Source organism: Nylanderia fulva, unplaced genomic scaffold (assembly GCF_048542155.1).
Source record: "Nylanderia fulva isolate GAGA-0341 unplaced genomic scaffold, ASM4854215v1 Scaffold48, whole genome shotgun sequence".
Classification (NCBI taxonomy): Eukaryota; Metazoa; Arthropoda; class Insecta; order Hymenoptera; family Formicidae; genus Nylanderia; species Nylanderia fulva.
In genome coordinates this window covers 1-127,329 of record NW_028190565.1, presented here as the reverse complement: position 1 = coordinate 127,329, position 127,329 = coordinate 1, and the positions used below count along the sequence as shown (strand labels likewise).

Sequence of the window (127,329 nt, the reverse complement as noted above, 5' to 3'; positions counted from 1 at the left end):
ACTCCTCTTTTGAATTTCGAGACTCAAAAAAAATATACAATCTAGGAATTTTAATTATATTTTTTCATAATTTTTCGAACATTAAAATAATACGACACCATCATCGATCAATGATTTCTATTTTGTCTTTTATTTCACAGAGAATATTTCGAATAATGTATTGTAAAAGATTGAATACACGTTTATTTATGAAGAAATCACTTTTGGATGCTGCTTTTTAGTATATGTATAAACACAATAGTTGGCACAATAGTGATGTCTATCGTTCGGGAAAAAAGAGAAGAAATCTGCAGCACAATGACCGCGATCATAATTCTCACAATCAGTCTTGATTACGTTTCTTCTTCAGGTTATCATCCGCTCTCTCGGATCCCCCGAAGTTTTTCACGAGTCGCTCTCCATACCTGAGGATCCCGAGAGGATCCAACTCTCATTAATGATTAAACCACACCCCGCGATGAGTCCCTGCCAAAATCACGTATCTATGACAGTCCGAGGGGCGGATCCGAAGACGATTTTCGTCGGTCGCAATTGGCCGGACGTTCTTAAAAATAGTCATCACGGGGTGTGACTGCCGCGACTGGCACGCACACACGTATGTAAACGCATGTAAAATATTCCTACTCGCGTCTCCCTTTCGGCGAGGCCCGAGAAGGAGGACGATGCCATGTGGCGGAGAGAACGATACACTACACGAGACACATCTTCCCCGACTTCGAGAGACTTTCGGATCTGTCGCGTCTGGTCCGAAGACCGCCTCGGTTAGTCACGCCGGATACTCAGGGAAGGAAGTCGTGCTGTTTAGGATCGACCCTCATTTTCGATCTGGAATTTCTTTTTCACATCGAGATATTCATTTTTTTGGAAAATTGTCTCGGTCCTTCTCGCTTGTTATCGGAATAAAAGTGCGTGATCATCGGTTCGAGATTGGTACCAAGATCGGTATCTTGTGTCTTTTGTAAAAAAATTTCCCAAGACTTCAGCTTCAAAAATCTGTCGTCTCTTGCGGTTCGTGACTAAGATTGCTCCGGTCATCCGATATATACGAAGAAAACGCGCTAAAGTGAATTGAGTAAACTCGAGTAACGAGCGACGAAGTAGGAATCTGTCCAGTGGTTTTAGCGAATCGGAGCGGAAGATTTCACCGTCTCTGGAACAAAACCTGCCGGGACCGAGTCGGAACAAAGTTAATGAGCGAGTTGAAGGAAGAGGAGTTAACGAATATATATCGCGAAAACGCGACCGCGTTCTTGCTGAGACCAGCGATTCGTTATTCTTTCCCGGAAAAGAAACGACGGCTAAATGGGATAGAGAAAAGAAAACGCTGTCGCGACTTCGACATCGGTCAGCTTCATCTTCGATTAATTTCTTCATCCGCATTTTAACCTCTAGGAAAATCGTATTTCCTAAATCGCTCGATTTTTCACGGACCCAAGCGATGATTTGATGGAAGATCTGATGATGCCGGTGATTGTATACGTGAAGATACACACGTCGCTCGAGAGAGAAACTTGGATCAATTAAATTAGACCGTCGTAGGAGGCAACTTCACTCGTGATGAGGTCGCGCGAGGTCGAACACGTGGACGATCGGTGCGTTTTCGCTTCGAGCGACCTGGTACTGTGACAATTCAATTTTTCTCCCGACGAAACTCCGTGAAATGATGACCCTCGTGACGGACGCGGTGCCCTACGCCTACGAAGCGACCGCCAGGTCGCCCTACGACGGTTACCGTCATCACTTGCACCACCACCACCACCATCATCATCATCATCCGCATCCCCATCGGTATCGGCGGGTCTACGCGCCGACGGAGTCCGAGTATCTGCAGGAAGGATACATCTCCACCCATGTGGACACGGATGACCGCGCGAGGCTTATCGCCAATAATGCCTCGGCGTCAGCTGGCTTGAATTATCGCGGTGACCGAGTCAGGTGAGGGTTTCACCGGATATTAATGAAAGAAAAAATAATAATATAATTTGTAACAGCTCTTTAAAAATTAATATACATATAAAAGGCAATAAGAGCTAATTAAGTTCTGTTATTAATATTTATTTGTGGAAAAAATAATATTTTTAACATAAAATATTAGATAAAAGATTAGATAAATAACTGTCAATATACTAAAACTATACAGAAACAGAGTTATAAAAAATAATAAAGTTGTCAAGACCATCAATTATGCGGCGCATTTCTTCAAGATGCATTTTTTTTTAATAATTCTTTAATAAAATATAATTTTTGAAAATATTAATTATATAATATAAATAAATTATAATAAAATATAAAATTTTGAAATTATGATTTAATGTTAAAAACAATTCAATTTACAATTTGTGCCTTTTTCTCCTGAAATACTCTATTAATTGAGAAAAATGTATTTAAAATAGTTATCTTATTCTATTACATTAATTGATAAATGTATTCTATTCTATTACATTTAATTAATTAATATAATGAATTATAATGAAATATAAAATTTTGAAATTATATATTATGATTTAATATTAAAAACAATTAAATTTACAATTTGTGCCTTTTTCTCCTGAAATACTCTATTAATTGAGAAAAATGTATTTAAAATAGTTATCTTATTCTATTATACATTAATTGATTAATGTATTCTATTCTATTAAATTAATTAATTAATTTTACGGTACAAGTATGTCTACAACTCGTGTATGTACGACTATTTTATAATTACGAATACAATTGTATAAAATTTCATTATATGAGATTCCACTGTACCGTTTAACGATTTAAGTCAGCTTTATTCCTTTGTAGTGGTTTCCATTTCCGTCAGTGCAGCGCAACTTCATAGTGTGTTTCGCTCGCGTATTCGGCTTCGTAGATATATATGTACATATACATATACAAGCTACTTCATGAAGTGGGTGTAACTTTAGAAACGAATTCAGCACAGGGGAAATAATGAAAGATATCCCAACGAAACGTCCCGCATATCCGCATGTACATTCTGCGAAGCAGAAACCATTTGAACTCTGTTGATCCGCAAAATACATGGCTTATCGTGGAAAATTTATTTCATTATCGATAACAAGCGACTTCTCTTTCTTCGAAATATATGTCTCCTGCAAAACTAACAAAGTAAATAGAAACGCTATGTTTTGTAAATATGTATACAATTATTATTAATTTTTTCAATGAAATCTCAAAGAACGTAAGATGGCGGAGCAAAATGTGAATGTTTCACTGAAAATCATAGATATCTTACGTCATTGGTTCAATCAGTGATATTTTCATTGATCCAGTTTAAAAAGTAAATTTCCAGAATATATCTCGAATATGAAAGATTGACGCATTCGATATGTACTGTCGAAGTGAATTCGATACCTTTATTCTGTTCGATATATATCAGGTTTTCACAAGAGAAACGTGACACTTGATGAATTAGCGTTTTCAAAAGCTTCAGATGCTGATGGACACATATATTCTCTAAAATATGACTAATTGCACTTCATTCGCGAGATGCCACGTGACAAGATTGATCGTTTTCTCTTCGAGGGATTCTCTCTTTTTTCCACTTTATTCCTTCGCGGCATTTCGTCGCCATTGAAATTGAAATCCATGCGATTGACTTTGAATTACAATGCTCACTTAATCTGCTATCTATCCACTGTTCTACTATTCCTATTACAGTCTAAAGCTACAAAAATACTTTATTCAATAGGGAATATATAGAGCGACAGAGAGATACGATGCTTTTGCAAATTTCTTTCAAATTACTACAAAGGTTTTCAAATATATTAACATCACAAACTCTTATTGTCCATTTGCGTTAATTTTATTTATATGACAATTTTATTCAATTTTTTGTAATATATTAACAATAAGATTAAGATATAATCTCTTCGAAACTTCCTTATATTTCTTCTTAGTGTTTATCTTCATACTATCGATTTTTTTTCATTAGCAAATCAAATTTGTTCGATAATGACGGTTTTACTGTTTTGAAATGCAAAATTGCAGTATGTAATTTTCATGTTAGTATAATAGCTTTAGTATAATGGTATATTTGTGCATACTAATAAATAATAACTATATTATATATAAATTATGTAATAAATTATCCATAAATTAAGTGTTTGATGTATAATATAGAATATAACTAATTTATATAAGAACCAATTTATCTCTGTCTCTCTCGCCACGTTAAAAATTATCCTTATTAAAAATTCAATAAAATCAATTAATTTTAAATATTGAGATATTGTATAAAAATATTTAAATAATTTTTTTTCTTTTAAACTTATAAGTTTAAAAGAATTATTAAATATAATAGAAAAATATTAAACATAAAACTAAAATAATTAATAAATATAAAAAAATTATATGATTAAAAATATAATATATATATATATATATATATATAATAATTTACTGATTGATACATCAATGGAGAAGCAAAAGGGAGTCGTTACATTTCAATGAATCCGACGACGGCTTTACCGCGTATACCATTTTCACTTCGTTTATCGCGTTTATTTCGTCTTTACACTCGAAAGGAACGAAGGAGGCCAACGTCTCTTCCTCGCGAAAATACCGTCGCGGGACCACCTGGAACGTGTCCAATCGCGGAAACCGCCTCGTGACGGACCTACGCGCCTGCGTCCATTATTAACCGCCGTCGCGATAACTAAAGGATGATTAAGGCAAGAATCCGTTCGCTCCCGCTAAACGCCTATGCCGGACCTTTCAGCGTCGGTTTACGTCACGCGCGCGGCTCTGACATCAGAGCCCGTCTTCCGCGGAACGGTGACATCCGCATGAAATTTATATCCCGTTCATACATGTGTGCAGAAAATGTATGCATAGGTGTGTGTATAATACATACATTCGCAGATGAAAGCGTATAACGTTGCGTTTTTTTGCACTGCGCTATTATTTCGAAAAACAAATATTTTTCACACAGATACGAGGTATCAATTGTATCGAGTTTGTTCTTGTAGCTTTAAAATAAAAATTTTAATCCACAGATATTTATCGCAGACTGTGCTCTCTCTATCCGATTGTGTTACGGTGGTTCGGTGTAATAATATTGTATTTCTATTATATTTCTTTTTTATTTTTTCAAAAACGCAAAATTGAGATCTGGAATTTATTTTAAAAACGTATGTAGTCATCAAAAAATATAGATAGAAATATAGTTAGAAATAATAAAATATGATAAAGTACAATATACATTGTATGAAATTATATGTTGTATTATATTGAATTTAGAATAAAAAAAGATTGCACTTTTTTTATTTTGTTTATAAAAATTAATAAAATAAAATAAATTAAAAAGATCCTTTAAAATTCAAATAAATTAATCAATGGCATAAGGATCTGAACGCAGATGGAAGAGCGAGAATAAATTATTTTGTTTATTTATTAAGGCGCTTTGATTGGGAAGATGTTGAGGTTTTGGATAGAGAAATGTTTTACACAAAGAGACTAATATCTGAAATGATACATATTAAGAGACAAAAAAATAGTTTGAATTTGCAAACAGATACTGAGCGCTTACCCGACGAATATTTGGATGTAATCAATAGGTAAACTAAAAACATGTGTTCTTTGGTATTATTATTTATACTTGTATTATCTTATAAACTTAACATTGGATTCTGCTCTGTCATTACGTACATAATTTTTGTCAAGATAAGTTCAGTGTTTTACAAATCATTTCTTTGATTCACGTTACTGTACCAACTATTATGTTTACTGTACAATTTTTTACGTAAGTTTTTTTCAATCCTACGTTTTTTAATATCATCGAACTAATACGGATACCTGTTTTTATGCATATTCAAAATGTTCACGTTCTTGGCGGATTACTAAGATGCGTGAGTCAACGTTTTCTAGAAGTTACTTTTATGCTAAATTATATAATATGTATCATACGTTGTAAAATACGAAATAATTTTATTATAAGACGTAATGACTCGATGTAATTTCAGTGATTTTTATATTTGATTTATACGCGGAAATTTATGTTAAAGAATTTTTATATTGTATTTATACGTTGAAATTTCTGTTAATTTACACGCTGAAGATGATCAAAAAATCGGTCGAAACGTTCGTGATTTAATAAATAAACGAAATAATTTATTCTCGCTCTTCCGTCTTCGTTTAAATCTTTATGCCATTGATTAATTTATATAAAAATAAACATTTTTAAATATTTGTCTCTTTTTCCTTTCTAACTTTTAAAATTGAAATCTTTGAGAAAGCAAAAAGATTTTCTCATCTTGCGACAGACGTTTATAAATTTAGATCAATTAATCATATTTATTTATACTCTTTAAATCGACACTTCAAAGCAAAATATTAAACTACGTTGATGTATAAATCACAATTTACATGGGAAAATCCCGATATAATTTTTCATCGTGTTGCGAAATAAAGGTAGAAAGAAAATTGGAATAAAAACCTACAAACATATGTAGAATAATGTTATCAAAAAAAGGTACTTGCATAATAAAATTACAATAAATTATATTAAATTATATTAAATTATATTATAATAAATTATCGCTTAAATAAAATTTAATATAATTAGGAATTAAATTAAGATGCGAGCTAATAATGTCATTAAAAGATTGCAGTATATAATATTCGAATTAAAAAATTAATTTTTTTCTCAATTTTTTCTCTGGTCCAACGAACATACATAAACCATCTCGACGATGATAAATTATATTAAATTATATTAAATTATCGCTTAAATAAAATTTAATATAATTAGAAATAAAATTAAGATGCGAGCTACTAATGTCATTAAAAGATTGCAGTATATAATATTCGAATAAAAAAATCAATTATTATTTTTTTCGATTTTTCTCTGGTCCAACGAACATAAAGAATCTCGACGATGTTTCAGGTTGCAGTCTCGCTACGCTCTCGACTCGGACGATGCCTCGTCAGTGATATCGGCAGACGCTTCGGCCGACCTAGAGTCCGGCTCGGCGGACGCCGACGAGACGAACGAGACCAGCGAGACGAATGAGGCGAACGAGAGCGAGTCGATCGAGCACGTGCCGCATCCGCACGTTTTGGACGCCGGCTCGCCGCACGGTCCTCGCAGATGCCTCCTGTGGGCCTGCAAGGCGTGCAAGAAGAAGACGGTCACCGTCGATCGCAGGAAAGCCGCCACTTTGCGCGAGAGACGGCGCTTGAGAAAGGTCAGTTTTTCGCCATCATTTTTTTTCCTCTTCCGGAAATGTCACTTGCAGCTTTCATCTTGTATATATATTTCACATTTATGTTGTCTCTCATTATCATATAATAATTAAAAAATATTTACACACAACCCTAATAGCACAACATATCCGGAAGATATTCAGAGAATATTCAGGGAATATCCAGAGGACGTTCGAACATCCTCGGGATGTTCTCTGAACGTCTTCGGGTTATGTGTGCTGTTAGGGAAACTTGTTAAAATTTATGATTCGAAAGACTTATGGGAAATTAATGATTTTCCAAAGTTTCATCGATCGCAGGAAAGCCGCCACTTTGCGCGAGAGACGGCGCTTGAGAAAGGTCAGTTTTTCGCCATCATTTTTTTCCTCTTCCGGAAATGTCACTTGCAGCTTTCATCTTGTATATATTTCACATTTATGTTGTCTCTCATTATCATATAATAATTAAAAAATATTTACACACAACCCTAATAGCACAACATATCCGGAAGATATTCAGAGAATATTCAGAGGATATCCAGAGGACGTTCGAACATCCTCGGGATGTTCTTTGAACGTCTTCGGGTTATGTGTGCTGTTAGGGAAACTTGTTAAAATTTATGATTCGAAAGACTTATGGGAAATTAATGATTTTCCAAAGTTGCGGCTTTCATCTTGTATATATTTCACATTTATGTTGTCTCTCATTATACATATAATAATTAAAAAATATTTACACTCAACCCTAATAGCACAACATACCCGGAAGATATTCAGAGGATATTCAGAGAATATTCAGGGGATATCTAGAGGACGTTCGAACATCCTCGGGATGTTCTCTGAACGTCTTCGGGTTATGTGTGCTGTTAGGGAAACTTGTTAAAATTTATGATTCAAAAAACTTATGGGAAATTAATGATTTTCCAAAGTTGCGGCTTTCATCTTGTATATATTTCACATTTATGTTGTCTCTCATTATCATATAATAATTAAAAAATATTTACACTAAACCCTAATAGCACAACATATCCGGAAGATATTCAGAGAATATTCAGGGGATATCCAGAGGACGTTCGAACATCCTCGGGATGTTCTCTGAACGTCTTCGGGTTATGTGTGCTGTTAGGGAAACTTGTTAAAATTTATGATTCGAAAGACTTATGGGAAATTAATGATTTTCCAAAGTTGCGGCTTTCATCTTGTATATATTTTACATTTATGTTGTCTCTCATTATTATACATATAATAATTAAAAAATATTTGCACTCAACCCTAATAACACAACATACCCGGAAGATATTCAGAGGATATTCAGAGAATATTCAGGGGATATCCAGAGGACGTTCGAACATCCTCGGGATGTTCTCTGAACGTCTTCGGGTTATGTGTGCTGTTAGGGAAACTTGTCAAAATATGTGATTCGAAAGACTAATGGGAAATTAATGATTTTTGAAAGTTACATGTTTTTAAAATAATATGGGACATTAATACCGAAGATGTGACATACGTCTGTATTTGTATCACATTTCTCATCTTACTATGAATATATACGCACGTTGCTGTTTTTGCCCGTCTGTAATTACTAAAACATGCCGTGCGCGAATCGTGTGTTTTGGAAGTAAACAACCTCAAAGAGAGCGAACTGACGGAAGGAAAACATCTGCGAAGTAGATCGGTCGCGACTAAGCGCCGCTTTCGGATGATTCAAATGACGAATGATGTTTCGGGAATGGGCCCGAGTATATATTAAAGTTCACCGGAGTCATTTGAAATTCGACACTCGCGGTGCCTATATGAATAAGAATGTTTAGAAAATTTTTTCTTTCTTCATATGTACGTGACACAGAAAAAAGAAATAACTTTATTCTAGTGTTTGACATTTAAAAAAATGAATGATAGATAAAAGCGCAATGTATATATATGATTCTCTTCAACTCTCTTAAATTAGATCAGTGAAAATATCAATGATTAAAGCAGACAGTGACATGAGATTTCTTATAGACAATAAATTTTTCACTGATACTCAAATTGTTTTGAAATAGAATGTATTAATAAATAATAATATATTATGTTTTTATTTTTATATAATATTTTCATATATATACAATATTTTTAGATAATATTTTCATATATAAGAGAATCTTTAAAAAAGCACAGACGCTCCGCGCATCTCTGTGTATTATTTAAATAATCGATAGCGTATATTAATGATTAATTATACAATTTCTATCGCAGGTCAACGAGGCCTTCGAGGTCCTAAAGAGACGAACGAGCAACAATCCTAATCAGCGTTTACCGAAAGTGGAGATACTGCGGAATGCTATTGAATACATCGAGAGTCTCGAAGCGCTGCTGCAGGGAAATCGACCCTCCGGACATCAGGATCATCCTTCCACCGAGAACATGGTATGTATTATGTGCGATAGCGCGAATTAATAAGATTAGCATACACACTGGGATTAGGCTTATTGTCAGCGGGGAGAATTTCGAGCCCGAGATTCAAATTTCGCATTCAAATCGGCCTTGTTAAACATATTATTCATTAATTAAGATACAGCTGCCTAATTTATGGTAATTGCTGACAAAAATAGCCGCGTGTATTTTTTTTCTTTAGTATTAATTTTTGCATTAAACGTTATTAATGAAAGAGATTTCGACTCAAAGTTAGGTCAATGAAGGATTTTTATTGTAATTTAAATATCATAGTAGAGAAACACAAAATTAACGATCCTTGTATGAATTTTATAAAATGATTTTCAGAAATTACAATTAGAAATTTATAAATGAAACGTCAAATATATTATTCATTAATTAAAATACAGCTGCCTAATTTATGGTAATTGCTGACAAAAATAGCCGCGTGTATTTTTTTTCTTTATTAATTTTTGCATTAAACGTTATTAATGAAAGAGATTTCGACTCAAAGTCAGGTCAATGAAGGATTTTTATTGTAATTTAAATATTATAGTAGAAACACAAAATTAACGATCCCTGTATGAATTTTATAAAATGAATTTCAGAAATTACAATTAGAAATTTATAAATGAAACGTCAAATATATTATTCATTAATTAAAATACAGCTGCCTAATTTATGGTAATTGCTAACAAAAATAGCCGCGTGTATTTTTTTCTTTATTAATTTTTGCATTAAACGTTATTAATGAAAGAGATTTCGACTCAAAGTCAGGTCAATGAAGGATTTTTATTGTAATTTAAATATCTTATAGTAGAAACACAAAATTAACGATCCCTGTATGAATTTTATAAAATAGATTTCAGAAATTACAATTAGAAATTTATAAATGAAACGTCAAATATATTATTCATTAATTAAAATACAGCTGCCTAATTTATGGTAATTGCTGACAAAAATAGCCGCGTGTATTTTTTTTCTTTATTAATTTTTGCATTAAACATTATTAATGAAAGAGATTTCGACTCAAAGTCAGGTCAATAAAGGATTTTTATTGTAATTTAAATATCTTATAGTAGAAACACAAAATTAACGATCCCTGTATGAATTTTATAAAATGAATTTCAGATATTACAATTAGAAATTTATAAATGAAACGTCAAATATATTATTCATTAATTAAAATACAGCTGCCTAATTTATGGTAATTGCTGACAAAAATAGCCGCGTGTATTTTTTTTCTTTATTAATTTTTGCATTAAACGTTATTAATGAAAGAGATTTCGACTCAAAGTCAGGTCAATGAAGGATTTTTATTGTAATTTAAATATCTTATAGTAGAAACAAAAAAACTAACGATCCCTGTATGAATTTTATAAAATAAATTTCAGAAATTACAATTAGAAATTTATAAATAAAACGTCAAATATATCATTCATTAATTAAGATACAGCTGCCTAATTTATGGTAATTGCTGACAAAAATAGCCGCGTGTATTTTTTTTCTTTAGTATTAATTTTTGCATTAAACGTTATTAATGAAAGAGATTTCGACTCAAAGTCAGGTCAATGAAGGATTTTTATTGTAATTTAAATATCATAGTAGAAACACAAAATTAACGATCCCTGTATGAATTTTATAAAATGAATTTCAGATATTACAATTAGAAATTTATAAATGAAACGTCAAATATATTATTCATTAATTAAAATATAGCTGCCTAATTTATGGTAATTGCTAACAAAAATAGCCGCGTGTATTTTTTTTCTTTATTAATTTTTGCATTAAACGTTATTAATGAAAGAGATTTCGACTCAAACAAAGTCAGGTCAATGAAGGATTTTTATTGTAATTTAAATATCTTATAGTAGAAACACAAAATTAACGATCCTTGTATAAATTTTATAAAATAAATTTCAGAAATTACAATTAGAAATTTATAAATGAAACGTCAAATATATCATTCATTAATTAAGATACAGCTGCCTAATTTATGGTAATTGCTAACAAAAATAGCCGCGTGTATTTTTTTTCTTTATTAATTTTTGCATTAAACATTATTAATGAAAGAGATTTCGACTCAAACAAAGTCAGGTAAATGAAGGATTTTTATTGTAATTTAAATATCTTATAGTAGAAACACAAAATTAACGATCCCTGTATGAATTTTATAAAATAAACCTCAGAAATTACAATGAGAAATTTATAAATGAAACTTACGTTGCAAAATTTGTGCCGCATTTAGTTTGCAATTACTTGACAGAATGAAAACGTTGTAACTTCTGCAACGAGATGCATTTAAGAGTTACACAGTTCACACACATGTCTGACACGTGCATCGCACACAAGCTCTAATGGTTTTTGACCCGCGACACCATTAGCTCAGTATCATCGTTCTTTTTTTTTCGAGCGGCCGTAAAAAGAATTGCGCCCGAGTTTCTCGCTCTCAAAAGAAGAACGCGCAGTCGTTTATGATAATTACCATAACTAAAGCACCGTCTGTGTGAGTGCAATTTACGCCCGTAGAAAGAAAAAGCGCACTTTGCAAATGCATATTAAATATGCCGCTAAAATGAACTGATTTAAAATCCACAAAATTTTGTTTGCGAAAAGCCTTTTTCTTCCAATCGCTTCTTATAACTCGGAAATTATGTTGATGCGTCAACATTTTTATTAAGGAAAAATTATTTTTAAATTAGCCAGAAAATTTGTTCTTAAAAGACTATATATTCGATGGTTTAGGACATTCTATATATATATTATATTATAATATTTTTTTTATATATTTTATATATGATATTATATATAAAAATATTTTATAAATTAAAATGTGACAATTGTGGTTAAAGAATATCGTTGATTAAATTATACTGGAATTATTATTTCACATCTCTATCGATGACGTTATAACATTAAAGAGTTACAATTTTACATATAATGTGATATCGTATTCTCGCATCGAAATGGAAAATTGACGCAAAAAGGTCGTGTCGCGAGTATATCCCGACGAGTAAATTCGCGGATGAAAAATTTCCAATTTGCTGGTTTCGTTAAGTTTCGTGTTCGACGACTGTCAGCGATACATCGCGGAGAGATGGACATCTCGGAGCCATTTCGATTTCCGACGTTAATTGGAATGTAATTGTGTTTTGTTTTCCTCTCTTTTGTCCGATATCTCGAACGCGTCACATCCGGGGCTTTATCCATTTTTATGAAAAATCCATCGGTATATAGTACGTGCGCATTCATTTGAAACGCGAATTTTATTATTTCTATAAATATTGCGTATGCGTATATATAATATTGAAAAATATCAAAATGGTAACAAAAGCATCAAGTTACAAGACGAAGCATTATATCGATATAATACACCGAAAAAAATGTGTTAACTTGGACCAAACCTTTTAATTAAATTACTATTTTGTTAATTGAACATATATTTAGTATTTAAGTCAAATATACGTTTTGTTAGATTTAATACGTTATATTTAATTTAAATATTTTGATATATGTTTAATTAACAAGATAATATTTGATCTGATTTCAATTTAAGGCGGATACCAATTTACGTAGAAACTTGATAAAAATTCTTGGACCGCGTTTCGCAAAGACGATTCCAAATTCCAAGAATCCCGAGTGCGATCTGCTGTGTTTGATGTTAGATCGCGGTTGACATTCCGGTTTAGGTCGAAGAGCAGAAGGGCTCAAATGGCTGCGGACTCTCCGGAGAGATTCTCGCGGAGGATCGCATAAATTATCCCGGTCTCTTCGGTGGTCGAGAGAGAGAGAGAGCGAGGAATCCAATTGAACTCCGGCGAGAGCTCACTTTTTTCGAGAAAATAGCGGAGCTCGCTTTATTCGTCCGCTTAAAAAGCTTTTAAGTAACATTATCGAGTGATCTCCCGATCAATAATACCATCCTTCTCTTTGCCGAGGTGAGAAAGATTAGAGGTAGGAGACAGGATTGACCTAATGGGAGAGAGATCTCTTTCGAGTGCGTTGTTTTTTGAGATTTCTCTCGGGTCTCTCGCGCACGGAGCTTTATATTTAGCGGAGATACACGGAGAAAGAGAGAACGGGGAAATATATATTTCATTGTGTAATCCTCTCGGGCGGTCGTGGGGAAAGAGGGAGATCAGAGACTCCCTGTGGATGGCGGCGAGTCGCGCCGCGAAATTCCGCCGCGCTTTCGCCCAGGAATCCCTTTTCCGCCGCTTCTCTCTCTCTCTCGTTACGGCGTTCCGCGGTCTGGGCGTTTCGCGTCTCTTTACAAAGCCCTCCCTCGGATTCTGTAATTTGTCTCGCGCTTTCGTCGCGCCCTCCACCCCTTTCCGTCCCGACTCGCCTTAACCCCTTCTAAGCGCGACGAGAGAGAACGCGAGAAACGTCCGTCGAGGGATTTTCGTCCGATATTAATACTCGGGGATATCTCGCGTGTGTTCGCGTCTCGGGGTACACGAGTAAGACGTAATCGGCTGACAATGAGAGATTCGCGACGGAATAGTATATTGTGTATTAAGTGCGGGTGGACGCACGAGTCGAAGGCGAGTGAACAATTGTCAACTTTCCGCACTTGATACACAATATACTATTCCGTCGCGAATCTCTCATTGTCAGCCGATTACGGGAATAACCGTGTTCAAAGTTATTGTCCACGGCTGAAGCCGTGGGCAATGTATTGCCCACGGTTTTAGCCGTGGGCAATGACTTTGAACGCGGCTCAGCCGTAGGCAATGGCTTTGAACGCGGCTTATTTACTCACCGCGTCGCCGCTAGATGGCGGCGTGGGAAATCGGCCGCTTTCCGCACAAAAAACACGCACACAAAGTGCCACTTTGCCTGCACGTGTAATACAAAACATTTTTATATTATCAAATTATATAGAAATATATATAAAATTATATACATATATCATCGCAAAATTATTGTATATGAAATATGTCCATACATAATTAGATAAAAGTGCTTTTTATATAAATTATATATCAATTTATATATAATAAATATACATATATATGTTTCATATATAATTTGACATGATTATATATGAACCCTTATAATTTATATATAAATTTATATAATTATTTATATAAAAATGGACATATTTTATATATAATTTTACGATTATATGTATAATTATACATTATTTATAAAATATTATATATAAAAATTATAAATATTATATATAAAAAACTTTTCCCAGAAGGTGCCGATGCACATTAGAGTGATACAATAAATGGAAACATTTTAAGAAAGGTATTTAATCGATTTTAAAGGTGTATTAATTTTCATTTATATCTAATTTATTTGATAACATGACATACAATATTTCATTAAATTTATTTATTTGATAACATGACATACAATATTTCATGTTTTCGAAAAAGATAAGTGGATAAACTCTTGCACGGTCAGAAAGAAATGTGTGATGATTTTATTTATATAATTTGTATTTATGGAATATACAGATATATATGTATTAAGTACATATATATTTCAAATAAAAAATATTTTATTGTGTTGATAATTGATAAAAAATGGATTTTCTAGGTCGATTAAAAATTGCATGTTATCAAAATTAACACAAACTAGATCCAATTAATTAGTCTATTCATCAAAAATTCAAAGTTAATGCGTATTTGTTGCTTGTTTATATATTTTGTGATTTAAAAAATTTTTCCTATAAATTAGATAATTTAAAACGCTAAGTAATGATTATTAATAAATTGTTAATATTACATTATTCTTCGTATTTTTTAAAATAATATATTTTCTGTTCGTGTTAACGATTTTTCCTATATTCCTATAATTTTTACTCTCTTAATCGAGCAATTTTCGAGACCTCAATTTTTTCGTTTTAAAAACAAAAATGAAAAAAGGATTTTGCGAAACTATATAACTGCGATAGAAATCTGATAGAAAACAGCAAATATCTGCGAGTACGAACTTTTATTTTGAACTCTCGAGGCTACACAGAGAGGCTACAATCAACAAAAAAAAAAAAAAAAAAAAAAAAGAAAAAAAACGAAATAGTATATATTGACTATTTTGATAGTTTCTCTCTTGCTTTTTCCCTTCGGCCGATCGCAGTCGATAGCATTACTTGTATATCCTGTATCTCTCGCCGAGAGTGTATGTCGTGCTGGAGATGTGAAACACAGTATGAGAAGAGTCTCTTTCACTCCGAGAATAGTTCGCCGCATATAGATGCGCGTCTTAGGGACAAATAGATGATACGGGACCGAATAAAATGCTTAATGCGGCTGTGTTGTGCCGCCTGCGATTCCGAAGGGAATGAATGAGGGGTGACAAAAAAAAAAAAAAAGAAAAGAAGAATCGAAATTCCGCGGATGGAGAGAGATGTGATCGCTATTTGGTGACGCGTCGCGCCGATCGATCGAACAGGAAAGAGAGAGAGAGAGAGAGGGAGAATGCGGCCGACTCTCGCGATTCCCAATCACGGACTTGATTCCGCAGACTTCCCTTGCACCCCCGGAATGCATCGATGCGCATTCGTGCTCCGATGGTAGCCACTGACGGGGAAAACGAGCTTTCAATGCCGATCGAAACGATCGCCTTCCTGTTAAGCTCTGATTTCTAACCGCCTGACTGCATTTATCGATAGCCTCCTTCCTCGAATCTTACGCGATTTCTCTCTTGTTTTTCATTTATTTATTTTTTTTAATACAGTCTTTACGGTTCTTAATGTCACTTGTGTTTTTGATATTTTTGTCAGTATTAAAAGACAGAAAATTGAGGTGAAGTTGAATTCTTCTATCTTTCGCGATTTCTCTCCTGTTTTTCATTTATTTATTTTTTTAATACAGTCTTTACGGTTCTTAATGTCACTTGTGTTTTTGATATTTTTGTCAGTATTAAAAGACAGAAAATTGAGGTGAAGTTGAATTCTTCTATCTTTCGCGATTTCTCTCCTGTTTTTCATTTATTTATTTTTTTAATACAGTCTTTACGGTTCTTAATGTCACTTGTGTTTTTGATATTTTTGTCAATATTAAAAGACAGAAAATTGAGGTGAAGTTGAATTCTTCTATCTTTCGCGATTTTTCTCCTGTTTTTCATTTATTTATTTTTTTAATACAGTCTTTACGGTTCTTAATGTCACTTGTGTTTTTGATATTTTTGTCAATATTAAAAGACAGAAAATTGAGGTGAAGTTGAATTCTTCTATCTTTCGCGATTTCTCTCTTGTTTTTCATTTATTTATTTTTTTAATACAGTCTTTACGGTTCTTAATGTCACTTGTGTTTCTGATATTTTTGTATAAAAAAAACTACTGAACTCAAATAAATATTTACTTAAATAGTCCCATTTACACATTTGTTTGAAACAAATAAATATTTATCTGTTTTGAAAAAGGATTTCTTATATCACATAAATATTTTTCACAGAAAATCAATATTATTAGTTTCAAAAAAATGATGTATAAAATAGTATTAAAGTAAATCTTTATTTGAACAATTAAATAATTTTTTTTCAGTGTATATATTAAAAAATAGAAAATTGAGGTGAAGTTGTAATTCTTCGGTGAATTCTTTTATGTCGATCATTTTATTGACAATCAAACTCAGATACAATCAGAAAATAATTTCAAAATGTAGAATATAGTCGTGAAAAACTTTGACGTTTATCTCTTTGTCTCTTCGAGATTACATTGTCAAATAATGACAGAGATGACTAGATGTTGTCGGAGTTCAATTCTTCGTGGACATACAGTGACAGTTCAGATTTCTTTCTATCTGTCTCTGATTTATTATCTACTAGTTTTGCTATTAATTAAATAAATTAAACTCTCGTGTTTAATGAAAGGTTCGTTAAAATATACAAAAATATACACGAAAGAAAAACTTTTTAATATTTTTTTATAATATTAATATTAAAGGCTGTTTTCCTGTCCAGACCTTTCTTTGAGAAATTATTTATTATTTTGATATAAATTAAAAATTAAATATGATTCGGCTGAGGAATCAATTGGCAATATACCAAAAATAATCGAATAATCAATTAAAAAACCAATGTCTAAATCATATCTTCTTTTATAATAAAACTTGTACATTTTTAAGTTAACACATTGTTGTATATTTTATTATCTTTACATAATAATTCTCAATCGCGAAGGGGAATAAAATAAAATAACCAGCGATAAAAATAAAATTGCTTCTCGTTATCTTGCACAATCGATAAATCGCGATAAGAACGCACAATTATAGCCCACGACAAGAAAAAGAAAAATCAAGAGGAAAAGAAACAAATCTATGTAAGAGATGGGCATCTGCAGGATTTTTTCCAGGAAGGGGCATATTAGATTTTAAAATTTTTTGTTCTTAATTTTTTTAAACTGTATTTTTTTATTTATTTTATTTATTTTATTTATTTATATTTTATTTATTTTATTTTATTTTATTTTTGTGTTATTTTTATTCTTTATATTAAATATGCAAATAAATTTTAATATTATTCAAAAAGAGAACAAATAATGCTTAATTTTTTTTTTAATTCCAAAGAGGGGGCGAGCAAATGCCATGTGTAAGAGACTTTTATGCGGCGTCAAAGTCGTCTTCTCCAAGATTCTTTCCGCTTGTACGTACGTCCTCGGAGATTTCCTGTAACGCGAGCGAGCGAGGCAATATGAAAGTCACGCGCGAGAATATCTCTTAAGCGCGCCTCGTATTCCCGGCCGCGCGATTATTCGGAATTTATTCAGTCGTCGCGATCTACGGGGTGCATTATCGCGCCTGTCGGCGGATACATTAGCGGAACGCTTATATATCCCCCATATAGACGCGCTCGCGCGCGCCTACATCTCTACCGGGGACTACGATTTGTGAATAAAGCTTTGGAGAACATTTCGTTTCTGTCAAATATTCGTTTCCTCTCGGTTTGCAACCACGCAGCCCTAAACCGAGACACGATATATTCTTCGAAGCAGTATTTGCTGTTATCTAACAATAAAATTATCTAGATGATTATCTAGATGAAACTTTATAAAATAAATAAAATAAATATAAATATAAATATAAAATAAATATAAATAAAAATATAAATAATAAAAATATTATAAAAATAACTTTATAAAAATATATAAAATACTCTATACTATAATACTATATATATAAGCGATCAAATCTTATAAATAAAAATATGCATATTTTTCTATTCCTTTTATAATTTATTTTTTAATAACTGTTTACATAAGCAGTCTTACAAATATTATCTGAAAATTACCTAGATGAATAGCCATATAATTTTATTTTTTATCTAGATATGTTCAAAACAAAATCATCTTCATCTTATCTAAGATGAATTTACATATTTTTATCTCGTCTTTATCCAGCTAATTTTAAAATCATCTAAGCACAACACAGCTTCGGGGTTTACGATGCTCGCGTTGACATAAGTCGACCGAGGAAAAATGTTCTACGCCACGTGCGCCCTTACCGCGTATAAATATTCATTGCACGATACGCGAGACATGCACAATCCACTTTCCCATCACCGAAAGAATTATATCCCCGACCACATTTACTGTATTTGAGAAAATTCGCGGAAAAAAAACACATAATGAAACTGTTCAAAAGTACGTATATCGAACAATTTTTTTTAATTAAAAAAAGAGTTTTAAAGTTGTCGAAAAAGAGATTTTAATGTACTTTATGAGATTTATAATTTGTTAAAAAACTATAGGTTCTATTCAAAATTAAATGTATTCAATGTTAGAATTTTTAATTCTTAAAAGAAAATTGTTGTAAAACTTAAAATAAAATTGCAAGTTAAAATAAAATAAAATCATCACCGCGAATAACTGTATACATTAAAAAGTCTCTTCTTATAACTTCAACTCAAATTGAAATTTCTTTTCGATACAGGTTTATAAAAAAATATTAGTTTAATTTATGACTCTCTGGTTGAAAAGAGACCGCAGTTGCAGGATTTTCCCTCGAAAAAATAATGTCTTACCGCTTGAAAAAAATGATTAATGATTTTCCTCTTCGCTTTCTCCATCGTCTTCGATGACAGTTGACGCGATTTTATTACAGCCTAATTAGAGCCAAATTTACGCACCGCTCACAGTCACGCGTGTCACCACAATTATGTCATGATTACGTGGGTTTGTATTACGATGCTATGGCACGATGTAATGCATATCACGAGGGCTGTACGAAAGGGCTCTCGCACGTGGCTGGATTAATTGAATGCGAGGCGACATTAGCGATTCCGCATCAGACGGCAAAACACATATTTACGTTAATAGATTTTGAAATTGTTGACGAATTTATACTTCTCGATGTGCTTTCAATGTACATATATGTATATCTCATCGATATGTCACATTTTCTTAAATCTTGCGTCGTGCGTTAATCTTGTGTATAGAAAACGTAAATCGCAATTTGATAATCCTCGAAATCGGAACCGTTCTTTAAATAAATCTCCCTTCGTTTCTGAAATTACGTCAGAATTCAAATCCTAAATTTGTGCCGCATCATGTCGTGAATCATCCTGTATATGTCTCTTCTGGCATATACGCTGGTAACTGAAGTACTTGGACGACAAAGCTAGACACAGTTTCGGTCCGCTTGTCATAGTGTATTCTCATTATTTAGAGAGGTTGAGTTACGTTCTGTACTTTTGGGACGAGGCCGAAATATCATGATGGCGGGGAGCTCTTAAGACACTGCAAGTGTCTTATTACTGATTGCAATTGCAATTGCAAAAACAGGGTTTTTACAATCGTTCTAATGTTCTAATTTTCTCTCGTTTCGATTTTCTTTTTTGCATGCGCTTAGAATAATTATTATGGCAGTCAATCTATATTAATCATTATTATTAATATATAATAGTATTCATATAATATATATTCAGTAGTAATTAATATGATATGAATTATATATAATGTAATCAATATTATATATATATATATATATATATATATATATATAATATTTATATAAGAGGTGCTTCATTATGGAAATCAATATATTCCATATTATTTTTTATTATTATAACCGCGTCAAAATTTCTTGTATTAAATTCTTTTACTCTTAATCAATCTCTTATTTGTCATCCCTATTAATATATATTAATAAGGGGATGATAAGATACACATATTAATACTACAAAAAAAAATATATATAAATATGAAAGTTATGATATAAAATAAAATATACAACATTTAAAAAAGAGTGATAAAAATAACGTGTCGACTGTCATAATGACAGTTTAAACAGGCGCGTTGACTCGTCGCCTTTTCTTTATCGTTTTCTACGTGACCTCACCAATTAATACAAACAACATGGAATTAAAAGCAAATAAAGCGTGCAGCGGGTTCGATTGTCGATTCGCGCATCCGCCCCGATGCGCTTCCTGCCCGGCCGATGTGACCCAATTTCTCTCTCGAGCTTAGGGGTAGTTCGGGTTGCGCGGAGGGAAGCAAATTGGGTAACGATAATTCCAGCGATTCCTCCCATCGCTGCTTCCCACCTATCGTCACGCTCTGCTCGCGGAATACCTACTGGATGATCCTCGACCGGTAGGATAAATCGAGACTCGACCGGATTTACGGTTTCGCTCGAATCTATACACTGAAATAAAGGAATCCTTGATTCATGTATATTTTTATTCTTGAACGCTATTTGATTGATTAAAGCGTAGAATGCTCTTTATAATCACAAATTTTCATTTACCTTAATAATAAATAAGTTTGTGTTAAGTATATTTTATCCTTAAGATATATTCTTGTTTTAAAAATCGCGTATGGTAAAAACAAACTTAGTCACATTTGAACTAAGAATTATTATATATACTTGAAAGTACCGCTTATATCCGATGCTCACTTGTCAATTTATTAAGTAAATGTCAGCTTCAACCAAGAATATTTTGCACTTTGTTTTAAGGATAAATTATCCTTCATCCAAAATTATTTATATTTGGCGCTATTATAAGGATAAAATATACTTGAATCAAGGCATATTTGCATTTTTTCGAGGATACTGTTTTTTTTGTGATGTAAAAGTACACCGATTTTTTTCAGTGCACTAAAACAATTTATTTAATTCGAATATATATTTATTTCAATACTGCCAAATGAATCATTTATTTGAAACTAATAATATTAATTTGATATGAAAAATATTTATTTGATATAAGAAAATTCTTTTCAAAACACAGAAATAAAGGAATCCTTGATTCAAGTATATTTTTATTCTTGGACGCTATTTGATTGATTTAAGCATAGAATGCTCTTTATAATCACAAATTTTCATTTGCCTTAATAATAAATAAGTTTGTGTTAAGTATATTTTATCCTTAAGATATATTCTTGTTTTAAAAATCGTGTATGGTAAAAACAAACTTAGTCACATTTGAACTAAGAATTATTATATATATTGTACTTGAAAGTACCGCTTATATCCGATGCTTACTTGTCAATTGTCCTTGCAATATTTATAAGTAAATTTCAGTTTCAACCAAGAATATTTTGCACTTTGTTTTAAGGATAAATTATCCTTTATCCCAAATTATTTATATTTGGCGCTATTATAAGGATAAAATATACTTGAATCAAGGCATATTTGCATTTTTTCGAGGATACTGTTTTTTTTGTGATGTAAAAGTACACCGATTTTTTTCAGTGCACTAAAACAATTTATTTAATTCGAATATATATTTATTTCAATACTGCCAAATGAATCATTAACCCTTCTGTCAATGCATAATTCTTTATCAATTGTATATGTTGTCGACATATCGCGACAATTTCTTTATAGCTACTGTTCAACATTTTTTTCCCTCATATTTTACGAGATTTTCGAATACAAATATCCTTTGTTTATTTAGGACGAAGAAACATTTCGACACATTTTGAACATTTAACAAAATTGCTTTGAGTATCCAGGTACATACATCCAAAAAATAAATTTGTTAACTCGACTGAACCTTTCAACGAAATATGATTTTGTAAATTGAATATATAAAATAATTTAATTAAATATAACATTTAAATTTCACAAAACGTATATATTTTTTTTAAATTTAAATTCTAATATATGTTCAATTAATAAAATAGTAATTTAATTCAAAGGTTTTAAGTTAACGAACTGTTCAGTGAACCTTTCAACGAAATATGATTTTGTAAATTGAATATATAAAATAATTTAATTAAATATAACATTTAAATTTAACAAAACGTATATATTTTTTTTATTTAAATTCTAATATATGTTCAATTAATAAAATAGTAATTTAATTGAAAGATTTCAAGTTAACGAACTGTTCAGTGTACCCGGTCATTGACAGAAGGGTTAATTGTCAGCAGATTTGGACGCGTATTTCGAATCGAATGACTCTAGTACTTTGAAAAAAAAAAAGCCAGGATAAGACATTGATCGATCCGTCGCGATTTATGTGTGTCTGCTGCATGGAAATATACACATCTCACGCTCCGATTCCCATATCCCTGCATGAGTTATCTGATGTCTGTCGAATGCAAATCTTGCATGCCGAATTAATGTTTGCGAGCATCTCGATCGATGCTTTCCCAGTGGAAGATATTCGGCGAGAAGATAGTTGATCGCGATTTAATTCGAATTTCTCTCTCTCTCTCTCTCTCTTTCTGTCGTCTCCTCGCAAATCCTCTCTCATCTCTTCCTCCCTCGTTTCTATTGAGAATCCATTATCCCCGGAGCAAGCTATCGTGCACCCGATCTCGCGGATAATCCCTGGAAAGCTATGTGTCCGTTTCATTTGCGCGGCGAAACAACTACATTTTATCCGGCTTGAATTCATTCGTTCTGTCTTATTTGCAGAATGGAGAGTCGTCGCAGTACGTGACGGACAGACTTCGGCAATTTTCGGATCCTTTGGCGAGGTTTCAACCAATCAACGGTGAGTGAATATTACTCCATACACACATAGTTGCTTATACAAATTTAGGTTCTCGGCGGAAAATATTTTACGCCTCCCAGCCGCTCTTATTTCGCTTTAGATCCATCTGACGTATCTCATTCTTATTTAGCGATCGTGTAATCGGAGTTACGTAATAAAATCAAAATACGACGTACGCGTCGAAACGTCAAAGTTGCGAATTATTAATCTTCATAAATTATAATATAATTATACTTAATTTTAATTATAATCGATAAAACATATATGAATAATTATTCACAGTCAATTAATATTTTAAACATTTTTTGGAAAAAAATAAAGAAAAAAATTTATCATATTCTCTTTCTTGTATCCGAAGAAAAGAAACTGTCAAACTGTCTTATTGAAAATTATAAATCAAAATGAATCTGGCTCTGCGTTCTCATAATAAAATCAAAATACGACGTACGCATCGAAACGTCAAAGTTGCGAATTATTAATCTTCATAAATTATAATATAATTATACTTAAATTTAATTATAATCGATAAAACATATATGAATAACTATTCACAGTCAATTAATATTTTAAACATTTTTTGGAAAAAAATTTATCATATTCTCTTTCTTGTATCCGAAGAAAAGAAACTGTCAAACTGTCTTATTGAAAATTATAAATCAAAATGAATTTGGTTCTGCGTTCTCATAATAAAATCAAAATACGACGTACGCGTCGAAACGTCAAAGTTGCGAATTATTAATCTTCATAAATTATAATATAATTATATTTAATTTTAATTATAATCCATAAAACATATATGAATAATTATTCACAGTCAATTAATATTTTAAACATTTTTTGGAAAAAAATAAAGAAAAAAATTTATCATATTCTCTTTCTTGTATCCGAAGAAAAGAAACTGTCAAACTGTCTTATTGAAAATTATAAATCAAAATGAATCTGGTTCTGCGTTCTCGAATTTCCAATAGGAAAGGATCGTTCGGGGATCTCCTTCGTTCTTAAATCCTCGCGTGCATTCTGGTCACGATTATCGCGGATATCATCATCTCGCGAGTAAAGGAATCGTTAGAGACAAGAGAGTATTCCCTTCGCGGCAGAAATGCTGAGCACGATCGGGTCGCACCGCGGATTCTGGTCTCTCATGACTCGCCCTGTCACGCAAAAAATCATCAACATCTGCATCGCATAAGGCAGCATCACCACGCGATCGTTAGGCGGCCGCTGCGATTCTAAAGCCCGTAAGATTAAATTCGCGTTCGTTGTACGCGTCGAGTAAAAATAGGCGGGTAAATGTATTTTTCTGATACAGCGCGCTCCACCGAGATCGCCGGATGTACTCTTACCAGATTCTATGACAAAATCTTTCTCCTTTTTTTCTACGAAAATTTAACGGGGACAATCGATATTTTTATGTATAACAAGCTTTTAATTGTTCTATTAAATAATTTTAAATTAAAATTAATATAAAGTATGAATTACACAAACATGTATGTGAAGACATGCATGAAATAAAAAAATTTATTATATTGCGTATAAATATTATACTCACAATAAACGCTACAAAATATATTCTTTTTAAAATAAAATTATTATTGGACAGTTTTGAAAGCAATAATTTTATTTTGTTAAATAAGCGTAAATACAGACTATTATCAAATGTTAAATAAAATATTATTTTATCTCTTGTAAGGATGATTAAGTACAAATATTTATTAGGAAATATTAAATGCAAATATTTATTGTAAATATTCAATTTTATCCAATGCCATAATTGTAATTATCAATTCAAACAATAAGCTAAAAAAATCAAAAATTTTATTTGAAATAATAAACTTCAAATTTATAAACTATGTGTTAATCATTTAAAATATTATTTCAAACATTATATAGTAATTGTGAAAAATATGTACACACAATTGACGAAACAAATATCCATTTGTTTTACAAATAATTATTGTTTATTTTATTGTGCTAATTACAAGAATAACTAACATGATTTAAAAGGAGTAAAGAGAAAAATTAAATAGAAATATTTTTGCGAAAATAATTCAGATATATACTTTTATTATAATTATATGAAAGAATAATATTTCGATTAATTACTTGATATCTCTCCTGATAAGAAATGCAATCTTTGAAATATTTATCACGTGATTCGTGAAATTTACTAAATAGAATTTTAATTAATATATACAAAAAAATTATTTTATATTAATTATTTATTTTTAATATTAACATTATGTTATTTCTGATAGAAAAACAATAGAGATTGCATCAATATTTTTATTCTTTATTCAACTATTATATTTTTTCGATCTCTGAGGAAAAAAGCAAAATGACTAAAGTACAATAATCTTATGTAAACAACATTTATATGGATCTATAAGTATAGAAACAATAAAACGATGTGTCGCATATGAAGATATCGAAGAGAAGACATATCGCCAGCGGCTATAGGTCAGATACAAAAATAATAGTTTCCTTTATTTGTTCAATAAATGTGAGTTACGCGATTGGTCGGATTAATGAAAAATAGTTTAATCGTGACCAAATAACTCGAAACGCATAAGGTATATAAAATCGGAAAAAAATGTCCCATGCATTTTTGCTTCTGGCTATGATTTTGTTCATATATTTATCATATGTATTTGTTCATATATGAATAGCAATTAATATTTCTTCAAGGAAAAAAGGGAAGAGACCCATACAGCGCAACAAGATTGCAGCAGCATTGTGACAACATTTTATTGCAATATTACAACATTGCATAATAACATTGTGAAATGTTGCAGCAATCTTGCTGCAAGGTTGCAGCAACGGTAAAATGTCCGTTTTTAGTAACATTGTTCTATAATATTGCAGCAATAATGCAATAAAATAAACATTACTATTACATATTTGTTTATTGGAAATGTGTCAAATACATGATCGGACTGAACGTTCTATACCTAATATTTTTTGCGTGAATTTTATTTCCATAATAATTCTGAAATGTTGCTGCAACGTTGTTTAAACGATATCGCAAATTCATGCCTATATAATATTTCTGCAATATTGCTATGCAATGTACAATATTGCTGCAAACTTGTGTGCTGTATGGGAAGAGATCATCGCCGAGAGACCAGAAAATCGATGTTCTGTATCTAATATTTTTTGCGTGAATTTTATTTTCATAATAATTCTGAAATGTTCCTGCAACGTTGTTTAAACGATATCGCAAATTCATGTCTATATAATATTTCTGCAATATTGCTATACAATGTACAATATTGCTGCAAACTTGTGTGCTGTATGGGAAGTCATCAAAATCATCGCCGAGAGACCAGAAAATCGATGTTCTGTACCTAATATTTTTTGCGTGAATTTTATTTCATAATATTTCTGAAATGTTGCTGCAACGTTGTTTAAACGATATCGCAAATTCATGTCTATATAATATTTCTGCAATATTGCTATACAATGTACAATATTGCTGCAAACTTGTGTGCTGTATGGGAAGTCATCAAAATCATCGCCGAGAGACCAGAAAATCGATGTTCTGTACCTAATATTTTTTGCGTGAATTTTATTTTCATAATATTTCTGAAATGTTGCTGCAACGTTGTTTAAACGCAAACTCATGCCTATATAATATTTCTGCAATATTGCTATGCAATGTACAATATTGCAATGTTGCTGCAATATTGCTGCATAAACTTGTGTGCTGTACGGGGCTATTTCTTCGAAAAGAAAAGGAAGGGAAGAACACCCGCGGATATTAGCGGGCTCGCATCTTGCACGATCTTGTCGCGAGATCGTCCATGTATTAACGCGTGTATTAACAAAGTAAACCACGACACGGATGATCTAAAATGGCGCGCTCCTTCTCTCCCCGTACAGGTATTTTTAAGTAGATTAATGTCGGACACGCGACGGCGCATTAAGCAGATCGGTATTAATGAGTTTTGTCACCCTTGAGTGACACTCGGTCGCCGTTCGGTTACACTCGGCCGCTATAGATAGCCCACCCGGGCGGGCGCGCGCGCATTCTCTCTCTCTCTCTCTCTCTTGATCCTTCTTTGCGTACATTTCCCCCACGGAAATATGTCGCGCCTACGAAAATCTTCGGTTGTACACATACATATATATATACGTGGAAACTGACGAGATTATCCGACGCGCGACGTTGCATTTGCAGGCTCGTTTGGCTAAAAGAGCAGAGCGAGTTTCGTCGGCGGAACGGAGAATCCGGGTAATCGGACAGAGCACCGTCTCGTTGACATCGGATGTAGCAACGAGTTTCAAAGGAAATCCCCCGAATGAATAGGAGAATAGTCTGTAGACTTATTTGAGAATTCACCAATTTTCCTCTTAAACTCACCGGAGAGGACAATTTACAGCTCGGATAATATATGAATGAAGGAGTTATTTTTACCATAAATAATATATTTGTTTTCATTTATTTTCTTAAAAAAATTAAAGCAGTACTTTAATAATTATAATAATTTTATTAATAATTAATAAGAGAACTGACAATTAAAAACCAACTTTAGAAGAATTTAAAACACAATAGAAAAAAAAATAATTTCAGAATTCCGCCTTTGATATTTAGGGATCTGATGTATAATTTCTTGATTAGTTTTAAAAAAGCTCTCTCGTTTTCAATATTCTAATATAATATAATTAAATCCTACGATATTATACTAGGTAATTTGCTTCTCGGTTCTTTTGTGCGAGTCAAAAGGTTTGTGTTTTCTATTTTTTTTTGGTTTCCGAAAAACTTTATTCCGGCTTGAACTCGCTTCGTGCGCTTCAAACTCTCTATTAAAAGTTTGCGCAACGTCCTCTGGATGCGAAAGGGTTAAAAATCGCTTTGTCGCGTCCGCTTTGCCCGCCCTTTCCGTGTCAGGTAGTAAACCGTATGAGAGTATATAAGCCTTGACTACGGAGGCAACAATAACCTGCCATCAAGCCGGTGTCATACCCGAATTTTTATTCACGGAGACACTTTATGTGAAAAATAGAAATTTCCATTTTTTTCCCTTTTGCGTTTTTTTTCCTTTTGCGTTTAACGCAGATAATGTGTCGATACACGCTTTTATTTCGGATTACGAAGAGCTGTTAGATGACTGGAACACAAAGGCATTTCAGGATTCAACGAGAGCACTCGATTTATATGGATTCGGTCGGATACTTGATATATCGCAGAGACAAAAGAGATAATAAATCCAATATGCTTGATTGTGTTTGATTCGATTTTTTCAGATATGTACGCAAACGTACTTACTCGAAAATATATATGTGTATTTGTGTTGAATATTCACCCTCTTGACTTGCCTATATTTTTCGCGGTGAAAGAAAAATCATTCAAAGTTCTGATTTCTCTCCCTCTCATATTTATGCAGTCAGTTTAGTGTATATGTATACAGATTTTATATATTCACTGACTGAGATAATAAAAAAGGTCGATGATATTTATTCACTTTCATCATTTATTAATCACGTGCTCGAGGATTTATTATTTTGTCTCGTTTTCCGACAATCGATTTTTAAAAGACATCACTGAAAAAATTGTATTCTCATTTTGAAAATTTCTCTCTTATTTTTAGAATACCCTCTTCTACAAGGATTCTCTTATTTTAAGAGAAAAATCCTTCAAGATTGAAGTATCGGATATTCCTAATTTATAAAAATGTACATAAAATGAGATCTATTTTTTTATATTAACACAAAGATACATTATTTTACAGTACATAGAAAAAAAGTATAGACATAAATGAATCATGACAAATAGATACATTATTTTACAGTACATAGAAAAAAAGTATAGACATAAATGAATCATGAGTCCTGAACGATTAAATGATTATATTCACGTCACTCTCTTTTTAGAGGATTTGATAATATACATATTTTCTAGTTCCCTTACCTCGAGAATACAAATTCTTTGCAGGTTTTCGACGTACAAATGAGAAGTGAAACTATGCGCTACTTTTTGCGCCAACTTCTCGAGGATGCTTCGAAGACGCGATACGATGCGTTTTCGAGATAAATTATTCGGAAGGGCGCGGTCCCATTTTCCGGTCGACCGCCTGCACAATTTTAATCGTTCGCGCGCCAAGAAAGTCACGATTCGGAGCGCTCGATCCTCTCCAATCGATTTTCTTCCTCGACACTTCGTCAACCCGTAAGTTAAGTTTGCGCGCGTCACAAACAATCACGCTGTTGATCTCGTTCGGGCTTCAAACTCGTCAAGCTCTATGATAAGTGAAAGATGCGCGAGAATATCAAGTGTCCAGAGCGTATTTTTCTCATTCGCTTTCAAAACAGGTCTTCAAAAGAACGAGAAAAATATATTTAAAAAATCAGGTATAAAAATGGCTAATGAAAATCAAGCACAAATATTAGATGCAATTAAATTCTTTAATTATTAACAAAAATTTCTTTTACTAATCGATCTATTGAAGATTCCGAAGGAAAGACCGAAATGTTCCAAATAATTTAAGAGAAATTTAAAAATAATTTTATCGCGTCTGACTTTCCGATTTTATATTTATAGATATCAGAGCTTTTTTAATTTCTTATACAAAAATATGTACAATTTCTATTCGCTGTTCAGCGCTTGATTTCGAGTTTTATGTCGAGACTGCGCAATTAATTCAATTTATTTCTAATCTCGATCATAAAGTGTCACAATAACGATATGGGTTATTTACGTCAGCCGCATGAAGCGTTAACAAATTTATATTTCTCATCATTTATATTTCTCAACACTTCTCTCCAAAAGATTCTCGCTTCTACTCATCTCATCGTCTATCCGCCTCGTAAACGCTTAATATCGTTCGTATAATACAAGCGCCATTAAAACCATCGAGATTAAAAGCCTCTTGATGCATCCCGCCTACACATTTAACCGCAAAGTATTGTTACATATATCGTAAAACGTTAACGACCGACGTTTACATATTTTTATCTCCTTTTTTCATAACTTAACATTTCCTTGGCTTGAATATTATAATTTAAGAAAAAAAATTACAAGACGGATAGGATGCTCGTTAGAGGAAAATCGAGATCTCCGATCAATGGTGTATAATGAAAATACGATACGCAGCGGTGTAACAAGTATTACAAGTAGAACGGTTAGGCGGAATGCTCGTTAAGGGAAAATTGAGCTTCGAATCTGATCGAGGGTGCATAATGAAAATACGATATCCGCGGGATATATCACGTATCATAGAGACGTAAACATCCATCTGCACGCGGGTGGCCGACCATCAGGGTGGCGAAGATAACTCCAGGACTTACATATGTTCTCTATTAAATTATTGCGACTACCCTCGCGCGCTGAAGATGAGGGAAGAACGAGAAGAGGGAGAAAGAGATGGAGCCGCAAACCGGAGTACTTGGACATTTATCCCCACGGCTATTTCCGTGAGACACTTGTAATGTTTTCGTTTTTCCCCCGTGCCGAAAATGCGACGGGATTAATTGGCCTACATTCTGAAAATAGACGAGCATTGCGAGACGCGCGCGAGTCAGCGCGCGAGCAACGTCGCGGCAACATTCGTCAAAAGATCGCCGATCTTTTCTTCTCTCGGGACTTTCTAATCTTCAATAATGTCGCGAGAAACAATTTCCGTCTCTTTTCCGCGGTGTCTCATATTCGTTTCGGCGCACGAAGGCTATAATTTAAAGAGACATAATTAGCCTTCTTCTCTTTTTTCTCTTCATTTCTTCTCTTTTCTCTTCATTTCTTCTCTTTTTCTCTTCATTTCTTCTTGCGATATCTATAAGTGTCAATCAAAATTAACACAATTTTACAATTGACGTGTGTAGAAGAAAAAAATAATTATTATAATAATAAATAAAATGAGTGCTTAGATTTTTGGTGTATTCATTGCGTAAGACGATTTCTCGCGATTGTTCTCTTTTTTCTCTTCATTTCTTCTCTTTTCTCTTCATTTCTTCTCTTTTTCTCTTCATTTCTTCTTGCGATATCTAAGTGTCAATCAAAATTAACACAATTTTACAATTGACGTGTGTAGAAGAAAAAAATAATTATTATAATAATAAATAAAATGAGTGCTTAGATTTTTGGTGTATTCATTGCGTAAGACGATTTCTCGCGATTGTTCTCTTTTTTCTCTTCATTTCTTCTCTTTTCTCTTCATTTCTTCTCTTTTTCTTTTCATTTCTTCTTGCGATATCTAAGTGTCAATCAAAATTAACACAATTTTACAATTGACGTGTGTAGAAGAAAAAAATAATTATTATAATAATAAATAAAATGAGTGCTTAGATTTTTGGTGTATTCATTGCGTAAGACGATTTCTCGCGATTGTTCTGCTGGCTTCGGTTTCGTGACGTTAGAATTTTAGCATTGTCGACACGCTGTCACAATATGGTTACTCTGAACGTGCAAGAGCGCGGACACGTCAACCGGTGTCACGTGCGCTGCGTATCACGTCGTAATAGTTTGCGAGAGGATACATTCTCCTCTGAACGGTGACACGTGCATATGTAATTCGTGACAAAGTTGAAATTTCCACAAAAATAAAATCGATTGTGCTGCGTTATTTTTTCTCTCTCACTCTCTCATTTTTGCAATCCTCGAAATTTTTATTGTCTATTATTCTTAAAAATATATACAACTGAAAAGATATTGACAATGATGTAAAAAAATGGATTTTTTCACGAAGTTTTATACATATTTATAAATTAAACTTATTTGAAAAAGATGGAGCTGGATATATGTATATATAAATATATATTTTTTGACAGTCTATTGATAGAAGTAATTACATAAAATATATAAATATAATTATCTAAATACTTAAATCCAGAGATAATAAAAAAGCACTACACTCTTAATTACGCAGATATTTATAGAATATAAGGAGAGAAATTTTGACTCTTCCCAAGTCTTCGCAAAAGTTTTATCGAACTTAAAAGGGAGAATCGACAGTATTATAAAGTTAACAAGCAAATCCATATACTTGATTTCGCGGTTCACTATCTTCGGTTCATAACTCGTCGCGCTTATCGTAGGCCGATGTGCATCGCGACTTAACGAAAATCCTCGCGAAAGCGTTTCACGCTGCCAAGAACGCGACGAAGCTATACACGGACCCACGAAGTATCGTGGATCGGTTCCAAAACAAGCTTCATTTGCAGCGCACTGCGATGTCACGACGAAGTAGCAGCTAGATAAGTAGGTGTATCTCGTTCACGATACACGGAAGGGCGAAATATATAGGGAGGAAGATACGCAAATTTGCGTCTCTCTCTCTCTCTCTCTCTTTCTACCACGCAACGTATACACCAATAATATAGCTCGTGGATGCCGGCCAAGTTCGAGATTCAACGTCCGCCTAATGCTCGATAAGAGAGGACAAGAGAGAGAGAGAGCGAACATCCGGAGTTCGATGCCGATTTACAAAATTCTAAAGCCAGAAAAAATTATAAAAGAATTATTTAATATAGCAAAATTCTCCAGCTGAAAAAAATTGGTCTAATTTCCCCAATTTTTTTCTGGCCTCTGAAACAACTGAGATATTTCGAACGAACAAAATTAGTGGATTATATATGTATACGTACATACATATATATATATATATATATGTGTGTGTGTGTGTGTGTGTATATATATATATATATATATATATATATATATTTTAATTATACAACGCGCGACTGAAATCTTTTCAACATTCATAAAGCGTCTGGAGCTGTCAACGGGATAATTAGTATCGGTTACTGAAGCTTTTGCTTCAAGGGGGTGAAGAAGGGGTGGGAGGGAAGGGGGAAGGACGGGTACACTTGATGAATCGCGAGACGAAATCTCGGCGAGAAGCTGCGAGAGACGTTCATAGACATCAGTAGACGTCTCCGAAAAACGAGCCGGGATATAACAATGCGACGTTAAAACTGTCCCAGCAGCGCGGTTGGCTGTTAAAATAACTCGGGATTAATTAGCGTTAATGAATACCTGGCGATTGGCGAGCGTGGAAGATATTTCGTGAGATACGTCTCGCGTGTTCCTTCATTTGACACTCAGCTGTCACTTTTCTTCCGCATCCCTTTCTCTTCACAGAAAAAAAAAGGAATCCTTGATTCAAGTATATTTTTATTCTTGAACGCTATTTGATTGATTTGAAGCATAGAATGCTCTTTGTAATCACAAATTTTCATTTGCCTTAATAATAAATAAGTTTGTGTAAAGTATATTTTATCCTTAAGATATATTCTTGTTTTAAAAATCGTATATGGTAAAAACAAACATTAGTCACATTTGAACTAAGAATTATTATATATACTTGAAAGTACCGCTTATATCCGATGCTTATTTGTCAATTGTCCTTGCAATATTTATAAGTAAATTTCAGCTTCAACCAAAAATATTTTGCACTTTGTTTTAAGGATAAATTATCCTTTATCCAAAATTATTTATATTTGGTGCTATTATAAGGATAAAATGTACTTGAATCAAGGCATATTTGCATTCTTTCAAGGATACTGTTTTTTTCTGTTTTGCAATACTTTAGTTTTATCTCCGCAATAAGCACTTTCCTATATATTATTTTATTATATATTTTATAGGTATATATATTATTTTTTCTGCGTCTATTTTTGTTACCTCGACGTATCGATAATTCTCTTCTATAATATCATCATCCACTTAAGGAAATGCTGCCGTAGTTCTGTTTTATCGATTTTAAATTGGGTTATAGATTCATTTTTTCTTGAATATACAGATTGAAAAATTCTCCACAATGAAAGTACTGATAATAGTGAATGGGGAGCGTTGTCCGGCAATTAATTTTTTGCTGTTTTATGCCTTGACATCGATTCCGCACGCGAATATACATACATAATTAATTCAAGTACGAATCTTTTGATACAGGCTTTTAATCTCATTTGTATTACTTCTGTATTATTCTTTCATGTCATCTCTATTGGGAGCTCCATATTTTGTGCACAAATAAACTGCAGAACTTTTGTATTAAATAACTATTGTTATAAGCTGATATGCAAAAGGCGGATAAGAGAACTGTAATTTTTTTAATTTTTATTGCTTTTTATACAAAATTACAGCGCTTCCCGTTTATTATTATCAGTACTTTAATTATAGAGAAGGATTTTTCAATCCGTGTAGCCAATAAAAAAAAAAAGCCCTTGAACTCAAAGTCGGTAAAACAGACACGGTCAGCATCTCCTTAAGATGCTCGAGGAGAAAAATTCAAATGACAACATTTTGCATATCGCATCCCTTCCCGATAAACGATAGTATCGAAGGACAGGAGAGAACCTCCGACTGTCCTCGGGGACTATTTCCGTCGCCTTTATTAAATCTCATGTTTCGCGAAGGAAAAAAAGAGGCGAAAGAAAGAGGGAGAGACAAAAGCCATCAATTAGAGAGAGGCTCGCGAACGTCACGCCTCGGCGTAAAGTGCGAACGCTCGATTACGTAAACAGCGAGGTTCGCTAATCCACGCTGATCAAGACAAATGCTCGCCTCCTTTTTGCTCGTCGTGCTCGTCGTCGTCGTCTCGCGCGTCATCAGCGGAGCTTGATGATATGATGTCCGCCGATAAATCGCGTAGGCGCGAGGCCTCTTCGCTCGGCCGCCGCCATCGAAATTGGTCGGATTATTTAGTCCAGGGGATGGAAGGAGAGGAGGATATATTCTCTCCCTCGTTACCGCAAACGCGCGACGCGGCCCATAATTCACGATCGCGCTAGAACGCGTCAGGCGGATTCGCGCGCGAATCCTAATCTATAAGCGCGAGCTGCCAGGCGACTTTACCGAAGCGTGTCCTAGCTTGAGCGCGCCTGATTATTTTAATTGATGCGCCGCTCCGTGCGCGTCCCATTTAATAGCCGTTATTCGTAAATAGCCCCCGTCGAGGAAGAACTTTGCGGATTCGCGATCGCAATAAGTGTATACGGGAAAAAAAATAAAATATAGAGACGAGGTGTGATCATGAGAGGGATCAGTCTTTTTATTATTAGAGGATCATCCACGAGACTCAAACTCTGAGTCTATATGGGAATATTTTCTTCAATTGCATTTTTTTAAAGTGTATCTTTTTTCTAGCTTGATATCAATATTATTCAAGTTTGATATTAAATCTACACTTTTTTTAAATATTACAATTTATGCTAAGGATATAGAGTTTTATGAGTTGTTTGCAGGTACACATGTTGAAAAATTTGTATTATATTTAACAGATAGCGCAAACAATCTACAGAAATTTTGTGTGTGTTAATTTAACATAATTTGGATTTGGTAAATGGAGACACGAATACACTGTGTTAACATTTTAATATACAAAATAATACAAAATAAATGTAAAACTTCAAGTAATTGAAAATAAATTTCGTGTAAAATTAACATAGTTTTAATGTAAAATTAATAGCCTCACTTATTATAAAATACTTATAAAATAAACTTACTGTACTTATTATAAAATTACTTTATACTTATTACTACACTTATAAAAAATCAACAATTTTTCTGTAAATTTTAACAGATAAATCTTATCACTAATAAGACAGAACATATTTATTGTGTAAAATTAAAATTAAATACACATTGTGTTATTTTTACACTTTTTTCAGTTATTTTAATCATTCAACATTTAAGTTCAATTAACACAACAGCAATCTGTCAAATTAACACGTGTTAAGTATTTAACACAAAACTTTTAATGGCAACCGAATTTTTAACAGAAGAAAACACAAATTTTCCAACTGTGTACATTAAAATGTATGATGAGAGGAAGAGAAAGAAAAAAATTAATAAGAGAGAAAACGTGTGTAAAAGTACGATATTAACGTGAAATGTTATTTACACGTTCGCTCCACTTTACATCTAAATCGTAATATGACGCGATCGCATCAGGTTCACGCCGCATTCAGACTTAATGTTACTCTATCTCTCTCTAATGTATACAATGTATAAGTAGTTGAACCGCCGCAAATTATCGCCCTTTTGATCATCACGATCATGAGCGCTCGTAAAGCTGTGAACCGAGCGATGCTGGCGGCTGACGCGTCTCTAATGTGTTTCCCTTACGACGTATACGTGTCATTCGATTTGGATCCGTGGTATGCAAAGTGGGTGTAGGAGTTTACCCTCCCGGAGATGATCAAACGACTCGTCGAGGCATTCAAAGGAATGTACGCGATCGTGTACGTGAATTACGTCGCTCTGAAGGTAATTAACGATTGCTTATCGGTAAACAGTCAATATATGCGCCGAGGATAGCCTCGGGATAACCGCAAGCGCGATCAGACACGTTTATTTTCTCCATTTTGCTTTCGAGGGAAAGTACATCGAGTGAAAAGTGTATTAAGAAAAAGAGTATATTTTTCTCTTCGATACTTGGTTTAAATAGTATATTGTGTATCAAGTGCGGAAAGTTGACAATTGGTCACGAGTGTTGGGGATGGACGCACGAGCCGAAGGTGAGTAGCCGTAGGCAATGGCTTTGAATGCGGCTTATTCACTCACCGCGTTGCCGCTAGATGGCGGCGTGGGAAATTAGCCACTTTTCGCACAGAAAACACGCACACAAAGTGCCACTTTGCCTGCACGTGTAATACAAAAAAATTTAATTTGACGCGTGCACTGCATTTCCTGTTACATTTGTCTCCGTTCATTATTATTAACGTTTATTTTATTGACAGAGAATTGAGAGATTATTTTTTTGCACTGAAAGAAGGAAAAACCGGATCGATAGCACTGCTGATACTCTTGAAAACTGTTTGATAGGTCCTCGATAATCTAATTTGCAACTTTTCCGTACCTTTCCGGTCCTATATTTAACCATGAATATTAACCATAATCGATAACAAATTTCTTTTGAAGCTTGAAACTTTCAACGACATACTTAACTTTGGCAAACAAAACTTGTAACACGTGTATCGTAGCTGTAAGATGCAAAGATACATTTAAATAGACCTTATTTTTGCAACTTTACAAATGTTTTATAAGTGTGACGTGAACGATTTAGATATTGGAATTGTATTTAGCGGAAAAAAAAAAAAAAAAAAAAAAACAGGAGACAATTGTTTTCTTTCTCCTGATTTTTTTTCGTAAAACCGTGTTATTAATTATAAATTTATTCGAATGACTTGTTTCGATCTTAAAAATTCCTGGAAAGGCCGGCGTGAATTCGCGGCGATGATGAGAGTACACGTGCGAGAAGTTATCTCGAAAAATATCCGGACTTTCGTCAGGAGGATAAGAAAATTCAAGCACACACACCGGAGTGCCATATATTGCCACGGTACATTAGTATGATGCATCGTTGCCGGAGTCCTCTCCTCAGCCCGGCGGAATACGAATTTAAGCGCGGACGAAACCGCAGCCAAGGTACATACTCCGCTGCACGCGAGAATCCGCTAATGTTATCCAGAAAAAAAGAACGTTATTTATTTTCCCTTTCCTGTTATACGACAGAAGGCATAGCAAAGGGGGAGAGACCAATCGAATTATTATTAATTTCGAATTATTATTAGTTAATTTATCTGATAACTCGTTTAAGCAAATTGACATTTAATGAGAGTAGACTGATATCTTATAAAATTTTTTTTATGACTTAATCCAGAAACTTTTTAATATATTCAGGCAATTCTTTAGAATAGATGTGGATAAACTAATTTATTTCGAGAAAAATTAAAATATATTTTCTCTGTTTCCCTTCTAGAGGAAAAACGGATCGAACATATGATGATTTATTTATGACAGCAACTGACATTTAATAAGTGTGTACAAAGGCTTCGGAATACAATTTTTTAAATTTAATCCAGAAAATTTCTGTAATATTCAGACAGTTCTAAAATAGATGTACCGCTGATTGAGGTAATTTTTTTGAATTTTAACTAACGTTTACAGTTTGGTTATTTAATAACATTTTTAACATTCGTACATAGTAAATTTAAACAAAAATGTTATATAATTTTTTGCCAATTAGTACAGATAAATAATAATTTAGCAGATATGTAGTACGAATTAAACGAATTAAACGTCAGAATTTATCGAGTTTTAAAAATTAATTATCTGCTCAATAAACGTTATTGATTTATTTGTGTTCGACGTAAGCGAATTTTGATGGGTGATTAATTTCATTTCAAATCGGATACCATTAAATCTTAAATTTAATCTCGCGATGAGAGCGCTCGTTATTATATTTCGATTAGTGAAGAAGCTGCTGCAATTTCGCGCAAAATTTTACAAATATAAGTCCGATTAACTCATATGAGAGAATTAGTCGCGCTTTTGTAACTGTGAAACATCTGTCAGACGCAGATTCTCCTAACTGCGCGAATAAATTGTGGCATAATTATTAAATATATAAATTGTGTCACGAACGTGTGTCGCAAGGTTACTATATAATATAAGGAAACAGTCATTTTAATAAATAGTAAGTACTACATTAAAATTGCCAACTAAAAAATAAATCAATCAAAATTAATATTGGACGCTAGTTTGTGAAGTATAAAAAATATTTAAAAAATAAATATACATAAAAATAAATGTTGCGTCGCGCAGAGCGACTTGTAAAAATGAATCGCGCGATATCTCGGCGTGATTGCGAAATTTTATTGCGAGAGAGCCATAAGTGTGTCAATGCCTTTGACAGTGTCGAGTCGCAAACTGATCCTGCGAAGACTTTCCCTTAAAGAAGTCGCGTTTCATTTGGAGCACACCGGATGCGATTAGGACAGCGAGCGAATTGAAACGACTTAATTGCGTTTCCATCTTCAAAGACGTGTCCTAGGCGATCTGCTGAATCCGTACAACGAACCTTTGATTCCTTCTCATTAGCGCGAAACGCATCGGTGGCTCCGAACTTCTCGGGACAAGAGACGCTCTAACTGTGCATATTCTCGTAGAGGCATTGCTCTCTCTCTATCTAGCTCTTTCTTTTTTTCCGCAACGAAAAGTCCGCGTCGAGAACATATTGAGCCTTCGCACCCGAAATTATTCCAAGCGAAGCACAAAGTGCGACCTATTTTAACGATGTTGATCGAAATAGCGTAATTAGAATGGAAATCTCTAGCTTCAGATACGGTTCAGGGAGAGAAACTGTAATATCATTACGTAGAAATCGCAAACATTTTTTAGAAGAATATTTTGAAGTTTTCTCCTCTCTTTCTTCCTTATGAAAAAATTCTCAGCTCTTTTTTCATTTTGGCGAGTGTTTTTTTTTATTTAATTAATATTAATTTTTATATTTATTTATATTTATAGACGCAATTTCATTTTCGAGCACATCTTTTATGTTCGTCCTTTATAAGTTGACGGATTATTTTTGCCATTCTTACTTAACGTAATGCAAATTAATTAGCAAATGTTGTTTGCAAACGTTTAACGTAATAGCAAATTAATTCATTGATTTATCGAATCGATTAGAATGACGAAGTACGATATATAAAGAACAGATATTTCGGAAGTAATTGAAAAATATTGGATACCCATCGATCCAATCTCGCTGATTCCATTGCAAAATTGATTGTCCGAAAAATTGATGCTTCTTCCAAATCCCTTCCAATAATTCGCACGAACATGTGTCAATCAAAAGTATGGAGTCATCAGAAAAAGAATTGGATACTATCAATAACTTTATTTTATGAAATATAACGACAAGTTTTTGTATAAAATTTTGATTAAAATGCGACAATTCAATTCGTCCCCAAAAAATCTTATTATTTATAATTTTGTAAAAATAATTTAAATATTTTTTATATACGTTTAAATAATTAATTATTTTTGTGTACATTTAAATAATGTCTGCACTCGATTGCGGCGCGTTTTCCATCCTTCATCAAAGGTGTAGAAATGTTTACTCGTTTGTCTATCCGTGTATACATAGGTATGTATAGCGAGAATTACGTTGCGGCCAGCAGATTTGTGATAAATAATTCACGTCAGCATCGCGAAAACTGCTCGGTGTCGCGCGGTATATCAAACAAATCTGGCGAGCAATCTAGGTAATGCATCATCTGCAGAGCAGTATGACAGCCAGTATCGTAGGCAATGATCTATAAATAAAAGCTCGTTCTTCGTCAAACAATCGATTCAATCGGTATTAATTACAAGTATTTTCAAGAAATTTTCAATTAAACAAACTAGCTTAATTATTAGATTTTCAAAAACCTCTGTGCTATAAAAACTGTGTCTATATAAATTACACTTATATATATTTTCGCATAGGTCGTGTTCTTCCCGATTTCAATGAAACGATTGCTAAAATTGTCGATCCCAATAGGAATTTTAATATACATATATCAGTATTTTTTAAATTAAAAATCCTGTAAATGTAATTATAAAGTTTCCAAATTCCATTTATATTCAATAATTTTGAATATATTTAATACATTTATATCAAATAAATGGTTTAAATAATTTAAATATATCAATAATAATTAATAAATTATGTACACATTTATATAAATAATATAAAGTTTGACATTTAAAACTTATTGTTCAATAAATTATAATAAGTTAAAATTAATTTTAATTTACATAGAAAATAAAATAAAATTTATATATTGACAGAAAAGCATTATTTGCATAATTAATATAAATTTATAAAATAATAACTATTAGAATATTAATGTCAGTCATATTTACATATTTTCTTGCGCTCAGTTTATTCATCGATATAAAGCGTTTTTCATTACTGAACGAAAGAGTATCGAAATAAGAGATAATTACATTTACTCAAATTAAACACGCAATGTTTCAAAGGTGTGAGATACATCAATATTTTATTGAAATACGTCAAATCATTATCGCACTCAATAATCGCCATCATTCTTATTTTATAATTATCATCATTTTGATATCATCCGTTACATGAAGCGTGCTATATAAAATCTCTTTCAGCATTTTCTCATTATCTTTTACCATCTTTGGTTCATGAATATTTATGATCTCCCTGTTTCTACATTGTTTTTAATTTTATGGAGATTACAATTGTTGAGTCACACAGAGTTTTCGCACAATATTTACGAAGAATTTTAATGCGAGTAAATGAATTCACGTATAATTTGTATGAACTTGAAAAATAAAAATAGCTTCTGTAAAACACCTTTATGCAATCTTCTCTTCTATCGAATCGATTTTTCTAACAAAAGTTTGATTAAATCCCATCTCTCTTCATAAGTCTCTTATTTCCGAATGTCTTGGTAATTAAGAGCTACCAATTAAAATTCTATTAAAATGATATCCTCACTCGGAATTAATTGAAGATGAAAGTATCTATCGATTCTCGCCAAGATTGCTTCGCGAAAAATTGTTCTCGCTCTTAAATTCTTATTATCTATTAGTCAAAGCTACTGTGTTTTCTAAACAAACAAATCAATTACGGATGAAAGAATTCACGTAATTTGTAAAATGTTGAAAATAAAAGCCATTATCATCTCACGTAAAACGAGTGGAAAGTGCAAAAGAGAGAAGATAGAATTTAACTTCAGTCTTCATCTTGCATTTATCGGCGCGTGTCGACTTATTCGCGTTCCAACTAATATTATTAGTTTCGTATGTTTCCCACATTCTCTCAGTTACGCTTTATCTTTATCTTTCGTGCCAGCGATATATCCAAGATGCTGGCAAATGTGGGATGCTTAATTAGATCATCGATGCATTTGATGATCAACTGCGAGTTTGCGAGTCTACGCTTGCAATTCTAATTATGGAATCTAATATCATGAAATATTTATATAATTAATATATAATATTTAAAAATATTACATTTAAAGAGATTTTATATTTTTTATATAATTTGTAACAGCTCTTTAGAAAATTTAATCTATACAAATAAAAAGGCAATAAGAGCTAATAGTTCTATGCTAGAATTATATTTGTGAAAAGATTTATAACATAAATTATTAAATATTATATAGAAATAAAATTCGTATGTTTCGGTTGTCTTTTTCAATCTTCTTCAGCGCATCAATTAAAAATTAAAAGATTCGTAGAAATTAACAATAAATTATTCATCGCTGTCATTATAATAAAAATATTTTATATTTTTGTTTTTACATTAAAATAATTTATAATAAACTTTATGCTTGGATTTTAAGAACTTCAATATTTTAATCACCATTTCGCTTAGCGAGAATTGATGAACATCGCGATAGAAAAATATATAATAAAGCGTTCTTTTATCTGACAACAGATTTTGTTCACTATATATATATATATATATATATATATATATTGATGAAAATAAAATAAAATATAAAAAGGAATATACAATATAAATTTAATCTCGATTATTCGTATGTCGTACAATTTTGCTTTGTAATATTATATTTTGTAATATTATATTTTGTAATATTATATTTATAATATTATATTTTGCCAAAAGCAAGCGAAAATTATTAAGCGACAAATTAAACAACAACAATGTACGAACGGGATCCCTTTACGAAACATTAATGTGCACGTGGATATACATACCTTGCGGCTGAAAAATACGAGTCAAACTTAAAACGGAAAGACGAAGTGTGCCAAGAATAACGATCCCTCAAAGCTCTTACACAGGGGTACATAACTTATGCAAGTGCTTTCGCCGCGAAGGACAACGAAAAGTGGAAGGAAAAAGGAGCCGACCCCATCGTTCCCAATTCGCTCGTAATTCATCCGTATCTGGATATACACCGCGGTTAAAGAGCATCTAAGATTTCGCTTAAACGCAGCTTGCATTTGTGCATCGCGATTACGACGGTTCTTTTTTATCAAATGCAGCGTGAAAATAGACTCTCATTTTTGAACTAGGAATTTCGATTCGTTTGGGATTTTAGGAACTCAGTCTCGTCTAATAAACGCATCATTAAATGTTGACCAAATATACTGAAGAAAAATTATTAAATCGATAAATATTTACTTCAATACTGTCTTATAATATAAATCATTTATTTGAAAAAAAAATTAATATTTTTTTTATATCCAATAAATATATTTTTGTACATCAAATTAATATTATTAGCAAATAAATGATTTATAAGTATATTGAAATAAATATTTATTTGAATTCAATAAATTTTTGTTCAGTGGCAGATATAAAATATACACTTTATGTGTGATTGTTTCAACATTATGTACTTTAATATAATTTAAACAAGTTTTTATTTTAATTTTAAAAAATTTGTATTACGTATTCTAATATCGCGTTCATATTCTTGTGTTGCAGGTTTCGAGCAAACTGAGCAAGCGTTATCCTCGCAAAATAATGGGAGCAGCTTGGATTACCTTAGTATGATTGTGCAAAACATTAATGGACCGTTGCAATCATCATCCGAGAATCATTATTCACCGCATCATTGAAATTGTACAATATCGAGATTTGTTGATCCCTCTTTGGATCAAGCCTTCCTTCTTTTACGCCGATAAAATGTATATTACTCAACTTTCAATTTAATAAGCATATATTATATTATATATATATATATGCGACAAAAAATCAGACTACATATTTTTTCTAAATAATTCTATCGCGTTGCACAGGATGTTTCGAAAATCGTTGAAAGTGTATTTTTTGCGACTCATAGAATGAAGATAAAGATACAGATTCTTCAATAATCATAATTGTTTATTTAATTTAAAAAAAATTAGTATAAATAAAGAAGGGAAGACGTTTCGTGTATCTAAACTCAAAGAATTCCTAGTTGAACACGATTTTTGAAGCACCGTGTAAATTTTAATCAGACGGACACGAAATCGTGGACGGATTTTAGTCGAAGCGAAAATCATGGACATCGCGAGCGATTAAATTGATATTCGATAGCAGCATCCAGACAAAGTATAGTATAGATTTCCGATTATCCGCGTCGACGAAATCTATACGAGATATTAGAAGCTTCGTGAGAAATAGTAAAAAATATTTTATCTATATATGTGTACCAAAGAAAAAATATTTTAAAAGATAAGTTCTAGACTCTTCTTTCCCTATTTGCAAGAATTTAGTTTAATTTCAATTATAATAATAATTACTTTATATATATAATAATTATTTTATATATAGAGTAGATGATGAAAATTTGTAGCGGAGTAAGAGTTCCTCATGAGGCTATTATTTATTGCAGTTTTTCAATTATTGCAATTTTGAATATTAGGAATAAGAGCAAAAATGCGCGTTTTGTTTTCCAAGAGAATATATGTATAGTATATATTTAAAAAAATTATTTTTTTACTCGTCTCTGATTTTTGCGATATTAATTTAGAATAAGCGCAAGAATTCAGAGCGACGTAATGGCCAAATATTAATTTAGAGCAAACATGAGAAATGCACAGAGCAAATGTATATAATTACCAAAAATATTTTTGCGCTTTCATACTTTTCCTACTTTTTTTTTGCTTCCTCTGTAACATCTGTATAGAGATAAAGTCTGTCGTTATTTTCAAAGTTAGTAAATTAGTTTTTATTCTCATAACTTTAATATATTCTTCTCTCGATATATATAGAGTTTCTTCTTAATTACACAAATGTACAAAGTCGTTTTTCCTTGCACACACACGTTGTTTTGCATTTTCAAGTCGGAAATTATGAATATAATTGTGATTTCCTCAAGAAAAAATCCACGTAAGTCGTCGAACTTTTCATGTGCCTGCGAGAGCGAAATATATATCGATGATGTAAATATGCGGAATGACAAAGGAAATAAAGAAGAACGAAGGAATGGAGGTACATTTTTTCCGCTGATATTACCGTACCACTTTTCACTTGCTACCGGATTTCCGAATCGTTCGTTTGCATTCCGCTTTCCTCGGCCGAGAGTCATTCATCAGACGGCGGATGATTAATCAGTCGCGGCTAACCATCACCGCGTGTTGTTAAGGGCCGCATATTTTAACGCCATGTCACGTGTACTATATTACGAGCTCGTCATATGTGATTAATGACGTATCGGCACGTTTGCGAGCGGTTGCGAACGTTTAACGCGCGTCTAAACATCTTAGAACGATCGATTTTCTGGTCTCTCGGCGATGATTTTGATGACTTCCCATACAGCACACAAGTTTGCAGCAATATTGTACATTGCGTAGCAATATTGCAGAAATATTATATAGGCATGAATTTGCAATATAGTTTAAACAACGTTGCAGCAACATTTCAGAAATATTATAAAAATAAAATTCACGCAAAAAATATTAGGTACAGAACATCGATTTTCTGGTCTCTCGGCGATGATTTTGATGACTTCCCATACAGCACACAAGTTTGCAGCAATATTGTACATTGCATAGCAATATTGCAGAAATATTATATAGGCATGAGTTTGCGTTTAAACAACGTTGCAGCAACATTTCAGAAATATTATGAAAATAAAATTCACGCAAAAAATATTAGGTACAGAACATCGATTTTCTGGTCTCTCGACGATGATTTTGATGACTTCCCATACAGCACACAAGTTTGCAACAATATTGTACATTGTATAGCAATATTGCAGAAATATTATATAGGCATGAGTTTGCGATATCGTTTAAACAACGTTGCAGCAACATTTCAGAAATATTATGAAAATAAAATTCACGCAAAAAATATTAGGTACAGAACATCGATTTTCTGGTCTCTCGGCGATGATTTTGATGACTTTCCATACAGCACACAAGTTTGCAGCAATATTGTACATTGCGTAGCAATATTGCAGAAATATTATATAGGCATGAATTTGCAATATAGTTTAAACAACGTTGCAGCAACATTTCAGAAATATTATGAAAATAAAATTCACGCAAAAAATATTAGGTACAAAACATCGATTTTCTGGTCTCTCGGCGATGATTTTGATGACTTCCCATACAGCACACAAGCTTGCAGTAATATTGTACATTGCGTAGCAATATTGCAGAAATATTATATAGACATGAATTTGCAATATAGTTTAAACAACGTTGCAGCAACATTTCAGAAATATTATGAAAATAAAAGTCACGCCAAAAATATTAGGTACAGAACATTCAGTCCGATCATGTATTTGGCACATTTTCAATAATCCAATAGTAATATTACATATATATTTCATTGCATTATTGCTGCAATGTTATAGAACAATATTTCTGAAAGCGGACATTTTACCGTTGCTGCAACCTTGCAGCAAGATTTCACAATATTTATGCAATGTTGTAATAGAGCAATGAAATGTTGCCACAATGCTGCTGCAATCTTGTTGCGCTGTATGGGTTGCGAGCGATCTTCGAGAAAGAAGAGAAATCTTGAGGGTCGTTGAAAGTACCTTGGAAAAGCTTTCACGGCTTGTTGCTGTCGAAACTATCGCGCCTACATTTTCATGATACATCGCCACTTTGGGCCTCCATCGCTCGAGGAAAGCGAAATAAAATGTCAGCTGTCGCTTCCACTCGAAAAGTGTCGCTTTTCCTCTTCGCATTCTTACTTAAAACGGAAATCTCGAGTGCGCCTCGAGTGTTGTAAAAACTCACTTTCCTTCTAGTAGTGTATTCTAGAAAACTATACGCGAATGTAAATACCGATGAATTATCGATTATATATTTTTCGTTCAAATAATGCGACAATATCCCATCAGTATAATTTTCGACGATGAAAACGATCTTGAGAAATGGCAAAAAATTTTTTCATTAAATATTTTGAAAGATAAATTTCAGATTCTTTTTTTCCTTCTTTGCTCCGGAGAACTTAATTTAATTTCAATTATAATTACTGTATAGAGAGTGGATGATGAAAATTTATAACGGAGTAAAGGTTCGACGGAAGAAGCAAATAATTAGTGCCCCCAAAAAAAAGAAGAAATAAATCGCGCGAATAAATATTTTTTGTTGAGAAAAAAGCAGATACTTCCGCTTCCATTTTCCGTGTTTCCTCGTCATTCCTGCGATCCGTTATCGCTTAACACGTCCGCCCTTTGACCAGGTTGCCTGTCGCAAAGACAGCTGAGATTGTCATCGATTTATGGGAGAGAGAGCGAGAGAGACTCTCTCTCGAAGAGAGGATCTCGTGCAAGCGACACGGAAATCGGAGCAGAGGGATCGGACACCGGACATACCTAGGCTACAGAGTGAATCCAAAAGCTTGTCGTGGCACGGCAGATCGGCACGTTTTCAAAACAAGGCACGTCCCGGGAGGCACGTCGAATGCATCTGCGCCCATTCGTCACGTCGCGCTATTAACGGCAAATTTAGAATCGGGGATTCTTATGGGATTCCACGCTCTCTTTTTCCTTCCCCATACTTTTCCCGTATCTCGTGTAAGTAGTCTGATATATCGCCGGTGTTTTGCCGCGATAAATCTTTGCTCGACGTCACTCTCAGGACTTCCGAAAGATTCTGCAACGTTAATACGATCAGTGTTGTGCTTAGATGATTTAAAAATTAGCTGGATAAATATGAGGTGACAATATGTCAATTCATCTTGGATAAAATGAAGATGATTTTCTTTTAAATATATCTAAATTTATTTATGGCGATTTATCAAGATAATTTTCAGATAATATCATTTTTTAAGACCGCTTGTGTAAACACAGTTATAAGGAAAGATAAATTATAATTAGGATATAAAATTATATTCATATTTTTATTTATAAGTTTTTATCGCTTACTGCTTCATTTCCCCTACTTAAGTATTTTTATGTGCTAACACTCTAAACTTAAATTGACACACATACACACACACACACGTGCAAAAAAACACACACATTCAATCCTTATATAAATTAAAGCTATCTTTTAATGTTAATATATTTGATTCTATTTTATATTTTGTATAATGCAACGTGTTTAAATTGGTTGTATTGGATTTACTTAAATATTTTCTCAATTTTTAATTAAATTAATAATTATTTTTTATTTGCCTTCAAAAAATTTAACTTTAATTATTTCTATTTTATATTTATAAATTGAATTTTTAAATATTTTATTATTATCGTTTTTTTTTAGTCATATAAATAACATTTTTTATTCAAATTTTTATTTCTTTTCTCATTTTTATTCAAATATTATGATTTTAGAATATAGCACAAAAAATTAATTTGTCTTCTATCTATAAAAAGTTCCATTTTAATTAAATCTAATTTAATTTGATATTTGTCATCTTATCCAAAACTAAAAGTCATTTTACTTGCATATGGTGATAATATGATGCAATAAACTTTATAAAGAAAAAATCTAAACTTTACAAAAAATTCTAATTTTATTTATCAATTACTCAATTTTTCAATTTTAATAAGTAATCAGCAAGATTGTAATGTGTCTGTAAAAACAAATCATTATTTTAAATCATCGCAGAAATTGAGAAAAGTCGATAAATTTGAAAGTCATCGTCTTATCCCTATTTTTTGCTATACTTCTAAGACATATGTAAGATAACAATAAAAGGCAGGTATTTGTTTTCTTTTCAAAGAATTTTACTTTTACCGAAATAATATTAAATCTTCTTTGAAGCTTGATGATCTCTCTCACAAGAATGCGTTGCTTAAGAACACTTTCAAGTTCAAAAAAATATTACTGTTTCCGAGAAAGAAAAATTTCTTTTAAGAAAACACTTCTTTTGACAAACATTTACGTTACACACACATATATAGATATATATTTTAGTAAAACAATTAAATAATCTTAAAATTTAATATGCATTACATCCGAGTTTTAGAGATAAGAAGTGACTAAAAAAGTAATATTGATATTAATTTATTAACACAAATGTTGACATGCGTCTACCGCAAATTAAGAAAATTAATATAATTATAATAAAATTTATTATTTCTCATCTTAATGATAATATATATGAAAAAATTTCTGTATTAATTATTTAACAATATTATTGTTCTCATAGAGTATTGAACGATATTCGTTGAACGGCAAATATATATATAATGTAATTATAAGAGCAACTTTCTAATGTTATTCTCTTAACATAGCAGGTAAAACAACAAATATTCCATTCGACTAGTATTGCCTGATTTACAAAAGAATATCTTTCTGCCTTAAAATCTGTAAAGACCATATATCACTATTGAAATCTTATTATTTTCTCTGTTTTCAAAGCGCATATATATAGAATGGACTTATTGTTAGTGTTTTCTTAGGTTCTAAATTTTCTTTTGTACGCTTTTTGGGACCAGTCACGTGACCAGCGTAGTGGGGAGAAATACATGGCCTTTAGTTTCGCAGGTAAAGATTTCAGAAATAGAATACAGTCAGAGTATGAAAAACGTCTGCAGTGTATAACACGTGGTTATTCTCTTCACGAACAAGTATCGCAGTAGATTCTCGTGTGCTTTTATAAACAAAAATTAATTACGCGCATGCAATTATTTACATTTATTATTTTCTCGTGTTCAACTAAATCCTATTTGTAATGGCTACGATACAGTGCTTACCTGAGGAAATGATAAGTATAATTCTCAGTTATAAAGATATTACTATTGAAGATATTATTAACTTTAGATGTACGTGCAAACAATTTTGTTACGCAGCCAAAAATGACACGTCTATGAAAAAAAAATTTTATCAGAGGTAAGTATTTCACTTTGTTTATAAATGTTTCGTAATTTTTTTTTTCTTTGGAGTATCGTACAATGTATCGCTGTTGCAAGAAACATATTTTAAAAAATTAACTATATAAAAAAATAATGCAAATCTAATATAATATAACAATCAGATAAAAGACCTCTATTAAATAAAATAAAAACGAATGAGGGATTACTGAGAGACAAAACACAGAAATTCAAATGCATGCGAGCAGTTATATATTCAAAGAATTTTCTTCCATTGTTCATATTATATAGTTTTTAATAATAGTAAATTTATGAATACAATTAAACAATAGTAAGATTAAATATTTTCAAATAAAAAATTTTTTTGTAAATAATTGCTACAATAATATCCTCAGTTCTACACCCTAACTCTCGTTAACCCATTTTCATATCCATGTTATATGATCTAATAGAAAATCTATAATATATAATATAAAACATAATATACATAATATAACGTATAAATAAAACATATATATAAAATAATAAAACGTATAAATGTAATATAATATATAATATTATAATATGCATAAAAAAAACAATAATACGTTAATTATAAAAATTAGAAATGTTATACATATTTTTTTATGTAATTATGCATTATATTTTATTATTTTAATTCTATTAAATTATCCATTTTATTTTATAATTTTATTAACAAATTGATTAATAAATTTGTTGGACTATACTGTTCATTGTCTATACTATTATTGCATGATCTAATAGAAAATCTATAATATATAATATAATACATAATATACATAATATAACGTATATAAATGTAACATATATATAAAATAATAAAACGTATAAATGTAATATAATATATAATATTATAATATGCATAAAAAAACAATAATACGTAAATTATATATATAAAAATTAGAAATGTTATACATATTTTTTTATGTAATTATGCATTATATTTTATTATTTTAATTCTATTAATATATCTATTTTATTTTATAATTTTATTAACAAATTGATTAATAAATTTGTTGAACTATACTGTTCAAAAATATTAAAAAAAAAATTAAATAAAAAGATATGCATTTTAAAAATATATAGCTCTGAAATGTTATTACTGATGCAATAACATTGTTTAGTATAATTTTCACTTAAATTATTTCTTGTTCCAATTTTAGATGGTCCTCTGCAAAAAAATTTTATGACAATTTGTTTAAGATAAATAAACAGAAAGAATCTGAAGAATATGAACAAATAAGAAAGAAGTTTAAAAAAAATTCAAATTTTATAGAAATAAGCATAGATATTGTGGCACAATTACGAATGTACATGTCTGATATCAGATATAAAAATTGTGATTACTTTAACTCAATCAATAATAAAATTTCTTTTAAAGATATGATTTATGATCATAAGACAAATTATGTTTTTATATATACCATAGTTAATGAACCTGAAAATTTCATGAAATATTTGGTTTTCATTGATGAGATTGAAAACTCGCTTACACAATCTCCACGGTAAAATCCTCAATATAAGTTAGAATGTTATTAACTTCTATATAGATTAATGTTCTTATTGTTAATACATACATTTTTCAGGAGAACTGGTTGCTATTTAACCGAAAGATATTGTTATGAAAAAATATTAGACAAAATAAAGATACAATCTCTAATGAAAGAATGGGATGAGTTATTAAAACTATCTATAGAGAATATGGTTTTGGAATGGGGTGCTACTTTTGCGGCCCAATCTATTCAACTCAGAAAGAATGTATCTTATTCGGACATACAAGCATCGCTAAATAATATCGCATTAGAGGTACAGAATTACCTCAAAGAAAAACATCCCGAGCATTCGATATTCGGGACGTCCGCTGAAACATTGTCTTATTGGAAAAACAATAATATCTGGGAGACTCACTGGAACGAACCAGAAGGAATACAGATTATTGATACATTGAATGAATATATATTTGACAAATTAAATTTTCGATTTTGCAACCCAGAAGACACAAATTTAGAATACATGTGCATAGATAATGTAAGTTATACATTATAATATATTATATTATAATTATGTACCTAACAAATATAATTGTACTGTGAGCATTGTCATATGCTTGTCATATCTAGAAAATATGTACTATAGCTTTCATTAATTTATTGTAATTTTTGCCACAGGTATTGAAAACTAAATATGGCCAAAAAATAATTTTATTAACAATATATCACGGCGTGGCCAGAAGACTTGGTCTATATTGCAATGTAATAGTAGAAACAGAGGACACCTATAATGGACCTTCTCTAGGCTATAGATACTTTACTTATTGTTATAAAAATCATATATTTAATTTAAAACCTAATTTACCTACTAATTTACCTACTTTTCCTATGTATTGCATACGTTGGGTACCAAGATAGTAAGTACAAAATTTAATTTGGAACTATTCAAATATTAAAAGGTATTTTTACTTTCATATTACACAGACACGTACACGTAAATAATTATTTTTTTATTCAAAGTGCTACGGATGAATCAGAAACTGAAAGATGTTTAAACATAATTTCTAAAAAATTCCCGTATTGTCTTGTCTACAAACGATTCCGACGCTATGAGTTGTTGATTCATTCATCAGAAATTATATATCAAAATTATGACATAATATGTTTTGAAACGGTTGGTAATTACTTATATATGATTTCTATTGATTTTAACATTAATAAATATAACTATAATTTTGGCATAATTAAACTAATGAATTAATGAAACTTATTTTATAGGCAGAAAAAATGGTATAATATGTCTTTTTTATTACAATCAAAACTGTTTTTAATCTTCTCTATTTGCTCATATATTTATTCTAATTTTTAGATACGAGAAGAAATAATGATGGGAGCTGTGGATTTGACATGTAACTTTAACAACAGTTTTCAGATTAATAAGCGTAAATCTGCTCCCTATTTGAAATATATAATTGTATGTGAGCACAGTATACATGCAGCATATTATCAGATATAATAATGATGAAAATATCTTTATAAATTTGCTTTTTGAAGTACAACTATACAGCTATATATGAATTATAATTATCTATAATTTAATTAATTTTAATATAATTTGCTATAAGAGTCTATTTAAAACTTAAAAGACAAGAAAGATAAATTGAAGTTTAATCTAACATTTTTCAGCCCAAAATTTCCACTGAAAAAAGAGTGTTTATTACAAGATCAGACGATGTAAAATTTGCAATAGGAATGATCGTAACACATCATAATATGTGTGAAGATAATTGTACCGGAGTTATTATTGGATGGGAACAACATACAAACACATATGTTAAATTCGACGAAGAAACGAGATGTAATGAAATATATGCAGAACTAGATATCTTGCCACTGAATCACTGTTACAATCAACAGTTTAGAGATCACGAACAAACCAATTACATTATTCTTACCGATAACAATAAAATCTGTTATGTCAATGAAGGTATGAATATCATCAGTGCATTTTTATTTAAAATTATAATTCTTTATTCTACGATTTGTACGCAATGTAAAATAATAGTTTATTTTATTTTGATTTATTTTGTTTCTTTTTTATCATTTAATTATTTTGTTTCTTTCAATTGTGATATATTTTATTTATTATTTCGTTTATTATTTAGTTTATTTTATTTAACATACAGTTGTTTTTATTTTAGGTTCTATAAGTTTGACAACGCCGAGATGGATTAATAATAGTGAAATAGGTCGCTACTTTTGTAAATTCGAAAACACACATTACGTACCAAATGAAACGCTGGCAACAGATTTCTCGCTGGATATTCCCATATTAACCGCCCAGAGTACTTAAACAACAATATCTGTAAGTTAATAATATAAATTACATTATGCAGTAGGGCGAAGGGACAAAATATTTATGAAATTTTATATCATACATAGTAAAAGACCAAATATTGTACTCTAAACTGACATAATTATAATGTAAATAATGTCACTAGCTCTATATGAAATTACAGTAATAATACATCGTAATATTTGTTTCATTTTACAGGGCGCCTAGAGATTGTGTAACAGTGAACTGCTTTTTTTCGCCTGACACTTTTTGGTCGATCTTTTTAATTAATTTCTTCTTAATAATTATAAAATTCGCGAAATTGTGGAAAACGTTCCGATCCGATTTAAATCACTGTATTTGTACCCAAGAGATAATGCGATTATTACATATAATACACGATATGTATAAAATGTAACGTTTAAACCAGTGGTTCTTAACCTTTTTGAAGTTACGGAACATTTTTGATTAGAAGAAAAATTTGCGGAACACCAAAATTTCTATGATTATAAACAAAATTAATAACATAAATATGCATGAATATATTTTTTATTAAAAATTATACAGTACAAATTATGTAACAGTAAAAAATTGAAATTGAAATTGAAATTTAAAAAAGAATATTCATAAAATGAAAAATTTTTATTTCAGCCGTAGATATCGATAATACATGTTTTTATTATCTATATACCCATACAGCACAGATTATTGCAACTATATTGCAGCAAAGTTGCAATGTTGCAAGTTGCAATGCAACATTATAAAGACATTGCAGAGATATAAGTGCACAAAATTCCAGCACACTTGTAGCAACATGACATTAATATTTCGGAAATATTGCATGTAATCCAAATTCTATAATTTATATATTGTAATATATATGAATTAACTACAAACGTATTTTCATTAATGATTTATTTACATTTATATACCTGTATATGCAACATTAGTTTATGGTTGCAATAACAATGCATTATTGCAAACTCATAACATCTTGCAATATTGTTGTAATATTTTGTTGCAATCTTCCAAAAAGCGGACATTTTAACATTGCTGCAATTCAACAGCAATGATGTAGCAACATTTTGCAGTGAATTTGCAATATTGCAATATTGCGGTGAAAGATTGTTGTAATGTTTTTGCAATCTTTCGGTGCTGTATGGGTAAAGATAAGATGGCGCCAAAATTACATCTAGATCAATGATCATCTATATAATTTTATTTGACAACAGCAAACACTGGTTGCGGTATTTCAAGTAGTAAATGTCACTGTTAACAATTCTTTCAGTACTAGATATGTGTGTGTTGATAAGAGCTTTAAAAATGTAGGATATGAGGAATTTAATCATTGTTTTAGTCAAAATTTTGTAATCACCATTATTTTTTTGCCTCTCTTACGAGTTGAAAATTTTGTTTACTACGTAACATGAAACAGCTCTTTTTATAAAACAAAATTTTTAAAATTTCTTCAAAGTTCTTGAGAAACTAGCTTGTAACAGAGTTAGTGAAACGGGCTTCCACAAGGTCCTGTGATGTTACAGTATTTCACGTCACTGTAACCGTCGATGTATACATTATTAAAAATGCTTCTAGTGAAGGATATTCAAATTAATAAAAACTTTAAAAATGTTAAAAAGAATAAGGAATTGAATCACGGTTTTATTTAAAATTTTGTAATTATGCTCTTCTTTCATCCCTCTTACAACGAGTTAAAATTTTGTTTGCTACATAATATGAAGGAGCTCTTTTTATAAGAGATACAGTTATTATTAAAAATTTTTTTAAATGTATAGGATATAAGGAATTTAATCACTGTTTTATTTAAATTTTTGTAATCGGCCTTCTTTTGCCCCTTACAATGAATTTAAAAATAGTTGAAAAGAGCTCTTTTTATTCGACAAAATTAAAAAAAAATGTTTCAAAATACTAGTATGTAAAGCGAAATTAATGAAAGCACCGGATGTCTTTTTTAGTAGATTTGGTCCAGCTTATTTGAACATTTCAACATAATACACGCGTTTGAAGCGGCACGCATATTAACGGCAAATTTAGAATCGGGGATTCTTATGGGATTCCACGCTCTCTTTTTCCTTCCCCATACTTTTCCCGTATCTCGTGTAAGTAGTCTGATATATCGCCGGTGTTTTGCCGCGATAAATCTTTGCTCGACGTCACTCTCAGGACTTCCGAAAGATTCTGCAACGTTAATACGATCAATGTTGTGCTTAGATGATTTAAAAATTAGCTGGATAAAGATGAGGTGACAATATGTCAATTCATCTTGGATAAAATGAAGATGATTTTCTTTTAAATATATCTAAATTTATTTATGGCGATTCATCAAGATAATTTTCAGATAATATCATTTTTTAAGACCGCTTGTGTAAACACAGTTATAAGAAAAGATAAATTATAATTAGGATATAAAATTATATTCATATTTTTATTTATAAGTTTTTATCGCTTACTGCTTCATTTCCTCTACTTAAGTATTTTTATGTGCTAACACTCTAAACTTAAATTGATACACATACACGTGCAAAAAAACACACACATTCAATCCTTATATAAATTAAAGCTATCTTTTAATGTTAATATATTTGATTCTATTTTATATTTTGTATAATGCAACGTGTTTAAATTGGTTGTATTGGATTTACTTAAATATTTTCTCAATTTTTAATTAAATTAATAATTATTTTTTATTTGCCTTCAAAAAATTTAACTTTAATTATTTCTATTTTATATTTATAAATTGAATTTTTAAATATTTTATTATTATCGTTTTTTTTTTAGTCATATAAATAACATTTTTTATTCAAATTTTTATTTCTTTTCTCATTTTTATTCAAATATTATGATTTTAGAATATAGCACAAAAAATTAATTTGTTTTCTATCTATAAAAAGTTCCATTTTAATTAAATCTAATTTAATTTGATATTTGTCATCTTATCCAAAACTAAAAGTCATTTTACTTGCATATGGTGATAATATGATGCAATAAACTTTATAAAGAAAAAATCTAAACTTTACAAAAAATTCTAATTTTATTTATCAATTACTCAATTTTTCAATTTTAATAAGTAATCAGCAAGATTGTAATGTGTCTGTAAAAACAAATCATTATTTTAAATCATCGCAGAAATTGAGAAAAGTCGATAAATTTGAAAGTCATCGTCTTATCCCTATTTTTTGCTATACTTCTAACAATAAGACATATGTAAGATAACAATAAAAGGCAGGTATTTGTTTTCTTTTCAAAGAATTTTACATTTACCGAAATAATATTAAATCTTCTTTGAAGCTTGATGATCTCTCTCACAAGAATGCGTTGCTTAAGAACACTTTCAAGTTCAAAAAAATATTACTGTTTCCGAGAAAGAAAAATTTCTTTTAAGAAAACACTTCTTTTGACAAACATTTACGTTACACACACATATATAGATATATATTTTAGTAAAACAATTAAATAATCTTAAAATTTAATATGCATTACATCCGAGTTTTAGAGATAAGAAGTGACTAAAAAAGTAATATTGATATTAATTTATTAACACAAATGTTGACATGCGTCTACCGCAAATTAAGAAAATTAATATAATTATAATAAAATTTATTATTTCTCATCTTAATAATAATATATATGAAAAAATTTTTGTATTAATTATTTAACAATATTATTGTTCTCATAGAGTATTGAACGATATTCGTTGAACGGCAAATATATATATAATGTAATTATAAGAGCAACTTTCTAATGTTATTCTCTTAACATAGCAGGTAAAGCAACAAATATTCCATTCGACTAGTATTGCCTGATTTACAAAAGAATATCTTTCTGCCTTAAAATCTGTAAAGACCATATATCACTATTGAAATCTTATTATTTTCTCTGTTTTCAAAGCGCATATATATAGAATGGACTTATTGTTAGTGTTTTCTTAGGTTCTAAATTTTCTTTTGTACGCTTTTTGGGACCAGTCACGTGACCAGCGTAGTGGGGAGAAATACATGGCCTTTAGTTTCGCAGGTAAAGATTTCAGAAATAGAATACAGTCAGAGTATGAAAAACGTCTGCAGTGTATAACACGTGGTTATTCTCTTCACGAACAAGTATCGCAGTAGATTCTCGTGTGCTTTTATAAACAAAAATTAATTACGCGCATGCAATTATTTACATTTATTATTTTCTCGTGTTCAACTAAATCCTATTTGTAATGGCTACGATACAGTGCTTACCTGAGGAAATAATAAGTATAATTCTCAGCTATAAAGATATTACTATTGAAGATATTATTAACTTTAGATGTACGTGCAAACAATTTTGTTACGCAGCCAAAAATGACACGTCTATGAAAAAAAAATTTTATCAGAGGTAAGTATTTCACTTTGTTTATAAATGTTTCGTAATTTTTTTTTTCTTTGGAGTATCGTACAATGTATCGCTGTTGCAAGAAACATATTTTAAAAAATTAACTATATAAAAAAATAATGCAAATCTAATATAATATAACAATCAGATAAAAGACCTCTATTAAATAAAATAAAAACGAATGAGGGATTACTGAGAGACAAAACACAGAAATTCAAATGCATGCGAGCAGTTATATATTCAAAGAATTTTCTTCCATTGTTCATATTATATAGTTTTTAATAATAGTAAATTTATGAATACAATTAAACAATAGTAAGATTAAATATTTTAAAATAAAAAATTTTTTTGAAAATAATTGCTACAATAATATCCTCAGTTCTACACCCTAACTCTCGTTAATCCATTTTCATATCCATGTTATATGATCTAATAGAAAATCTATAATATATAATATAAAACATAATATACATAATATAACGTATAAATAAAACATATATATAAAATAATAAAACGTATAAATGTAATATAATATATAATATTATAATATGCATAAAAAAACAATAATACGTAAATTATAAAAATTAGAAATGTTATACATATTTTTTTATGTAATTATGCATTATATTTTATTATTTTAATTCTATTAAATTATCCATTTTATTTTATAATTTTATTAACAAATTGATTAATAAATTTGTTGGACTATACTGTTTATTGTCTATACTATTATTGCATGATCTAATAGAAAATCTATAATATATAATATAATACATAATATACATAATATAACGTATATAAATGTAACATATATATAAAATAATAAAACGAATAAATGTAATATAATATATAATATTATAATATGCATAAAAAAAACAATAATACGTAAATTATATATATAAAAATTAGAAATGTTATACATATTTTTTATGTAATTATGCATTATATTTTATTATTTTAATTCGATTAATATATCTATTTTATTTTATAATTTTATTAACAAATTGATTAATAAATTTGTTGAACTATACTGTTCAAAAATATAAAAAAATTATTAAATAAAAAGATATGCATTTTAAAAATATATTGCTCTGAAATGCCATTACTGATGCAATAACATTGTTTAGTATAATTTTCACTTAAATTATTTCTTGTTCCAATTTTAGATGGTCCTCTGCAAAAAAATTTTATGACAATTTGTTTAAGATAAATAAACAGAAAGAATCTGAAGAATATGAACAAAAAAGAAAGAAGTTTAAAAAAAATTCAAATTTTATAGAAATGAGCATAGATATTGTGGCACAATTACGAATGTACATGTCTGATATCAGATATAAAAATTGTGATTACTTTAACTCAATCAATAATAAAATTTCTTTTAAAGATATGGTTTATGATCATAAGACAAATTATGTTTTTCTATTTACCATAGTTAATAAACCTGAAAATTTCATGAAATATTTGGTTTTCATTGATGAGATTGAAAACTTGATTACACAATCTCCACGGTAAAATCCTCAATATAAGTTAGAATGTTATTAACTTCTATATAGATTAATGTTCTTATTGTTAATACATACATTTTTCAGGAGAACTGGTTGCGATTTAACCGAAAGATATTGTTATGAAAAAATATTAGACAATATGAAGATGCATTCTCTAATAAAAGAATGGAATGTGTTTCGACAACTACCTCAGAGGGAGCAAGTTTTGGAATGGGGTGCTACTCTTGCGGCCCAATCTATTCAACTCAGAAAGAATGTATCTTATTCGGACATACAAGCATCGCTAAATAATATCGCACTAGAGGTACAGAATTACCTCAAAGAAAAACATCCCGAGCATTCGATATTCGGAATGTCCGCTGAAACTTTGTCTTATTGGACGAACAATAATATCGACGATAATCACTGGAGTGAAACAGAAGGAATACAGATTATTGATACATTGAATGAATATATATTTGACAAATTAAATTTTCGATTTTGCAACCCAGAAGACACAAATTTAGAATACATGTGCATAGATAATGTAAGTTATACATTATAATATATTATATTATAATTATGTACCTAACAAATATAATTGTACTGTGAGCATTGTCATATGCTTGTCATATCTAGAAAATATGTACTATAGCTTTCATTAATTTATTGTAATTTTTGCCACAGGTATTGAAAACTAAATATGGCCAAAAAATAATTTTATTAACAATATATCACAGCGTGGCCAGAAGACTTGGTCTACGTTGCGATGTAATAGTAGAAACAGAAGAGTACACTTATGATAAACCTTTTCTAGGCTATAGATACTTTACTTATTGTTATGAAAATAATACATTTAATTTAAAACCTAATTTTCCTACTAATTTACCTACTTTTCCTATGTATTCCATACGTTGGGAACCAAGATAGTAAGTACAAAATTTAATTTGGAACTATTCAAATATTAAAAGGTATTTTTACTTTCATATTACACAGACACGTACACGTAAATAATTATTTTTTTATTCAAAGTGCTACGGATGGATCAGAAAATGAAAGATGTTTCGACATAATTTCTAAAAAATTCCCGTATTGTCTTGTCTACAAACGATTCGGACGCTATGAGTTGTTGATTCATTCATCAGAAATTATATATCAAAATTATGACATAATATGTTTTGAAACGGTTGGTAATTACTTATATATGATTTCTATTGATTTTAACATTAATAAATATAACTATAATTTTGGCATAATTAAACTAATGAATTAATGAAACTTATTTTATAGGCAGAAAAAATGGTATAATATGTCTTTTTTATTACAATCAAAACTGTTTTTAATCTTCTCTATTTGCTCATATATTTATTCTAATTTTTAGACACGAGAAGAAATAATGATGGGAGCTGTGGATTTGACATGTAACTTTAACAACAGTTTTCAGATTAATAAGCGTAAATCTGATCCCTATTTGAAATATATAATTGTATGTGAGCACAGTATACATGCAGCATATTATCAGATATAATAATGATGAAAATATCTTTATAAATTTGCTTTTTGAAGTACAACTATACAGCTATATATGAATTATAATTATCTATAATTTAATTAATTTTAATATAATTTGCTATAAGAGTCTATTTAAAACTTAAAAGACAAGAAAGATAAATTGAAGTTTAATCTAACATTTTTCAGTCCAAAATTTCCACTAAAAAAAGAGTGTTTATTACAAGATCAGACGATGTAAAATTTGCAATAGGAACGATCGTAACACATCATAATATGTGTGAAGATAATTGTACTGGAGTTATTATTGGATGGGAACAACATACAAACAAATATGTTAAATTCAAAGAAGAAACGAGAGATAAAATATATGCAGAACTAGATATCTTGCCACTGAATCACTGTTACAATCAACAGTTTAGAGATCACGAACAAACCAATTACATTATTCTTACCGATAACAATAAAATCTGTTATGTGAATGAAGGTATGAATATCATCAGTGCATTTTTATTTAAAATTATAATTCTTTATTCTACGATAATGATTCTTATTTTGTACGCAATGTAAAATAATAGTTTATTTTATTTTGTTTCTTTTTTATAATTTAGTTATTTTGTTTATTTCAATTGTGATATATTTAATTTATTATTTCGTTTATTATTTAGTTTATTTTACTTATCATATATTTGTTTTTTAATAGCATATTTTTAAATTTTAGATTCTATAACTTTAACAACGCCGAAATGGATCGATAATAGCGAAATAGGTCGTTATTTTTGCAAATTCGAACACACGCATTACATACCAAATGAAGGGCTGGCAAGAATCTATCCGCAGGACGCTACTATAGTAGCCTAGAGAACAATATCTGTAAATTAATAATATAAATTACATATTATACAATATTTAGAACAAAACTCGCTATTAAGAAATATTATATTTTAAACTGATATAAATTATATATTGTGAATACTGTCACTGAGTCTATAAAATCACAGTAATATGTAATATCTCGTAATGTTCGATTGTATCTTTTTGCAGGACTTTTAGCGACCATTTAACAGTGGACTGCCTCTTCTCATCGCGCGTTTGTAATTCATCTTTCATTAATTATTGCGCAGATTGCAAAACAATGAAAAAATAGAAATAATAATAAAACAAGCTAATAAGAGCCACACGATAGAAAACGAATATGAAATAATAAAAAGAATTTAATTAATATTTAGATGTAAAAATTAATAAAATAAATAGCACTTTCATACTTGATTTAATGGTTCCGCACACGATGATTCCTGTTTCTGCACATGAAAGATTCGACGATTATCATTAGATACATAGTAATAGTTCTAAATGTCACAAAAAGTACATCATATAAATTGGTATACACAATGCAACATAAAAATCTCATCTAGAAATATAAATGCAACACATCAGTCGCGCGTTTATGCTTACTATGAGATTTTTCATACTTTAAGTTAAAATACAGATATCTTTGTTGATTTGAATATTAATAAACATACTTATTTTAATCTGTGTATCGTAAAATTTCACAATCGCTACTGCATGGATTATTACAGTTACTTTTTTAGCTAATATTTTCCTATTAATAAATATTTTGCGAGCATTTTGGCTAAAATCGTAGAATCTTTTTAATGTATATTTTACTTTACCTGTAATAATTATTCTAATTAGTTCCAAAAAGCTAATTATATATATATATATACCTTTTTTACAATTTAAAATTTTATTTTCTTTGTAGTACAAATTCCTCAAAAATTGAAATTCGTACCATTCTATAAACCGTACAAGGCCCCACCAGCGGCACCCGATTGTGAAAGAACACCGGAAGTGATCGAAGCAGAGATGAAAGCTATGGAGACTGCAATGGAGGCATTAGTTCTGGTAACTTTAAGTACGCTCTAACATAATTTATAAAACAAAATTATTATCTTCTCTTAAAAGAAAATATTTTTCATAAGTTAATGAATTTCTCTAATCTTATTCTTACAAGTAAGAATTTAGAAATATTGTATAATGCAATAATATAAATGTTGATATAGATGGTTCACTTAAAAAAAATTAAGGACCGGTGCAATAATGACTATAGATACAATAAAATCTTTTTTATGGTAGATCACTTAATTTTCTAAAAAAAAAATTATAAAAACGAATTTAAATAAAATTAAACTGGTAATATACGTGTTCTTTTCTTTCCAGACTTCCCAGTTCTATTATTTGGTTTGAACCACCATTAATGTAAAATTTGCAATAGGAACGATCGTAACACATCATAATATGTGTGAAGATAATTGTACTGGAGTTATTATTGGATGGGAACAACATACAAACAAATATGTTAAATTCAAAGAAGAAACGAGAGATAAAATATATGCAGAACTAGATATCTTGCCACTGAATCACTGTTACAATCAACAGTTTAGAGATCACGAACAAACCAATTACATTATTCTTACCGATAACAATAAAATCTGTTATGTGAATGAAGGTATGAATATCATCAGTGCATTTTTATTTAAAATTATAATTCTTTATTTTACGATTTGTACGCAATGTAAAATAATAGTTTATTTTATTTTGATTTATTTTGTTTCTTTTTTATCATTTAATTATTTTGTTTCTTTCAATTGTGATATATTTTATTTATTATTTCGTTTATTATTTAGTTTATTTTATTTAACATACAGTTGTTTTTATTTTAGGTTCTATAAGTTTGACAACGCCGAGATGGATTAATAATAGTGAAATAGGTCGCTACTTTCGTAAATTCGAAAACATACATTACGTACCAAATAAAACGCTGGCAACAGATTTCTCGCTGGATATTCCCATATTAACCGCCCAGAGTACTTAAACAACAATATCTGTAAGTTAATAATATAAATTACATTATGCAGTAGGGCGAAGGGACAAAATATTTATGAAATTTTATATCATACATAGTAAAAGACCAAATATTGTACTCTAAACTGACATAATTATAATGTAAATACTGTCACTAGCTCTATATGAAATTACAGTAATAATACATCGTAATATTTGTTTCATTTTACAGGGCGCCTAGAGATTGTGTAACAGTGAACTGCTTTTTTTCGCCTGACACTTTTTGGTCGATCTTTTTAATTAATTTCTTCTTAATAATTATAAAATTCGCGAAATTGTGGAAAACGTTCCGATCCGATTTAAATCACTGTATTTGTACCCAAGAGATAATGCGATTATTACATATAATACACGATATGTATAAAATGTAACGTTTAAACCAGTGGTTCTTAACCTTTTTGAAGTTACGGAACATTTTTGATTAGAAGAAAAATTTGCGGAACACCAAAATTTCTATGATTATAAACAAAATTAATAACATAAATATGCATGAATATATTTTTTATTAAAAATTATACAGTACAAATTATGTAACAGTAAAAAATTGAAATTGAAATTGAAATTTAAAAAAGAATATTCATAAAATGAAAAATTTTTATTTCAGCCGTAGATATCGATAATACATGTTTTTATTATCTATATAAAGATAAGATGGCGCCAAAATTTCATCTAGATCAATGATCATCTATATAATTTTATTTGACAACAGCAAACACTGGTTGCGGTATTTCAAGTAGTAAATGTCACTGTTAACAATTCTTTCAGTACTAGATATGTGTGTGTTGATAAGAGCTTTAAAAATGTAGGATATGAGGAATTTAATCATTGTTTTAGTCAAAATTTTGTAATCACCATTATTCTTTTGCCTCTCTTACGAGTTGAAAATTTTGTTTACTACGTAACATGAAACAGCTCTTTTTATAAAACAAAATTTTTAAAATTTCTTCAAAGTTCTTGAGAAACTAGCTTGTAACAGAGTTAGTGAAACGGGCTTCCACAAGGTCCTGTGATGTTACAGTATTTCACGTCACTGTAACCGTCGATGTATACATTATTAAAAATGCTTCTAGTGAAGGATATTCAAATTAATAAAAACTTTAAAAATGTTAAAAAGAATAAGGAATTGAATCACGGTTTTATTTAAAATTTTGTAATTATGCTCTTCTTTCATCCCTCTTACAACGAGTTAAAATTTTGTTTGCTACATAATATGAAGGAGCTCTTTTTATAAGAGATACAGTTATTATTAAAAATTTTTTTAAATGTATAGGATATAAGGAATTTAATCACTGTTTTATTTAAATTTTTGTAATCGGCCTTCTTTTGCCCCTTACAATGAATTTAAAAATAGTTGAAAGAGCTCTTTTTATTCGACAAAATTAAAAAAAAATGTTTCAAAATACTAGTATGTAAAGCGAAATTAATGAAAGCACCGGATGTCTTTTTTAGTAGATTTGGTCCAGCTTATTTGAACATTTCAACATAATACACGCGTTTGAAGCGGCACGCGTTTGCGTGCACTGTAAAGGGATCTGTAACAAATTTTCCTCCGAATCGGTCACAGAGAGCCGGGACTGTTTGTTCGCACGGCTGTTTCTTTAACGCGCGTACATTTCCCGAAGCAGATCCGCGTCGAATTTCAAAGCGCTTCCTCTTTCCCTCTCGGCGAGTAATCGCGCGCGCGCGTTTAATATCATCGGGCGGGAAGCGTTTTCCAGATGCGCTCTCATCCCTCTCGTAAAGCATTGAAACACGACTGACGCGTCGTTTGTTCGCGCGACGTGTCTCTTTCTCGCGATAAACGTTCCGTTTCCGTAATACACGGTAGAGCGAGCGTGTAATTACTTATTTAATCCTTTGAATGGAACTGCTACGCTTACGTCGACGGAATATATCTGGCTTAAGGGAATTCCCTGTCCTGTGTGTACGCATCTCTCTCTCTCTCTTTGCGAGAATCAGTATTCCCGTCTCTCGGGGAATTCACTGCATCTCTGTCGATACTCTTGAAGCTGATCTGCAAATATTAGATTAATGGAAAATAATTGGATGGAAATTTATTTCTTAAATATATATACATATGTTTGAATGTGTATGAATTTCTGAAAATCTTTCAGAGCTTTCAGAGGGAAAATTTTATAATTTATAATTTTTTATAATTTATATATGTATTTTAATTATGTCATTAATTTCCGAGAGGATAGGATTGAGAACAATTTTAGTATCGAAAGCTGTTTGGGAACAAATGTTTAATTTCGACGAACAAAAAAGTATACGATCGATCAAAGTAATCAAAGTTAGTAACTAAGTTGAGCAAGTAATTAAAATTAACTGATTTATTAAATCAGAAATAAGAACGAAGGAAGGAGAGAAAAATGCTCCTTAAATTATGTTCTAATAAATCAAGCAAAAGGAAGAAAGAAAGAAAGAAAAAAGAGGCAGCATCGAGATTAAGAGCCTACGACTCGTCGGCGATGACAGCTCAGGGCGTTACATAACATGCCATCGTTTTCACGTGATACTGTTCGAATTTCCTGAGAGGTAAAGTTTCCCGGCATCGCCTAGCGAATGTTCTAATGCCGCACAGAGTATGCAGATAGTCAAGTCACTTCACCGTATCGCGACACACACACACACACACACACATACAGAGATACGTCGGGTCCTCGCTCAACTTCGGCCTCTGTTGCAACATCTGTTGACCTCTCTGCGCGACCCTTTAGACTCATCGGAAACTTCGATATTTCGAGAGTCCCTTCGTTTGCCGATCTCGGTAACAAGTGCCCACTTCACCACCACCGTGAAGATGAACCCATGTTATGCCACGTATCGGAAGCCTCGATGCAAGAAGAATGGAGGAAATTGCCGGTGCTTTACGGAAGATTATATCGAGTAGGGCTTAATAGATATTGTATGTTTTCCGTTTTTTAATACATAGTAAAAGGAGGATATAGGATTCCTCTTAAAAGAAGATAAAAAAGAAATACATAAAGTACGTAAAGGTATAAAATTTGAACTTGTTTGGAATTTTATAGCTTATTGTATATGTATAGATGCAATTAAGCAAGATTGCACTTTTGTTTGAGTACTCTTTTATGCGCTTTAATGCACGTCAGTTTATATATCTCTTATTTACGAAATTCATTTCTCATGAGATTTGAAGATTTTTTAAAAATAAGATATAAGGACGAAAAAAGGGTAAAGGATGAAATATAAATATTGAATTTTCTCTCTCTATGTTGACTGTGCTCGATTTTCAATCAAGTAACACGGATACTTTTTCTCGTAGAGATCTTTCACGATGGGTTCACTGAGTGTAAATAAGTTTACAATTTCCAGAAAAAAAAAATCAACTTCTTTTGACGAGAAGAAAAATACATGCGAGTGAGAGAAAATTCAATTGACGTTTAATCAATAAAATAATAAGTTTGTAAAGATTAAAAATATTCGATACTGTGATTTCGCGCAACATCACCAACATTCTCGCGATTTTTCAAAACAATATATTTTTAGAGGCCAACGAATAGTCGTAATTAGGAGGAAAGCAATAAAACGTATACGGGAGTTGCCCAACATTAGACGAAAATATCCATGTCGCGGGTGTAAGAATAGTTTGGGACGACATAAATATTTTCGGAGTTACTGACCCGTCAAAACTCACTAGACTTCGTCGCGTAGGCCGAAGGATCGGCATCTCTCTCTCTCTTGTGTAACTTATTGTTAGCGAAAAATATACTCCGGGCTTAGGTTTTATTGTGACATATGTGCGCGTAATTTCAGTATTCCTTAATACGATAACCCCACAGTTTACATGCGAGAGAATCGTATCTTTTATTTTCTCGTAAATAATATAAAATTTTTACAATAAAATATTAATAATTGTAATAAATTTGATAAAAGGCTGTTGAGAGCAGTAAATATAAAAAATTCAAATTATGTTAGAAAGTAAGTCATATATAAAATAATATTCTTTAATATAATGTCTACTAATAAATTACAATAAAAGGTGACAAAAAAGAATTAAACATATGTACTCTTTAAATACAAATATAAAGCGTTTTTATTATTAGATTAATTTATTAGAATTTAATAAGAGCCTTGACTTACTACGGATTAATAATTGTGTATACAAAAATTATGCACGCTGCCATTTTATGGTGAAAGGTAAGACATACTGTATTAATTTAAAAAACAATATATAAGATAATGTTACATAAAACTTTCATGTGTTATTATTACAATTCTTTATTAATAAATTTTGTTTATTAATTTTATAAATTTGTGAATTGACGTTTTAATCATAATTTATAATTGTTTTATATTGGCCACGTGTGACAAATTTTTTTTCTACAATGTATTAGGATATCAATATACATCTTCTTAATATTATTCTATTAAGCCACAAACATGATAGAGATATATAAAATTATATATTAATAATTTAAATAAAATTAAATGTGAGAGTTTAGTTATAATTGGTTTATTCTGGAAAATACTTGAAATTTTCGAGAGAGACCAATAATAAGAACGATACACATATATTTCACGTTTCACGCTTGTTCGAGTATGTATGTACATTCTTCTCTCTCGTATTGATACTTTTTCTGAATAGACATCTCGGATCAAACTGAGTTTACGATCTGATGGAATATTCCATGTTATTGTCAGGAACACGTATGAACGGGGATAAGTCGTCTCGTCGTGTGATGAATCGGCTCATTCTTCCAACTACCTGTCGTGAATACGGACGTCCGTCATCACATTCGAGTTAATCACAGCAGCAGGACTGCAGGATTTTTATAAATATCAAACTCATTTGTGAACTTATATAAGTGATAATTTATAATAATTTGTAAAATAATGTAAGTATATATATCCTCACTCGTTTGTAAATTTTTTATACATTTCTTATAATTTTTTTGTTATAATATATATGTTGGAGAAATATAATCTTTAAATTATATAATCTTATTTTTCTAAAGTTAATAATAAAGTAATTGGTATAATTTATATATGGACAAGTGAGTATATATTCTTCAATCTATAGTAGATGTAACAATGGAAGAAACAGTAGCATTGCTAAAATCGTGCATAATTTCGAAGAAAGGAGGTGTACCAATCGAAGATGTAAACGGTGAGTTTTGCATTATTCATATTCGGGAAGCTTAATTAGCATTTTTATGTACATTATTATAATTTTTATTATTTATATGTATAAGCATTGATATTAAGTGAAAATGATTAAACTTAGAATTTCATTGATTTTTTCTTTTAGATATTTATATTAAAAGATATTAATACATTTAAATTAGAAGCATTTAATTGAAGACTAGGAATTTACAAGTTAATATATTTTACGTTGAAATATTACGCGTTTATTAGTTTAATAAAATTTAAAATTTTTTCGAAACTTATTTAAGTTGGTAAACTTATTTCTTTAAGATTAAAATTAAGAGTTTATACTTATTAATTACTTATATTATTTAAACAAGAATGTACTTTTATAATATTTAAATTTTTTAAAAAATATTTAATCTAAAGAGATTTTTATAACTACTTGCGTTATAAATTCAAATACTAGAAAGAGAAAATGCTGTTTTCGCAGATGAATTTCAAAATCTCGTCGGAGAACCCATTCCTTATCGTAGATTGGGATTCACGAGTCTCCGTGCATTTTTGCGAACTGTAGATGGTTTGGAAAAAACTGTGAACGAATTTGGCGAACAGACATTAAAGATAAACGATTCTAAAATCTCTCATATCGACAGACTCATATGCAAGCAAAAAGTTGACTATTCAAAAACAAAAGTATGTTTAATAATTTTCATAGAAATTTTACAATGATAATTACTATATATACAGATTTAAAGAATCAAGGAATTGTAAAATGTTGTAAATTTTGTTTTAGAACAAATACTATAAACAATTTGCACGTCCAAAGAACAATTTTGAATATAACAATGAACGTAGGCAAAGAGAAAGAATACAGCAAAATACCAATCGTACTAATAGACGAATTCAGGATCTCCGTAGTCGTCGTGATTCATATTTCAAAATCAGTAAGATATCCCTTTTATTTGGCATATTCTTTTTAAAATTATTATTCCTCAGAAAATAATATTTTACATTTTATTATACATGTATAATTATATTTATTATACAATATTTATATATAATATTTTTTATATATATTTTTATATATAATATTTCTTATATAACGTAATATTTTTATATATATGTTATATAATATATATGTATTACATAATTTTAATTTATTTTAATTTAATTTATTCAATTTTTTTATTCTCTCAGAAGCGAATCTAGAATTATATATTTTATTGTATAATTCTAGATTCATCTAGAATTCTAGATTTTCTTCGTATTTATGTTGCTTTATATTTTTGTTAATTGTATTTTCTACAATTTCAAGTCTTATTTTGATATTTCAATTGTGTAATTTGTGTAACGCGCAAGTCACCTAAAATAATTTAATCAAAGAAGAAGAATCTTCTCTTATAAGAAGAAAGATTTTCAAGACAAGTTGTAATACTTGTTTATATTTCAGATGACTTTCGTGAAAGTAACAGCTTCTCGTACGAAGAAGAAAATCATCATCCGGTAGTAATAGAAGTGAATGAAACGAAACAAACTGTGAGTTTATAATAAAATTTACATTTGAGATGCGTGTCAAGTAAAATTCTCGGCAGTCTTTTCTCGAGAAAAAGTATTACGAAATATTATTTAATATTCCAGTCTAGCATACACGAACCTAATGCAAACGGCCAACAATTACTCGGCGATGATTTTTTTTTACAACTCGCAATACGAAATCTTCATCTTCCCATTTGGAGATACAAAGGTTCAAAGTTTTATTTTTTTTTTTAATTTCCATCAAGAGAGTTCTACTTTTGCAAAAATTCAAGTCATTCTTATAATTATATTTTTCTCATTTTATTAAAGTCACACGCGCACATGAAACAATTTATTTTTATTAATTTTATTTGTTTGATTAAAATTGTTATTGCTCTATCAAAATTGTACACAAGCGAATCAATCATGTGACGCAATATGGAACAATTAAATTCTTTCGCGGACAGACATATTTCAAAGTATAAACTGCGAGTTACAATTTTTATATTGATTTGATTATTATATATTCTGCAGATAATTTAGCATTACACTGTGGTTTGTGTATCTCTGGCCAAACCATAAGCAATTGTACTCGAGCTTTGAAGAATATCACTACCATCTCTAATCGTGTTGTGATTGCGCTTGGTTCAGTTGATGTTTACAATGTAAGTTAATTAGCCTTTATTATAGCAAAAGGATAATACTGCGTAAAGAATTTTTTTTGTAGAGACGAGGGAACTTTGTATATTTATTTGTATGCAAAATATAGAGGTACCATAAAATTAAATGTTTATTAAATAATATTAATGATTTTTATTAAATTATTTACAGGGCGCTACTTGCGACGAAATGATAAACGATATGACGGAACTCTTGAAGGTTCTTCGGTCCAAATTTCATCTCTCGAACTCGGCCATCACCGTCTGCACAATTCCACCTTTGGCCAATCTCAGCATTTATGCTTATAAGAAACAAAGCTTGTCGTTATTTAGTTTCAATAATTGGATCAGATCTCTGGCAGATGATGTATCTACAAGAAACGCTTCTTTCGAAAGTTATCCGATAATAGATTTATTCGAAAGCTTCTGCAATGAAATGTACGTTACGGACTACGATTGGTTTCAAATGTAAGTAAAATAATTCAGTTATACTGATGCTCCACACAACTTCTGTCGTATACAAATTTTTTAAAAAATTGACCCTTTAATAAAGAATCTTTCTCTTATGCATATTAATAATTTTTTAATTATAAACAATTAAAAATTAATTTTTTTTAATTTGTCGAAATTTAAAAGTAACAAATTTTTAAATCTTATTTAATTTTAAATATATATTTTTACAATTATTAGTTAATATATTTTATACAAACATTATTATATTTCGAAAATACCATTTAAATAAATTGTTAATGTGGTTGTTGAAAGGCAAAATATCTAAATGTATTAATTAAAATTTTATATCTGCATTATATACATATAATAATTAATTCTCTATCGCGATATCTCACATATATACGATATTGTTTAATGTTAATTATTTTTCCTTAGTCAAGCACGCAGAGTGTCTGGAACTAAACATTCTTATGTGCTATGGAATAATACAGGACGAAAGCGAGCCATGAGCCTCATCTGCGGAAACAAAGACATGGAGCGCTCCGGAAGTCCCAACTCATTGCGGATGCAATGAGAGTTGATAGGGATCTTCTGTTGTATATGGATCGCATATGAAAAAAAGCAGGACGATATAGCGGGAAAGCCCTTATTCGTCTCTTGAAGACGAAGAAAGCTGTTTCGAGGACCCTCTCCGTGGTATCTTCCTGCTTTTTTTGCAGATGCGTACTTATAATTGAATTGAATTTATGTTCATATATTATCGTATATTGTACATACAAATGCAAAAAATTTATAGAATGTTGCCACATTCATATACGCATAGGATAAAGTAAATTTTAATGTGCTTGGTCAAAGGGCTGCTGCGCAAGATATTTATTGAAGAAAGTAGGCTTTGTTTTACTTCGAAGATTAATGTGAAGCGAAAGAGAATTTCGAAGGTTATATACAGATTTTTCTGAGAAATACTTTTGAAAGACTTTTACCTTTCAATGCATGCTTATCTTACCGGGCATTTATTAATTTCGTTTGTTCGTGTGTCAAGAAAACAAATACGAATACAAATTATTGCTCTTATTGTTTAATCGAAGGATTAAATTATTTTAAATTGTAAGCGCCGGCTTCACGAGACTCGGAAGGTTTAAATAGGAGACAAAAGTATAACAACAAGTTCGTACTTAAATCTATCGAAAAAAGTATAGTGCATTTTTTAATTAAATGCGGGTAATTTAAAAATGGCACGCATACTTTATTGGTAAATTTTAAATTGCTCCTAATAATAAAACGTACGGGCAAACTTTCCTTGTTGTGTGTTTAAAAAGTTAATGTTTCTTTACAAATAATTTTTGATCGATTATTAATATATTTGATAATAATAATTATAAAAGCTCTTCCTACAAGCTTAATTTTTGGAGTCAATTTTATCAATGTAAAAGATTAAAAAATTTATATTAATTTATAACATAACATAGAGTTACACACATTTATATAGTTAGATAAAATTATACAGTATTTTTCTAAATATATATATACTTCAAAAATTATCCTAAATTTAATAAACTTTACCCGCTTTCAACGTAATGAACGTGAATAAATTGATATTTCATGAAACACGATCAAACGAAATTTTTGATTAAAATTTTGTGATAGAAATTTGTACAGAAAGATTAAGTAATTATGAGAACGAATAGGAATTATAAAAATATATGTGTCTCTTTTGTATGTGTACGCAAATTATTTAATTATTGTAATAATTAAAGTAACTAGTTTTTGCGTGAACAATTAAATTAAATCGTTTAATGTTAGAATTGTTATCACAGTTGAATTTAAATTGCGATGATTATGAAGAATAAGCGAAATAATTGATTTTTAAAGTCAATTTTTTTATTAAAGTTTAAGAATGGTCTCTGTAATTTAGAAAATAAAATTTCTAATTCAGAATGTGAGCTTTAAAAAGTGCAAAAAAATGTTGCATTTTCAAAGTCTTGAATAATTCTGGAAATGTATGTAAATGCAAGAAGTTATCTTTTTAGCGGAGAAAATGCGGAAGGTTTAGAATTTATTGAGACGTGCAATAGAACAATTGCGATAATAAACATGAAAAATGTTATATAAGAAATAATAATAGATACGATAATGCGCGATATACATTTTTTCTTTCGAAGTAATAATAATAATACACTGCTGACTATTGAAATTGCAACACTATATATATATTTATAGTGTTGCAATTTTAATGGGCAGCAGTGTAAATAATAATAATAAATTTAATATAAATAATAAAAAGTATAAATATAGATGCGTGTCAAATTTATAAAATTGTAAAATATATTATACCATAGTATTGTGATCAATAAATCATTAATACACATACTGTTTTTTTTCTTAAAACACATATGCAAAGAAGATACTAATGTTATATAAGTTATAATATATAATTGCAAAAATATACATATATAAATATTATATTTTTATTTATTTAATAAGTTTCTTTTTCAACGTGTACTTTAGTTCAAGCTCTTACTTTTTTAGTTTCTATTAATATTATTTAATATACATATATATGTAAAATTTTATATATATAAGTACTGTTATGTATTATTGATATCTGTTTTACTTTTTTCAAAATTTTTACAAAACATTACATATTTCGTGTAATGTATGCACGTAATTTGAGTATTTAAAATTATAAGTTTCTATTAATATGTTTGAAAAAAGCAATTGTTAAATTATTAATTTATTAAATCATATATAAATATAACATAAAAAGTAAAAAAAACTTAGTTTTTTCTGAATTATAAATGGAAATTCTTTTAAATTCAATGTCATCAATTTATTGCAGAATCTAGCTCTTCTACGTATTCTTTTTCAAATTATATATAAAGATATACGTTAATATATATATATATATATATGTATATGTTAATAACTAATTTATAACTAAAATATAGTAATAAGATTATCACATTACACAATCAGAAATAAATCTGAGAGTGCATGGTCATATACTATTTTAATTTATTATATATAGCAATAATATATATATATGTATATGTTCATAACTAATTTATAACTAAAATATAGTAATAAGATTATCACATTACACAATCAGAAATAAATCTGAGAGTGCATGGTCATATACTATTTTAATTTATTATATATAGCAATAAATATGCAGAATATTTATTGTGTTTGCATTAAGTAAAATAAAAAATAAATTTTATTGCATATGTAAAAGCTAGAGAGAACTCAATGTGCATAATATATATATATATATATATATATATATATATATATCTATAATCAAAAATATTTTAATAAATATATATCTATATAATATATATTAGAAAAAAATTATGCGTAAAGAATGAAATCTATAATAAAATCCATACGCGGGATGCGCGCGTTATAATTATATAGATTTATAATTATAAATAGACAAATGTGTATCAAACGTGATTTTACCAGCAGTCAAAAGGTCAAAATGTATCCAAATAATTCCAATCTAAATATATCTGACGGCGCTGCTTTACAGGGGAAACATTTTAATGATCTTCAAAAACGCCGGTATAGATGTTGTGTTCCAGGTAGTTCTCAAATACACTTTAGGCAGAATCATCATAAGAGAACATTGTAATAAAGTGAAGAATATTTCTTAATAAGTGTATTACAGTTTTTTAAATAAGATTTATTATAATAGAGAGAAAAAGAACAAAGCATATAGTTTCATATAGTATAGATTGTGTTGCGGGTCATTAGATTATATTTGGATATTATATGTATGTAATTTTGATTTAAGAAACTTAACAAGTGTATTACAGTTTTCAAAAAAAATTTATTATAATTTATTATAAGAGAGAAGAAGCATATAGTTTCAAGATTGTGGTGCGGGTCATTAAATTATTATATTTGGATTATGATGTAATTTTTATTTTTTTATACAATTTATTGTCTTTATAATTTACTTGTGAGAAACATGGACATAGATATAATACACATGCATAACATTGAACTTTTAAAGTTAAAAATCACATAAAACATTTTAAATTAAAGATTATAAATGATTTAAAGAAAGAGATATGAATCGTTGTATTATATCCATCTTAATATCATAATGTTTATCAAAATTTTACTTTTGTTTTTAATAGAATTGCACATAAATAAATATGAGTAGAATCTCCAATAGCACTTGCTCGAAGAGGAGTCTGATGCGAAGCATTTCTGCTCAACAAACCAGTTGTAGTAGCGAAGAGAATGTATTCTGTACCGAGGATGGTTTAGAGCAGTCCTTGCATATAATAAATGAGGTAATGAAGCATGATTGACAATTTTATTGGAATGTGTATATATTAATTGATAGGAATTTGAATCTTTATAGGAATTTGAATCATTTGGTATCTCATCGATACCTACAAACAATGTTTTGCAAGTTATAGAGCCGATTTTGGAACCATTTAAGAAGCTATTGATAAAACTAATAAATGCTTCTTGGAATTTGACACGTAAATATAGATCTCTAATGCAATCATATGATAAGTTGGATGATTTAAATCACAAGACTGTCAACGATAACATGAATCTTAAGGTAAGTTTGTTAATTTTATATTTTTAAAACATAGATAGTAAAAAAAGATGCGTTGTATTATTTCATGCTGCGTAGAAAAATGATTGGTAAGCACATAGAAATAACATACTCTGCTAAAAAGGTTCTAATTCTTAATTATAAAAATATTGACACAGAATCATGTAAAACGACTAAAGGAAGAAGTGCAAAAGAAGGAACAAATCATGTGCGAAACATATGAAAGAGAAAGAAGACTTCAGGTTCAATGCGACAATTTAACTCATGATTTAAAACAGGCTAAAGAGGAGGTATAGTTTGACTTATATAATATATAAACTAACAATTTGCATAATTTAACCATGAAATTAAACGTTGAATTTTATAGATACGTAAATTAAAGAAACAAGCTCAGTCCAAAGATGCTCAACATGAACACGCAATAAAAAGGATTATACACAATGGTCAAAAAGTTGAGGAGCAGTTACGAAAATATATGGGTTAGTAAATATACCATCTTTTCTATAATTTCACTTTATGTGTATTGTATACAGAAGTATATTTGATGCCAACATGAAGATGTTTATAAATATGTATGTGTTACGTGATTTGGAAAAATATATAAGCAATCATTGTGTCTTTTTTTGTTTTTGTAGGTACTTATACATCAAAAGACAAAGTCCTACAAACGATGCAGACAAATCACGAGAAGGAACTAACTTCGTACAAGCAAACTATTTGTCGCTTGGAAGAGAATAACAGACAAATGCTGGAAGAGATCAACAATTTAAAACAAACTCTCGAATTATATAAGTCTAGCATCGATTTAAATGCTGAAGCGTCTGGGTGGAACAATACAGATGATATTTAAATATTGCTAAAGCTAACATTTGACCTTTAATTTATTAACTCATTTAAAAGTTATTGCAATTAAATTTCTGCTAGTTTCACATATTATCTTATGATTACATGTAAAATCTTATGAAATTTGTTCTAATTGATTATATATTACGTTAAAAATATATCGAAAAAATAGTATTATCTTGTTATTTTTATCTCCACTTAGATTTTTATTACAATTGATCAAATATTAATTTTGTTTTTATAATTGTGTTTCATTATTTATATAGTTTAAAACAATTAAAAATGTCCAGAATTATTAAAAAAGTTTATAAGGAATAAAATGTTTCACTACATTGATTATATGTTCGTTTTAATTTTATTTTATCTTGTTAAAATCAACTTTTAGTTTTGTTAAGTAAGTTTTATCCATATTAAATAATATAGGTAAAGAATGCAGATTACTGCAAAACGTATGCACATTATACTCGAGATCTCGAATCGCGACAAAAACTGCGATAACTGCTTTACTGGACAAAGACTGACGAGTATTTTGTTAGAGTCAAAGTTTAGAATCAACAATAGTACATTAATAAAATATTATTTATTATAAAATTAATTTGATATAATACATTTTATTGGTACATCTGATAAAAACGTTAAGTTCAACATTATCGAAATCTCTAAATCGATGTCAAAGTTTGTTCATAATGATGTTACATACATTAAAAACTTGTACATACTTGACAACAATAATAACGTTATGTAGCAATGATTTTGTAAGATTCAAAACTTAAATACTCAAGCTACAGCAGTGTTACATCTTTGGAATTCTATCTCTCTATTCAAATATATTGAATATCTTTAGATTTAGTTTGTCTCTTTAACAAATTGTTTTGTTAACAAAAAGTGTTTTTAACAAACAAAAATTTTTTTATTGCATGCCTTTAGTGTTTGTTAACAAACATTAAAGGGATATGCAATAAAATCTTTTATTAAATCATCGTTAAATACACAATTTTTACCGAACCGAATTCCAAATAAATAAAATACCGAAACTTTTTTTTGTATTTTAACACATACATCTTATTTTTCTACAACAAAATATTAAAACAAAAAAATATGTTTCTACACTAATAATACATATAGATTGACACGTTTAAGGAATTATTGCGTACTTTTTTCTGTATATATGTATAAATGACAAATAAATTATAATTTTAATAATATTACACAATTATACAAAGTACTATATTTAAGCGCTCGCAATTTATCCACTATAATTTATACTAACTTAAATGATTTATTAAGTTTAATTCATCAATTTATTAAGTTTAATCTTGTACTACTTCTAATTCTCCTATCTAACACGCACATCCTAATTTCTCTATCTTAATTTAATTACAATAAATTAATTAAGATTTAATTATATTTTGTTTATATAAGGATTTTGTTATTTTATATAAAAGGAAAAGCAACTAAATCAAGAATTCAGTAAAATGGATTTTTTTCTATAAGTCGCATCAAAAGCTGAGTAATTACATTGCACAACAATATATGTATATATAATCCACACAAAACAAAATTCGAAGTCCAGAAAAATTCAGATATTCCCTTCGGAATTATTTTGTACGCGACATAGCGACCAAATATTTTTTTCAAATTACAAAATACAATATAATTATTGAAAGCTTCTCGATAGTAATGATATTAACGAGCAGCCGAGAATAAACGTCGGGATAATTAATTGACACGAAGTCTGCCCGTTGTTCATCAGGCACTTGCAGTTGCCTGCTTTGCAAACCGTGTTATTACGATTCGTGAAGAACTCTGGCTTCTGATTGTTGTCCCTCGGATAGGCGATCTCGTTCGGCAGACGATTGTTCGTGCTGTCGATGTACTTGGACGCGAGTCTCAGGGTGCTTTTGCCGATAGCACAGATGCCGTTTATCGTGATCGCCTCCTTAGCCACCAGATTCATGCTCACGTTCGTGAAGACGCTGTTCTTCACGACCGTCACGTCGCTCTGGATGGACACCAGACCCGGTTTCTGCAGCTCGAACTTGGAACCAATGATCTCGATGTTCAGGAAGTTGGCGATGTTCAGGGACGTTTCGACGTTCCTCAACTCGCTGTTGACGATGCTCAAAGTCTTTCCCTTCTCGGAGAAGTTCAACTTGTGGATCCGCTTAATCGTGACGTTGGTCATGAGAAGATGCGCCACGTTAATGTAGTTGAAATCCTCGTCGAAGTTCTCGATAAGTGTATTCGTCATCTCAAACTTTTCGATTGATACAATATTCATAAACGTAAGGTTGTAGATCTTCGGTATCCGACCGATGTTCGATAGTTTCAGCAGCTTCATCCGTTTCGACGAGATGAAGATGTTGAAGATTAGTTGACTGCTGATATCCTGGACTATTAGCTCCTCGAGGTCAACTGCTTCCGGTAGACTCGAGTAATGAAGATTCACTGAGACGCACCCCGTGATAGACATTCTGGTAATATGCGTGTAATCATATTCCTCCGGTAGGTAAAATTCCTGAAAAATATCAATATTTGATTATTTTGAAATAAAAGAAGAAAGAGCAGCATTTAGGCATACACGAATTTTTATTATTGTTAATTAACAAAGAAGTCGTTTCGGTCCATTTTTGGACCTTTATCAACCTATAAACTAAATGAAACTAATTTACGTGAGTGTCTAAAATTATAGGAACCTTCGAAAAATTATTGCTTTTTTATTATATATATAAAAATTTTGATTATTATCAACTATTCTTATTGTCAGCGTTAAAATCTTCTCAAACAATTGTCGAATATTATAGAGAAAAAAAAAACAATTGATTAGCCCAAATTAATTCAAGAGTACATCCGGCAGAAAATTTGACGATCTATTTTATTAAAGAAAAATATCATAATAATTAAATAGAACAAAATATAAATAAATTTAATTATAAATTATAAAGAGACATGCAATTATTTGAGAGAAGAGAATCATGTATATATAATTTTGAAGTTTTGGTCTGTACTATAGAGAAATATTGTATGATTTACTGTTTGTTATCATTTTCAACTCGATTTTGCCCGGAGGTATTAAATCGGTACCTCGTTTCCGATGCAGCTACACGTAATCCAACTCTCATTGTGAACCTTGCATTGTTCGCTGATATTATTCGCAGCTGCAGCGGACAATATTGCCACGATGAGGAGTATTGCGGTGAGCTGAATCGCTCTCATATTCACCATATATCACTTGCGCATATAAGATCTCAGCGACTACGTGTGCACTGAAATTAGAAAGGGAAATGTGTGCTTCACATGGCTTTTTGATCGACAGGGGAGTACACAGGACACATACCTTGGATTGAACCCTCATGAATAAAATAGATCCTCCCTTTGGATAGAGGCAATAAATTAATTGCTAACCAGACATATACATTTTAAATAAATTTCAAATTTCGAAATATTATATTCTATATTTTTTAAAATCTAGAATAATCTGCGTAACGTAGAACGACTTGATATACTTACACTTCTTTTTACAATTTTATTGAAAATTTTTTTAAATTAATACTTTTTTTAAGAGAAGAAATAAAATATAAAAACCGAATTCGCGGAAAAGAATAAAAACTTGAGAATTAATTTTTTCTTTGAACGTCACAAGTGTAATATATCTGTCTTTGAAACGGTAAAGATAAAATAGAAACGTTCTTTAGAACTTTTTGTGGTTCCTCGCGATGGGAAGCTAAACCTCTCGTCGACTTCTCTCTTCGTTTAAGACCTTTGTTAAAAACACTTTTATTTCTCGCGAAATTTTTTTGGAAACTTGTTAGCACTTTCTTGTCTCTCGGAGCGAAAACTTTTGCTTCGATCCTGTCGACGGATCTCTCGAGAAGCGAACAAAATATCTCTCGGATAAACCGCTGCGTTCGATGGTGAAAATCGAGATAGCACGAGAGCGAGCAATGACTATTTCGGAGGGTCGGACACAATTCGACCATTCGCCGGATATGGATCCATGGTCGAGCGAGCTATTAAGACGGACAGCTCTTTCGCGCCGCTCTTTTATGGTGACTGACATGCATGTAGCGCAACGTGTTGATTAGCGAATATATTCCGGCAGATCATACACGATATGGATTCTCGGTCTGTGGGTTCGCTTTACATTACACTCTGACAATACTCCGCCACGCATTTACAATGTTGATGGGAACAACGCCGGAAAAACGCAGTCGAGAGCTGACAGAGACTATCGGAGAATTCCGCGTACGATAAACTGCACTGTGCGATAATAATGTTACATAATTAACGCTACTACAATAACAGTGTATAATTTGCGACTATAATTTTGCAGCGATATATATTTTCGAGGGATATTCGAGCGATATTCAAAATTTTAGAAAATGAAAGATTTATTTCGCAGGAAAAAAGAAATAAAAATGACAAAATTGTATTCTTGAATTTTAATTGCGACTATAGTTCTTGAATTGAAATTTAATTTAAAATTTAATTTTTAAGATGTGGACATTCGCCAATGTAAATAGTAAAGGAAAGATTAATACGGCAATTAAATTACAAAATAATTAATTCGTGCTAATTTGCGATAGTTACAATTCCTCGTAGTGAATCATTATACATACATAATGTAGATTAGAGGAAAGAGAAACCGTCTGTGGTAGAGGATTGAGAAACGATGTGCAATCATTGCATCTCTACATAATAATTCATCATTCTGAAATATTAAAAATGATAATTTATATTAGGCAAGCGGCGGCAGAAATATTATTAGGCATCAAAACGCATAAGTCATTCTTTCGTGGAAACAAGTATACATTTTTTTATAATTAAATGATATCTTTATACATAAGATTTACACACAAGTGTCCTCTTTATCCATGATAGCTATTTCCCATATTTATTCTTTCATAGGTTTTATATCTAAACTTGTGCATCTGATTTTTTTAATTAATAAAATTATTCAAATTTGACGTGATTCATAGAATACTTTGACGATGAATTCTGCTTGAATAATGACAGCAGATATATTGAGGACAACTCCACCACAGGCCTTTCTGCCCATTTCAGGCTTGAGCTCTCAACTTTGGAAGGGGATGTTGACAAACTTGAGAGCAGCAAGGCCGTGAACGCCTAATCTGCTAATTCTAAATGTGATAGTTTACTTTTCTTCGTTATATTTGATATCGTGCACGTCTTGGGTGGACCATAATTTTTTTTCGGGTATCCAGTGCGCCACTAATGGTGGTTCAAACCAAATAATAGAACTGGGAAGTCTGGAAAGAAAAGAACACGTATATTACCAGTTTAATTTTATTTAAATTCGTTTTTATAATTTTTTTTCTAGAAAATTAAGTGATCTATCATAAAAAAGATTTTATTGTATCTATAGTCATTATTGCACCGGTCCTTAATTTTTTTTAAGTGAACCATCTATATCAACATTTATATTATTGCATTATACAATATTTCTAAATTCTTACTTGTAAGAATAAGATTAGAGAAATTCATTAACTTATGAAAAATATTTTCTTTTAAGAGAAGATAATAATTTTGTTTTATAAATTATGTTAGAGCGTACTTAAAGTTACCAGAACTAATGCCTCCATTGCAGTCTCCATAGCTTTCATCTCTGCTTCGATCACTCTTCCGGTGTTCTTTCACAATCGGGTGCCGCTGGTGGGGCCTTGTACGGTTTATAGAATGGTACGAATTTCAATTTTTGAGGAATTTGTACTACAAAGAAAATAAAATTTTAAATTGTAAAAAAGGTATATATATATATAATTAGCTTTTTGGAATTAATTAGAATAATTATTACAGGTAAAGTAAAATATACATTAAAAAGATTCTACGATTTTAGCCAAATGCTCGCAAAATATTTATTAATAGGAAAATATTAGCTAAAAAAGTAACTGTAATAATCCATGCAGTGGCGATTGTGATTGTGAAATTTTACGATACACAGATTAAAAAAAGTATGTTTATTAATATTCAAATCAACAAAGATATCTGTATTTTAACTTAAAGTATGAAAAATCTCATAGTAAGCATAAACGCGCGACTGATGTGTTGCATTTATATTTCTAGATGAGATTTTTATGTTGCATTGTGTATACCAATTTATATGATGTACTTTTTGTGACATTTAGAACTATTACTATGTATCTAATGATAATCGTCGAATCTTTTATGTACAGAAACAGGAATCATCGTGTGCGGAACCATTAAATCAAGTATGAAAGTTCTATTTATTTAATTAATTTTTACATCTAAATATTAATTAAATTCTTTTTATTATTTCATATTCGTTTTCTATCGTGTGGCTCTTATTAGCTTGTTTTATTATTATTTCTATTTTTTCATTGTTTTGCAATCTGCGCAATAATTAATGAAAGATGAATTACAAACGCGCGATGAGAAGAGGCAGTACAATGTTAAATGGTAGCTAAAAGTCCTGCAAAAAGATACAATCGAACATTACGAGATATTACATATTACTGTGATTTCATAGACTCAGTGACAGTATTCACAATATATAATTTATATCAGTTTAAAATATAATATTTCTTAATAGCGAGTTTTGTTCTAAATATTGTATAATATGTAATTTATATTATTAATTTACAGATATTGTTCTCTAGGCTGCTATAGTAGCGTCCTGCGGATAGATTCTTGCCAGCCCTTCATTTGGTATGTAATGCGTGTGTTCGAATTTGCAAAAATAACGACCTATTTCGCTATTATCGATCCATTTCGGCGTTGTTAAAGTTATAGAATCTAAAATTTAAAAATATGCTATTAAAAAACAAATATATGATAAGTAAAATAAACTAAATAATAAACGAAATAATAAATTAAATATATCACAATTGAAATAAACAAAATAACTAAATTATAAAAAAGAAACAAAATAAAATAAACTATTATTTTACATTGCGTACAAAATAAGAATCATTATCGTAAAATAAAAAATTATAATTTTAAATAAAAATGCACTGATGATATTCATACCTTCATTCACATAACAGATTTTATTGTTATCGGTAAGAATAATGTAATTGGTTTGTTCGTGATCTCTAAACTGTTGATTGTAACAGTGATTCAGTGGCAAGATATCTAGTTCTGCATATATTTCATCACAACTCGTTACTTCGTCGAATTTAACATATGTGTTTGTATGTTGTTCCCATCCAATAATAACTCCAGTACAATTATCTTCACACATATTATGATGTGTTACGATCGTTCCTATTGCAAATTTTACATCGTCTGATCTTGTAATAAATACTCTTTTTTCAGTGGAAATTTTGGGCTGAAAAATGTTAGATTAAACTTCAATTTATCTTTCTTGTCTTTTAAGTTTTAAATAGACTCTTATAGCAAATTATATTAAAATTAATTAAATTATAGATAATTATAATTCATATATAGCTGTATAGTTGTACTTCAAAAAGCAAACTCATAGAGATATTTTCATCATTATTATATCTGATAATAAATGCTGCATGTATAGTGTGCTCACATACAATTATATATTTCAAATAGGGAGCAGATTTACGCTTATTAATCTGGAAACTGTTGTTAAAGTTGCATGTCAAATCCACAGCTCCCATCATTATTTCTTTTCGTAACTAAAAATTAGAATAAATATATGAGCAAATAGAGAAGATTAAAAACAGTTTTGATTGTAATAAAAAAAACATATTATACAATTTTTTCTGCCTATAAAATGAGTTTTATTAATTCATATGTTTAATTATGCCAAAATTATAGTTATATTTATTAATGTTAAAATCAATAGAAATCATATATAAATAATTACCAACCGATGTAGGAGATATATCGTCATAATTTTGATATATAATTTCTGATGGATGAATAAGTATCAACAATTCACAGCGTCCGAATCGTTTGTAGACAAGACAATACGGGAATTTTTTAGAAATTATGTCGAAACATCTTTCATTTTCTGATCCATCCGTAGCACTTTGAATAAAAAAATAATTAATTACGTGTACGTGTCTGTGTAAAATGAAAGTAAAAATATCTTTTAGGATTTGAATAATTCCAAATTGCATTTTGTACTTACTACCTTGGTACCCAACGTATGCAATATGTAGGAAAAGTAGGTAAATTAGTAGGTAAATTAGGTTTTAAATTATATGCATTATGTTTATGACAATAAGTAAAGTATTGATATTCTCGAGAAGGTCCATTATAGGTGTCCTCTGTTTCTACTATTACATTGCAACATAGACCAAGTCTTCTGGCAACGCCGTGATATATTGTTAATAAAATTATTTTTTGGCCATATTTAGTTTTCAATACCTGTGGCAAAAATTACAATAAATTAATGAAAGCTATAGTACATATTTTCTAGATATGACAAGCATATGACAATGCTCACAGTACAATTATATTTGTTAGGTACATAATTATAATATAATATATTATAATGTATAACTTACATTATCTATGCACATGTATTCTAAATTTGTGTCTTCTGGGTTGCAAAATCGAAAATTTAATTTGTCAAATATATATTCATTCAATGTATCAATAATCTGTATTCCTTCTGGTTCGTTCCAGTGAGTCTCCCAGATATTATTGTTTTTCCAATAAGACAAAGTTTCAGCGGACGTCCCGAATATCGAATGCTCGGGATGTTTTTCTTTGAGGTAATTCTGTACCTCTTGTGCGATATTATTTAGCGATGCTTGTATGTCCGAATAAGATACATTCTTTCTGAGTTGAATAGATTGGGCCGCAAAAGTAGCACCCCATTCCAAAACCACATTCTCTATAGATAGTTTTAATAACTCATCCCATTCTTTCATTAGAGAATGTATCTTCATATTGTCTAATATTTTTTCATAACAATATCTTTTGGTTAAATCGCAACCAGTTCTCCTGAAAAATGTATGTATTAACAATAAAAACATTAATCTATATAGAAGTTAATAACATTCTAACTTATATTGAGGATTCTACCGTGGAGATTGTATAAGCGAGTTTTCAATCTCATCAATGAAAACCAAATATTTCATGAAATTTTCAGGTTCATTAACTATGGTAAATAAAACAGTATTTGGAGAATTATCATAAGTCATATCTTTAAAAGATATTTCATTATCGATTGAGTTAAAGTAATCACGATTTGTATATCTGATATCAGACATGTAAATTCGTAATTGTGCCACAATATCTATGCTCATTTCTATAAAATTTGAATTTTTTTTAAACTTCTTTCTTTTTTGTTCATATTCTTCAGATTCTTTCTGTTTATTTATCTTAAACAAATTGTCAATATATTTCTTTGCAGAGGACCATCTAAAATTGAAACAAAAAATAATTTAAGTGAAAATTATACTAAACAATGTTATTGCATCAGTAATGGCATTTCAGAGCAATATATTTTTAAAATGCATATCTTTTTATTTAACAATTTTTTTATATTTTTGAACAGTATAGTTCAACAAATTTATTAATCAATTTGTTAATAAAATTGTAAAATAAAATAGATATATTAATAGAATTAAAATAATAAAATATAATCCATAATTACATAAAAAAATATGTATAACATTTCTAATTTTTAATTTACGTATTATTGTTTTCTTTTATGCATATTATAATATTATATATTATATTACATTTATACGTTTTATTATTTTATATATATGTTACATTTATACGTTATATTATGTATATTATGTGTTATATTATATATTATAGATTTTCTATTAGATCATATAACATGGATATGAAAATGGGTTAACGAGAGTTAGGGTGTAGAACTGAGGATATTAGCAATTATTTTCAAAAAAATCTTCCAGTAGAAAATATTTAATTTATACTATTTAATTGTATTCATAAATTTACTATTATTAAAAACTATATAATATGAACAATGGAAGAAAATTCATTGAATATATAACTGCTCGCATGCATTTGAATTTCTGTGTTTTGTCTCTCAGTAATCCCGCATTTGTTTTTATTTCATTTAATAGAGGTCTTTTATCTGATTGTTATATTATATTAGATTTGCATTATTTTTTTATATAGTTAATTTTTTTAAATATGTTTCTTGCAACAGCGATACATTGTACAATAGTCCAAAGAAATAAAAATTACGAAATATTTATAAACAAAGTGAAATACTTACCTCTGATAAAATTTTTTTTCCATAAACGTGTCATTTTTGGCTGCGTAACGAAATTGTTCGCACGTACATCTAAAATTAATAATATCTTCAATAGTAATATCTTTATAGCTGAGAATTATACTTATCATTTCCTCAGGTAAGTACTGTATCGTAGCCATTACAAATATGATTTAGTTGAACACGAGAAAATAATAAATGCAAATAATTGCATGCGCGTAATTAATTTTTGTTTATAAAAGCACACGAGAATCTACTGCGATACTTGTTCGTGAAGAGAATAACCACGTGTTATACATTGTAGACGTCTTTCATACTCTGACTGTACCTTATTTCTGAAATCTCTACCTGCAAAACTAAAGGCCATGTATTTTTCCTCACTACGCTAGTCACGTGACTGGTCCCAAAATGCGTACAAAAGAAAATTTAGACCCTAAGAAACCCATTTCTATTCTATATATATATATATATAGCTTTGAAAAGAGAGAAGATAAACGGATTTCAATAGTGTTATATGGTCTTTACAGATCTTAAGGCAGAAAGATATTCTTTTGTAAATCAGGCAATGCTAGTCAAATGGAATATTTGTTGCTTTACTTGTTATGTTGAAAGAATGGCATTAGAAAATTGCTCTTATAATTAGATTATATATATTTATCGTTCAACGAATATCGTTCAATACTCCATGAGAACAGTAAAATTTTTAAATAAATAATACAGAAATTTTTACATATACGTATAAGAGTTTACTACAATTTATAATGTTACAGAAACTGCGTGTGTCTAAAAGCGCTTTTTTTAATAAAATTGCCTATTAGTGTGAAAAGCGAAAAATCATTTTCATCAATAGCTAGAAGGAAAAATATCGAATGCAATATTCTTGTTACAATAATATTAACAGAAGTTTGCATAAATTGATTTTGTTTACTATTTTGCTTATCATTTCCATCATTTATATTTTTCAATTGTGCATGTACCTAATGCTTCATTCAGTTTGATTAGAATTTGGATATTTATTTGTTTAAATCAAAGCTGTATTATATTCAATATATAATAATCATTAATTTTTGGAAAAGAATTTAGATTGTGTATTGTGCATATAATAATAAACACGTACAAACAATAAGCTTTATTATGCTTTTTCATTGCTATTATAACGATAAATTATTGCATCTTTTTATAAATTTACTTTTTCAATCTTGAACTACATAATTCTGGTTTCTCGTTTATCGATGTGTCTATGTATATAATCTAATATCTTGTGTACTTAAATAATGTGCATTGTTGGTAGCTGATTTCAGCATTTATATCTAATCGAAATCTGCCTATATTGTTCTAGTAATAGATACGATAATATTTTCAAATACATAATTTTGATTCTTCTTTCGTTATTAGTTCTGTTCACATGTTTACTTTATGTTAATGATAATGAACTATATGACACTTAATTCAAACGAATCGATTCCAGCGTTTTATGTTGGACAAATAAAATAGTTTGTATTTATTGTAGAAATAGAATCACACACATACCTTTGTACTGATATAACAGAAAAGTTTATTAGATAACATATTATTGCTATTGTCAAAAGAAATACAAAGTTCATGATATATGTATATAATAGATTAAATAGATCAATTTATAAGTGGAGAAACAGAGAAATCAATTAAAATTCATAAAAGATATATACCTTTAATTTTTTTATTTTCAAAAACACATTTTAAGATGACATGTTGATTACATTAATGTAACCCAGAAGTTCCGTGATAGTACTGGCAAGTTTAAAGGAAACGTTCTTCATCAAAAGCCGACTTTTGATCCCGGCGTTTTGTAGCGCCAAGTGATGTAGATCAGCATAAAACTGCCGGAACAGAACATCTTTTAGTCAATTATTTCTCACAATTTTTTTTTTTAAATGAATTGGCTGATTTTCTCTGATCGATCTGAGATATATCAAAGAAATTGTGTATTGGTTCAAATATTAATCTTTCGTAAATTTAGATGTATAGTAAGCTATATAATTCAATTTGTATAATATTTATTAGATTATATCTTTTTATGTGAGATTTTAATATTATCTTGTATCGTATACATAATTATATTTTTTTAATTACACAGTAATAGCAAGATTCATCTTCAAAATAATTATAGATCAGCTGATGGAATGTGTGGGTTGTAAAATTAAATGCGTTCACCTTTGAATTCTCACCATCCAGAGGTACATCGGAAAATTCTGAGCTCACTTCGGTACAGGATACTGTCATCGTTCGCGAGGGAGTCACCAGAAGAGTCAAGTTCGTTCGCTACAAAGAAGGAAAAAATAGGATATTCTGATAAAAATCTGGAAAATCTGTTTATTTTTCGTTTTCATTCTATGTATCCTGGCGCAACAATAATTGTAACACTAAACTTTTCGGACAGAAATTCAACTCGCTACCTCTTTCGCGACGCATCCGTGATGTTCTTTGAACTGTATCACGATTTCTTTGGAATTTGACCGGCGTTCCAGCGTGACCAGGAAAACGTATACGTCGTGCAAAGTAAAGCGATACATTCCCGCAAATGTTTCTCCGTGGCTGGATGCTTCATCGGAAGAGCCTTCACATAACTGAACGCATCTCGCTCCGGAAACAGATCGCATCCGGCATCGCGCATCTTCTATCAGAGGAAAATATTTTTGTTAATAAAATACTAAACTGCAGATCGAAGAAGAAAAACAGAAAAAGAAAGAGCGACTACCTCAATTAAAAGATGCAGTTTCATATATTCTCCAAGCATGTCTTTGAGCGCCGTCGATGTACCTCCAGCCAGCGAATTCAGACAGACCAGGTCCTCCTGGCGAAAACAAAATGATATTATCGAATAATTTGCATTTTACGTTGAGAATTTTTGCGATCTTATAGAGATGTATTTTCTAAAAATATAAACATATTTTAGAAAAAAGAACGATGTTGATAATTAAGAAGGCGTCAACAGATTTTGTACTGTCACTTATATTATATCTTTAAGAATATCTAGAATCTATCCTTTCGCGAAGATATATATATGTCAATATATATTTCGCGCCACACATTTTATCTTTATATAGATAATAAAAATATAGTATCTATATCGACATCTCAGATGAAAAAAAGTGTTAGTTTTGCTAAATTATGTAGAATAATGTTACTCAGATAATTTATGGTTTAAAGTCATAGTACATAAAAAAACTTAAATAGTAGATCAAGCGATGAAATATTTATATATATGATATAAAAATTTAATTATATAAATATTTTAATTACAAATTTTACAAATAGTTATAATATTTATAAAAATATATTTATAAATAAAAATATGAGTATAACTGTGTAAACATCACCTAGATAATGTCCAGACAAAATCTATATAATTTCCACCTAGTAAGCAAGAAATATTTAATCAACATTTTAAAATGTTGATTTTATATAACTTTTCTAAACGTTTATGATATAATATTTTATAAATACGTAGATTTGAAAAAGCAAAAGGAGATTTGTTGGCTTCTGCTAAAAGCGCCGGTGTCTCGATGCACATAAAAATTAGACTAGTAATCGTTATATAAATTGAAGACTAGTAATTAAAAACATCGTTTACTCAAAAGATGAGAAGAAATGGAATATATACAATATATAAAAGAAAAAATTTAGTCGTACGGTGGCTGTGCAAGCTGCGTCGCCGCTAATTGATTTTAAAGATTTATATTTTAATCCTCCTCTTGTAAAAAAGACACGTAAAATCGATTCTTGCATGTATTGTTGCAAGTGAAACAGGTCTACATGCGGCCATAAAGAAATAATTATACGAACCCAAACTGCATTACATTATAGCAGCTGAAATTGGCAATTTTACAAGTTTAAAAAAGCAGATAGATGTGTTCGATTCTATTAAAAGCCGGTTCTGTTAAAATATAATAGTACAGGAGACAGTGAATATTTTATACACTTTCGCAGTCAATAAATATTGATAGGATTGTTCCATTAGTGATGCTAATTAACAAATTGTCAGTCTGGCAACGATTTTCCGTTGAATCAAGCCGGAGAAAATCTTAAAAAATATAAATGCGTTGCACTTTTTTTTGCATTAATAAATTTTTTTCTACTAATGATTATTATCCTAAAAGTCAGTAAAAAAGCAGTCTGGCTGATCTGCAGATATCGCAGATAAGTCTGGCACGTAAATAATTGAAGAAATGGAACACAATTAAATGCATTTACTTTCGCAGCGCTGAAAATTTGTTTGATAATAATTTATATTTTTGAACATTCAGAAAATATGCAAGTATACATTTAATTTGTCATAAACAATGTTATTAATTAAATAATTAATTTTTATGCAATAAAAAGATTTTACTTGAAAAATTAATGTGTAAAAATAGTTATTAATAGTTATTCATATGAACAAATTCACTCGGGATCTTCTGGTTCATCTTCCTCGTTCTCGCTGTCATTTAGATAAAAAAGTAAAAAATAAAAAAAATTTATTAGTTAATAAAAAAATTATGCATGACAAATTAGATAACATTTGCAATTCACAAAATATACACTTGCATATTTTCTTAATGTTTAAAAATATAAAAAACTTACGAAAAGATATGAGAAAGTAGAATGCAAGTCGTCTCCGTATATAATCGAAATGAGTTAGGCGAGTCTAGCGAGGCTTTGGTGATTATAAATAGCAGCCTGTTTTTTTTAGTTATTTATAGTATAGACTATTATCTGATAAATTTTCAGCACTGCGAAAGTAAAACTGCCGCTCCTGTACGAGTGCGAACGAAAAACATTCCGATCACTTATGAATTTGCAGGTTTTAGGTCTTTCGATCAGTCTGGTGAGACTTTGGTGGTCCCGTATTATAGCCAGACTGTTTTATCTTTACTATTTTTATAATGCAAATTATCATGAAACAAATTTTCAGCACTGTGAAAATAAGTACAATGATTTTCTATTTTTCCAAATTTCGAGGTGCCGACAGATTTACTTGCCAACTAATTTTTAATTATTTTTTACGACAATATTAGTTAGTACAATAAGTTTCGTTAATGCGAAAATAAGTACAACGTATTTCGGAAATCGATCTGATTTTCCGATCAACGGATTTATCAAAAAATCATAGCCAGACTGATTTTCTGTACCTTAAGATCAGCCAGACTGCTTTTTTAGTAAATGTTATCATAATGTTAAGTAGTACAAGAAGTTTCAGGACTGCAAAAATGAGTGCAACTTATTTGTATTTTCCACCCATCGAATCCAGCGGAAAATTGTTGCCAGATTGCCGATTTGTTAATTAGCATCACTAATGGAACAATCCTATCAATATTTATTGACTGCGAAAGTAAATGTACAAAATATTCACTGTCTTCTGTACTAAAAACCATTGCAAAAAGATAAAAATTTGCGGGATATTTGGATAATTTATTGCTTGCGGCAGATTCCAATGCATCCTTTAATTTATTGTTCGCGCTTACGTCCGGAAAAATCAGGTTTGTCCATCAATAAAAAAATGACGACAATCTTAATTCAAAAGTATAATTTCAAAAGATATTTTGAATGTTGATTGTATGAGTTCAATAATAAAAATCAAACATCGCTGCGACAATTTTTTCTCGAATGATTAATAAAAATAAATCAATATAATAAAACCAAAACTACCCCAATTTAATATTATTTTTTATTTTTTCTGTATTATATTTAAATTAGATTATATTAAATTTTTAGGGGAATAAGATTGTGAAGAAAGAAACGAAGGTTTTTCTTTGCCTATTTATTTTTAATTAAAATTACATGTAATTGTGACCGCCATAAATGTTACAATTTTGTTTTAATAAGCTCACAACAACAATTTAATAAGACGAAGATTTTTGTACATGTTTAAAAGTAAGTTTTACAATAATAAAATTTAGATTTATATATCAGTCTAAAAATATTTAGATTATTTAATATTTTATAAAACACAATTTTTTTTTTTTTTTAATTTTCAATTTTGTAATTTAACTTTTGTGACAAATATATGACATATATATTATATTATTATTAATATTTCATAAAATAAATATATGAAATTCCTTATATTTCATATAAATTATAAATTATAATGCTCATAATTTTATTTGATTATATGTATATGCAATGCGTACTAACTATCACTTTTGCTGCAAAAAGAAATAGCTACAAATGTTATATATTGTATCGCCAAATTGTGCTAATCGACGAGCAAGAATTTGAGGTATTATCAAATTCGATATATCAAATTCGTCGGATATCAAAATACGAGTAATCTTATGAATTTGATGTGCCAATAACTTCAACAAATTACAATGTTCGTTTATAGTGCGCAGAGAGATGGGAATATCAAGCGGTGTGCGATTATCATGTATGTAAAAATGTGTTTACGCTTTGCGATATACGTATATGCTAATGCACGCAATTTCTTCAGAATCGATGCACGTTAATGCTTTTGCAATACATCGCATTTGTTACGTCACTTATTATCTAAACACAGTAATAGTGATCTATACATTAGAGTCTCAACCTTTTGATTTATAGAACAAATATATTTACGAGACTAGCGTTTCAACGATTTTTCCACCTCCTATAATTTTCCCTTCTCTGTATTGAAACGATGACTAATCATATTTTTACTCACGCGACAATTTTACAGAATTAATTTCTATTTCTTATTCTATATGTATTTTTAAATACATAAATTGCGAGTAATGCGTTATAAAAAAGAGGCAACTGGATAGAATATTTCTTAATCAAGACCTTGACAATTTTCCTTCTTATTAACAGGTGACACGTGCGTAAGTTGATGAAGTCGGATAAATTATACAATTGTTTTTATTTTTTTTATGAAACATGGTACACGACTCATTATATACATATGTAAGCGTTTGATCGGTTAAAATTAATACGTATGTAAATTATTATTACCTTACAAAACAATCTCGATAAAAAATATTTAAAAATATATATTAATCAATAAAAAAGACATTATCAGTGCTGGATACTAGAATAGAATTATTATGTTTTGCAAACATCGCAGTTGTATAATAACAACTTTGAGCAACTGAAAAGAATATACTTTTTGTGCACTCAAACTGTAAGAATTCAAGTCGGTGTTTTTAAAAAAGTAAAGAACGATTTTGATATCGTGGATTATATATTTGATTAAAATTCTGCGTGTTAAAAAAGTACTAATTAGAAAATGCTTTTGTTAGTTATAAAGAGTTTAACATTATCAGAGTGCAATGATTGAAGTACGTTATTATGCTTAAAAAAATTAAAAATTAACACCAATGGCCAAGTAATACGTCATGGCCAGTCATTGAAACATTTACCTTAATCATTAAACATTTAGTCTCTTTTTATATATTAAAGATATATACATAATACATTATAGTATATTGAAATTATAATTCCAATATAAAAACGTCGCTCACTCATAAGACGAGAAGAAAAAGAATATATAAAAAAAATATTATATATAGAAAAGAAATATATACACCTACAGATATTCTGTACCTACATGAATGCAAACATGCATACATATTTTTATCTGATTTCTATCGTAACAGATGAATATTAATTATTTCTTATTATAAAAAATAACGTGTCGCGAATCCATATTACGTGTTGCGTAAGCAAACGGAACGAAAAATCTTCAGTCTAAATGCTTGCTTCTTCGAACACTTATAGAGATCAGTCTTGTAGAATTCATGGCCAGTCGAGTTCCATATTGCTATTATGTGTGCGACTATTAATCGTCATCATAACTTCCGGTGCAATATTTCCTTGATAATCTCCTTCCTTTCCAACGACACGAGAGACAGAGGCGTCTTCCCCTGATTATTGTGTATGTTTATTAAGCCACCGGCTTCTATCAGAAGCCGACAAACCTCCTTCTGCTTCTCCAAATCGACGGTAGTTGAAACTCCCGCGGCCAGATGCAACGGCGTGTTGTTGTTGTAATTTCTCTCGTTTACAATCGTCGAATCTGCATTCAGTAATATCTGTTGAATACAAGAAAAGCGTGAGTGTAATTCGAGTGAAAATTATCACGATATATCGAAAAATTTAATCCGTCCTTCATGCCAAATTAAAAATATAATGCAACAGAGTCAAACATATCCCGAATATATTAAATAATTCAAATTTAGTATTTCGTTTTAGCTACTTTTGGACAGTTTGTTTCTTAAAGTTATTTTACTTTTTAAACTGGATTTTTTTAAAATTATTATTTCACAGGATATTTAAAATATTTTTTTACTTGATAATTTTTTAAATTAAGAATAAATTTTATCCTTTCTGAATCCGTCCTTCATCCCAAATTAAAAATATAATGCAACAGAGTCAAACATATCCCGAATATATTAAATAATTCAAATTTAGTATTCCGTTTTAGCTACATTTGGACAGTTTGTTTCTTAAAGTTATTTTACTTTTAAAACTGGATTTTTTTAAAATTATTATTTCACAGGATATTTAAAATATTTTTTTACTTGATAATTTTTTAAATTAAGAATAAATTTTATCCTTTCTGAATCCGTCCTTCATCCCAAATTAAAAATATAATGTAACAGAGTCAAACATATCCCGAATATATTAAATAATTCAAATTTAGTATTCCGTTTTAGCTACTTTTAGACAGTTTATTTCTTAAAGTTATTTTACTTTTGAAACTGGATTTTTTAAAAATAATTATTCCACAGGATATTTAAAATATTTTTTTACTTGATAATTTTTTAAATTAAGAATAAATTTTATCCTCTCTGAATGCATCATTTAAAAGAGTTACATTAATTCTTTTATTAGTATAAGTAAATTTCATGTAAAATTATTATTAAATAATTATCGCACGTTTTGTAAATGCAACAGGAGAAACCGCGTGGAATGACCATCAAATGGATTTTTTATTATGATCACATATAGCGGTATTGTTTTGTAATTGTAAAATATAATAAGCTGTATAAGAAGATGTGTAATCGTGAAGCTCTTAATACGTCAAGAGAATTGAAAATAGTTTCTTCGTAATTCCATTGAGCAACGCATTGCAGACCGCATAAATATGACTTTATCAGAATGCAACAGCCTGTGCTAACGATTTCGCAAATAAATAGTAAATGACGCACGTATATCGCATGGAAATCCCCCTTTCTTTTATTGCCACGTGATTTACCTTGACAAGCGCGGGATCGCAGTGCAACGAGATCGCAATGTGTAAAACTGTGTCCCCGCTTCGGAGCTCTTTGACCTTGGGATCCGCGCCGTTCTCCAAAAGCAGACGTGTCATGACTAAGGCCTTTACCTTCTTCGGACCGGTAAGATGCTCTTTGACCGCTATATAAAGAGCAGTTTGACCTGGAATGACACACAAATGTGCTTTTCATTCCATTTTTATTAAATCGATACATTTGTCAAGCCTATCGATTGACTAACCATATATATTCGGGCTGGATATATCAAAAGCGGAGTTTTTCTTAAGCAAACTCAAGATTTCCGCCATAACATCCCCGTGTGAATCGCCTCGCGCTGCGATGCAATGCACCAGTGTATTGTTCTGATAGGAAAAACGATGGTGACATCAGAAAAATTCTTTACAAAATCATTCGTTATCCAGGTAGCAAGCTGACGTCAAAATAATGTCATTTGACGTCAAAATAACGTCATTCGACGTTTCATTACGTCAGCTTGCTACCTTGGTAGCCACGTTTTAATTACGTTTGTTTCTATTTCAAGAATATGTAGCTTAATTATATATATAATTAACTTAAGAATATATGTTATAAATATAATATATATTTTTATATATTATATAATATTGTTATATTAGTTAATTATAAATATAATTATATATTTTATATAATATATATATCTTCTATATATTATGTAGATATTTTATAATATTTATTAAAAAATATATGTGATTATTATTTTAGCGATAAAAATTTCCAAGTAATTGAAATTGTTTCATATACAAAAATTCATTTAAATAGTACACATTATTCGAATTAAAACGAAAATGAGCTTATATAAGTGCGATTAACAAACCGCGCGAGAACTTCAAATTTCCCTTATAAGAAATCGTGAGAAAAAACTTACATATTTGTCTAATTTTTTATTGATATCGATTCCTTTATGCATCATTACGGCGGCCAGATATCCGAAAATATACGACATTTCCGGATAATTCATGGCGGCAAGATACAAAGCGTTTTCGCCGCTTTTGTTTTTCATTTCTAGGGCGCCCGGCGTGTTGTCCAATCTCTCGATCAATGGCACCAGGTACGCCATCTTTTTCTTAAATTCCTCCGGATCGCTCAGGAAGCGCATCAGTTCCCTATTATTTATAATAATACGTGTATAGAGACAACGTTAACACAACGCAACAACGAATTAAAAGAATTAAGTAATCATGTAAAAATAGTTTTGAAATCAAACTAGAATAATCCGTAGAATAAGGATTTTTTTGTTTAAAATATCTAAGATTTTTAATATTAAGAAACAAATTAATTTAAAATATTTTTACGATATTGTTAATTTACGAAAAATAAATAAAAATCTATTATAAATTATTGTAAAATTGAAATTGAAAATGAATGAAAAGTTTTGACCTGATTAGTAATTAAATTGTACGTTTAAATGTCAAGGTTTAATTTTTTTTTACTAATTACATACAGCATCTATCGAAAAACTGATAATATATTCGGTGATATCAATCAATATATTTTATTATATATTAGATGTGTATACATCTTTCATTTTAGGTACATACGTATGTACCTTATTCATATACATATATTTAATTATAAAATAAATTACTTACGTATCGCCATCCTTATCTGGAGTCGTTAGTATCTCCATGGACATATTCGCAAGACTATGCATAGCTCTTACCACTTCCTCAGCATTCAATTCTTGCTTTAATCTCGTGCTCGCACTTACGGACGGCAACTTCAGCATACTCCATGGTAATATTTGTCGGTTCCTGTCATAACAAATCGGGTCGTTAACCACAATTCTTATCATATCTATTCACACGAAAGCTATTTTTAATTACATATTTTAACACGGGATGTAAAAATTATAATATAAAAATTCAGAAATCACTACTTCTGATTTATAATTAGTATTTTTCTTCAACGTCTTCCGAAATGTCAAAAATACGCTATTGTCAGAAATCTGAAATAGGTAATCTCTTATTAATTTTGATTTTATAACTTTGCGGAAATATAGAATGCAATATTTTTTTTTTACATCGCATCGCAGTAGTTGATCTCTCTTTTCGTCATGTCTTCTCTTTCCGAAGGAAAGGAAGATTTATTTCAATAAGATTTTTTGTTTCAGCAAAAAATGTTGAATAATTTAAATTTATATTTAAGTATTTTTTCTATATTTTTTTCATCGCCAATATCTCCCGAATTATTCTGCCGTCACTTATTCGCTTCTCACAATTACATCTCGCGTCCCAGAACTTTTGTCAAGCTTACCTCCGCGGAGGTGTAGATGAGGGGACCGTTTTTGGTACTCGAAAATTATTGAATTCATATGTCGGTGCTCGATTCTCTTCATTAGATGTGGCGTGGAACATCTTCTGAGATGAGTTTTGCTCTACGGGTCTCTCGTTGTTAGTTACGACAGTATTGGAGAAATTATCGCGATACTTCAGTACATCAATCTGAGGATTTTCTATGTTCGTATTGTAACATGTTTGATTCGAGAAAGAGAGAGAATACAGATTGGGAGGCACACACTTGTTGGGCATGCAGTAATTCGGGGAATTTACTTCTTTGCCTGCGCTGGTGCACATGTTCACGTAACTCGTTCTGTTATTCAGGAAAGACGTTTGGGCAAAACGCATTGGCTCACTTTGCGTGTTGCTCGCAAGGTACTCGTGCTTCAGGTTATTATAGCTGGACGAAAAATGTGGGATATTGTGGGTAACCTCTGACTTCTCCAGGTTCTTCAACTCGTTGCGCTCGTTATTTTTGAGCTCTTTGATGACCCGATCATTTAAGGCCTGATCTTTTATGACCTGGTCGATGAGATTCAGTTCCGTCTCGTTGATGGTGCCCGAAGAGTCGCCACTGCACAAAATCTCGAACTGGTCCTCTAATTGAAAATTCGGGGATGTCTGGTGATTCAGAGGGCTGAACACGTCGCTGTAGGATTGATTAGAGGGCGAAGATTGATTGGAAGACGAAGAAGACAGCAATGCCTGCGGCACTCGATAAGTCGGTGCGACCTAAACGAAAGAAAGACGTTCATTAAACCATCGAAACCATCTGCCATCACGAGTGGATTCGTTTCATGTTTATTTATATCAGCGGACGAAACGTGACAAATGTCACCAACTGCGACATATATTCGTACAAGTTGTCAGATAATTGTTCGAATATTTTACGACACTATATGTATATGTAGAATCGTCATAAAAGACGCGTTTTATAGACGAAACAACGCGACGTTTCGACAGTCGCTAATTTTAAATATTCAGGCTTTTTTATTAAGCTCCTTCTTTCTTAAGATGTCATATAATGAATTTAATATCGGGAGATAAAATTGAGATATTTTTCTTCTAAATTCAGATGAAAAGCATATAAAGATAAAAACATATGTTTGAAAAAATGGCATTATTATATTAAATAGCTAAATCAAATAGGACGACAAGATATATGTATAAAGAAAACGGAAACGAAGTTTGTACAGATAATGATCGGAAATAAAAATATCAAAAACCAAGCTTTAATCAGTCTAGAGATAAAAAAATCGCGAACTCTAAAATGCTGAAATTTGTAAAAGCGATTACATGAGCTTTAAGACTATTTAATTTAAACACTTTAAGCTTATTTAATTTGTCGGCTCGTTCTCGTGAAATCGATCGTTTCTGCACGTACTAAAACTTCATTATGCGCTCCGGTCTGACTTATTCCGCTTGTTGAAATTCTGTTTATGCACGCGTCGCTCTTCATGCATTTATGCGAATACATCGCTTACGAACCTGCGGCGAACCGAGCGGACTGCCGATGATGTTGAGGGACATCTGCGGCGACCCCGAAGAGTTCGTCACCGAACCGGGCGACTGAGCGCGACTCGACGCCCGACTGTTCGATCCCGAGACGAAGCTGATGTGGCTTTTCGGGGAATCGGACAACGTGCTTCTCGGCGAAGGGATCGAGTTGTTACCGGTGCCCGAGCAGGTTTGAACCGATTGATAACCGTTCTGCTTCATAAACTGGATCAACTCTTCGGTTCCCATCTCGGTGACGAAAATGGAGGGAAGTTTTGTCTGAAATCAGAGATAAGTCCTCCTTTAACTCTCTTAAAATTATATATGCGCTTATAATTATATGTATATATATAATTATATTTAAAGAGACACTTCCGAGTTTATGTTATTGTATATTATATTTTATATTACGAAATATAATAATTTCAGTCGTTTATATTTTATGCTTCTCATCATTGATCGATTAAGTAATTATATATAATTTGCATGATTGATAATTTATAGAAAAGAATCTTGACAACTGTTTTTAATTTTTTCAAATGCGAATTTTTAGTAAATAAAGTTGGTTTTATAAAAAAAAAAGTATAATAAAAATTGAAAATAATAGTACGCGTGACATGATTATATATCTGCACATCAAATGTGACATTAACAAATTATTCAATTTAATTTGTTTTTTATGTAATATTAAATGTGTGTGTGATTATTTATTTATTATCAATCAATATTACATATTAATAAAAAGATATATGAACATAAATAATTCTTTCTTTTTCGCGATTTCTGTGATTTTCTCTATAAAAAAATATTTACGCCTCAATATTTGTATCCGTAATATAACATTGACCCTAGACCCATATCTTACAATCTTGTAACGTTATTGTACGTCGTATTTCTACGTCGTCTCAATAACAATTTAATAGACTTACGTCACTGCTGAGATCTCCGCTACAAAAGCCATTCTCTTCAGTCCGGCCAGGGTCTATTGATCCGATGGTCAACCCATTTTGATAGTTCAAGCTTAACGACAGTTGATCCAAACAGGGGTTCAGTTTCTCGCTGTAATCCTTGTTCTTCATAATTTCTTCGGCTCTCTTTTCAATGTCCTCTATAGGAGTTACTGTACAGTTATTTTGATAAGAAAAGAAATAAGGTTCAGCTCGTCGCTGGTGCTGATAATCAAACCCCGATCTAATCGGTCCCTTTACGATCAGATCAGGGTCATCGAAGTTACTGCAATCATCGGAGTCGTAAGAGTCCTCGTGCTTCTGTTCGATTTTCTCGACGTCGCGGATGTTGAGCGGCAGACATTTGTTGGCTTTGCAGTTGTCTTTGCTGCCGTTGATCGTGACATTGTCATTGTTGTTTTCGTCTTCCTTACCGTCGGAAGAGCTCTTTTGCAACTTGTTCCGACACTCCACTTTGTCTGCATTATTTTTGCTGCTGACATTCTTATTGTCGTCGTTGACATGCAGATTTTCGAATTCCTTGATTATATTGTCGGACTCACAACTACTGACACTAATAAATTTGCGGCTCGACTGACGCACAATGTTTTCACAGACCACATAGTTGTGGGGCCACATGTTTTGTGGCAATATCACCAATGATGGCATTTCAAAATTTCCCATCTTGGATTCTAATCTATGGTTTTGGTTGCAGTTCATGTGACCTGGCCGAGTTTTCGCGCTTGAGCGACACGATGTGTCCGAACTGATATCTTCGGATGATGCGTAAATCTCCTTCATGGAACGAAACGATTGTCGAACATTGAGCTCCATGAATAGGCTGGGATTTATGTTCAATGCAGTCACCTGAATTTTTCCCAATTTTGCGTAGTTTTTTTGGAACTATCTTTATCTCTTTCCTCGTCAATTAATATTTCTTGGTCTTGAAAACTCCGTTTCGATGTAAATCTGTGAAGTAAATCACCACGAATATTTTTCAGATTATAACGTGAAGATAATCCCGTTAAACATTAATATTTTTTCACAAATATGATATTAGCTATAAAAATTATATAAAAGATTCATAAAAAAATATTTTTACATATTTTTTATATATTTATTATGTACTTATTTGTTTATTCATTGCAATTTATTATTAAACATTATGTTTATTTTTGTGATATTTTTATTGCGTTTAATTCATCTTCTTAATCACTGTAATTTCTGATCAATTAAATAAAATATTCAAGTTATTTCAAAATCGTTCAAATAATGTTACATATTAATTTAAAAATATTATCACAATGTATTTGGAAAACAATTATGATATTTTATTATAAGAAATAATATAATTTATACATCTATGTAAACTCTGCATCTAAACGACGTAGTATATATTCGACAAAAATTAATAAAAAAACGTGACAGTAAACATTCTTTAAGATATTTTTCAAAAGATAACGTCTGATCCCGTGTCTTTTCAAAATCGCGTCGCTATTCACGCAGAAGCAGCTCTTTATATTCTTTTACTTCCTAATTATACATATTCTTTTTTCTTTTTGCAACCATTTGCGATGCGGTAACTGCAAACGTTTAAACGTTTACGCCGTCGTGAAAAAAGCTTAACAAGCAACTTATTGTTAGCTCTTCTATTAAATATAAATGTCTTTCATTTATACACGTTGATATTTGGCATTACGTTTATTGTCATTTGACAACTTTTTATCGTTCGATAGCATTCGTTCATTAACGCCGTATTGTGTGTTGCGATGCGAAAAAAGACAGATATACGAAGATATACTTGTAAATTTTTACCAGATCAAAAGTAGCTTACGTAATATGGTAATTAAGAAAAAAAACAATGAAAAAGAAATGTAGAAACTCTTGCAACATCGCGCATGGAACAATTGCATTCTACTTGCAAATAGAGTTCGTTGAAAAATTTCACGATAACCTATGTTCCCGAGACAATAAAGATCGTATTATCATTATTTAACAGTCGGTTACCGATGAATGACGTTCATTAGATGCATAATAAGACTTTGATTAATTACAATCACATTACAACTAACAATACATGCTTCAATCATCTTAAGATTTATATTACACATACATGCATATAATTAGTATATAATCAGTTTTATATTTTAGTTTATTATAAAATTAATTTTGCACAAAATTTTATTTCTGTGTAAAGCATAGAACTTTAAAAAATAGAAATATTAAGCAGAATATTAGTTATTTTTAATTCATTAATTTTTCCTTTGTTGTATTAAGATTATTATAATTTATTGTAGGTTTTTCTAATCTTTTTTTTTATAAAATATATAAAATATAAAAATATATTAAGTAAAAATATAAAATAAAATATAAATAGTTTTTTTAAATAACTTCATATAATGAGATGATTATACCTTTTTATTAATTATTCAATTCAATCCATCTATTATTTCCGCTATTATAAAATCAGCACGAAATCTATGATTTTAGGTCAGAAAGCCAACACTGTGATCAGATATTTGACTAACAAATTTTTGTAATAAAATTTAACATTTACACCTGTAAAGTAAAACTCAGTTATGAAGCATAATGTAAGCTTAGATAAAAAGCAAACAATGACAGTAATATTTAAATAAGCATTTAAAGATAATGAATTTTCTCAAGTTTTAAATTTTGCAAATCTCACAAACAAAGCTTCTTTTTTAAATTTTCTGTAGTTTTTCGAGACACGCTTTACAAGAGGGTTCTACCAAAAAATATTACAATTGTCAAATCAATCTCTCGCTCCCAATTAAAATGTAGAAAATGTTACCTTTTTGAGAAAAATCTGAAACACACATCGAATCATTATGAGTCTTCATATGAAATATTAATACAAAATTAAAAAAATAAAGAGAAATAAATCGAAATTAAAATTTTAAATATAAAAAAAATAAAATATAAATAAAAAAAAATAAAATTGGAATAAATTGTGCATACCTTGTAGAATATAAAGCGAAAAATTAAGAATCATAAATTGATTCTTTATTGTGCACCTTATTGGCGGAATAATTTTCAACGCGCGTTCTCGCATTTGTAATTAAGATGAAGTACACAATCACAAAGAACAAAAAACAAATGTGTGCGATCGTTAGAAAATTACTCGGTTTCCAAGTGATCGTGTGTTAATTTGATGTGACTGACGGGAGTCAGCTCTCGCCTGCATCAGACACGCGACCATCATGTCTTATATGTATTGTGCATGTATTGTGCGTGTATGTACATACGCATTCGTGCGAGTGCATAAAATTATGCTGCGTAACAAAGTTTTTATCGTACAAGTGCAACCAAGTGTCTCTCTTTCTCTCTCTTGCGATAAAAAAGCAATGCTATAATGCTTTAAATCTATTTCCATCTCTTTTTCCCTCCCTCTATCTTTTTGTCTCTCTCTCTTTCTTTCATCAATGATTATAGAGTGATAAACGATGGATAATGAAGTATTTTCCAAGAATAAGCTGCAGAGACGCAAATAGATAAGAAAATATTATTCATTGATATCTTATAATTTTAGTCTTGAAAACCCAATAATCAGAGACCGATATTTTAGCTTGAAAATTTATTGTAGAAAAAATTGTAATTCAAGAGAATTTATATATCAAGAAAAAAATAAAAATTTTTTAAATTAATTTTTTATATTTGTTTCTTCGATCCACGGCTTATTGGTTTACAAGACAGATTAATTAAGTTAATAGTTAATACATAACGCAAGGTTTTTTTAAAGAAACTGCAAATAATAAAATAAAAAATAAATATTTATTAGTAGATATGACAATTTATTTTACAAGTTATAATTGAGTTTTGTATAATTTTACATATACCAACACACACACACACACACACACACGTGTAAGAAAAAAAATACAAAAAATTAAGAAAAATAAAAAATCGTTATAAATGTTTTTCTATAAATTTTGATTTTAAATATAAAAAATCTTAAAATTTGATAGAACTATTCTCTCCATAGATAAATCTCCATTCGAAAAAACATGTTTATTCATTAGTTCTAGCACGAGCTAATTCTTGCAAAAGCTTATGCATCTTGTAGCAGATATTAAATATAGTATGCGTTATAAAGAAAGCTAAATATTAAAAGCAAAATATTGCGTAATAATAATTACCAGAGTAATTGTAATTATCACGAGCGTTTCCTCGAGACGTCGAATCAGCGGGATCTTAACTACGTCGCAAATAAGAGATTGCGTTTTTCTGAACGTATCTTCTTTTCGCATAAAACCGCGTGGTGAAATGACGGTGCTTTCGCACCTTCTCTCACAAAAATAAAGATTTTTTTCCTTCCAGATGCGTTTTTCCGACCTCGTCTAACAAAATCTCAAGTTTCTTTCTTCTCTTTCATGAAACCAGTTCCAGGTCACTCACATTTGCGTGCGATTTATTCGTTACGTCTCTCGTAAAATTAAATTTAGAATGAACATAGAGCGCGAGTGCGTATATTTCAATTAATTTTTTTCAGAAGATATATAATTACATTTTTTTTTTTTATAAAATTATATATATTTCTTTTTTTTAACACGTAAACGCGTTGCAACTCGATTTTCTCTTCAGGTAGTCTTGTAATTGGAAACTTAAGGCAGGCAAAAAGACACGAGGAGTCCCTTTTATAACTCTACAGATGTAGATTTTTGGCAGGCAAACACACACTTCCGCGCGCGCGCGCGCGCAACTTCTGCTCCGAAATTCTCCGCGAGTCACGGATCACGCGCAACAACCTTCGGCGTTTCACGTCGCTTCAATAATAATAATCGAGCGAGACACTCGCGGGATCCTTATCTCGCGTCCGTGACTTTTTGTCGGATCGCACCTCTCTCGTCCCCCCGGTCGAGACACACAGACGCACAAAAATTCGCAGGTACCTCTTTTCTGGAATTTCCACAACCGCTAGATGCTGATCCCTTCTTTTGCGGAATTTCCACGACCGCTAAATTCTATATATTATATATATATATATATATGTTGTAATCGCGAGTGTATTTCCCGCCAAGGCCGCGAGATTCGCGAGAGACCAATATCTGTCGCGTGTCCTGTCCCCTCTCCCGCGATATCGCGACACTCCCGCGCGACGCGAAATACACATCCGCTCCGGAACGATGCGCGCGCGCGACTGCGCGGCTCCAGCTCATTGACGCGTACCGACGACGACGACCCGCCGACGCGACGCGACGCGTCGTCTCCGTCATAATCGCCTTCTTTTCAGGAATGTAGCTATCATACCTAGTCCTTTTTTTTACCAGTCTTCAGTGTTGTGCTTGGATGATTTTTGAATTTAATCTTAAATTAGCGGCATAGAGATGAGATGAAAATATGTAAATTTATGTCTTATATGAAGATATGATTTTCTTTGAAATATATCTATATAAAAATAAAATTATATCATGACGAATCATCTAGATAATTTCCAGGTAATATTATTTTTAAGAACACAGTTATAGAAAAAATGTAAATTAATAAACGGATATAGAAAATATATTCATATTTTTATTGAAGTTTTTATCGCTGTTCTACTAAGTATTTAAGTATGCGCTATGATTAGCTGGATAGAAATAAGATAAGATATGGAAATTTATCTTAGCTGAAGATATGATTTTGTTTTAAATATATCTACCATAAATAAAGATAAAATTATATCATCGAGAGAGATGGCGAATCATCTACATAATTTTCAGGTAATATTATTTTTAAGAATACAGTTATAAAAAAATGTAAATTATTAAACGGATCTAAAAGTATATTCATGTTTTTATTTATAAGTTTTTATCGCTTTTTATCTCTATTCTATACTATTTAAGTATTTTTATGTGATATGACTCCAAATTATTTGCACATTATTCTAGATAATTTAGTAAAGATAAGTTACATAGTTTTCACGTTTACTCTGCTCTGTCAGAGTGCAAAACAGTTTACATAACGCTTTTTTAAAGTTGGTTTTTTGAAAGTTTGTTTTAAATTTAAAAAATGTGGCGCGACGAAATGTCTGTACTTGAATTACCTTATAAGTAAGTATATATACTGTATGTCATTATAAGTCTATATGTACGTACATATCGACGATAATTCCGTTATGTAAGACTACTTTGCTTTCTCGTTACGTAATTTCGAGTTTGTAAGCTGATATGAATACACAGTGTATATGTTTCTTTTTAATTTTAAGAGTTTTGAAAGTTATTCTCTCTTTTGCGCTTTCGTCGTTTATTATATCCTCTATTGGTCCTATAAATAAATATCTGTTAGGAGTTGCAATAAAATTTTTGGAGCTTTATTTATTATTGCCGTGTTACTTTTTATCGTGCAAATTATTGCGAAACGCTTTTTACGCTCTCGAGTTTAAACAATATGTTTCAAGATATAATGATGCATTTTTTTGTATATGTATATACAAACTTATGGGTGAAATTATACCGCCAAATATTGGTTTTACATAGTATTAGAAGATATTAGAATTTAACGAATTAAAAAGTAAAATATTTTCTAATATCGTGCAAAATGTTTATTTCAACAGATAGATAAATGTTTTTTATCTTCAATAATAAGATAAAGATGAACAACTGTTAAGAATAAATTAGAAGGAAATTTATGCTTGCTTGAATATTATAATACATAATGATATATATATAAGAAAAATCATTTTCCTTTACCTTAAAGAAATATATAAGCAAGAGTGTTGCTAGAAATTAGATACATCCAGCGATTTTTTTTTTAAATATAAAGAGAAATAAATTTTTCACTCTATCGGTCTCTCCCTATGTTAATTTTTCTTTCGCCGGGTTAAGGATCCGTTTCCGCGTTTTTCATGCATACGGCCATGGGATCTCGATCTATCGCGATGAATGCGCATGCGTCGACGATGATGTCATCGTCGTTTGCGTCGTTTTCCACACAGAAACACGTTTCTCGCGGGTGTACGATCGCTTGTCTAAATAATAATGTTGCGCCCGTGTCAAAACACGCAACTAAACTCAAATGCTCCGTTCTCGGTCGTACACACTATATAATACCACGTGCATTAATTTTCTATGCATACATATTATGACTGCACCTTATCTTCGGAGAGTTTGCGCATCATTCTCTCTTTTTTTTCTCTCTTTCTCTCTCTCTCTCGTTTTTATTTTTAGACTTACATTGGACTTTAGCTTAACGAGGTGTATTCAAGGCACGCTGCCTATTTTAACAATTACACAACACTATACTTGCACGCATTTACGAATTGTTTATGCGAAGACCGAGGAATTGAAAAAAAAACTCGGGTCTTCTCTTCGTTACGGCATCTGCACGTGCTCATAAATAATCATTACGCGAATTATTTTGTTAATTAAAGAGATATTAAATTATGATCAATGTATATTTTAGTATAAAGAAACAAATAATGTGAAAGAAGAGTATAAAAATGAATGCAAAAATTAACTCGACGTTATTTTAAACAGAAGTTTAAAGAATTCTTATCTACACGCGTCAATAAAAAAAAAAATATATTCCCAATGTGTATCATGAATTATTGTAGGACCTTCGAAATATATCTGTGTGACACAAAAATATACTAAATACTTACGGATAAATATTTATACAGATATCGAAGAAAAATGTTGACACATGTATAATACGTACGCAATGATAAATCAAAAAGCGTTCTTTCTCTTACTCTCATTAATCTTACAACAAACTTCAGTTGTGCAGTATCCGATAGATTGAGGTGAAGAAACAGAAATCATACGAGACTGATATATTTTTCTTTTTTTTTTTTTTTTTTTCATGGCTTTTCTCAAAGCGAGGCATTGTAAATGAAGGAAATAATACGCGTTAGGTTATCAACAACTATGAGCTATTAAAAGAAACATGCGTGAGAGAGAAACAAGTGTATCCTCGATGAAGTTTCGCGCGAACAATTCAATCATTATTATTGAATCTCGCGTTTTTGCATCATATAGTACGTAAATCTGCGAGAATTCAAATGAATTCTTCTTACGAAAGCACGAATGATAATCGATCTCTCTCTCTCTCTCTCTTTAATTCTTACTGGTTATTACTTACATTGACGTTTGAGAATCGACGTCATAGATAGTCTACCATATAATAAATGACTTATTTCCGCTGATGTTTCTTATTCTCTCCGATACGATCGCATCCTGTTTTCCGTCTCTGTTTTTCCACAGCTCTGTTTTAATATTAATTTTATTCCTATTTCTCTAAATCTAGACTTACGTCAAATTTTTACGTCAAGCTACTCGATCGAATCCTGGTCGTATATAAAATAGAGACGCAGCTTGCTTCTTCCCTCCAGCTTTTAATCTTCTGCTTCCTCTGTTCGAATTGAACGAGTCATCACGAAACCACTTCCGAGGAAGGCCGACTAGTTTGATTTACATTCAGAGAGGTTGAGACGTCAATCTTAAGCTAAATTACAATATTCTTACTGGCGAGAGGAATGTTATCAATATACACATAAATGTAAACAGATAGCGCACAATTAGAGATTAAAAAGTCAACAACGTCATAAACGACGATACTAGACAGTATATAATATGTATATATATATATATATTTGTTCTGAATAAGATTGAAAAAATAATGATATGTACATGAATTATTGAATATAGTTACGTATATATGCGAAGTAATTACATATGAAGGGAAAATGTGTGTCAATTCTACGCTAAAAATGAATGAAGAACTTCAGAAGAACAGAGGACTTGCAGATGTATGATTATTAAAATCTTTGAATAGATTATGAATTAATTTAATCACTATTTTTTAGCAATTTTAGAAGATAAAAAATAAACGGTAAAGTTACATTCTATTAATCAATTTTATTTTAATTTTTAAACGTAGTTACAAAAATATACATATGCTAAAATTAAAAGGAAAATGAAAAATCCTTAAAAAATATCTTGTATATTTTAATATAAATCATCTGTAATTAATAGAAACTTTTAATAAATCGGTCAGATATACGGCTAAAATAATCAGAAGAAAAATTGAATTAAACGAATGATGTTTATAGACAAATAGATATAGCTACTTTTTAATTGGATTAGATATAAAATTGAAATTTATATCATACATATAAGATTACTAATACTAATAATAATGTATGTTTTATATATAAATATGTATTTATTGAATATAATACATACATGAATTATAAAAAAAAAATATATATATATATATTTCGCATTCGTTTCTTCGCGTGAAATTATAATAATGTAATAAACGCATCCCTATGTTTAGCGATAAAAACCGTATGAGAAAAAAAATTATAAATCCGCCTACGATAAATTTATCGGAATTGTACCGATTTATAAAGCAGAGCACGATTTATAACACAAAGCGCGAACGAGGGAAATCGGACCACCAGTCGATTCGCATATGCAGATGATGCGGGAACACATACGATAAGAATATCCGTCTCTCTCTCGTCGCGAATAAAGGAGGTCGCCAAGTGCTCAAAGCATCGGAGACACCTCGAGCCCAGATAACGACACGATTCGTGTTTCGCGATTTAAATCCGAAGTTGAATGCGCGTTTCGCGCGAAACTTATCTAGATATCTCAATTAATTTCCGAATTAAAAGTTTCTAATTAGATTGTAAAATGTCTAACACGTATCCGCTCTTGAAAAATGCAACTTGTCGCTCTGAATATTTTGCATTCATTAAATTGACGATAAAACACTGTCGGAATTTGTGCTATTATATATTTTTTTCTTTTTCGGAGATTGTTTTTGTCATCGAATATTCAATAATGGAATGTCAAATCATTTAGACGAACATTTATGTATCAAAGATAAAAATCTATCGAATAAGTTTGTTCATTAATGGCCGATGTAAAAGAATAACGTGCAGATATTGATTTGAATATGTTTACCGTGAATAATTATTAGAATAACGTGATGTCGCGAGACATAATTTTTTTTAAAATGTCACCTTACGCAACGATCTTATTTTTGCAATGGAAAGGTGCACCGTGACGTCAATATATGTATACATATTACTTACGCGAAATCGCGAGGCCGGACGGCGTCTAGCCGCGAATAATCGACGATACGTTCGAATCTGCAATTAGCATGCAATTTCCTTGCTAAACATTTATTCTCGTGATGTAAACAGGTTTAAATACCCCGATACGATCGGTCAATATAAGTTTACACGCCACGTCGCGTTATAATTTATCTTATATATTATACATATAAAACCTGTTTTAGATGTTTTGGACCTGTCGTGTTGTTTTCATTATCGTAGCCTTTTTTGTAGAATTTCGCGCAAAACACAAAATATAGTATTTAATTAACTTATTATAATTTACACTCTTAATAAAAAATTAAAATATTGTAATATAAATAATATAAAAATAAAACATTTTAAGAATTTAAAAAATTTAAATATTATCTAAAATTTATATCCATATAAAAGAACACGTTTAATTTTTGTTTCTTAAATGCCATAAAAAATTTGGTTTCTTTTTTTGCATATATTCCGCTTAATTACACAAAGACTAATAAGTGTTCAAATAAAATACCTTGTCTTCCATAAAGTGCGAAGGTGTAATAAAGTAAAAAAAAATCGTTTTTCTTTTATATTAGCGAGTGTCTCTGTTTTCGCAAAATACACTGAATTACATTGTTTTACTAATATTCGTTTTATTAATCTCTCGATTCAGATTATGTGAGTGATATTTGCGTTCAGAACTATCTCACAAAACGATTCTTTTCTAACTTACTTGAGCACGGTTGCATAATGGCGGCGCTATTTTTGTTCGAAAAGCATATAAAAACGTGGAATGCATAAAATCGCTTCTTGTCTATGCAATCTTTGTGCTAAACAAAATAATGCACATTTAAATCGAGCCGTTTACGATCTACAAAAGACTGCATGCATTTTCAATAAGGCTCATGTATTTTGTGTGATTTAATGAAAGTAGATAAAACGTTCAACATGCAAGTTTCAGCAAAAATACACAAATATTATCGCAAAAACTTGTAGCATCAGCATAAGATAACAAATTTATATTATACAATCCAACAACAGAAAAAGATTTAAAAAAAATAAATAATTATGCAGCAACTTTGCTCCGATTTTTTCTCGCTTATCTTCCTTTAAAGGGGCCAGAGGAGATTTGATTAAAAATAAAATCTCGAGATTAGAGATTTATTTAATTTCTTGGAGAATCAAGAGAAATTAGTGCCCTGTGCATAATCAATCAATTTCAACGAAAAATATTAATTCTTCCTTGTAATTAATGCACTAACATCAGCTTTTAGGTCTTACTCGCTCGTTAAATTTAAATGTAAAAATATTTATTTCTGATATAAGATTTAGGCCTCGAAAATATTTTCTATTATGTCGTAAGAAACTTTGATAATCTTGAAGATAAAAATTGTAAAAAAAATTAAGTTTAACTTCTTCTCAAAGCTTACATAATCGTCATGAAAGATATCGTACACAGTGATCGCACAAATTGTTGATTTTATCACAAATGACAGATATGTATAACTGCAGATTTCCACAAATGTTTACATTTTTCGCAATCCATCAATTATTTTCGCAGGAAGTATTTTCTAACCTTGTCCCTCTCTCTCTCTCTCTCTCTTAATATTTAATTTGTCAATGAAATCTCGTATTAAAAAGGCAAACAAAAGTGACATTATTTAATTAAAATACTTGTTAAATTAAATAATTATACAATTAAAATATATTTATATAATATAATCAATGCTGTTTGTCCCTGAGCTTTTATTACTCCATTTCCTGAATTTTTATTATTAATATAAGATATATTTTTTAAATAAATAAGAAAAGTTATAAAATATTATATTATATAACATAAAATTATTTTTATTATCATATAATTGTATACATACATGTGTGTTATTATTATCCCTTTTTTATATCAAATATTAATTAATAAGATAATTTGGATGTACACATATATATATATATATATATATATATATATAATTGTATATAGTATATGATCTCGAACCTCTTGTGTAAACCTGTATATTATATATATAAACTATATTGCAAGAAAATTATTAAATCTACATAGCTGTGAATTTTTTCACTGCCAGACTTAATTAAAGTAAGTTTAAGATATACATATTCGGAAAATTGCGAGAATAATCTCCGCATTTGTTATTACGAAAATATCGTTCAGCAAGGGATAATTCCCTTAGAAATTCCAAATATAAGACAACGCATTCCTACGATACAAAATTAATAAAACAATTAAAACGAACAACATTTTGGTTATTTTGTTGAGCCAATCCATCCTGAAAAACATAGATTAAGAATATTACACATCGTTTCCTTCCCTTTTCATTAGTATATCAATTTAATCAGTTAGTAAAGTTTGCAAAGCAAAGCCAAGAATTTCAGAAAAAATAGTTATTTAATTATGTTTGTTTCAAAAGAGAGCAAATCAAGTTAATCAAGCATTTCTAGAAAAAATATTGACTTGAATTCGTCAAACTTGGAAATCCCAAGGGCAGGAAAGGTCAAGATAAATGTTTCATAAGACGAAAAATATCGATCGCGATTACAGTAATTACGATTAGCTAATGTAAATTTGTGCTATATGTTACAAGGAAAATTAACGAAGTTAATAAATGGTTAAATCAGCGATTGATGAATACTGGTGATAATAGACGGACAGTATTAAAACAGTGATAAGCAGCGTCTTGAAGTATAATTTATTACATATTGCTATTTTGTTGATGATCTGTGAACTATTTAAGTTTTGTTAGGCGAGCAATGAAATTGTAGTGTCTTTGTTAGTCTGCTTATGTGAAAATGTTGGATTTGCGCAAATTCAAATGCGTGATGTAAATTTAAGTGCAAATGCGTAATCATCGATAAATGTTTTCCGACTCTTAGTAATATAAACGTGCAAATACATGTGAATTCTTACAATTAGCAATGCAAATATTTAATTATATATATATATATATATATATATATATATCAAGGACATCACGCTAGAGTGCAGCAGCACGTAGAATTTACGTCAGTTATATATGGATGTAATTATTTTGGTATATATGTGTGTACATAATTGTGCAATAATTGATAAATATAGCTGTGTAAATTTTCTCATTTAATATAGCTAAAGAATAAATTAAACTTGAAGACGGTGTATAAGAAATTTGAAGCTTGATAAATGATGATAGCTAGAACATAGAAAAAATTCTCTGGAAAAGAAGAGTATAAGATAAATTATAATATTATTAGAAAAGTAACAATACTTTTTCATCAATCATTTGTGTTTGATGACAATCGAATGTGAGAAATCGTTGCATAAAATAATTGAGACTATTGCTTCAAAATACTACAAATAATTGCAGAAATACTCGCTATTTTAACATAGCACATTTAAAATAACAAAAAGATTAAAAAATTAAAATAAATATTCTATAGATGATACACTTTTTAGGTCCCTATTTATGTATTTATTTATTTATTTTTTTAATTAATAACCATTTTTCTGGAGATCAAATTAAAAAAAATTCGTAACATATTTGAAGCTTTTCACACTGCAAATCCGGTCAAGTAAATTAAATACTCCAATTGCGATTACATGCGTGAAAGAAAGACGCAAAAAATCCGAGAAACGCACATCTGGTTCTTCTTCGAAAACCTAAAATTAACAGAGTGTCTAAAAGTAGTTCGAACCGGCGCAACAATCCGCGAAAAATTTTCACTGCGCGTTCCCACGTTGCCGACCTAATTTTCAAACTATAGGACTTCAATCGATCGACCAAACAATCGTACAGGTAACTTCGCGACGTCGCGTTTCCGCGTTAACGTTATCTCCGATTTTTTATCTCTCTCTCTCTCTCTGTTTTGTTCTCTGATTAATTTTTAGAATCACAATAGAGGCTGTGTAAAATTATATATCTTTCGATCTCGCAAAAATGATATAATGATATCTTTTCGTGTGTTTCTAAGTACGTACATATGTATCTGTGACGCGAGTTTTGCAACGAGATATACATATCATCATCGATAAAATCGATCATTTGTTAAAGACAGATATTTTTTTAAGAACAAGCAAGCTCGAAATGAGCGAAAGGAAAATATGCAGTTCTGCAACCGAAATCCGTTCTCCATTTCATTAAGTGCATGTTACCTCTTTCGATGCAGTTTCGCTGCTTCCAGGTGATTCATATCCTCATTGAGTAAGTAAATTTTTGCACCGATTACGCTGTTTCGAAAGTAATGCACTATATTGAAATTTCTGTAGTCAAATCCGAAGTCTTTATTATTCTCGGGTGACAGATCATCGAAGAAATGTTGTAATTTCCTATTCGTAAATTGCCATTCATGCGTCAAAAAAAATGCTAGAGCACTGTTTGCGCAATAGACCTTCCTCTGCAATTTTAATAGCCTAAAAGAAAAGAGAACTTTGCTAAATATTTTTTTTTTACATTTACATATACTTAAAGATTTTACTTCTTGTTATAAAATAAATAAATAAGATATATATGTATATACAATGTTCATAAACTTTTCCTAATCTATAAAATAAAGCTTACATGGGACGTGCACGGAACAATTTTAGGATTGAGTCTATGAAAAGTGCAGGCAAGATATGCATAATAAGTACAACTAAATAGTAAAACAAACGGCTATTAGTTGTAGTTATGCCTGGGGACCAAATAATATTGTCCAAAGGTACTTCTTCAGCGAGTTTAAATCCCAGTTCAATCAGATGCTTCATGTTTATCCCTTTTACATCATGTCCCGAACAGTTATAAACATGAATTGTATTGTCTTCGGTGAAGCTGAATAAAAAAATAATGTCACTAATGTAATATCAGTGTGATAGATATAGACAAAATAATGTAAACACCTGTGAAAAATATTTGTTTATTAATAAGATGTTGGCTACCATTTGCCATTAATTCTTGGAATTCTTAGAAGAGAACATATTTTATTTGAATAGTCTCTATTAAAATGTTGTTCCATTCTTTTATCTGCCTTTAAAGTTTCTCTTTTTCAAAATTGCCTACAATCTGATGATATTGAATTATTCTGATGATATTAAATTATTAAGAAAAATTGAAGCTGTATTAAAGACAAATTGTGGTTCAACATCTTATTAATAAACAAATGTAATGTATTTTTCACAGATGTTCACATTATTTTGTCTGACCTCTGTATATTTACTTAGAGCTTTAGAAAATAACAAGATTGATAGACGATTTTATTATGTGTAAAGCACATATATGCATACGTTTTGATTCCACGTTTCCACGCCACTATTAACATTGTCTTAATGGCCACGTCAACAGGCATAAAATCCGATGTAACGATAGGATCGATAAACACAACACGAAGAATACCTTTGCCGCCGCCAACCAACATTCCAACAGGACCGTTAAAATTGTCTAGCCAGCCTTTTACTGGATCAAATGCCGTAGAGATAACTGAAGAAAGAAAAATCCTATATAATCCATCATTATTTTATCTATTTTTATATCGTTTCTTGGCAGAATAATTTTATTATTCAACTATAATTTTTTATTTTAATTGTGACACTGTAGCCAGCCTTTTACTGGATCAAATGCTGTAGAAATGACTAAAGAAAGAAAAAATCCTATATAATTCATCATTATTTTATCTATTTTTATATCGTTTCTTGGCAAAATAATTTTTTATTTTAATTGTAACACCTAAATATTACAATCATCTGCTTTGTATACTCTTTTAAACAGATTCCTTTGAAAAATTCAGATTCTAATTTTGATTCCAAAACCATCGTGAAAGTATTGTATTACGTGCCTATGGATGGGCGAACAATGACGCAAAGCAATGACTTTGAATAGTCGCTTACAACTTGTTCCGCCAATCTTTTTGTGAAAGTATACGTGTTTGGCATCGTTCCCAGATATCTAAAAGTGAACGTGAACGTATTTTAAGAGACAAAATGGACGCTATGCGGTGTTCATTAACTTACTTTGCTGTAAACGTTTTCAAAATATGCTCGTCAAAATGTTCGGCGACGTTAATCACTTCTCTCCAATCCAAATCTGATGGATAAAGTGTCTCATCAACCACCGGCTTGTCTGTTTGCGTATACGTAGAACTGACGTGTAGGAAAACCTTGAATCATTTACGCACAAATTAAATATTATACAAGAAAAATACATATATAAATTATGAAATTTATTTTTGATAACACATGATAACACATGAAAGATTTTATTACTCGAAATTATATTTATATATATATATATATATATATATATATAAGTGAAATTAATTTAATCTCATATATTTCACTTATTTGTATAAATACTGCAACAATTTTGATCTTAAAAATTGATAGGTAAAAAATATATATACTACAAGTTTTTTCATTTTTTCTGCTAAAATGCAAATATCCCGCGTTGACCTAGTGTTGTTGAAAACAGCTTCACGTAAACTTTCATCAAATCGAACAGAAGCCGCGACATGAAAAATTATAGACACTCTTTCGATCAACATTTCTCTATCGATCGGTTGCAATCCTAAGCCCTCAAGACTTACATCACCGTGAATTGGAATTAATTTATTAAAAGCAGATGGTCGCTCACTTCGCAAAACGTCAAAAAGCTAAAACAATCGTCAATAATTAGTAATATATTCTATATTGAAATTTTGATTTTACGATTTCAATCATTTTATTTATATTTCATCCCAAGAGGATTTCTTCGTTAGGAGAAAGGGAATTTTTTAAAGCGAAAAATTATAATAAAATAATTCTTTTTAAATAAGAAAGGAAGATGGTCTTCTTTATCACTCTCTTTTTATAAAAATGTATTTTCAACAATTTTTGAAAGCTGCTCTTTAAAGATTATAAACTGCTCATTAGGAATTATATATGTAGTTTTTATAAACTTTTGAATAAAATTTTAAATTTTGTCGCATTTACAAGTTATAACAATTTTTTTATAGATAATTATTTAACCGTTGCGCAAAAACATATATACATTTTTATTTTTTATAACTGTACCTTGTTATCCAACATTTTTTTTAGTCTTTCGTTTATGTTCAGTCCCTTCTTCGGTCTGATCAAAACAAAAATTTCACCAACATCGAGACAAGATCGCAGTAACTTTTCACATAGCGCTTTGCCTATAAATCCTGTACCGCCCGAAATTAAAATGCTACGACCTGCATAAAATGCAGGTATAAACGTATTTGCTCCACCTTTGTTCATGTCTATAAATGCAACTACTTCCGATAAGACGAATAAAGTATAAAAAGATAATGTGTTTAGTTATAAAACTGTAACAAAAATAGCAAGATTTGATTTAAATGTTAATTTTTAAAATCAAGAAAAACATATAAAGTAAAATTATTTTAAACATAAGCCAAACGATTGAATTTGAAACGAGAGTCGAAGTACTTCGTCTTCGATAAAAGATGAAAACGTGAATGAGCACAATGAATTTTGTGAACAGGAAATGACATAAAAATTATTTAATGGTAATGATATGCCAAAGAAGTTCAAAGGAGCAAGTTCTTCCATATTCATGTGTTTATATATAATCTCTAAAAACTCACCTTTAAAAAAAAGGAAAAAAAAGCGACCATTTAAGGGCACGCCATTAACAAAAATTATCCATTGCAAACCCATGTACAATAGAATTGTATGAAAAATTATCGATATAAACCCATGTACAATCGTAACAAAAGTAATAAAATAAAAAAAAAATTGCGCCAAGTGAAAGTAGAAACTTGTACCAGTGGAAAATTAAAGTTGCAGATATATATAGAGTCGTATAATAAATCAATAAAAATTTAAATTTGCAAATGTAGAATTGTACCATAAAAAAACTTATCTTTTAAAAAAAAAGATAAACAAGATGCCAAGTCCATGCGCCATGTGAAAAAGTGTTAAACAAAAAAGTATTTTTAAGTAAAAAAATCTATCAATTGACAAAAATTTATGTTCTAAAATTAATATCTCTACAAAAAGTAATGTCCAATTATTGCGCGAATAAATAAACATTTTTATAAAAAATTAAAATTTAAAAACTTATGCAAATTTAAAATTAATATAAAATAAAAAGAAATAAAAAAATTTTAGTTAAAAAAACTGGGCGCGCTGCTAAATAATATTCTAATGATATTAAAATTAAATTGTTACTTTTAAACTCATTGCAGCGCGCCCAGTTTTTTTAACTAAAATTTTTTTATTTCTTTTTATTTTATATTAATTTTAAATTTGCATAAGTTTTTAAATTTTAATTTTTTATAAAAATGTTTATTTATTCGCGCAATAATTGGACATTACTTTTTGTAGAGATATTAATTTTAGAACATAAATTTTTGTCAATTGATAGATTTTTTTACTTAAAAATACTTTTTTGTTTAACACTTTTTCACATGGCGCATGGACTTGGCATCTTGTTTATCTTTTTTTTTAAAAGATAAGTTTTTTTATGGTACAATTCTACATTTGCAAATTTAAATTTTTATTGATTCATTATACGACTCTATATATGTCTGCAACTTTAATTTTCCACTGGTACAAGTTTCTACTTTCACTTGGCGCAATTTTTTTTTTATTTCATTACTTTTGTTACGATTGTACATGGGTTTATAATCGATAATTTTTCATACAATTCTATTGTACATGGGTTTGCAATGGATAATTTTTGTTAATGGCGTGCCCTTAACTGGTCGCCTTTTTTTACCTTTTTTTAAAGGTGAGTTTTTAGAGATTATATCATTCATTTTTGTATATGATAAGCATCTTTAAATAAATAAGCAAATTTCAATTTTTCTGGCATTTTCTTATTTTAGGTACATATATATCCAATAATTAATATACAAAATTAAATATTATTCATCACACAATTTGTATCAAAATAATATATTTTTAAAAATTTATTTTAAATTTATTTAATCATTTTTATCATTGTGATTGTAGTGGCAAGGATTTTATTGCTCAGTGTCATTGCAAGCATCTGGCCTGTATATACCATAATATATTGTGTAATACATTGGCTAAGTATGACAATATGGATTTTGATAGATTCCCATGGAATATTGGAATTTTGTCGGACTTGCAGTCATCCACCACATATGCAGCCTACAATTAAAGAACGCATTTATTCCATATTATTTGCTTCCGTTATTGGCATAGTGCACATTTTTATATATCTCAATGCTGTAGATAGCAAAACATTTTGAAAACATCTATCTTTCTATGTTATCTGCTTTTTTGAAAATATTGCAGCAAATTTATTATGGCAATATGCTTGTCCTCCTGCAGTTAAAGAGGCTTAGTACTTTAATATAATCTTTATTATTTGTATCATTTCCTTTTTCTTGGGAATTACAGCAATGCTTTTGTACTATATTGTCTTGCATCCCTCAAAAAGACAACATACTTCAAACGCACCAGTTCAAGCAATGTAACTTTGATATTTATTTACTTTAAAAAATGAGAGATAAACTATACAATATGCAATTAACCTTATCTTATGACTTTTATAAATCTTATGATAAAATCTAACTCTCTCTTAATCTTTATTATGAAAAGAATCTCGGTATTATATGAAATAATTTCATTGTAATTAATAGTTTAACTTTCAAAAATTTTGCAAAATAAAATAACTCATACATTGTATTTCTACCATATATATAAAAAAAAGATAGGTAAATATAAATAAATAAATATATATTTATGATATACAATAAATAATATATTTATATTTATATATATATATATTATATATATATATATATATATATATATATAAATGTTGGATTTTTATTATATTGATATATAATTTTAAAAAATCTTTTTTATATGCTATTGAATTTTAATACATACAATTTTGATTATATGTATTTTAATTGATTATATTTATAAGTATTTTTATATTATCTTAAAAAGACTGCATAGAATTATTTGTGCGACACTCTTATATGTATGTATAATTAATAGGGACCAACTACACATTTTTTTTTCCACTGAATAAAAACAATCTCAATATTAAAATTAAATTATAAAAAAGATACTGTGATATTTTATTGATGAGAAATGTACATTTATAATTGTATTAAATACAAAAATAAACATGCCATGAATTACTATATATACATATTTTCATAATTATCAAACTTAAAAATATAATATTGTTACCAAAGAAGAAAGCACTATTTAAAAACTCTAAAAGTTCATAATTTGTTAAATTAGTAATTAAATACTGCATTTTGTATAATTTTTAAGCTTTATTCTTTTATTTTTCTTTATTTAATTGAATAGATATTAACATCCAATGTAGCATACAGATTAAATTAACAACCAAAAAAATAAATCTTAACTTTGAAATATATTTTTGTTTCTTTTAAATATCAATCAACTGGATTTTGTACTACTATTAATATGAATTCTTTATCTGGTGCCATCATAATTTTATGTTTTTTGCTACGTATGCGCAAGAAAGTTAAATCATTTGTTGGATTCAAGTCACGTACGACAGAACGAGCTTTATCTGACAATTGACTTATCAAACCTGCGTATTGAACTGTTGTCGTATTATCTAATGTTGAATTTATAGGAATACCTAAAACAAATATAATTTTATAAATTTTTGTTTACAACTACAAGTAAATCATGTCAATGATCTCATGTAATACCTTCTGCATTCACCACTATTGTTCCAACTACCCTTTTATGAGACTGAATTTGTTTCATAGTTTCTTCAACCTCTTATAAATTATTTCATCGAAATTTATTAATAAAATTTTTATTTTAAATATTCCAATAACGGAAGCAAATCATATGGAATAAATGCGTTCTTTAATTGTAGGCTGCATATGTGGTGGATGACTGTAAGTCCGACAAAATTCCAATATTCCATGGGAATCTATCAAAATCTATATTGTCATACTTAGCCAATGTATTACACAATATATTATGGTATATACAGGCCAGATGCTTGCAATGACACTGAGCAATAAGATCCTTGCCACTACAATCACAATGATAAAAATGATTAAATAAATTTAAAATAAATTTAAAAAAATATATTATTTTGATACAAAGTGTGTGATGAATAATATTTAATTTTGTATATTAATTATTGGATATATATGTACCTGCAATAAGAAAATGCCAGAAAAATTGTAAAATAGTTCCTATAGCACTGATATTAGATTTATCTTGTTAAGCTAATCGAATGCTGCGATGATAACTAGCCATTGCCCAACCCATGCTCACAAGTGAGCTGATAATGCTACCTGCTTGATGTACAACTGAAAAAAATATAGAAGCTAATTAAGAAAATTATTAAAAATATATGCATACTCATACATAGGCATTTATATAATTGAAATATTATTGAAATAATAGCAAAATATCTGATTTTGTATCACAGACTGTAAACTTGCACATAAATTATTATGACAATAAATTTGCAAATAATAACATTAAAATTGAATGTAAAAATTGAAATTGAAAATTGAAATTGAAAATATCTAACCCCGCACGCTGTCAATATAGCGGAGGGCAACTATCGCCGTCTGTTGTAAAACGTGCGAGATGGACATTTCCAATACATGCATCTATTCATGTGTTGTGTACGTGTGATATATGTGTGCGCATGTGTTGTATACGTGTGAATACGTGTAGCACGATACTACTATGTTTGCGTGGTCGATGATGATAATGATGACGGGGACGTTTCTTAAAAGAAATTTTTCATATTTCGACTTTGCAATTATATATCTCTGCTTACAAATCACGTAGAGCAGAAATAAAGACACTTTTATTATATAATTCAAACTCAATCTATCGATTAAGTCTAGTATAAACTCGATTGTTTCAGCCGTTATTGAGAATTCGAAATATTATAAAGACTCAAATGTCCGACTCGCGTTAAGATACACGGTGTCTCGGCTACGCCCTTAACTGGTCGCGAGACACTACCGTGTCTCTTGATATATATGTGTGTGTATAAATATATATCTATATATATAAGTACCGTCCGTCTGTCTGTATGTACGCGAACTACTTCCGCATTTGTAAACCGATTTTCGTGAAACTGGTACCAAAATGTTGCAAATTTTTTGAGGATGGTTGCTGTAGGTTTTTTTTTAAATTTTTGAATTTTAATTTTTTTTTCTTAGAGGAGAAAACGATATAAAAATAGATAAAATAATGATGAATTATATAGGATTTTTCTTTCTTTAGTCATTTCTACAGCATTTGATCCAGTAAAAGGCTGGCTACAGTGTCACAATTAAAATAAAAAATTATAGTTAAATAATAAAATTATTCTGCCAAGAAACGATATAGAAATATATAAAATTTTTGCGTAAAATATTTTTTTTTTTTCAAATTTCTACGCCAATGTGTTCAGAAATATTGCAAAAAAAGATTTTTTTAAGTTTAATGATTTTTTTTATACCTTCACTTACCCACTCACGCGCCACTCACGCACTTTCACATTAATGGATCAATTCTCTAGAAATTATTAATTAGGTAGTATTAAATTTTTTTGAGAAGCCTGCTATTTTCTTTAATTAAATTTTACATTCACTCATGCATCTACCCATGCGCGCGCGTATTTATGGATTGATTTGCACGAAATCGGGACCAAAATTTTATGAGAATGGACCTATTTTCATTAAATTGGTATCAAAATGTTGTAATTTTTTGGGGATGGCGAGAATTTGGTTTTTTTGTTCTACACTCCCATTAACCCACCCACGCATTCTATCCACTGTAGATATGAAAAAGAAACATATTTATATTTTTAATAAAATCATCTTTTGGTAGTGGCGTGATTGTTAATCATTGACATTATTAGATAAGAGCGTTTATTAATATATTGTTTCTTTTCAATCCTACAATTTTTTAAATTACTTTTAGTGAGTTTTTATAAAAATCACCCCTTAGGTGGTGATATGAGTTCTTTTAACATGTTATTTTATAAATGACTATCTATATATTGTATATAAGTAGCTGGTTTCATATATTAAATGTCATCATTGATTAAACGAATATAAATCAATTTAAAAATACAATTATGGAAAAAAATAATATACCAAAAGAAATAAAAAAAGAAATTGAAGAATTTCAAAATGGTAAATATAAACAATTTATTTATTTAAATAAAATAATATTTTTTATTTATAAATTTGTTAATCGTTTTATTTATATTATATTATCATATATAATATATAACCTAATATATTTTTAATTAAAAAATTTCAGTACTTAAAGAAGATCAAATAAATATAAATCAATTTGAAAATACAATTATCGAAGAAAATAATATTTAGGGAATATAGAATATGTTATAAAAATAGGAAATAGAAACAAAGGAAATAGAAAATGTTATAATAAATAAAGCAAATGGATTTGAAATTAAAAGTATATAATACATTGATAAATACATTTAATATATCCACAGAAATTGAAGAAAGGTTTTGAGGACCGGGCGAAGTGCGATCCGAAAAGCTAGTATATATATATATATATATATATATATATATATATATATATATCATGTGAGTTACGTAATTAGTTTCATAGATGAATGCAACATGTTGTAATATCAACATGTGTAATTACAAATCTTTTTCCATCTTTTGCATTTCTCTTTATTTATTATAATAAATTATTTCATCAATCAAAATTAATATTGGACGCTAGTGGTGAAAATACTTTCACGACGTTTTGACCATTTGGTTGTGGTCCTTATCAAGTGAGAATTCCATCAATTAAAATGAGATTAACGCAACATAAAACCGATCTTATTTAAAATTAATAGTTAAAAGAGGAACACGTCCCATCGCTATGATGTTTCGTCAACGTCGTGAAAGTATTGAATAAAATTGCTAGTTACGTCGAAATCAATTTTGCCAAGTTTAATTTATTTTATATTATACATCAAATAATATATATTACACTATAGTTGTTTGTGACGATGTTGATCAGTTTGCGATCTGAGAATATTTAACAATCAGTGTCGGTTCACTTATATATCATCCATATTATTCCAATAACGATGATAGTTTTAAATGCCGTAGCAAACAAATCTAATCTAAAATATTTGTAAAATAAACACATTATTTTTTTTTAATTTTTCATAATATTTATCCAACAACAAATTATTTTAATTATATTTTTATTTCATATGCATATAAATTCTTTATTAATAATAAATTATTATTAATAATCTTTTAATTTTTTGAAAATTTTCTCTCCCCCTATTATTTAAAATTCTATTATTATATGTAATATTAATAACTATATATATAGTACAATCTATATGTATTATTTAAAATCAAATTTAAAAAGTATTTAAAATTAAATTTCTTTTTTTAAATAAGATTCGAAGCGCTATTATATTTTTATTTAATAATAATACGATAACAATCGCAATCTTCAAATCTTTATTATTGTCATTGAATAATTAATTTTAATTTGTCTTGCATCTCATAAACAATAGTAATATTTTTATAAAATACATTCTTTACACTCACCGTCTGCGATACGCTTTAGCTACATCTAAGCGATTCATGTCCTCGTGAAAGAGATATTTTTTAGCTCCAATTATACCGGCCCTTTATTTCGTAAAATAAATATCTAATGACTTAACATCATCTTCGATGTAAACATTGCTTAAAAAGTTAAAATAAAAAATATTTACCTGTAAAATTCTTTAACATCAATATTTAAAATATCACATGAGAATGCTTCTTTGTCTTCGGGTAGAACTGAATCGAATAAATCTATACCATTGTTATTTTTAAATATCCATTGATGATCCGCAAAATATCCCACAGCGCAGCAGGCCGTGTATACTTTTCTTTGCAGTGTTAATAGCCTACATTGCGTATACATTTATAAAACAATTTATGCAAATGATGTAATGTCAGCTATACTATTGAATCGGGAAATATAGAAAGTTTCGTAAAAAAATGTTTAAAAGAAATATTTAATTTTATACAAATTGCGTTAAAAAATATTTCTTTACTAAGTTTTGCCTCTGCGCACATGCGTGTACATTGATATTTTGGAAATACATACCCAAATGGCCACAGTAATTATTATGACATCATTTTGATGTCAAAATGCATTATTTGCCATCAAAATACTGTGGCTATCTGGGTATATATATATATATATATATATATATATATATATATATATGTCTATATTTATGACAAAAAAAATAATTTTTGCATTAAAAATAAATTTTATTTTAGATAGTATGGTTTTTACTCATTTGTTCTGTCTCCTTTTCTCTTTCTCTCTGTCTCTCTTCTTCTAATCTTCCCGATTCAATTAAACAACTGTATTTAATAGGATATGAATGATCTGTAAATTTGAGAGCAAAATGTTAGTTTGGTACTTACATAGGTTTATGTTTCGTAAGTTTTAAAATCAGATCTATTAAAATAGCTGGCAAGATATGCAACAACATTGTCAATATATAATATATGATGGAATTATTAGTAAATATTACACTGGGAGTCCAAAGAGTTTGCTCGAAGGGTGTCTCATCTAAAAGTTGAAAACCCATTTTACAAATTGGTTCTATGGACAATCCTCTCAGATTGGAAGAAGTACAATTTATGATAAAAGGTGAAGAACCCGGCTTGAAGCTAATAAATAAATAAAATTATAAATTCAATTAAAAAATTGTTATTTATACAAAATTATATATAAAAACATTAGAGTGCATTAGGTTGCAATATTATTAGTATTTTTGAAAAATTTAGAAGTTTGTGCGAGTTACGAAATATTATTATAAAGTCTTAAACATTCAAAATTAATAAATTTTAATAAATCAATTTCAAAATTGTCAATTTAATTATGAAAGCTTTTGAGTAAAATGCGTATGATTTCGCTGAAATGTTGATTTAGTTTTAAAATAAAAGGAGAAACTTTTTTTT

General features: G+C 29.9%; 13 protein-coding genes across 24 annotated transcripts; 5 read left to right on the top strand and 8 right to left on the bottom strand.

Moving 5' to 3' along the window:
* The first annotated feature begins 647 nt into the window (after positions 1–647).
* Positions 648–45,176, top strand: nau (myogenic-determination protein nautilus). The gene is made up of 5 exons (XM_029312672.2): positions 648–1,935; positions 6,890–7,190; positions 9,423–9,593; positions 23,423–23,501; positions 43,691–45,176. Exons 1-5 carry the CDS (start codon positions 1,661–1,663, stop codon positions 43,822–43,824), a joined length of 960 nt encoding a protein of 319 aa, XP_029168505.1. The 5' UTR covers positions 648–1,660; the 3' UTR covers positions 43,825–45,176.
* Positions 45,177–49,651: 4,475 nt separating this feature from the next.
* LOC114938704 (F-box only protein 21-like) lies at positions 49,652–54,226 on the top strand. The gene is made up of 9 exons (XM_029312748.2): positions 49,652–49,986; positions 51,152–51,493; positions 51,575–52,016; positions 52,157–52,395; positions 52,499–52,652; positions 52,848–52,952; positions 53,165–53,465; positions 53,680–53,843; positions 54,033–54,226. Exons 1-8 carry the CDS (start codon positions 49,829–49,831, stop codon positions 53,829–53,831), a joined length of 1,893 nt encoding a protein of 630 aa, XP_029168581.2. The 5' UTR covers positions 49,652–49,828; the 3' UTR covers positions 53,832–53,843; positions 54,033–54,226.
* Positions 54,227–57,845: 3,619 nt separating this feature from the next.
* LOC114933279 (F-box only protein 21-like) lies at positions 57,846–65,203 on the top strand. Its single transcript, XM_085486781.1, has 13 exons — positions 57,846–58,190; positions 59,354–59,695; positions 59,777–60,218; positions 60,359–60,600; positions 60,704–60,941; positions 61,053–61,157; positions 61,370–61,667; positions 61,902–62,053; positions 62,225–62,274; positions 62,943–63,095; positions 63,401–63,689; positions 63,904–64,067; positions 64,257–65,203. Exons 1-8 carry the CDS (start codon positions 58,033–58,035, stop codon positions 62,039–62,041), a joined length of 1,965 nt encoding a protein of 654 aa, XP_085342907.1. The 5' UTR covers positions 57,846–58,032; the 3' UTR covers positions 62,042–62,053; positions 62,225–62,274; positions 62,943–63,095; positions 63,401–63,689; positions 63,904–64,067; positions 64,257–65,203.
* Positions 65,204–68,789: 3,586 nt separating this feature from the next.
* Positions 68,790–74,191, top strand: LOC114938710 (uncharacterized). Of its 2 annotated transcripts, none has more exons than XM_085486813.1 (9): positions 68,790–68,943; positions 69,132–69,215; positions 69,687–69,889; positions 69,990–70,140; positions 70,647–70,732; positions 70,835–70,940; positions 71,246–71,376; positions 71,543–71,838; positions 72,259–74,191. In XM_085486813.1, the coding sequence occupies exons 2-9, from the start codon at positions 69,140–69,142 to the stop codon at positions 72,395–72,397; spliced, it is 1,188 nt and encodes a 395-aa protein (XP_085342939.1). In that variant the 5' UTR covers positions 68,790–68,943; positions 69,132–69,139; the 3' UTR covers positions 72,398–74,191. The 2 variants fall into 2 exon arrangements, with proteins under 2 accessions (XP_085342939.1, XP_029168595.2); XM_029312762.2 differs by having other exon boundaries at positions 69,129–69,215.
* Positions 74,192–75,342: 1,151 nt separating this feature from the next.
* LOC114938690 (afadin- and alpha-actinin-binding protein A-like) lies at positions 75,343–77,419 on the top strand. Of its 6 annotated transcripts, none has more exons than XM_029312724.2 (6): positions 75,343–75,407; positions 75,969–76,127; positions 76,199–76,405; positions 76,561–76,692; positions 76,770–76,881; positions 77,038–77,419. In XM_029312724.2, the coding sequence occupies exons 2-6, from the start codon at positions 75,987–75,989 to the stop codon at positions 77,250–77,252; spliced, it is 807 nt and encodes a 268-aa protein (XP_029168557.1). In that variant the 5' UTR covers positions 75,343–75,407; positions 75,969–75,986; the 3' UTR covers positions 77,253–77,419. The 6 variants fall into 6 exon arrangements, with proteins under 6 accessions (XP_029168557.1, XP_029168555.1, XP_029168554.1 ...); XM_029312722.2 differs by having other exon boundaries at positions 75,371–75,453; XM_029312721.2 differs by having other exon boundaries at positions 75,383–75,599.
* A 387-nt stretch (positions 77,420–77,806) lies between these two features.
* On the bottom strand, positions 77,807–81,450 carry LOC114938692 (uncharacterized). 2 transcript variants are annotated; one of them, XM_029312726.2, is made up of 4 exons: positions 80,756–81,450; positions 80,583–80,618; positions 80,330–80,511; positions 77,807–79,763 (listed from the first exon to the last, which is right to left on the bottom strand). In XM_029312726.2, the coding sequence occupies exons 3-4, from the start codon at positions 80,468–80,470 to the stop codon at positions 78,903–78,905; spliced, it is 1,002 nt and encodes a 333-aa protein (XP_029168559.2). In that variant the 5' UTR covers positions 80,471–80,511; positions 80,583–80,618; positions 80,756–81,450; the 3' UTR covers positions 77,807–78,902. The 2 variants fall into 2 exon arrangements, with proteins under 2 accessions (XP_029168559.2, XP_085342952.1); XM_085486826.1 differs by having other exon boundaries at positions 80,583–81,450.
* A 2,429-nt stretch (positions 81,451–83,879) lies between these two features.
* Positions 83,880–84,846, bottom strand: LOC114938748 (F-box only protein 21-like). The gene is made up of 3 exons (XM_029312816.2): positions 84,769–84,846; positions 84,254–84,554; positions 83,880–84,019 (listed from the first exon to the last, which is right to left on the bottom strand). Exons 2-3 carry the CDS (start codon positions 84,465–84,467, stop codon positions 83,880–83,882), a joined length of 354 nt encoding a protein of 117 aa, XP_029168649.1. The 5' UTR covers positions 84,468–84,554; positions 84,769–84,846.
* Positions 84,847–85,330: 484 nt separating this feature from the next.
* LOC146721408 (uncharacterized) lies at positions 85,331–86,352 on the bottom strand. The gene is made up of 3 exons (XM_085486780.1): positions 86,234–86,352; positions 85,711–86,152; positions 85,331–85,570 (listed from the first exon to the last, which is right to left on the bottom strand). Exons 1-3 carry the CDS (start codon positions 86,350–86,352, stop codon positions 85,331–85,333), a joined length of 801 nt encoding a protein of 266 aa, XP_085342906.1.
* Positions 86,353–89,021: 2,669 nt separating this feature from the next.
* LOC114938740 (uncharacterized) lies at positions 89,022–92,077 on the bottom strand. 2 transcript variants are annotated; one of them, XM_029312802.2, is made up of 5 exons: positions 92,007–92,077; positions 90,142–90,237; positions 89,840–90,060; positions 89,598–89,705; positions 89,022–89,263 (listed from the first exon to the last, which is right to left on the bottom strand). In XM_029312802.2, exons 3-5 carry the CDS (start codon positions 90,041–90,043, stop codon positions 89,123–89,125), a joined length of 453 nt encoding a protein of 150 aa, XP_029168635.1. In that variant the 5' UTR covers positions 90,044–90,060; positions 90,142–90,237; positions 92,007–92,077; the 3' UTR covers positions 89,022–89,122. The 2 variants fall into 2 exon arrangements, with proteins under 2 accessions (XP_029168635.1, XP_029168636.1); XM_029312803.2 differs by having other exon boundaries at positions 89,840–90,057.
* Positions 92,078–94,241: 2,164 nt separating this feature from the next.
* LOC114938652 (uncharacterized) lies at positions 94,242–109,799 on the bottom strand. 4 transcript variants are annotated; one of them, XM_085486779.1, is made up of 10 exons: positions 104,355–104,968; positions 103,790–104,202; positions 101,358–102,344; positions 100,420–100,707; positions 98,909–99,663; positions 98,245–98,406; positions 97,521–97,758; positions 96,858–96,978; positions 96,598–96,779; positions 94,242–95,431 (listed from the first exon to the last, which is right to left on the bottom strand). In XM_085486779.1, the coding sequence occupies exons 3-10, from the start codon at positions 102,207–102,209 to the stop codon at positions 95,189–95,191; spliced, it is 2,841 nt and encodes a 946-aa protein (XP_085342905.1). In that variant the 5' UTR covers positions 102,210–102,344; positions 103,790–104,202; positions 104,355–104,968; the 3' UTR covers positions 94,242–95,188. The 4 variants fall into 4 exon arrangements, with proteins under 4 accessions (XP_085342905.1, XP_085342904.1, XP_029168491.2 ...); XM_085486778.1 differs by lacking the exons at positions 103,790–104,202; positions 104,355–104,968 and adding an exon at positions 109,626–109,799; XM_029312658.2 differs by lacking the exons at positions 103,790–104,202; positions 104,355–104,968 and adding an exon at positions 105,533–106,568.
* A 3,428-nt stretch (positions 109,800–113,227) lies between these two features.
* LOC114938741 (fatty acyl-CoA reductase 1-like) lies at positions 113,228–118,846 on the bottom strand. The gene is made up of 8 exons (XM_029312804.2): positions 118,415–118,846; positions 117,766–118,014; positions 117,377–117,522; positions 117,202–117,311; positions 116,654–116,846; positions 115,953–116,201; positions 115,547–115,804; positions 113,228–113,690 (listed from the first exon to the last, which is right to left on the bottom strand). The coding sequence occupies exons 1-8, from the start codon at positions 118,619–118,621 to the stop codon at positions 113,591–113,593; spliced, it is 1,512 nt and encodes a 503-aa protein (XP_029168637.2). The 5' UTR covers positions 118,622–118,846; the 3' UTR covers positions 113,228–113,590.
* Positions 118,847–121,505: 2,659 nt separating this feature from the next.
* Positions 121,506–123,369, bottom strand: LOC146721407 (dynein light chain roadblock-type 2-like). Its single transcript, XM_085486823.1, has 3 exons — positions 122,521–123,369; positions 122,059–122,393; positions 121,506–121,985 (listed from the first exon to the last, which is right to left on the bottom strand). The coding sequence occupies exons 2-3, from the start codon at positions 122,114–122,116 to the stop codon at positions 121,774–121,776; spliced, it is 270 nt and encodes an 89-aa protein (XP_085342949.1). The 5' UTR covers positions 122,117–122,393; positions 122,521–123,369; the 3' UTR covers positions 121,506–121,773.
* A 1,911-nt stretch (positions 123,370–125,280) lies between these two features.
* Positions 125,281–127,067, bottom strand: LOC114928839 (fatty acyl-CoA reductase 1-like). The gene is made up of 4 exons (XM_085486806.1): positions 126,790–127,067; positions 126,081–126,257; positions 125,914–125,994; positions 125,281–125,471 (listed from the first exon to the last, which is right to left on the bottom strand). The coding sequence occupies exons 1-4, from the start codon at positions 126,954–126,956 to the stop codon at positions 125,402–125,404; spliced, it is 495 nt and encodes a 164-aa protein (XP_085342932.1). The 5' UTR covers positions 126,957–127,067; the 3' UTR covers positions 125,281–125,401.
* Between the last annotated feature and the right edge of the window lie 262 nt (positions 127,068–127,329).

What these genes read in the sequence shown, in the direction of transcription:
- nau (XM_029312672.2), top strand. Translation starts at nt 1,661, where the DNA reads ATGATGACCCTCGTGACGGACGCGGTGCCCTACGCCTACGAAGCGACC. An exon ending in TATCGCGGTGACCGAGTCAG is followed by an intron (nt 1,936 to 6,889) that starts GTGAGGGTTTCA and finishes ACGATGTTTCAG; the next exon opens with GTTGCAGTCTCGCTACGCTC. An exon ending in GAGGTTTCAACCAATCAACG is followed by an intron (nt 23,502 to 43,690) that starts GTGAGTGAATAT and finishes CTTGTGTTGCAG; the next exon opens with GTTTCGAGCAAACTGAGCAA.
- LOC114938704 (XM_029312748.2), top strand. Translation starts at nt 49,829, where the DNA reads ATGGCTACGATACAGTGCTTACCTGAGGAAATGATAAGTATAATTCTC. An exon ending in AAAAAAAAATTTTATCAGAG is followed by an intron (nt 49,987 to 51,151) that starts GTAAGTATTTCA and finishes TTCCAATTTTAG; the next exon opens with ATGGTCCTCTGCAAAAAAAT. An exon ending in ACATAATATGTTTTGAAACG is followed by an intron (nt 52,653 to 52,847) that starts GTTGGTAATTAC and finishes TCTAATTTTTAG; the next exon opens with ATACGAGAAGAAATAATGAT.
- LOC114933279 (XM_085486781.1), top strand. Translation starts at nt 58,033, where the DNA reads ATGGCTACGATACAGTGCTTACCTGAGGAAATAATAAGTATAATTCTC. An exon ending in ATACGTTGGGAACCAAGATA is followed by an intron (nt 60,601 to 60,703) that starts GTAAGTACAAAA and finishes TTTTATTCAAAG; the next exon opens with TGCTACGGATGGATCAGAAA. An exon ending in GCATAATTAAACTAATGAAT is followed by an intron (nt 60,942 to 61,052) that starts TAATGAAACTTA and finishes TCTAATTTTTAG; the next exon opens with ACACGAGAAGAAATAATGAT.
- LOC114938710 (XM_085486813.1), top strand. Translation starts at nt 69,140, where the DNA reads ATGGAAGAAACAGTAGCATTGCTAAAATCGTGCATAATTTCGAAGAAA. An exon ending in TGATTCATATTTCAAAATCA is followed by an intron (nt 70,141 to 70,646) that starts GTAAGATATCCC and finishes TTTATATTTCAG; the next exon opens with ATGACTTTCGTGAAAGTAAC. An exon ending in GTTCAGTTGATGTTTACAAT is followed by an intron (nt 71,377 to 71,542) that starts GTAAGTTAATTA and finishes AATTATTTACAG; the next exon opens with GGCGCTACTTGCGACGAAAT.
- LOC114938690 (XM_029312724.2), top strand. Translation starts at nt 75,987, where the DNA reads ATGAGTAGAATCTCCAATAGCACTTGCTCGAAGAGGAGTCTGATGCGA. An exon ending in CCTTGCATATAATAAATGAG is followed by an intron (nt 76,128 to 76,198) that starts GTAATGAAGCAT and finishes GAATCTTTATAG; the next exon opens with GAATTTGAATCATTTGGTAT. An exon ending in ACGATAACATGAATCTTAAG is followed by an intron (nt 76,406 to 76,560) that starts GTAAGTTTGTTA and finishes ATATTGACACAG; the next exon opens with AATCATGTAAAACGACTAAA.
- LOC114938692 (XM_085486826.1), bottom strand. Translation starts at nt 80,470, where the DNA reads ATGGTGAATATGAGAGCGATTCAGCTCACCGCAATACTCCTCATCGTG. An exon ending in GTAGCTGCATCGGAAACGAG is followed by an intron (nt 79,764 to 80,329) that starts GTACCGATTTAA and finishes GATATTTTTCAG; the next exon opens with GAATTTTACCTACCGGAGGA.
- LOC114938748 (XM_029312816.2), bottom strand. Translation starts at nt 84,467, where the DNA reads ATGTGTGAAGATAATTGTACTGGAGTTATTATTGGATGGGAACAACAT. An exon ending in AATCTGTTATGTGAATGAAG is followed by an intron (nt 84,020 to 84,253) that starts GTATGAATATCA and finishes TTTAAATTTTAG; the next exon opens with ATTCTATAACTTTAACAACG.
- LOC146721408 (XM_085486780.1), bottom strand. Translation starts at nt 86,352, where the DNA reads ATGACTTATGATAATTCTCCAAATACTGTTTTATTTACCATAGTTAAT. An exon ending in TCGCTTATACAATCTCCACG is followed by an intron (nt 86,153 to 86,233) that starts GTAGAATCCTCA and finishes TACATTTTTCAG; the next exon opens with GAGAACTGGTTGCGATTTAA. An exon ending in AATACATGTGCATAGATAAT is followed by an intron (nt 85,571 to 85,710) that starts GTAAGTTATACA and finishes TTTTTGCCACAG; the next exon opens with GTATTGAAAACTAAATATGG.
- LOC114938740 (XM_029312802.2), bottom strand. Translation starts at nt 90,043, where the DNA reads ATGCGATCTGTTTCCGGAGCGAGATGCGTTCAGTTATGTGAAGGCTCT. An exon ending in ACGGATGCGTCGCGAAAGAG is followed by an intron (nt 89,706 to 89,839) that starts GTAGCGAGTTGA and finishes CCTTCTTTGTAG; the next exon opens with CGAACGAACTTGACTCTTCT. An exon ending in TGGATGGTGAGAATTCAAAG is followed by an intron (nt 89,264 to 89,597) that starts GTGAACGCATTT and finishes CTGTTCCGGCAG; the next exon opens with TTTTATGCTGATCTACATCA.
- LOC114938652 (XM_085486778.1), bottom strand. Translation starts at nt 102,209, where the DNA reads ATGGAGCTCAATGTTCGACAATCGTTTCGTTCCATGAAGGAGATTTAC. An exon ending in TCATCTACACCTCCGCGGAG is followed by an intron (nt 98,407 to 98,908) that starts GTAAGCTTGACA and finishes TTGTTATGACAG; the next exon opens with GAACCGACAAATATTACCAT. An exon ending in ATCCAGCCCGAATATATATG is followed by an intron (nt 96,780 to 96,857) that starts GTTAGTCAATCG and finishes GTGTCATTCCAG; the next exon opens with GTCAAACTGCTCTTTATATA.
- LOC114938741 (XM_029312804.2), bottom strand. Translation starts at nt 118,621, where the DNA reads ATGAACAAAGGTGGAGCAAATACGTTTATACCTGCATTTTATGCAGGT. An exon ending in AAAAAATGTTGGATAACAAG is followed by an intron (nt 118,015 to 118,414) that starts GTACAGTTATAA and finishes CGATTGTTTTAG; the next exon opens with CTTTTTGACGTTTTGCGAAG. An exon ending in GCGAAACTGCATCGAAAGAG is followed by an intron (nt 113,691 to 115,546) that starts GTAACATGCACT and finishes TATGTTTTTCAG; the next exon opens with GATGGATTGGCTCAACAAAA.
- LOC146721407 (XM_085486823.1), bottom strand. Translation starts at nt 122,116, where the DNA reads ATGAAACAAATTCAGTCTCATAAAAGGGTAGTTGGAACAATAGTGGTG. An exon ending in AATAGTGGTGAATGCAGAAG is followed by an intron (nt 121,986 to 122,058) that starts GTATTACATGAG and finishes TATTTGTTTTAG; the next exon opens with GTATTCCTATAAATTCAACA.
- LOC114928839 (XM_085486806.1), bottom strand. Translation starts at nt 126,956, where the DNA reads ATGGGTTTTCAACTTTTAGATGAGACACCCTTCGAGCAAACTCTTTGG. An exon ending in CTTACGAAACATAAACCTAT is followed by an intron (nt 126,258 to 126,789) that starts GTAAGTACCAAA and finishes TACGCAATGTAG; the next exon opens with GCTATTAACACTGCAAAGAA. An exon ending in GATGTTAAAGAATTTTACAG is followed by an intron (nt 125,995 to 126,080) that starts GTAAATATTTTT and finishes TACGAAATAAAG; the next exon opens with GGCCGGTATAATTGGAGCTA.